At 45.2% G+C, this 144,179-nt stretch overlaps 1 protein-coding gene, 1 long non-coding RNA gene and 1 pseudogene across 2 annotated transcripts in view; 1 reads left to right on the top strand and 2 right to left on the bottom strand.

Annotated features, from left to right (window-relative positions):
- LOC119540199 overlaps nt 1-4,147 on the bottom strand; it is a 17,507-nt gene extending 13,360 nt beyond the window's left edge. The window contains exons 1-2 of the long non-coding RNA XR_005218053.1: nt 4,039-4,147; nt 1,247-1,353 (exon numbers count right to left, since the gene is read on the bottom strand). This is a non-coding gene — a long non-coding RNA (uncharacterized LOC119540199). The remainder of the gene's footprint in view (nt 1-1,246; nt 1,354-4,038) is intronic.
- A 49,875-nt stretch (nt 4,148-54,022) lies between these two features.
- LOC119540852 lies at nt 54,023-94,565 on the top strand (annotated as a pseudogene).
- An 890-nt stretch (nt 94,566-95,455) lies between these two features.
- On the bottom strand, nt 95,456-129,816 carry PXDC1 (PX domain containing 1). The gene is made up of 5 exons (XM_037843000.1): nt 129,098-129,816; nt 113,470-113,561; nt 111,296-111,413; nt 101,471-101,582; nt 95,456-96,723 (listed from the first exon to the last, which is right to left on the bottom strand). The coding sequence occupies exons 1-5, from the start codon at nt 129,351-129,353 to the stop codon at nt 96,606-96,608; spliced, it is 696 nt and encodes a 231-aa protein (XP_037698928.1). The 5' UTR covers nt 129,354-129,816; the 3' UTR covers nt 95,456-96,605.
- Between the last annotated feature and the right edge of the window lie 14,363 nt (nt 129,817-144,179).

Below are 144,179 nucleotides of genomic sequence, written 5' to 3'. Positions count from 1 at the left end.
ACATTTAAATTATGGCAGAAAATGAAAATAATGAAACAGAACAATAAAGATCTATGTAGAGTGATGTTGAAAGCTTTCCAAAATGTTACTGAGTACAAAGGTAAATATGATCCCTGTGATGGTTAATTTTATGTGTCAACTTGGCTGAGTTATGGTGTCCAGTTGTTTGGTTGAGCAAGCTCTGGCCTGATGATTACAGGTGGATTGACATCTATAGCCAGTTGATTGCATCTATGGCTGATTGCATCTACAATCAACAAAGGAGATTGCCCTCAGCAAGGAAGGGAGTCTCCTCACCCAATCAGTGGGAAGTTGTAAAGTAAGAAGAAAGGATTTCAGAAAGTCAGAAAGAATAATTCCTGCCTTTACTTCAGCCAGCCAACTTCTGGGAATTCAACCTCACCTTCATTGGAGTTTCCAATTTGTGGCCTGCCTTATGGGATTTAGAGGTGCCTCTCCCCACAGTTGGGTGAGTCAATTCCTTTAATAAATCTCTTAATATTTACATAGTCATATAAATCCTGTCAGTTCTGTTTCTCTGGAAACCCATTACTAATATAGCCCCATTACAATCAAATATATTTATCTCCAAAAGGAAAAATATACACTGAACTGGTAAAAGTGGCTATTTCTGAGGAATAGTTTTGTTGGGACTTTCAATGCCATATTATCTGTCCTGTAATGTTTGAAAGATTTTTGCAATGAATTCTTATATATTAGTTCATAAAACAGAACACACAGTAAGAATAAACTTTTAAAATATTTTAAAGAACGGAAAAAAACAAACAAACAAACAAAAACAGCCATGAGCGTTACCAGCTCTGGAATTGGCTCAGGCACGTTCTATCCCATTTTAGAGTCTACTGCAATGAGTGGGCTTGCCTGTCCCCAACAGCAGTAAGTCTTTTACAAAATGAACCACCAAGATCCCGGACAGTTAGCAGCAGCTGTTTGAGAGGTCACTTGCTCTCAATACATGCAGCATTGGAAATGATCTCCTCAGGATTAAGGGGGATGGGATCATGCAAGAAACTGCTCTTTCTTCTTAGTATCAGAACACACATTTAATGCAGGATGGCCACACACCTAACTTAGGAGTCCAATTCCTGGCCAAAAACCTATGTGTGTGTCTTTTAGTAGCTCTTTCTACTACCTAAAAAACTCCATTTTCCAGCTTCTCTTGCAGCTAGATGATGAGAGGTTACTTTAAGAGAGTTGATTTTGCCTATAGGAGATATTCTTTTACCTTTCCTTCATTGCTTCTCCTCTGCCAATCTGGACTGTGGGTGTGATGGCTGGAGCTCCAGAAGCTATCTTAGGCCATTAGGAAATCTTGTGTCTGGAAGCCACAGACTGAAGAAGACAGAGGAGAAAGATAGGACTCTCAGTCCCTGTAGCACTGTGGAGCTGCTTTTGACTGGCAATTTTTTTTTTTTTTTTTTTTTTTTTTTTTTGCTTTAGAGAGAAATTCACTTCTATTATATTTTTGCTATTGTTAGGGGTTTTCTGCTATTTGCAGCCAAGTCTCAGCCCTGAGTCACACTCTGTCTTCAATAGCTGACTCTTTCATTTTAAGAACCACTGATAGTAAATTCTCAGAGGGTAGGGAGACATAAAGAATTAAAAAAAAATTTTTTTTTAGTTTTTCTTAGGAAAAGAGACTTGTCTAAGGAAGATCTCTGATTTGGATGGGCATAAAATCATATTGTACTCCAGACTCCTGACTTGCAACTTATTCCTTTGGGTAACAGTGGAATAAATTCCTTCTTTATTTCCCACATGGTTGATTACCCTGGGAAGTGTTTAGTCCCACAGATTCCTCCTTCCCTTTGTGTAGTTTTGCCCTGTTTGCCCTCTGCAGTTCTGTATTAAAGCAGGGTATGTGTGTCTGTGCAGAAAACGCTCACTTAAACTGCATCGTAGGCAAACAAGATTAGGAAAGTAAGTCTCTTGCAAGTGCAAGTCATGATGTTCTCCACAACCCAAAGTAAATGATCCCTGAATCATCTGAGCTGCACCAAGCTCAGATGATCCACAGGGAACAGGGCCTAGATCCTTCTAGTCCATGGAGTTTGCACAGCACCTTCTCTGTGCTCAGGCCTGTAGGTGCATGTGCATGGGCATGTATATAAGGCAGGGCTACAAAAGTCACATAAAGATATGGCCTATTTTTGGGCCTGATGGCTAGTGGGCCTCCATCATTGCTCTCTGAGTGCCCCAAGCGGCCAGTGGGAGCCATGACATGGCATTGCTCAGATTTCACATCTTACTAGGTCTGCTATCAAGAGGGTACCTTCCCTATCGGTCTACACATGTTTTCTCTATGGAGGTCAGACTGGGGCCTAGAACTGGGTGGGGAAATAGATTCAACCCAGGCCTCCATTGTCCTGCCTCTCCTCCCCCTCTCTCCTAGGCCTCTGTCTGCAAAATGCCTCCTTCCCTGTTTCTTCCAACAACCAACTAGACACCTCATTATCAACCATCCCAAATTATGACCGGAGGAAGCTGGAGCAACACTGACCCCATAAAAATCAGCTGGCCCCTATCCCCACCCTGTCCCCTGGTAATCTGTATTCTAGGTTCTAACTTGATGAGTTTGCTCATTCTAATTATTTCAAGGTTATACAATAGTCACCAATTTGTATCTGGATTATTTCACTTAACATAGTTTCTTCAAGGTTCATCCATTTTGTCACATTTATCAAGTCAACATTCCTTTTCATCACAGAATAACATCCCAGTGGATACACATATACATATATGTATATGTGTATCACATTTCATTTATCCATTCATTGGTTGATGGACAGGCACTTGGACTGCTTCCATCTTTTGCCAATTGTCAATAATGCCACTTATGAATATTTGGTGTCCAAATGCCTGTTTGAATATCTGCTTTTAATTCTTTAGGGTATATACCTAGTTGTGGGATTGCCAGATCATATGGTGGTTCTACTGAGCTTCCTGAGGAACCACAAAACTGTCTTCCACAATGGCTGCACCGTTTTACATTGTCACCAGCAATGACTGAGTTTTCCTATTGCTCTGTATCCTCTCCAACACTTGTTCTTTTCCATTTATTAATGGCAGCCATTCTAATGGTTGTGAAATGGTGTCTCATTCTGGTTTTGATTTTCATTTACTTGATGGCTAATGATATAGCCATCTTGTCTATAAGCAATCTTGTCATGTATGTTCTGGCCCATTTCTGTGTCTTCTTTGGAGAGAAGTCTGTTCAAGTATTTTGTCCAGTTACTGTTTTTTAATTGGGTTGTTTGTCTTTTTGTTGTTGAGATGAGGGATTTCTTTATACATTGTATATTCTGGAAATTAAACTTTTAGCTGATATGCAGTTTCCAAATATTTTCTACCATTGTGTTGGTTGTCATTTTGCTTCATGATAGCATCCTTTGAGGTGCAAAAGTTTGTAATTTTGATAATATCCCATTTATCTTTTTTTTTTTTCTTTTGTAACTTGCACTTTGGGTATAAATCTCAGAAACCATTACCTAACACAAAGTCCTAAAAATGCTTTCCTAAAAAATAGATCAGTTGGCCATAAAAAAAAAAAAAAAAAAAAAAAATCAGCTGGCTAAGGCTCACCCCTGCGCTTGCTGCAGCACACGTGTGCATTTTTTGTTTCTGTCTTACCAGCAGCTGAGTAAATGCGTCCACATCTGGGACAATGGCTGTGTCTTATTCCTTTTGGGTACCTCTTGTCTAGCACAAGGCCTGGTACATAGCCAGAGCTCAAGGCAGGAAGGAGGGATGGATGAAGGGAGAGAGAGAGGGAAGGAAGAAAGGGAAAGCAAGGGAGCTTTTTCTCTCCCCCTCTCCCATTCTTTCTTTCTTGCTCTCTCTCCTTTCTTTCCCCCCTGCTCTCTTGCTCTTTCTATTCCTTTCTCCTTTACCCTCTCTTCCTTTCCCTTTCTCTCTCTTGCTCTTTCTCTCCTCTCTCCTCCCCCCTCCCCACCCCTGCCCCCAACTTGCTGTTTCTCTCTCCCCCAGCCCTGGTTCTCCTTCCTGGGCTGGCCTTACCTGTGCCCTGTTCCTGGGTAGGACATCTGGCATCAGCCCTGAAGCACCTGTGGAGGCCACCTGCCAGTGAACTACCAGATCCGTCTATAAGCTTGTGCTGTGGTGCCAGTCAGGACTGACAAAACAGCTTAAACAGACAGTGGCTCTTGTACTCTCGGAGACAGCTGGGTCCAGCCAGACAGATGACAGTGCTAAAAATGTTCCAGCATCGGGAGAACAGAGAGACTGGGAATGGCCAGCCTGAGATGGCACCTCGCGCGGCTTAGCTCAGGTGATCATCGTGATCATCTGAGGACACAGGTTTCTGCTTCTATTTTACAGAAAAGGAAATCGATCCCTGGAGAAATTAAGTAATTTGTCCATGATCCTACCATTTCAGCTCAGTGAGTGGCAAAATCAATATTGAAATGTATACCAATCTGACCATCCACTATCTGCTGGAGTAAATGTTTTCCTCCAGGGGACTGAATTCTGACCATGTAAATCACACGCATGCACCAACATGGGTAGAAGTGAAATCTAAAGGGGAAAAGTTGCTGGGGGACTCTGCCTTCAGCCAGAGGCCAAAAGAGCAGAAAACACACTTGGAGAAAATTATCAGGGGAAAACATAAGACTATTTCTACTGGAAATAGGAAAGGAAGAAAGAACACCTGGGGTGGAGGAGGGTTGTGTTTAGTGATAAAAGGAATATTGACCCCTTAAACTTTTGTCTAAGTACAATTTCTACAAGTTGAAAACATGGTTATCATTCAAATAGAGAATGAACAAGTGTCAAAGATTTTATTCAACTCAGTCATGAGGAAACCAGTTAGATAGTAAAGCTCATCTTGAGGGCACTTGAAAAGCAGAGGTTAATACTGTCCATTAGAAAAGGCATTTTTAAAAAGGGTGTCAGCATCGGAGGGTTGGTTATATACAGAATTGGCTAATGTCATCTAGGACATTGAAACCGCATCCTCTGACCTTTTATCTTCTCTACTGGGTGGAATCCTATGTGTTCACATGCAACTTTCCATCTGCGGGACACTGATTACGTGCTTCAACTTGGCGGGCCTGGGCTGGGGGACCTGATCAGCCCCTGGGGAGGGTGGTGGGCACGGGCAACAGCGCCCTCCGCAGCCCCCCGGGCCTGGGAAAGTGAGGCCGGAGGCAGGCCCCATTTCCTCACCCAAAATAACACTGTTAGGGGAGGCTTGCCGTAGGGAACCGCCTTTTCCCCACCCCCTTATCTTGCCCGGACACTCCCTGTTGCCAGTGCAACTCCCATTACCACCAGTGCACATACATTGTTGCCAGACACCGTTACCGGAGCAACTCTCGCCCCTTTTCAATCAACCTCCGCGCCCTCTCAGAACCAATCCAAGCCTTTAACCTCTACAGCTACCCCGCCCTCTAAACGCCCGATATAAGCTTGTACTCTCCCCTAATAAACTCTCTTGGTTTCTTCACCCTAAAAAGAAACGTGTCCCGCCTGTTCCTTTCTCGCCGCCCTCCATACTTTGCACGCCACCCCGCCGGGGACCTGGCCAAGTCCCCCGCCTCGCCCTCGCCTCCGGGAAAGAGCCCCCGCCGCCGGTACCCTCCAAGCAATCCTGAGAGCCTAGGATTTAGCAACCGGCCACCACCCCCCCGCCCCGACGAATCAACTGCGACCGCAACTGGCGCCCAACGTGGGGCCCCTGGAATTAAAAGTCCTCTCCATGCAGCGGTCCAGTAAAACCACCCGCTCGCCCGGACGCCTCTCCAGCTCCCCTTCTCCTCGCCTGCAAAGTAAGGGCTGCCTCTCCCTCGCCGCCCCGCGGAGCCGCCTCTCCCTCGCCGCTCCACGTCCGGAGCCGCCTCTCCCACGCCGCTCCGCGCCCGGGCCGCTCTTCCTTTCCCGCGTTAACCTAACTTTTGCCCCCAACTACCTTTCGTCTTCTCTTCCTATGTCCCCCCATTCCTCCTAACACTCTTCCTCCAGTAGCTTTCCCTCTTCCCCTCCATTACTTTGCTGTGGTCCTTTGTGTCTTTGTTTCTTTGTTTCGCGCGGTGTGCCTCTTTGCGACCGCCCCCCCCAAACTGCTCTCGCTACTAGAGGCTCCTGCCTTCTATTCTCGCCGTCTCCTTCGGCCTCGTGACCACGGTTTACCTCATTTTCTTTACTCAATAATCAACCCCCCTTTTTCTTTTCTCACTCCGCTATGGGTAATTGTCTATCTGCACGCCAAGCACCCCAAGTTCGTGCTCTGGCTGGTCTCCTAGACACACATCGCTGTAAGGTGTCTGTCCGGCAGCTGCAAGTATACTGGGACCTCCTGCTGCCCTTTAACCCATGGCTCACCACTTGCCATCTTTGGGACCCTGTTACTTATGATCGCCTTATTGATCGGGTCACCAACGCCATGGAACATGAGAGCAAGCGCTTCCCTCCCGGCTTGCTCCCCACCTTAATAACCGTCCGCTCCTGCCTTCAAGGCTCCCTCCCCCCTGATCGAGGCCCCATTAAATCCAAGGAGGCCCTATCAACCCAGCCAACAGATTCAGACAGCGATACTAATGTAGACCACGATTCGGACACAGAGTCCTTAGTCGAGCAGATTAACAACGCGCTCGAAGTGACTCCCAAAAAACAAAATAACACTGAGCCTCGCCAAGATGGCGAACTTCCTCCTCCTCCTTCTTCTTCCATCGAGGGGAGGAAGTGCTCCGGCGATGACGTCAGCCCTAAGCTGGGCCGGAAACCGCAAGCGCTTTACCCCGCCCTTTCACAGGGCGGAGCTAGTCCACCATCTTATGCCTTAGCCACTCCCACCGCGCCGCCGTCTTGCGACGCTTGGGGCCTCCCACTTCCGTCCCCCCCTTCGGCGAGCTCCCCCTCGGAGCCGCTACCGGCAGCTGCCGCCGCCCCTCCCACCCTGCCAACTAACAACCCCTGGCTGCCTTCTACACCTCAAGGCAACCCTTGGGGCAACGCTCCCCCTACCCCCACTCCCGCGCCAAGCCCTCTGCAAGCGCGTCCTCCTTTCTCTCGTGCTTTTCACTGCTTTCCTCTTAACCTTACCCCCACACCACAGAAACCGTACGACTGGTATCCCATTGACTCTGATACTATCAAGCAGCTTCGCAGGGCCGTCAAGGAGGACGGGTTAGGTAGCCCATACGCTTCCCAAATACTGCAGGATCTCGGCATGGACTTTTGCATCCCCCAAGACTGGGCCTCGCTTGCCCGTTCCATTCTTAACCCTGGCCAGTTTGTTGATTGGCGTGCTCACTTCCAGGCGGAAGCAGCTAAGCAAAGTGAGCAAGACGCAGCCACTGGAGTCTATCATCACCCCGAAGCCTATCTAGGCACGGGAGCGTTTCTAGATGCGTCTGCTTATATTAATGTCCCTGCCACCTTCTGGACTATCCTCAGAGGCATCGCCTTACGCGCGTTTGCCAACTGCTCTGCCCATCGACCTGACAACTTTACCAAGCTCCTCCAGGAGCCAAACGAACCTTTCGCCACCTTCGTATCCAGGGTCGAAGAAACCTGCGCTAGAAAAGTTAGCAACCCCCAAGCCCAGTTAGCTCTCACCCGGGAACTCATTCTAGAAGGGGCTAACCCCCCCGTAAGCAAGCCATTCTCCCCTTGCGGGAAAAAAGTCTAGATGACTGGGTTCTCGCCTGCAGCGCCTTTGACCCAGCTGCCGCGTCCCTAGCCCAGGCTGTCTCTGGCGCTGTCACTGCCGCCTTAGCCGCCACCACAGGTTGCTTTAAGTGCGGGCAGAGTGGCCATTTTGCCCGGGAGTGCCCCAATGCGGAGGTCAACCGCCCGCCTTTCAGGCAACGCAATGGGCGCCCCCCTCCCACTCCCTGCCCACGCTGCCAGCGTGGCTATCACTGGGCGCGCGATTGCAAGAGCAGCCCCAGAGATATTAGCAAGGATAGCTTAAAAAACCTCTGCTATCCCTGGTGCCCTGACGGCAGTCAGCGCCAGGGCACTGAGCAAGCTTTAAACTCCAAGCGGGGCAAGCCTCAGCCCCGCCCCTAAGAGGCAGCGTGCCGACCGGTTCTAATAAAACTAATCACTTCACCGGCAGCAAAACGCTTCTCTGAACAGTCCCTATCACTCCAGAAAAGCCTACTCGTAAATTAAGAATAGGGGGGCAATGGTACACGGGCACGCTCGATTCAGGGGCAGAAGTCTCTTGCATGCCCGCTCAGTATGCCACCATGTGCATGGTTCTCGATGGTCCCTCGGTAGTGGGAGCCACTGGTACCTCCACCTCTCTTCAGGCCATAGGGCCCATTAAGTGGGAGGATGAAGAGGGCCACTCAGGCACCTTCCGCCCGTTATTTCTACACACCATAGACCAAATTTTATGGGGCCGTGACATCCTCGCCGCCTCTGGGGCAGTGCTTACCACGCAGCCCCCCCAATAATGTGCGCCACTGCTCGTTTAACACCTCCAGCGCCCGTTCCTCTGCAGTGGGATACTGAGGAACCTATATGGGTGGAGCAGTGGCCCCTTCCCACGCATAAATTAATAACACTCCAAGCCCTTGTCCAAGAACAATTGGACGCTGGCCACATAGAGCCTTCTACTAGTCCCCATAATTCGCCAGTGTTTGTTATTCATAAAAAAGCCACAGGAAAATTTAGGCTCCTCAATGATCTGCGGGAAATCAATAAGCATATTCTTCCCATGGGTTCCCCGCAGCCTGGCCTCCCCCATCCGGTAGCCATCCCGGCCCACTATCACGTAGCCACCATTGACATCAAAGACTGTTTCTTTTCCATCCCGCTACATGAGCGAGACCGCCCGCGCTTTGCCTTTACAGTCCCCGTCCCCAATCACGCGGGCACGGCTAGCAGGTACCAATGGAAAGTCCTCCCTCAAGGGATGCGTAACAGTCCGGCCATCTGCCAAATGTATGTTAATCACGCAGTGGCCCCCCTGCGAAAGCGGGCCATGCTCATCCATTACATGGATGACATCTTGGTGGCCTCTGAGGACGCCGAGGCACTTCCTCTAATCCTCAAAGACCTCACCACTAATTTAGCTGACCTCGGCCTTACGGTTCAGCCCGATAAAGTTCAAATTGTGCCACCATTAGCCTTCTTAGGGTTTAGTATTAATAGAACCATTGCCCCGTCCGCTCCCCAGCTGGACATACCGGATCGGGTCACCATCACTGAGCTCCAACAGCTCTGCGGTCAGATCAATTGGCTCTGCTCTGCGTTGCCGATCACCACCGCGCAGCTCCAACCACTCTTTATGCTGCTGAGTGTCCCTGAAGCCCCGCCGCTAGCAATCTCCCGGCGCATTAAGCTCACCCAGGAGGCAAAGGAAGCCATTGCCGCAATTAACAAGGCACTCGCCGCCTGCTATCTCAACAGGTTCAGCACTAAAGAGGGCAATCTTATAGCACTCATCCTTCCTACGCCTGGCACACCCATGGGCTGCCTGTGGCAGGAAGGCCCTCTACTTTGGGTGCACCCTGCTAAAAGCCGGCTTAGAAAAATTTGCCCCGCAGTGCGGCTCTGGATCAGCCTAGCTTCAGATCTAGTCACCCTGGCTGTTCATGTATTTGGAGAGCTGCCAGAAAAAATTGTTTGGCCCCTAGACGCAGGCCAAACCCGCCTGCTTATACGTGACAACCCGGACATGCAAATCCTTTTAGAAGGATTTCATGGGGAATTCAGCTGCCACTATCCTAGCCATCGGCTGTTACAGGGACTCGCCAAGCTTCCCTTCCGCAGCCCCTTCCATCCTTTCCCCTCCTCTGCACCCATCCCGGGTGCCACTACCGTCTTTACTGACGCCTCCAAAACCCGTTTCGCCTTCCTCTCTTATTCGCAGGACCATCCAGAACCCCGCCTATTCAGTTATGTCAACCTTCATTCAGTCCAAGTGGGGGAAATTCTGGCAGTGTCATACGCGCTAAACGCCCACTGCAGCCACCCAGTAAACATTTTCACTGACAGCCTCTACACGTATCAGGTCTGCCGAGTCCTCGCATTTTCCACCTTTTTCCCCGGGAACTCGGCCATCGATAAAGCACTTTCTGACCTCAGAAGCATCTTAGAGCATAGACAGGATCCTTGGTTCGTTAGCCACATTCGTAGTCACTCAGGCCTTCCGGGGCCCTTGGCTAATGGCAACAGTATAGTAGACCAAGCGGTCTCAGCTCAGACTGCCCAAGCTATGCTGACCCACACAGCGGCCCCTCCGGGAGACGCTGTTAACCAGGCCAAGTTATTGCATTCCAGGTTTCACTTTTCGGCTACGTCATTGCATCATTTATGTGGCCTCCCCCTAGATACCTGTAAACATCTTGTCCGCAATTGTGCAACTTGTGCGCCCTTTGCGCCACTAGGCCCCTTACAACCTCAAGGAGTCAACCCACGAGGCTTAAAACCTAATTCTAGATGGCAAATGGATGTAACTCACGTTCCGTCCTTTGGGCGCCTCAAGTATGTACATGTAATGATTGACACCTTCTCGGCCATGTGTTATGCAGTCCCCCTTGCCGGGGAAACGGCCAAACACCGTATCAAGGCCCTAAGACAAGGAATTCTCTTCATGGGAGTCCCCTGGGACATAAAAACGGACAATGGGCCTGCCTATCGCAGTGCCTCCTTTGCGGCCTTTCTTCAGTTATATAACATCACCCATCATTTCGGCATCCCCTATAATCCACAGGGGCAAGCCATTGTGAAAGCAGTCCATCGCCGCTTAAAAACACAAATTGAAAAAGAAAGGGCAATGCTCCCCCAGGCAACTCCAGGGGACCTTATCATAGCAGCCCTCATTCACCTTAATCTACTCACATTCAATAAAGAAGGACTTTCGCCCCTACATAAACATTGGGGGCCCTCGTATAGGCCCACCCAGGCCCCGATGGTCTACTGGAAGGACCCAGAGAATAATGCCTGGAAGGGTCCCTCCCCACTCCTCGCCCAGGGGCGCGGGTTTGCTTGTGTTTTCCCAGATGATGCAGCACACCCGAAAACCGTACCTCGGCTGCAAACAACGCATCGCCAGCCCCACCACCCCGACCTCCTCTACCCCCCTCTCGCTACTCCTCTCGCTACTCTTCTCCCCTCCTCGGCCTTATCCAAGCGGCCTTCACCTCAGTGAATTCCTCCAACCCCAATCTTACCTCCTCTTGTTGGCTTTGCCTCTCCACTTCCTCCCCCCTGTATGAGCCAGTAGCCTCCAACCTCTCCTTTTCAGAAAACACAGAGGACAGCCCCTCGGAATGCAATTGGAATACCTCTGCCGTCCCCCTAACCTTTCATTCAGTCTCCTTTACAGGAAAGTGCATCCGCCCTCGCTCAAGTAACTCTCCCAACCTCACAGCTTGCGCCGACTACTCATCTCCCAGCAGCTCTGCAAAATTTCTCATCCCTCATAACTCCTCCCAATGGCTCTGCTCCTCTACAGGGCTTACCCCCTGCCTTAACGTGCAAACCCTCAATACAACTAATGAAACTTGCCTCCTAATTGTCCTCATCCCTAGGGTCCTATACCATAGCGAGGAAGACTATACCATAGCGAGGAAGACTTCTTCCTCCGCCTGGAAACAACTGCAGCTTCTGCCCCACTGCAAAAGCAAGAGCCCATCACCGTCCTCACGATTGCCTCCCTCCTAGGTCTTGCAGGCGCTGGCACCGGAATCGCTGCATTAGCCAGTCAAGGCTCCGCCCTAACTCACCTCCGGGCGGCTGTTGACGAGGACATTCGTCACCTACAAGACACTATTTCCCATCTTAAAAATTCTGTCAATTCCCTCTCTGAGGTAGTGCTCCAAAACCGCCGAGGTCTCGACCTTCTCCTCCTCAAAGAAGGAGGCCTTTGCGCCGCCCTAGGAGAAGAGTGCTGTGTATATGCCAATTCCACGGGTCTCGCCGAGGACAGCCTAAAGAAGGTCCGAGAGGGACTGGAACAACGCAAAAGAGACCGTGAAGCCACCAGCTATTGGTCCCACATCTTTACCCCCCTCCTCCCTTACCTCCTCCCTCTCCTCGGCCCCCTACTAATGATTATTCTAGCTCTCACCTTAGGACCCTGCATTATCTGCAGAATTGTCCAGCTTGTAAGGAAACAAACGGATGCTATTTTCTCCTCGTTCGTGCAAGTCCAGTACCAGCGACTCGCCACCTCTGACGCTCCCTACTCCGAGATGACAACCAACCCTCCGCGACCTCACCGCCACCGGTCAACCCGCCGACCGCGAGGCCCTTCTCGATCGCCTGAACATCGCACCAACCTCGAGCTCCAGCTTCTCTGAACCTCCAACTTTAAACCCCCCACCCTCGTCCATCCCGCAAGCAGCAAGGCCCCTGTTGAGCGCCCGGGCGCCACACCAACGCTGAGCTCCAGCCTCGCTGAGCCACCGTCAACCCCTTTTCCCCTCCCCGGCCTCCCCCTTCCCTCATCCCTTAGCGGGCCTCTCCGGTAAGCTTCTTCCTTTAATTAGAAAAGAAGGGGGAAATGCAGGACACTGATTACGTGCTTCAACTTGGCGGGCCTGGGCTGGGGGACCTGATCAGCCCCTGGGGAGGGTGGTGGGCACGGGCGACAGCGCCCTCCGCAGCCCCCCGGGCCTGGGAAAGTGAGGCCGGAGGCAGGCCCCATTTCCTCACCCAAAATAACACTGTTAGGGGAGGCTTGCCGGAGGGAACCGCCTTTTCCCCACCCCCTTATCTTGCCCGGACACTCCCCGTTGCTAGTGCAACTCCCATTACCACCAGTGCGCATACATTGTTGCCAGACACCGTTACCGGAGCAACTCTCGCCCCTTTTCAATCAACCTCCGCGCCCTCTCAGAACCAATCCAAGCCTTTAACCTCTACAGCTACCCCGCCCTCTAAACGCCCGATATAAGCTTGTACTCTCCCCTAATAAACTCTCTTGGTTTCTTCACCCTAAAAAGAAACGTGTCCCACCTGTTCCTTTCTCGCCGCCCTCCATACTTTGCACGCCACTCCGCCGGGGACCTGGCCAAGTCCCCCGCCTCGCCCTCGCCTCCGGGAAAGAGCCCCCGCCGCCGGTACCCTCCAAGCAATCCTGAGAGCCTAGGATTTAGCAACCGGCCGCCACCCCCCCCCCCCCCCGACGAATCAACTGCGACCGCATCCATCTAGCAATTGCAAGGTCAAACACAGCCTCATTCCCCTAAAGTATTAAATAATAATAATTTATTATTAGTGGGTGGGCATGTTAAATAATTGCCCCAATATGACATGGAAAGTTCATGCTGCCCACCTTTTTGCTTAATTACCAGTTTTTAAATCATTTTTCTTAAACACCCTGATAAACTGATTTTTTTCTTCTTCACTTCAGACCATATTTTTGGCAGGTTCCTGTTCTCAATGGCTGTAAATGTCAATGTAAACAGTTTATCAAATGAGCTAGCCTTGGAAGGGTGTAAGCAGAAAGCAACTCGAGTCTTTCTCACCATTCCCATTCAATTTGCTCTATTGAATAGTTCTTTATGCCCCTGGTTGATATAGGACAGAGCCTATAGTTTTTCCGGTTACACTTGTGGATGATACAATGTCCAGTCCATTCTAATATCAAAGCTCCAAACTCTCATCTAATTGAAAACTTCTTGCTCATCCCAGTTTGTCTCTGCCTCATGCTTGAAATCTGACAGTGGGAGAAGGGCAGAGATTTTAATAAAGGTGATGGTTAATTTTATGTGTCAACTTGGCTAAGCTGTGGTGCCCAGTTGTTTGGTGGAATGCTAGCCTAGATGTTGCTGCGGAGGTATTCTGAAAATGTGATTTGTATCTATAATCAGTTAACTTGAAGTAAAGGAGATTACCCTCAATGATATGGGTAGGCTTCATCCAACCAGATGGACACCTTCTGAGCAAAAAATAAGATTTCCCTTAAAAAAAGGAAATTCTGCCTCAAAACTGCAGCATAGAAGTCCTAAGTTTCCAGCCTGCCGGCGTACGCTACAGATTTGGAGACCCCTGTAATTGCATAAGCCAATTCTTTAAATTAAATTCATCTATCAATTGATCTATTTCTCTATTTTCTACGTATATGTCCACACACATGCATACACACACACACACACACACACACACACACACACATATGTATATATATCCTATTGATTCTGTTTCCCTGGAGAACCCTGACTGATATAATATGACACAATAGTCGTCTTCTATATTCCTTGCTCCATCTCCTCCCAGATTCTTATTTTGGACCCCTCTGGGGACAGGCACAGAGACTGGCAAAGGGAAATAAGGAGCAGAGACCATTGTTACTTGCCTGGCACAGTTATATCTGCCAGTGGTGCCCCTGTCATATGGAAGATTTCCAGAGCTGAGTTTCTCATGGAAGGGCCTGCTCTCCTTGGCCCTCGCCTTCTCTCACTCTAGACCTGTGCTGCCCAATACAATAGCTACAGTCCATGTGTGGCTGTTTAAATCAATTAATATTAAATACAATCAAAAATTCAGCTCCTCGATTGCACTAGCCAATGTGCAGTGCTTGGTAGCCCCTGTGGCTGGTGGCTGCCATTTTGGACAGCACAGAAGAACATTTCCATCATTGCAGAACGTTCTCTTGCAGAGGGCTGCTCCAGACTCTAGAGTTAACCTCAACTCTACTGAAATTTGGGGCTGGATAAGTCTTTGTAGTAGGGGCTTCCTTGTACATTATAAGATGTTTAGCAGCATCTACCCAAGATGCCAGTAACTCCCCCTCCAATTGAGACAACTATAATGTCTCCAGACATTGCCAAATGAGCCCTGGGGGCCCAAATCAAGCCAGTTGAGGACCACTGCCCTAGACCCACTCCTGAGAGAGTCTGTCACCTCTTATGGCTCTACCTAGACTCTTGGCTACCAAATCTTTGCTTCCTGAGCTGATCTCTTGCCTGAGCTGCTGTCCCATATACCCAAGTGTCTGCTGAACTTAGAAGTTCTTACCTGATCTCACCACAAAATCATCCCATTTTTGTTTACAAGAAGATTTAAACTTTTTACAGCTTTTTTTTTTCATATTGCTGACAACCATGTGGAAATATTTAATGTACCCCTCCTTTATTTCTGTAATTCTGCTACTCTGTCTCCCTTCTACCTTATCCCTGACATTTGCATATCTCACAGAAAGACACTCAAGAAGTTGTATCTCTCTATTAACCGCTCTGTCCTCACCCAAGAACAGAGAGATGAGTCGAGGAGTGTCTCTGTGTCAAAAAAGAAAAAAACACATATCTAATGACAATATTCATCTTTGACATTGCATTTCCAAGATTCTGTAGTTGGAAAACACCTTACAATAAAACACATTCATATTCATAAAAAAAAAAGATCAACAATCAGATGCAGCCCCCTTCCCCATACTGGCGACACCTCCTTTAATATGAACAAGTTAGGATGCTCACTGCCTAGACACCCCTGAAGATGGAGAAAGGTTAAATGAGAGGAAGGGGTAGCAACAAACAAGATAAAATTTAACAAATGTCTCTGAATACTGAAACTTTATGTAGAAAAATGTGTGTGTGTATATATATATATATATATATATATATATATATATATATATATGATGCTGGGGTGTTGGAATAGCTAGAAGGAGGTAAATGACATGGTGGAACTGTAGCCTATAGCATCCTTAGGGATTTGTTCTATAGCTGCTTGTTGCATTGTGCCTTGAAGATCTTCACCTTTCTGTATATACCTTGTATTGCATAATAGGGAAGGGACTGAGACTGTGGAACTGCAACCCATAACAATTTTGGAAATTACCTATATGACTGCTTGTTGAGCTGTACATCAAGAGTTGACACCTTTCTGTATGTATGTTATATTTTACAATAATGGAAGTGGCTGGAGTTGTGGAGCTGTGACCATGACATTCTTTGGAATTTGCTCTCTAACTACTTGTGGAATTGTGCTTTAAAGGTTGTTGCTGTTTTGTATATATGTTAAAGTGCACAATAAAAAAAAAATGCTCTTGAAAACAAAAACAAAAATATATTCACTGTTTGCCACAAGCCAATGGAGGCAAAGGTAAATCTCCAGACCTGTTTTATAAAACTGCAATCACAGTGGGAAGTTGGAGAGTGAGGGTAACACCAAACGGGAGAATGGAAAACAGGAGGGTCTTACAACTTGGCCAAGAGAAAGAATGACAGGATGTGGGCATAGTGGACACAGCTGGCCATTATGGAATCACAGCTGGTTGTGAGAAGTTTCTCCCTGACTCTTGACTGGTTGATGGAGACTCCCAGGTCTCCGGGATTCTGTTGAAGAGTCCGCAGGTTATGGTGCTAAGTCAATTTGAGTTTCTGTCTCAAACAGATCTTGGTCCTTACATGAAGATCATTTTAAGTTTAGTTTTAAAGATTCCACTCGCTTTCCTCCCACATCTGCATAGAGTTTGCTTTATACATTTGCAATCCTATGAGATCATTCTGTCATGGTCTGCATTCTATTCCAGGATCTAACGAGTTACAAACTGATTTTGTTAATTTTTTACTTTTAATTTTTATTAATTTCATACATTAAGATTCACATAAATTAAAATTCTATGGATTTTGACAAATGCCTACCGGCAGGCATTTACCAGTAAGTTGTCATACAAATGCTTCACCTATTCAACCCTCCCATATCCTTGTCTATCCATGGCAGCCTTTGGTCTCTGAACCTCTCTATAATTTAGCTTTTTTCAGAATGTTATATAAATGGCATCATATAGTATGTAGCCTTAAATATGTCTCAAATTTAAAAAGTAATAAATGGACATAGTGTAAATTATTCTCTGGATCAAAGTAGCCGACTTGAGTATGATGACTGGTAAACAAGCCCCAAAGGCTCAAGATTGATTGCTCACACCCTTCCAGGGTGCAGATGGATTAAAACAAGCAAAACTTGAATCAAATTCCCAGTGAGTCAGATGAGCTGCATTTGACTGCAAGAGACAGAATATCCATCTTGAAAGAATACATATCATCACACATGGAGAAGTCCAGATGTGGACGGTCGAGTCGGTTAATTCAGTGAGCTCAAGTTCAGAACTCCAGGTTTGCTTCTCAGATTCACTGGGTCTCCCTCTTGGGACTCCAGTTCCTGGTTGGTGATCTGTCCTGTTGGTGAATTTCAGATTAGACACATCCACCCACAAAAATGATGGGTATGTATATGTGATGGTTTGAAGCTGTATGGACCCCGAGAAAGATCATGTTCTTAAAGCTAATCCATTCTTGTGGGTGTAGACGTATCATAGGTGGGAACCTTGATTATGTTATTTCCGTTGAGGCATGCCCCAGGTGGGTCTTAATCCTCTTACTGGAGTCCTTTGTAAGAGATGAGATTCAGGGAAGCACACAGAAGCTGAAAGAGAGAAGCCAGAGAAGCTGAGAGAGAAGGACACACACAAAACAGAGAGGAAACCACTGAAGCCAGAAGCTGGAAGCAACGAAACCCAGAAGAGAAGGGAGAGACCAGCAGACGCCACCAGGTGCTTGGCCATCTGACGCAGGAGTCCAGATATCATCTGATGATGCCTTGATTTTGACATCTTCACAGTTTTGGAACTGGAAGCTTGTAAATTAATAAATCCCCATTTCTGGTATATTGCATTTTGGCAACTTAAGCAACTTAACAGTATATAAAAAGACTCAAATTTTGGACATTTGCCACACCTAACCTTCAAATGTTTAGAAAAACACATTGCTTTGCTTCCTGGCCATGTTTAATCACGGACCAGCTCTCCCCATTGACCCAGCACCTCACCTAAAATATCCTCTTCCAGGAGGGTTGTCCTCCTTGGACAATCAGCCCCCCTTCTTCAAATATAAGCTGTTCATTGAATGTAACCACTCAACCACAGTCTAGAAACTTGTAAGGGGGGTTGGGAGCAAAAACAACAACAATAATTCTTTCAACAACAATTGTTGAATGTCTATGCTGGAAAGTTCTGTTCTTGGTATTATGTGCACAACGTTGCATAAGTTGCAATTGTGGACCTCAATCAGAGAATGCGGTCAAGAAATTCAGCCTCAACCACAGCTCCCCCACCTGGATGCTCTGATGAACAAAAAACTTGACATATTCCCCCTGCCCATGTGGGCAAAAAATCGGTGTTTCTTCCCCAAGGCCCCCTAACCTTGGCCTCATTCTGAATTCATAGTACAGTTGTGCCCCTGAATCTACTGATTTGGAATCCACTGATTCAATTACCCCTGGTTAACCCTGGGGAAAAAAAATGGAAAAAAAAAAAATGAAAAATTGGAAAATTGCATAAAATAAAAAATAAACGTAAGTTTCAACCATTCGTCAAGCAATTACAGGCTGTAACATGGTGAAGTCGGCCAGCCCAGTACATGACTTATCTCCCCTTGTCCCCCTATCCAAGCTCCAATGTGAAACTTTCCTCCCATCTGCCTATTGTGTTCTCGCCAATCGCATTTGTTGTGGTGTTATCTCAGCGCCTTTGTTTAAGAACACCCTTATTTACTGTAATGATGTCTCCAAGAGCAGCACTGCTGGCTGTACTTCCAAGCCATGAAATGCTTCCCATTAGTGAAAAAGTAAAAAATTCTTGATATGACTGAAAAATAAAGAAAATCCTATGCAAAGACCTCCAGGGCCTACGACAAGAATGAATCTCTGATTCGTGAAATGTTGAAGCATAAAGACAAAATTCATGCTAGTTTTTCTGTTGCATTTCACACTGCAAAGATAACTTCTACAGTGCATGATGTGGTGTTGGTATCCTCTTGTATCTGTGGTTTCAGCCATCCACTATAGGTCTCGAATGTATCTCCTGTGGATACCAGAACCCAACTGTACATGATTGGCCTGGCTCCAATCAGCTCATGGGGGACCTCGCTGGGTAGATCTCTTGATGATCCCCAGGCATCTTCCAGAGATTGGTGTCTGCCCAGAGTCCACCCCAACCATGTGAGGCTGAGCAGAAACAGGTCTTCAGATGTCTTCCCTGACAGCATGCACCGGCTGCGTTGCTGTAGACCTTGCCAAGAAGTAGCTGCAAACACGAGGCATGTTTATCTTTTCCCTTGGTAGAAAAAATCAATTCCACACTTGTTGGAGAAACCTTATCTTGCATGAGGTCAGGGAGACGAACATATCAGCCAGTGCCTCTTTTGATTTCTCAACTTTCTCCATCAATACTGGGGAGGTACCTGTGTGTGTGCCTTTAGCTAACATTCCTTTTCCATTTCCTGAGTCCAAAGTTGGGGGGAAGGGGTTGGATAACTTTGTTGTTGATAGAGAAAGGAAAATAACGTTCTCTTAAGATCCTTGCCTCCCTTCCAGAAAACCATCTCCCTTTGGAAATGCAGGCTGCTCACCCAGTGGCTCTGCTGTCTGCAACCAGGGGCGGGAGAGGAAGAGGGTACCCAGCCTTGGGCAGGAGCTCAAAACTGCAAAGCACGCAGAGCTTGCAGAGGTCTAGAACAGATGTACTGTCCTTTTATTTTATGCATACTACTTCACCCTCGGTTGATAGGATAGTTGAGTTACAGGATTCAGCACTATTATGCGCTCCATCAGAAACTTGCATGGCAAAGACTGACCCAAGCATCTCTCCCTGGAGAAATGGCCCAAGCAAGGTAAAAAAAAAAAAAAAAAGAAAAAAAAGCGTCCCTGGCTGGACTCATTACCACAATCCAGTAAAGCCAGATGTGAACTTGTGAGACATGTCTGTAGAGGCATTGTACCCACATCTCTAACCAAGAGACCATTGTTATTAAGTATTTAAAAGTGAGCCTTCCTGACTTCTCTCCCTTCTTGTAGTGGATAGTGAATTCCCTCTGGTTCTCAGCTGTTCTGTTGGCATTTATAAAATGCCTACTATGTGGTAAACACACTTTTCAGGGATTGAGTTTTCAAAGCCTGTGCATTTGAAAAGCTGGAAGTGTTTTCACAGAGACAACATGAAAGCATAGAAATACAGGGACTGGGTGCTAAGCTAGGGGGTGAGTGTGCTGTAGACTCCCACAGCCAGTCTCAGGGCCCAAGCAGCTGGGAAGCTTGATCAGGTGTTGTGGACCAATTGTAACCCACTCCACCCCATCCCCCGAATAAAGAGGTATGTTGAGGTCCTAATCCCCCATAGCTCAGAAAGTGACCTTATTTGGAAATAGGGCCATTTAAAATGGATTAGGCAAGTTAAGATGAGGGCATACTGGAGTGGGGTGGGCCCTTAATCCAATATAACTAGTGCCCTTATAAGAAGGGGAGAAGAGCTAGACAGACAAGAGGGGAGAGCAGCATGTGACGACTGAGGCAGAGAGCACCATGCATTGCCAGCAAGCCTCTGCAGAAGCCAGGAGAAAGGCAGGGAAACAGACGCTTTCCTACAGACTTCAGCAGGAGCACGGCCCTGCCAACACCTTGATTTCAGACTTCGAGCTTGCAGAATTATGAGGCAGTAAATCGTCTGTTGTTTTAAGCCATCCAATTTGTGGTTCTTTGTTACGGCAGCTCCAGGGAACTGAGACTCTAGGAGAAGCTCTCTCAGGGAAAGTTATTAACCAACAGAGCCACATTGACTGTCAGGGACATCTCCCCCAACCCCTGGAGGCTTTCTGCTTACTCAAGTTAAGACCTCCAAATAAATGAATCCCCTAACCAAGCGAGGTCTCCAATTCAAATCATAGGGTATAACCTGGTTGGTATTCCCAGCTTTCATTCACACACACACAATGAACATCAGATATGAATTCTTGTTTATACAGCATTTTCCCTCATATTGCCCAAGGAGACCGTACAATTTTTGATAGATTTTACAGCCAACTTATGTTTCTCTACTCATTTTAAATTCTCATGCTGTGCCTTCAGTTCTTCAGCCAGTTCTTGTGGTGGAGACCACACAGCCTGTGGCCCATCTCTCCCTTCCTCCCCCTCCACAGGCTGCTCCTATCCCCCTCCTCCAAGGGGCTGTTCTCTCAAGTTGGACAAACCCCATAGGCTGCACAAGTAGGATTTAGGGAATTTGAATGCAGAATAGCAGGAAGTCCAAAAAAACCTCCCACCCCTGATTCCTTTGCCATCCTCCATGGCAACTGTCAAGACTCCTACTGAGTCACATGCTTCTTGAGATCCTCCAATTCCAAATTGCTAAACATCTCACCTCACGTTCAGATTCTTTTCACCAAATTCATGTCTCTCCTAAGAGCTTCTTGCCTGACTTCCTTTTTCTCTGGACTCAGTACATGGACGTAGATCTGAGATCACAAACATCCCTACTTCTTTTTCAGTTTCCCACCTGGACCTGGCCCCAAAAGGACTTTAGCCACTGACTCAATTTTAGAATGCATCTGGCTGCAAGTAACAGTGGTCTAAAGCATAAGGACATTTACCGTTTATTGATGAGAAGCCCAAGGTGGGTGGTCCCAGGCTTGTTTCACTAGTGCCATCGTGACATCAAAGACCCATGTTCAATATTCCCACACCATCATCCTTACTGTGTGGAGGCTCAATCATGAAATGACTGTAGGGGCTCTAAGCAAGGGGTCTTCACATGACCGTAACCAAAGCTGGAGTAGCTCCTCTTTTATCATGCATGGAAAATTGTTCCCCAACCCCCTTCCCTCCCCTGCCTACTTCTATTTAATTTTATTGGCCAGAAACGGTTCATACCCCCAACCCTAGGCCAACCACTGGCAAAGCTTGATGACCACCATTGACTTGGATAAATTAGCATGGATACCCTAGGGTTGGGCATTTTATTAGAAAACTAGAAGAGAGAAGGGCTGTTGGGAGGTAACCAGTAGTGTTTGCCACAGTTGCCTCTTCAAGATGGCATCTAAGTACAAACATAAACCAAATACTGGACCTGGGGTCTTCATTTCCACTGTTTCTCCAGCATCTCTGTGGACGAGTCAGGCTGTTGCCCACGTCCTGCCGACTCCACTGCTCTCCTAGAGCTCCCCCACCCCCTCTCTCATCCCCCTCATTTAAATGGAATTTAAAAATAAAAATTGTATCCTCTTTATTATTTATAAAATAGTCATGAGAATAAGACAATGCCATCTGGAATTTATTCAATAAAATTAGAAAGTACCACTGGGCAGCATGGCTATGATTCTACTTTAATATTATTTTGGTAGGATATTTATTCACTTATCCTAATTTGGACGGGAAGAGGTACTCTGGTGCAAACAAAGCACCTCCTTACCTGTGCTAGCTGCATGGTTCCTCTTATCCTGAGCATGTCAGGCAGCATCTCAGCAATGTAGAGAGAATGGGAGAGGCCATCATTCCAATTCTTACTGGATCCCTGGGAAGCAGCAACTATGCCCAGGGTGGGTCAGAAAAAGGCATGAGGGAGGAGAGAAGATTCAAATTGATCTTGAAGGATGAGTAGGTGCTCACTACAGGGAAGGAAGCAGGGTCTTCCAGGCTGAGGGACTGACACGAGGGCAGTAAATATGAAAGCATGGCAGATCCAGGATACGGAGCAGAGGGCGTGGTAGAGCACACGGACGTGAGAGCAGGGTGCACTGAGGACAGATGCTGATGGGCCTTGCTATGCTTGAACTTGAAATTAGAAAGAATAGGAGCTGGGAATGATTCTTAAGAAAGGAAGAGAAAAAACCAGGCTTGGTTGGCATGCTTGTTCCTGATTCTGACACACCTTTGGCAGGTAAGAAGGTGTCTTAGTTTGTCAGGGCCGCTATGACAAATACCAGACAATGGTTGGCTTAAACAATAGGAATCTACTATCTCATAATCTGGAGGCTAGAAGTCCAAAATCAAGGTACTGGCAGGCCATGCCTTCTCCAAAGTCTGCACCTTTCTGGTGGTGGCTTTCCTGCCATCTGTACCTCAATTTCTGTCTCTGCCATATGGCCATCCGTCTCCTTCTCCCTCCTCCGCTGGCTTCTACTTCCATGTGAAATTTCCTTTGTCTAAAAGGAACCCAGACTTACAGTATTAAGTCCTGCCCTGATTCAATTTGGCCATATTGTATTAGGATCTGAGGAGATCCCATTTACAAATGAGTTCACACCCAGAGGACTGGGGGTTAGGATTCGAACATGTCTTGAGGGGATGCGATTCAAGCCCCACCTGAAGGTTAAGATGGATAGCGAGTATTTCACAGCCTATGCGTACCCTTCCAAGGACTGAAGAATTTATAGATCTCTGTCCATACTGTATTCTCCTAGAGACTACCTCACTTATTATAGCTTAGTAACTTGTATACAGGCAGAAACTAGTCTAAAGACCCCTTGTTATCTGGGAAGTCGTTGGCCTTCCTGATTTAATTTTACAACAAAACAAACCACATGACAGCAAAGCTGTCGGAACAACCCTGTCAGCCAAACTCAGATAAAGTCATGCATAAAATCAATAAATTCTAATCCTTTATAAGCAACACATCCCTCTGGAATCCTGGCTTAGAGGAGAGCCCAGTGAGAAGCTGTGCATCTAACCACAAGCCTAGTAATTATAAAAACAGGTACAGGGAAGTCGCTAGCATTGCAAGAACAGTTGTAAAAATGCAAATGTCTGAAAAGTGGACATGGAATTTCATTTACCCTACAGCTCTTATGAAATTGCCACATATTTTTAGAAGCCCAGGATTCTTTGAAGCTGCACTTTAAAGCATCTTGCCAGCTACAACATGAAAAAGAACTGGGAGATTTCTTGCCACAGGAATTGCTCAGGTTACAGTTGGCAGATATGCTTTGGCACTCATGCAAGACTGGTCAATTGGACCGTGTGGGAAGGAATTCCAGGATGAGATCAGATTCAGAGGGAAGGAGCATTGGCTTAGATGAAGGGTACTGCCACAGGTGAGGCTTTGTGATTGTCACATATCTGCGAACCCTGTTAAATTATTCCCCAAATGAGAAGCCCAGTCACAACTCCTCAAGTTCCGGAGTGTACCCCATCTTTGAAACCAGAAAACTCCCAAATCCCCAAAGTTGCTGTCCCCATTGGTCTCATGGACATTCTTTAAAAACTCTGTCACCCATTTCAAATCAGTAGAAAAACTAGGTTTGTTAAATAGTGAAACAATGCAAATGATCCTTTATTGCTTGTAGAGTGTTTACTAGGTATTGGGTTGAACTCTTTACATACAGTATGTATCCCATTCGATCCTTACAACATCCCTGTTCTTGGGGTGAAGTTATCCCCAATTTACAGGTGGGAATATACACCCAAGAGAAGTTGAATAAGTTGCCTACATTACACAGCTAAAGAGCATCAGAGACAGTGTTTGAACAACCACTCCAATATGCTCTTAACTACTTCGATTCACTTCTTGAAGGTGAAAACGGTTGTTAACTCATTGGGGAAAATATGTAAAAGAAATAGAGTTAGTATCCTACCTCATATTGCATACCTAAAGTACTCACCTGGACAGGTACTCATCTGGACAGGTACTTTAAGAATTCTTTAGAATGCACAGCAGGGCCTCTGTCTGCCCTTCCTCCCCCCAGTATAAAGTGCTTCCTTTAGCTCAGAACGTATTTAAGGCCCATGTATCATTTGGTTGTTTTTATCCTTTGTTAGTCTTGGATTCAATTACTAGAGGATTTGGGGGCTTGAAGCCAAACAAAACTAACAATGAGCCCAAAGCAGCCAAAGCATAGTGTGCAGAAACTGTCAAGAGAGATCCCTCTCCCTTCCCTTGAAAACATACATAATTTAAACAACTTAGAACAGAGATGAAAATCCTCTGGTGGAAGTTTCACACACATAGCAACCAGGAAGACAGCCACCTCCACCCCCGCCTTCCCACCCTGGTGTATACCGCTGGCTGGCAAGTTTTATTATCACAGACCAGGAATGATCGAAAGGCACGAAGCAGCTCAACCTGTTGGCCAGTTGTTATCTGGCTTAACGGTGGCAATAAAATAAAAATTACAGACTTCAGCAAACATTCCCCACCATAGATATCACCATCCCCAGCTCAGGGCACCAGGCAAGGGTCAGGGAGGAAGGGAAGGAGGGGGAGAGAATGCAGTGGAATGGGAGGGCTTGGGAAGGTTTGGGAGCCCCTGGATGGGAGTAAAGAGAGGAGAGCTCAGAAACACAAACCCACTGGCCCCAGAGTCCTCCTCCTTCCCTGCTTCTGGGCCAGCACTTGATTTGCTCTGCCTCCTCACCCATTCTATGGGCACAGGTTCATTGTTTTAAACCCAGCCCCAACTCCTTCTGTGTTCAGGACCTGTCCCCTAGCTCCCTCCTCAGTCAGATCAGGGACTGATTTTTGGATGGAAGCACTTGCTTACTGGCTTAGAGGCAGTGGGCATAGTGCAAACAGCAGGAGCTTAGAAAACAGAGGGAGCACCCACACCCTTGTCCACCAGTGTGCACAGGCTTGGGGGCCACCAGTAGGGACTGAGATCCCAGCTCCCTATTTGCTCACTCTGAACATCAGTCTCCTCCTCTGTAAAATGGGTTATTATGTAGATAAACCAAGAATACAAAGACCACCGCAAACTAGCTATGTGGTCCTAGACAAGTTGTTTAACTTCTCTGTGCCTCAGTTTCACCATCTACACATGGGCATGTCGTGAGGGTTAAAACTTTGATAACATGTATAAAGGGCCTCTAAATTATAGGGCACTGTGATAGCTGAGGATAGGTGCTTTCGCCAAGAATCCTAGACCCTGGAGCTCGTTTTCTCTCCGTTCTCCTAGTGGAGGTTTTATTCTCTGTCCCCCTCCCCACACCCTCCACCCCCTCCTCCGCAGACAAGTGTGTCCATCCTCGCTTACCATCCACATCCTTGGGCCACAGCTCCCCACACCTCACTCAAATCCATGCACAGCTGACTCTCCCAGTGTGCAAGGGCAGCCGGGAATGGGTGGTTTCATTCAGCAAAGACTTCTCTGGTGGGAGGGCATGGTGTGGTGGGCCAGGGGTGGGGAATCTGTGCCTGTAAGGGAGAGGGATACCGGGAGCTCCTGGCCACTGAGGGGCTGGGTCAGCATCTTTGTCTTCTAAAAGAGATGCCCAGAGGGGCATAGGGGAAAGAAGAAGCACAGTGTCAATGAAAATGCCTGTTGATCCTGTTTTGTTGATGTTGATAGAGACCAGAGAGCTAATGAAAGAAGGGGTTGGCATTAAAAACATCAGTGAAATCCCTACCATTTATGAAGTCTTACTGGCTCAGGCTACTTAACAGTTGTGGCTGCTTACAAGGTGCACAAAGCATCTTATCATTAAAGGTGAGTTAACAATGAAAAATGCTTTATTTTGCCACAGCACTTAATTCCATGCATGCTTTTCATGCTAATCACTTGAAACTTTCAAAAGGTGTAACCTCCAATTAATTAATAGATCTAGACCAGTGTTTCAGTTTCCTGGATGCTAAAAGAAATACCATGCAATGGGTTGGCTTAAACAATGGGAATTTATTTATTTTGAGGCTAGGAGAAGTCCAAAATCGAGGCATCAGAGGCTTTCTCCCAGAAAACTGTGGTATTTTGGGGCTGACTGACAGCCATCCTTGGTCTTTGGTTTTTCTGTCACATGGCAACGCACATGGTGGGCTTTCCTGACTTCTCTGGGTTCCATTAACTTCTGGCTTCTCCCCGTGCTTTCTCTTTGTGTGTCTGAATTTCATTCTTCTTATAAAGGACTTCAGTAATGGGATTAAGACCCAACGTGGTTTAGTTGGATCATACCTTAACTGACGTAACCTCATCAAAAGGTCCTGTTTACAATGGGTTATATTATACAGGAATGGTTTAAGATTAAGAACATGTTTTCTGGGGTACATAGCTCCAAGTCACCATGACCAGTGTTTCTCAACATTTTTTTTTATTATGGCCCCACTAAGGAGCTTTGCATGCATTTTATATCTAATCAACCCCCCATTAAATTTTAATAATGCAGATACACAACATTTCTGTTTAATTATGTATAGACATTTCTGATTTATGTATTAAAAAGAGTAATATTTTTACTTTCTGAAATCAATTTTTCTCCCCTTGGAGATGATACTACCCGACTAGAGTGTACGGTCTACACATTAATCGCCAATAGCTGCTAATGTGAGACAACCGGACATTAGGTGACCTCGGGTGGAAGTACTCAACACTATAAATGCAGCAGTCTTGGGAAAAAGAAAAAAAATAAATCTGATCAAGCTTCTACATCTAGTTATCAGTTTACAGGGAAAATGGGGAATTGAGGAACATGTTACATGAAATCACCTAAACTACAGAACGCTACATCGGACAAACAAGCTGTTTTTCAAACAATTAAACTGGGAGGGAAAAATAGAGAGATGGCAGGGAATCTATGGATTAAAGGACTTCATAGTGAAAGAGCACATCAACTAGTTGCAGTGTATGCTCCTTGTTAGGATCTGATTCAAACAAACTTGAAAATATATGTGTGACAAATAGGGTAATTTGAATAGAACCTAAATGTTTGGTTCTATTATGGATTTATCACTAGTTTTTAGGTCTAATAAGTGATACTATTGGTTCTTCTTTTAGAAATACATATTGAAATATTAATGGATAAAATTATGCTAAATCTAGAATTTGTTTCAAAATCATCCAGGATGAGGGGGGCAGTGTGTAGGAATATAAATCAAATAAGATTGTCCATTGGCTGATCCTTGTTGAAGCTGAGTAACAGGCACAAAGAGGTTCATTGTATATTCTCTTTGCTTTTGTATGTGTTCAAAATGTTCCATAATTAAAAATGTAAGAAAAATAATTAGATGGAATAGGGTTGCTAATGAGTGGTCTTGTTTGGGGAAGCCAGCAGGGAGTCACAGATCAATCTGCAGCTGGTTTTCATGGACAAAATACTAGGCATGAGGATTCTTCTTCTCTATATAGTCTTTTCCCTGCAGCTCCCGTCACTCTGGAACCCTACGGAAGTCAATTGGCCTGCTGGGTGGGATTTATTCTGTGCATCACATGTGGACAAAGGTCATGGTGTTTGTTTCTTTACCTTCCCAGAAAAGCTCAAACTGCCTTTGCCTCTTTGTCCTTTCCATTGTCACAGAAGAAAGAGCTTGGGCTTTTGAGTCATATTAATTTTCATTTGATCCCAGCTTTGCAGATAGGGGTTGTGAGTCCTTGTTCTGTACCTGCTCTGAGCCTCCGTTCCTGTTCTGTAGAATATGGATAATATCTACCTTGGAAGTTGAATGAGACAGGGTTCTTAATTGCTACCTGAAGCACCCATCCTAGCTAGTTTAAGCAGAAAAGAACTTTGTTAAAGGATTTTGGGTAGCTTGAAGAATAGCGAGTGTGTATACAAGAAACACGTTTGGAGGGCATGCAGATAGCACTTGCACCCAAATTGCATTGCCTGGTTATTCCACTGAAGACCTGTCAATGGCACCATTGGGAACTGGGTGCCTCTGGACACCCTCTCCATGACTGATTCCATATGATACCTCCTTCTCCCTAGCACAGGCATCCAAGACAAAGTCTCATATGGGTGCTGCTGATCAGCTGAGCCCAGGTCCTGTGCCGGCACCCCAGTAAGTGGGGGTCTGGGGAAGTGAGTTCTGCCTTCTAACTTGGGGAAGACCAGACCCAAAGAGAAGGAATATTAAAAAGTGTCCTATTTAAAATATAAAAAATTACTTTAAAGGGATATTAAAAAATTACTTCTGGTGACCAAAACTAGAAGTAAATGCTTGGGTACATTCAGGTGTCTTTCTGAGGCCTCCAGGCCCCCTGGAGAATTAGGTAAATTTGACCTAAACACACATCCCAAATCTGCCCCTTCCCACTATTTCTACAAATTCCCACATCTTATCTCCCTTATTTCCCTTTGCTGCCACATTCTTGTATCACCAAATGTTGTCTTTGTTTTTATCATAAGACTCTCTGATCATAGAGCTCACCATTTCAAAGCAAAAAAGAAAAAGAAAAATCTGCTCACATTAAGCGTTTCAGGATTTATCTATCCTGAAGATTTGGGGGGTTATGGGGAGCAGCTTTCTCTCTTCTCCATCCCTCCCTCCTGCCCCCCCCAGTTTCACATAGGAAATTTCTGCCCCTCTCTCCTGTGGATCACACCCAAAGCGTTCAGAGTTCCATTTCTAACCCAAGCACCATTCAAGGCATCATTTCCAAATCAATGCAATTTTCTTCCTAAACAGAAAGTTAGCAAATACAATTTTCTCCATCTCACTACAGCAGACGACTGTGAGGATTCAATTATATAATGATTGTAAAAATACTTAGCACCTTGTAGATATTCAGCAAATTATTAAGAGAAAGCTTATATATCAACTTAGTATGGGAGCAGAGGAGCAGAATATAGTTGTCTGAATGGCTTTCATTTGGGTCTTGGTTGGGAATGAGTTGGTGACAAGCTCCAACCTCTGGATCCCCAGGCCTGTGTTTCCATTGCCTCAGAAAGTGTGTGCAAGGCTTTCAATGACTTGGGGATATTATAACTCCCCTTATAACTGGCAAAAAGAGACTGGTTTTTAAAGGTGAAAGCAAACAGAGCTCCTCAGTCTTAACATCAGTGGGGTTGAAATTTTTCCATCAGCCCCTTTCACTTTGCTCTATTAGTGAAGGAAAGGAAGTCTAAGGAGAGAGGTCAGCCAGACTCTGTGTTGGCTTCCATGCCCACTCCTTTTGCTGTCATCAGGCTCGGACACCTGACTACATGGGATTTGGCTAGACTTGCCTAACTCGGGTGTCAGGCTTGTTTTGCCAGACTTTCTGTTTTCCACTGGGCCCTTTTCTTCTAGATATCTTACCCCACCTACTGATAACCTGATGGCCCAGTTTCAATGCTCTCAAAAGCAATTTCCCTTGGGAATCCTCTCTTTGGAGCTACCATCCACTCATGGTGAGGATGGCAATAGGAAGGAGGCTTGCTTCTAATCTTCATAAAGAATGTACCACAGAGCCCTTCCCACTTCTTGGCCCCATCTCTATCACCCTCTATCACCCTCTGCTTATCCTCAGAAGCACTTTCACTTCCTATGGGGAAGTAGGCAGCATGACATCCCCTTGGCAAACCCGACAAGCAGGTGGTGAGAGAGCCCTGGACCGTGGCTGGGCCAGTCTACTGAGGAAAGTTGTGGTTATAACATTTGGAGATGAGGCTAGATGGCTATCATTTTGCAATCCATTTCTCCAACAAGAATGCAAAGTAATTGCAAAAAAAAAAAACTGCACTTTTTTATTGCTTTTGTCAATGGCTAGGGACTTTATAATTTGGGAACTCTCAGCACTTAGAGACTTCCACATTTCTGCATTCTATTCCCCTTCCTGACCCTGCTTGCAATTCAGCATTTTCCCAGTTTAAACCAAACAATGTCTTCTGCTATTTCCTGAGAGCAATTCTCGCCAGCCACAGCATGGCCGTTGTGCTGTCCACTCTGGCATAGATCAGCATCCAGCTTTAGGAAGCAGTGATGACTTCAGAGGCTGATTGTCACACTGTACCAGCCACCACTGATGGCATGACAGGCCCGAAGCTGGGAGCAGAATCAAAGGAGTCTTCTGTGGGTGTGCAGCGCCTGCCCTTGTGCTAATTGCAAGTGCTGTGGTCTCCAGGGGAAGAGGAGCAAGGCCCAGAGCTGTTGTCCAACCTCAGCCTCTTTGTGGGAGAGGTTGCTGGCAGGCGAGGGGGAAGGCAGGGCCCAGCATTAATTCCAAGAACACTCACCAGCTCACGGTTGGAGATAGAACCCTACTAGACATGAAAGGAGTCTGATATCACAGGTCACATTACATTTGCTATACAACAATTTTAATAGGGTAAATAGGTTGTCTTAATTTGTACAACTCCAGGGCATTGGAAAACAAATTCAGATCACTAAACTAGTTCCCTCGTATTTATGCCTAGTGTCTTAGCTTGCGAGGGCTGTGATCACAAATACCACACACTGGTTTGGCTTAAACAACAAGCATCTATTGGTTCACAGTTTCAGATGCTAGAAGTCCAAAATCAAGGTTTCGGCAAGGCCATGCTTGCTTCTCAAGTATCTGAAGCATTCTGGTGCTGGCTTAGCTGCAATTGTTGGGGTTCCTTGGCTTGCATCCCTTGGGTTCTCTTGCACATGGCAATGTCCTCTCCTTTCTCTTCTGGGTGCCTGCTGACTTTGGGGTTCTTTTTATAAGGCCACAAGCAATCAGGGTTAAGCCCAACCTCATTCAGTAAGGCCACACCTTAATTAAAAAACCATCTTCAAGAGATCCTCTTAACAATGGGTTCACACCCAGAGGGATGCAGACTAAGATTAAGAACATGTCTATATTGGGGTACATAATTCAACCTGCCACACTGAGGGAACTTGAGAGAGGAACCCCTGGGACATCTAGGGATGTGCTTGGTATAGCAGCATTGGTAGTAATATTGGTAACAGTGGTTGTAGTGATTGGTACACAGATGTTTGTGTAGAGATTGGGGAGTTATGGAAGATGCAGAGAATAAGTTGAGTAGACCAGCTTTTTTCCTGAGCTGTAAATAGATTTTCACTTATCCTCTCTGCAGGCCCATCATCCATGTTAACAATGGGTCAATGGAGGAGCCGCTGTCATGAACAACTTGGGCAAGTAACTTAACCTCACTGAGTCTGTTTCCTCATCTGTGAAATGGAGCAATGATCTGACAGGGTCATGGGAAGGATGCAATTTGATGTGCATGCATTATTTTAACAACTTATTGATATCGATCATGAAACCTCCCCACAAAGAAAACTCTAAGTTCAGATGGTTTTATTGTTAAATTCTATCAAACTTTAAGGAATAAATAGTACCAACCCTACATCATCTCTTCTAGAAAATAGAGTGGAAGGGAATGCTTTCCATCATGTTTTATGAGCCCAAAATAACCAAGATACCAAACATTGACAGACGTCACAAGAAAAGAAAACTACAGACAAATATCTCCCAGGAACATAGATGCAAATAATCACAATAGAATGTTAGCAAATTGAATCTGGCAATGTATGAAAAAGGATCATAACCAAATGGAATTTATCTGGGAATATAAAATTGTTTTAACAATTGAAAATCAATCCATGTAATTGGCCACTTTAACAGAATAAAAGGAGACCAACACATGGTGAGAGAATGAGAGAGAGAGAGAGAGGGAGAGAAAGAGAGAGACAGAAAGAGAGAGAGAGAGAGAAAGAGAGAGAGAGAGAGAAAGAGAGAGAAAGAGAGAGAGAGAGAGGGAAACCCAACACATGGCAAAATTTAGAACCCATTCATGATTTTAAAAAATTCTCAGCAACTAAGAATAGAAGGGCTCTTCCTTCATTTGATAAAGGGCATCTTTGAAAAATCTATAGCTAACCTCATCTTTAATGGAGAAATATTAGACATTTTCTCTCTAATATCAGAAACAAAATATGTCCACTTCCACCACTTCTATTCAATATTTTATTGGAGATCCCTAAGAAAGCAATTAGAGAAGAAAAAGAAACAAAAGGGTGCAGGAAAGGAATAAGAAAAACTATTTTTGGAGAAATCAATTGTAGTTCTATGTTTTAGCAAAAAATATTGGAAAAATAAAAATTTAAAACACCATTTATATCAGCATCAAAAGCATAAAATAGAAATAAATTTTAAAAAATATTTGCAAGAACTCCATGTAGTAAACTACAACATATGGTTGAATTAAGGAAGATTCTAATAAATGGAAAGGTATTACAGATACAACACAATCCCAACAGGCTTTTTCCACCTAGAAATTGACAAACAGATTCCAAAATGTATATGAAAATGCAAATGACTTAGAATAGCCAGAACAATCTTGAAAACCATGAACAATGTTGAAGGACTTACACTTCCTGATTTTAATATTTTATATAAACTGTCTTAAAGACAGTGTAGTACTGGCAGAAAGACAGGCATGTAAATCAATGGAACAGAATTATGTCCAGAAATAGACTCATATCTATGGTCAATTAATTTTTGATAAAGGTGCCAAGGTACTTCAATGAGGAAATGATGGTCTTTTTAACAACTATCACTGGAAAAATTGGTTATCCATATTTTCAAAATTCAGCTAAAATCCCTTCCTCACACCACATGAAAATTAATCTGATGCTGCTCATAGGCTTAAAAGTAGAAGCTAAAACTGTAAAACTTCTGAAATAAAAACATTAGATAAAATCTCTGCAGGTTGGGGGTAGGCAAAGATTTCCTACAAAGGACACAAAAAGTACTAAAAATATAAGAAAAAAATTTAGATAAAATGAACTTTATCAGACTTAAAAATTTATGCTCTTTGGATACACTGGGAGGAAATACTCATAATATAATATATCTGATAAAGGTCTTACGTCCAGAAAATATAAGGAACTCTTACAGCTCAGAAAGAATAAGATAACCTTATTTTTTTAAATGGGCAAATTCTGTACAGACACTTCACAAAAGAAGAACTACGAATGGCTAATATGAATATGAAAAGATGCTCAACAGCAGCAGTCATCTGGGAAATGCAAATTAAAACCAAAATGAAGTACTACTTCTACTAGGGTAGCTAAAATTTTTAAGACTGACAAAACCAAGTATTGGTGAATGTAGAGCAACTGGAGCTCTTATTGGAGAAGACATAAACCTCAGAGAGAGGGAGACGTGTCTGAAGGTGTTCCAGAGACACAGACATAAGCTGGCCCTGAAGGGCAGGGCTTTACAAGTATACATTTATTTTGCCCTTACAGCAACTATAAGAGGTAATTAGTATTATTAGCCTGGTTTTTTTTGTTTGTTTGTTTTTGTTTTTGTTTTTTTCAGATCAGGAGTCTAATATACAGAATGATTATATAATCATGAGCTAGTGAGTGGCAGAGGTACAAATTGATTAAGGGCAGTCTTTTGCCCTAAACTCTGTGCTCTTAATCCCTCTGGTGAGACGTTTGTTTTAGTTTCCTAGGCTGCTCAAAGCAAATGCCATGAAACGGTTCATGTTAAACAATGGGAATTTCTTTGCTCATGTTTAGAATCCAGGAAAATGCCCAAAGGAAGGAATCATCTAGGCTATGATTTCTTCCAAAGACCAGCTGCTGGTGATCCTTGGCTCCTGTGTCACATGGCGGTATCTGCTGGTCTCTCCCTTCTCTTCTGGGTTTGGTTGATTTCAGCTTCTTCTCCTGTGGCTTTCTTGGTCTGAACTTCATTCTTTTACAAAGGACTCCAGTAATAGAATTGAAACCCATTCTGAATGAGGTGGGTCACACCTTAACTGAAGTGACCTCATCAAAAGGTCCTACTTTCAATGGGTTCACACCCACAGGAATGGATTAGATTTAAGGAAATATTTTTCTGGGGTACGTACAGCTTCAAACCACCACAGTGTTCTTTCCTGGAGTTCCCGTCATCGTACATGCTAGGCAACACACTTGCTAGTGGACAGTAGGTATTAGATTGTCAGGCTTCCTGGAGGGGTGATTTCAGGGATAGAGCTCCATGCTGATAAAAGTGTAACCCTACATATTTATTAGGGGCCTGATATGGGCCAGGCCCTGTACCAGGAGCTAGGGGCAATACAAGAATGGGAAAGACCAGGGCTTTGCTCCCAGCAGCATGTTTAAAATGTATGTAAGGTAGACAGATAATGTAGACAACAATTACAAATGAATCAGAGTGTTTCAGAAGATGTGTATGGTCAACACTGTAGATCCGTAGTTCTCAAACTTTAGAGTGCATTGAACTCACCTACAGAGCTTGTTAAAACACAGATTGGTAAGCTCCATCTCCAGAATTTCTGATTCAGTAGGTCTGGGTGAGGCCTGCAAATTTGCGTTTCTCATAAGTTCCCAGGCGATGCTGATGCTGTTGGTCTTGGGACCTAATTTTGAGAACCACTGACGTGGAGGAATTTTTCTCTATCCAGGTTGTATTTAAAAATCACCAGAGAACTTTAAAAACAACTAATTTGGGGCCCCAGCCTAGACTGACTCAGAATCTCTGGAAGTAGTCCTTGATCATTGATGTTTTTTAAGGCCCTCAGTTGATTCCAATGTGAAGCCAGGTTTGAGGGCCATGGTTATAGATGCCACCAGGTGTCCAGCTGTCCAGATTTGTGAGGGACTCAGGAGTTTCCTGGGTTATGGGACTTTCATTGCTAAAGCTGGAGAAGTCCTGGGCAAATTGGGATGAGCTGATCACCCTTGATGCCATGGAGAGAATGTCTAGGGCAATAGTTCTCCACTTCCACTGACATCAGAATCACCTCAGAGTTTTAAAGAATATGATGCCTGGGTTCCATTCTCAGATTTTAATTTAATTTGATTGTTTTGGGTGCAACTTGGGCATCTGAATTTTTTAAAGTGCCCCAGCTTTAATTCTAAGATTCAGCCAAGATTGAGAACCACTTGACCAGGTGAAGAAAGAGAATGGAATGTTAGATTTCATGATACTTCACTGACAACCTCTAAAAGATCAGTTTCAGAAAAGTGTTTTTAGTAACAGCCATGTTTCAGGGACCAGGGTATATAAACGTCTGAGTGTTGGAAGGAAGGGAGGCAGTAAATATAAGACTATCTTTTGGAAAGTTTGGCCGAAGGGAATGAGCCTTATTGGGAAGAGTTTGGCCCTTCTATGGGTGATGTAGAAATCTTTGCCCAAACAACTTTTCTGTTAAATCTGCGAACTTCTCAAGGGCATGTTAACTTGTTCTTACTGTGACTTGTAGAGGACCCAGAACCCAGTTTCCTGGGGTCTTTGCAGCATGGGAAGTAGAGGATGTTGTGCTTGACTCCCTTGCATCCTTTCCACTTTGCCCTCACTGGGCGACAGCAGTGCAGTTTGGGGAACTGACTCTAGATCCAACAGCAGATGGGACTTTGAATAAGCTGGGCTAATTGTGGTGTCTCATATCCCTTTCCAGTTTTGAGTTCAGGAATCCAGGCCTAAGCCAGTTCACAAATGGCATTCCCATTGCAATAGATATTAATTCAGAATTGACAAGTGATTCAACTGGCCCATCAGACTGAGTGGAAGACTTTTGCTCTGTGGTTGGAAGAAAGGTGCTTTCCCACTGAATGTTCACTGGTATGTAGCTGGGATTGCCATCAGCTGCCACCCAACAACTGTGAGGGCACAAATTAAACTTGGAATAGGGCTGACCCTGAGGACAATAGACATGGAAGGATCTAGTTCGTGGTGATGTAATTGATCCAGTGGATCAACCAATCCTGAAGTTTGAAAGTCTGCTCTACCGCTGTCCTTCTGAGTGTGTGGCTTTGCAGTGGTTCTTCTATTATTTGCAGATGGAGGCATCCTAAGTGATATGTGGGATCATTAGGGACAGTAAGAGCCAGGTGCTGAGAAAAGTAACCCAGATATAGAGGGTAGCTTTGTGAAAGCAGCCAGTCATTCCAAGTCACAGTGAACAAGTTGTTGCAAGCTCAAGGATGAGTCAGGTGCATCTTCTTTGCCAGAGAGTACATTCTTGTGGAACAGGGCAGGGTTTCAGGAAACCAAGGCTATGGTGAAATACTTAGGAGCCAGGCAGGCTGCAAGTGTGTTCTGCGTGTCCCAGAACACCAACAGCAGATGTGGCTGAATGGTGACACAATCCAGCCCCGGGGAAGGAGGAGGTGGGTAGACTCATAAGAGCGAGTAATTAAATGATGGTATCTACTATAATTTATGAAGGTTTTACCATACGCCAGATGCTGTGCTTAGTGCTTTATATACATTGCATCACCTTAAATACTCATTAAAATAAAAGATATAGGTAATGATTACCTCTGTTTCCAGATGAAGAAGAGGTTTAGGGTTTAAGTGGAATTGGCTCAATATTCCAAAATCAGCCCATGTAATTCACTGTATCGACAGGCTAAAGATGAAACACCATATGATCATCTCAATAGATGCACAAAAAGCATTTGACAAAATCCAACCACCATTCATGATAAAATCTCTTAGCAAACTAGGAATTAAGTGTAACTTCCTCAAGCTGATCAAAGGCATCTGCAAAAAAAACACAACAGCTAACATCATAAATACTAAATGGTCAAAGACTGAATGTCTTACTCTAAGAGCTTGAACAAGACTAGAATGTCTGCTTTCATACCTCCTATTCAATATTGTACTTGACATCCTAGCCAGCGAAATAAGGCAAGAAAAGGAAATGAATGTCATCCAAAGGAAGAAAGGAAAAAATAACATTTTTTCTATTTGCAGACAACATGATTGTCTACATAGAAAATCCCAAAGAATCTACACAAAAGCTACTAGACCTACTAAATGAGATTATGAAGGTCATAGAATATGAGATCAATATGCAAAAATTGATTGTATTTCTATATACTAGCAGTGAATAATTGGAAATTGAAATTAAAGTTAAGTCTGGGGTAATAGGTGGAGAATCGAAATCAAGATAGTGGAGAATCCACTCTGTTGCTAAGTCCTTTCATTTTTACCTCCTGTGTCTCTTTATCCTCATTAACAGCAAGAAGCAGGGCATGCTGCACCTGGTGCCTACACAGGGTTACAGGGTTCATCCCTGAGCCAGGTGCTGTGGCCTTGATTCAACAAGACTGAATTCCTGCTCTGCAACTGGTGGGGCTGAGATATCTGACATATACCTGCCCTCAGGGTTGCCTCAGGAACTGGGGTAGCACTAAGGCCTCAGGAAGAAGCTCACCTGCACCTGAGATCCAGGGAGCTAAGGAAGGTGACAGTAGAGACAGTCCTGCTGTGAGAAGAGACCATTCTTGAGGGTCATTATTAATTCAGATTGCTTAGATTCCATTTAGCAAATCACCTTTCTTCAGAGTTGAAAAGCTTCATGGTCAACCAACAGGCTTGCTGCCTCCAACTGGAGGTGCCTTGTAACCCTTGACAACCTCCCATGAGCTATGAGCAGAAGCAGGTGGAGACGGAAGGACAGGGCATAGTGAAACAACAAGAAACAACAAGGGCTATCCATCAAGCCCAACCCAGGGCAGCATGACTGATAATGTCTTCCTTCCAGGAAATTTGGCAGCAAGCCCATGATGATACAGACCTACAGCACACAAAGATATGACTTGTCAAGGTGAAGAGCGATGAAATCCAATGACCACTTGCAGATGGTGGGGTAGGACAGGTGAGTGAAACAAAGGAAACAAACAGAGCCTCTTCTAGATGCCAGCCACAGGGCTGAGCACTTCACACACCTAATGAGCTGTAAGCTCTTCGTGGGTGGCCCTGGCCTCTGTGCGCTCAGACCTGGGCTTAACTTCCCCTTCTGTGCTCCGTACAACAGGCCTGACCCTCAGGGCTACTCTTCCCAAGGTTTCAGCCAGGTGCAGCCAACGGGAGCCAGGAAGTTTCTCTGCTCCCTCTCCTTCAGGCATCTTCTTAGAATGTCTTCTCTATGACTCCACTTCCCCTGGGTGATCTCAACTCTTGGACTACAGACACACAGCCCCCTCCCTTTGTCTCTCCAGCCTCTGAGTGGTATTGGCTTCTTGCTGTTGCCAAGCTCTAGACAGAATAAAAATTCTCTGTGTGGCTTCTTAGCAGCTCCATCACCTGCATAACAAATAACCTGCATTAAATTCCCTCCAATGTAAGCATTTGCAGAGGCTTCTGGTTTTTTGTTGTTCTTGCACTCTGACAGCTTTACCCCAAAAGTGCCCAGTAATCCTGTGGTTTTTCGTTAGCTGTTGTCATTATATCATTTACCTCACCAATGACCTGAAAAGTAACCATTATATTCCCATTTTTAAATTGAATTTCAGATACATTAAGTAACTTGCTCAAAAAGAAGTTGGAATTTGCAAACAAGTCTTTCAGACCCCTGAGCTGTATTTGTTCTCAACTATGCCACACAGTCCCTCCTCTTCATCTTCAAAGTGTGGGGCATTTCCCTGAGGTTTTAGCAGGGATACAATGGCAGGTCCCATGCACCCAGTCATAAAGAATGTCAGTGAGGCAGTGACATTCCACAAGAACCCAAACTTTCTAAGTCCTGATAGAGAATACCAGTCCCTTGAAAAGATTTCTCCTATTCCCTGCTAAGCATTAGTTTTGCTAAGAGAATGTTTTTGTTTCTTTTCAGAATCATTTTGGAAATGAATCTTCAAGTATTGACATTTCAATGGGAGTATCTATGCAGTTTGCAATAGGAATGTTTTCTGGAATTGGATTATTATGTACAGAACAGCCTCTTGGTGTGGTCAAAAAATTACCCAGGCCATCTGTGCTTTTAGGTGTTATTTAAAAAACAAAAACAAAGCAACTCAAACTGAGAACCCAAGAGTCTACATTTTTTCTAACAGCATTAGGACTTGGAAGGATGCAGAACTCAGAATCTGGGAATTTCAGGGAATTAAGTAATGTTTTTTGGGGTTTCCAGGGCTGAAGAATACACACAAACAAATTCATCATGCAATCGGTGGTAAAAACATGACCAAACCCAATTTGTCTTATCTGAATTTTTAAATTCTGTGGATGCATGCCCTCTCAAGGTTTGTAAGACCTTTAGAAGTCATTCAACTCCACCCTGCCCACTATCAACTGGCAAAGACCTAGGTCCTTCTTTTATTGATTTTTAGTAGCTCTATTGAGGTATAATTGACATATAATAAACCGAACATATTGAAAGTATACAATTTCATAAGTTTTGCCATATGTATGCATCCAAGAAAGCATTATCTCAATCAAGATATTAAACATATCCCACAAGAAAACCCTGGGTTTTCTTGTTTGTTTGGTTTGGTTTAGTTTTATATTTTTAAAGTGCACAGTTCAGTGGTCTGTTGTGTATTCACACAATTGTACAGCCATCACCACTATCTAATTCCAGAACATTTTCATCATCCCTAAAAGAAACCTTATACCCATTAGCAGTCCCTCCCAATTTCATCCTTGCCTCCACTGCTAGCAACTGTTGATCTACTTTGTCTCTATAGATTTACTGGTTCTGGACATTTCATATGAATGGAATTATACAGTATTTGGCCTTTTGTGTCTAGATTCCTTCTTTTAGCATGTTTTTGTGATTCATCCATATTGTAGCATGTTTCAGCACTCCATTCCTTTTTATGACTGAATAATATTCCATTGTGTGGCTATACTGCATTTTGTTTATCCCTTCATCAGACACTTAAGTTTTTCTACTTGAAGATATTATGAATAATGCTGCTATGAAAATTTGTGGACTAGTTCTTATGTGGACATATGTTTTCGGTTCTTTACAGTAAATATCTAGGAATAGGATTTCTGGGTCATATGGTAACTCTTTATTTAACTTTTTGAGGAACCACCAAACTATTGTTCAAAGTGGTTGTTCCATTTTATGTTCTATCAGCAATGTATGAAGGTTCTATTTTTTCTATCCTTGCCAAAACTTGTTATCATCCGCCTTTTTAATTATGGTAATCCTGTTGCATGTATCTCATTGTGGTTTTGATTAGCATTTCTCTAAAGGCAAATGTTATTAAATATCTTTTTACCTGATAACTGGAAATATGTATAACTTTTTAAAGAACTGTAGTCATATGCTTTGCACAGTTTTTAACTGGGCAATTTTTCTATTGTTAAATTATAAGAGTTTTTTCACATTCTAAATACAAGTGCTTTATCAGATCAATGATCTGCAAATATTTTCTCCCATTCAATGGGTTATCTTTTGTCTATTGTGTGAGGGAGGGGTCCAATTTCATTCTTTTGCATGTGGATATCCAGTTATCCCGGCCACATTTGTATAAAAGACAATTCTTTGTCCATTGAGCAGCCTTTGGCACCCTTGTCAAAAATCAATTAGCCATAGATGTATGGGATTATTTCTAGTCTTTCAATTCTATTCCATTAATATGTACATCTTCCCTTAGGTCAGTAACACACACTCTAGATTGCTGTAGTTTCGTAATAAGTTTTGGATTCAAGAAGTGTGAATTCTACTTTGTTCTTTTTCAAGATTGTTTTGCTATTCTGGGTCTCTGCATTTCCATATGAATTTTAGGATGAACTTGTCAATTTTTGTGATTGTAATATGGACAGCATAGACTCTATAGGTCAACCTGGAGAGAATTGCCATCTTAAAATATTGAGTCTTCTGATCCATAAACATGAGAAATCAGCTGTTATTCTTATTGAGGGTTCCTTGGAGGTTGTAAGTTGCTTCTCTCTTGCTACTTTCAAGATACTCACTTTGTCTTTGTCTTTCAAAGTTTGATTATGATATGTCTAGGTGTGAGTGCCTTTGAGCATTTCTTACTTGGAGTTCATTGAGCTTCTTGGATGTGAAGATTAATGTTTTTCATCAAATTTGGGGAAATTTCAGCCATTATCTCTTAAATTATTCTTTAAACTCCTTTCTCTCTCTCCTCTCCTTGTACAACTCCCATTATGTATGTGTAGGTTGATATACTTTATGGCATCTCACATGTCTCTGAGGCTCTATTAATTTTTCTTCATTGTTTTTCTTTTCTCTTCCTTATACCGTATCATCTCAATTGACCTGTCTTCAAGTTTGCCGATTCTCTCTTCTGCCAGCTCAAATCTACTGCTTTGCCCTCTAGTGAATTTTTCATTCAGTTACTGTATATTTCAATTCCAGAATTTTTATTTGGTTCATTTATATAATTTCTTTATCTTTATTGATATTTTCTATTGGATGAGACATCGTTCTCATACTTTCCTTTAATTTTTTAGACTTGGTTTCTTTTAGTTCTTTGAACATATTTATAAAAGCTGATTTAAAGTCTTTATCTAGTAAGCCCCAAACAGTTGATTTTGACAATTCTGGTCAGTGTTCTTGTCACTTTTTATGAAGGAGCAGATTTTCAGAGGTGCTTGCTCTGACATTCTAGAAGTGGCTCTTTGTAGGTCCTTCTTGAAGTGGGACTCCCAGTTTCCAACCCAATATACCAGGTGTGCCCTGACCAGAGAGGATAAGTGGGACTAAACTCTGGCATATTTGGAACTCCTGCTGTTAAGACAATCCAAGTTCTTGCTAGCCTTTCTGGCAGCTACATCACATTTTTTACCCCATTTTCAATCATCAATCTATCTCTTGATTTTGAAGATTGAATGCTGGAATTTATATAGCTCTCTATGATGTATATGATATAGTACAAAGTCCTTATCTTGTTATATAAAAAGAGACCATTCACACTCTACCCACAAGAATTTATTTTTCTGAACACCTTCTGTCAAGAAATATAACAAAAATGCCAGCATGACTGGGCAGAGTGGGAAAAGGGGAAAGGAAGTCAGAGAGTAATAGGGAACTAGGTTATGCAGGGCCTTTTAGGTCATTTTAAGAACTTTGTCTTTGACTCGGAAATAGGGAGCCATTACTCCAAGGGCTAGAGGAAAGGAGTATTATGAGCTGACTTATAAAGGATCACGCTGGCAGCTCTATTGAGAATAGACTATAGGAGTGCAAAGTTAGAAGCGGGAGACCTGTTAGGAAGTTATTGCAATAATGCAGATGAGAGATGATGGTGGCTCAAGCTAAAGCAGTAGAAGTAGCAGTGCTGAGAAGTGGTTAAATCTGGATATAATTTGATGTGGTATATGAGGAACTAGATTGATACATGAGAGAAAGAGATTGATGTCAAGGCTGAAATCAACAATTTAAGCCTGGGCAACTGGAGTGATGGAGCATCCGTCAACTGAGACGGTGTCCGGGTTGCTAATGCTGCTGTTATGCAAAATACCAGAAATAGAATGGGTTTTATAAAGGGGGTTTATTTGGTTACAAATTGACAGTCCTAAGGCCATAAAGTGCCCAAGGTAAGGCATCAACAATTGGGTACCTTCCCTGAAGGAAGGCCAATGGTGTCTGAAAACCTCTGTTAGCTGGGAAGGCATGCATATAGCTGGCATCTGCTGGTCCCAGGTTGGGTTCCAACTCCATTCTCAGCTCCTGTGCATTCTTTAAAATGTTGCTCTTGGGGCATTTTGTCCTCTCTTAGCTTCTCTGGAGCAAACACTGGGCTAGCATCCCCAAAGTGTCAGCAAAAGTCTGCTCTCAGCAGCTATCTCCAAAATGTCTCTCTGAGCTGCTCTGAAGTCCTTCTGTTTGTGAGCTCTTTTATAGGACTCCAGTGATTAAATCAGGACCCACCCTGAATGGGCAGGGTCCATATCTCCATGGAAATAATTCAATTATATGTTTCACCCACAGTTGATTGAGTCACATCTCCATGGAAACACTCAGTCAAAGGATTCCAACCCAATCAACACTAATACGTCTGTACCCACAAGATTGCATCAAAGAACATGGCATTTTGGGGAACATAATACATCCAAACCGGCACAGATGGGGAGTCCGTGAGTGGAGTGACTTTAGAGGAGGAAGATCAGAAGCCTAAAAATTACCCTTGATCTAGATCAGCACTACATCTTCAGTGGACACCCTCTTTTTCTTCCTCGTAAAGAGACCGTGATTTTGATCAGTATGACTATATGCTTAACCAAAGAACTTTATTTTTCAGCCTCCCTTGGAGATAGGATTCAAAATTCTGGCCAATTGAAATTCTGCCGGAGATCTCTGAAACACCCTTGCTTTCCTGCCATAGATGCTTTCCCTTGTTCCTTGTCACTTCCTTAATCTACTTCCTGCCTGGAATGTAGACGTGTGGCTAACATTGAAGCAGCCATTGAGGCAGCTTGAGAATGAAAGTCACACATAAAGAAGGACAGAGAAAAAAGATAGAAGGATCCTGGGATATTTAGAACAGCACTTTGTGAAAATAAACCCCTATTTGGTTAAGCCACTGCTGCTGGGGTTCTCTTACAAGCAGCCAAGGACAATCTACATTAGCACAATGGCTTCAACTAAGACATTGATTTAAATAATGGTAAGCAAGCTGAGGACTGGAAACCACTCTCTTCTAGGTGGTATTGTATGTAAACTTGCACTCTTTGGGTACTCAATTTACTTACCGTATTATCAAGCAGCACAATGACATCATGAGAAACTTTCCCACATGACTTTTAGAAATCCAAATGTACCATGCCCATGTCATTCCTCTGAGTTTGGTAATGTTATCCAAAAGTACCTGCTTATTCTGGTCTCCCTTGTTCTTGGGTGAACCCATGTTGGCTACTATGATCACACCTTCCCTTTCCAATCATCCACGGACCATGTATTTTATTATCTGTGTCAAAAAGTTTCCAGGAATCCACATCAAGTCCACTGGGCTATAATCTGTAGCTTTTGCCTTCTTCCTGTTTTTGAAAATAGGCAGCACATTTGTCTACCTTCAGTCTCCTGGCACTGCCCTTACTTTCTGTAGTTTCTCAAAGATCATCTCATTTTGCTAGAATGTAGTTCACCCTGACCAGGCAACTGTCAGTTTTGTAGATCAGCTCAATCTCTTGCATTTCTTCTACTAACTTGGCCTTCAGTTCCTGCAAATGGTGCTCATTGTCCCTCACTCCCAAATGGCTTATTTTCTATTGTTCGTCAACATTACACCACCCACATTTCTTATAGCTGTTCTTGTCCTGAATATAACATGGATTCTTACTTCTTGGCTTGGGAGGACTTAGTGCCTTCCAATATCAGGCTTTCTGACCCTTCCCTAACAGATCATGGTCCTTTCTCATGTTCGTCCGTGAGGTGTGCCCATCCTCCATTCTGTGTGTGTGTTTTTTTTTTCCTCAAAAATAAACTTATTTTGGGTTAATTTTAGAATTACATAAAAGTTGGAAATACAGTGCAGAGATCCCAAGTACACTTTTCCTTGTTCCTCTAATGTCAGTATAATGACACAATTGTCAAAATTATGAAAGTAGCACTGGTGTATTACTATTTACTAAACTACAGATAAGATTTCATCTGTTTTCCCAGTAATGTCTTTTCTGTTCCAGGATCCAATCCAGGATCCCACATTGCATTTAGTCTGGGTTCTCACTTATCAAAGGCCTTTTAACACTTTTTCCTTTTTTTCTCATCAGGATTATTTGATCTGGACTAGAAGAGCCACTGTTTTCCTTTCAACACACACTTGTCTTCCCTTCAAAGGCACTAATGCCCAGAAATCCATCTTTCTAAAGTCTAAAGTATCCAGCCCCTCTATAACTGGTGAGCTCCCTGGCTAGCTCAAAATGTGTGGTCAGCTTATTCCAAAGTTCTTTTCAGCCCTATTTCACCAGCTGTTATTCCCTGTTGGCCAAAACTAGGTCTTGAGTAAGCATTCCCCTTGGGGATTCCCCCCAATCTTCTGGTAAAATGTGCCTATGACTTTTTGCTCTGGGAGGAAGTTCTGCAGAGATGTCAGAATGTCTGCTCTGCAGCCGCCTGTGTGGCTGAGAGAGGGCTTTGCTCAGAGGCCACAGAGGATCTGGTGTCCAAGGGGTCTGGGAAGAAAGAGGAGCTGGGTCAGGCACTGCATGTGCATCTCTGGACTATGGGCTGGTTGTCACTGAGAGGAAAATCTTTAGCCTCACTAAGCTAATAAACCTCTAACTGGGTTAAAAGGTAAACAAAGTGGAAATGAGTTGACTGGGAGTCTGAGCTTGTCAGAGACCTGTCAGCAGCTCCTGCTGTGGGGCGAGTGACAGATCTGTGATGGGATGGGATGTTCTGACTGCACTGTGGTTAGAACAGAACATTACATTGTTTGAAGAAGCTAATACAAAACAGAAGTCAGTATAGCCATCCGATGGTGATTTTAATGTTTTTTAGGGATTCTCTGGCCATTTCATATGACATTTATTTTCAATTACTTTAATATTATTGATGTATAAATAGTTGAACATTTGTTTAAGTAGTCTTCTCTATTTAATATTATCTCTATACATTGGGATAACTGCCATTCTAGATTGTCCAGAGCTTGTATCAAACATACAAATACTGTTGAATGAAATGAAACTGAACTAAACGTCTAGCACCTGAAACAAAATCTAAGATTCTTGGTTGTGATTTTTAAAGACCTAGTTAAGAGTTGCCAAGAATCTTAATGATGATTTTTTTTAAGTGAGAGAGAATGTCACTTAGTGACTGAAAGTGGCCACAGTGACAATATCAGAGAACAAAGTTTGAATACTGGCTATTCTGCCTAATAAATATGTGTTGAACACTCACATGATCAAAGCACTTTAATGATTTTTAGTCCTGTTAAATCAGTCCAGGCCTGTCAAAGCTTTGGTTACTAGTTCAAGAGCCACATTTATTTGAAAATAAAAGATCCTGATACGAAGATGACAGAAGGATGTCAGAATTTAACCCCAGGACTTAGGTCCATCTAAAGCTATGTGAATTTACATCTCTTTTTGATAGAGAGGGACCAGGGAATAATCTAAATCAATGAGGCCTGCATATGTGGTGGGGAGAAAGGAATGGAAAGAGGATTCTGTCCTAATTTTCCATCCAATTGAATTAAAGGGGATGGCACCCTGGAATCTGACAGTTACTGCAGTTAGGAACCAGTGTGGGCCTCAAGATGTGATGACACGTTCTGTAAACGATGGGACAGCCCTCTCTTTCAGAGTGCCCCTGGGGAATTGCCACCCACAAAAGGTGGAAGATATTTTTCCTAGAGACAGACATTTCAAGTAGCTGGTACCTCCATTCATTTCAAATATCCGGTCCGCTTTAATCTTTCAATGATTTGTGATAGCCTGTGAGAGCTTCACTCATGACATTTGTGCACTAATCTTAGAGAATACTTTGAATAGTCACACAGTAAGAAATGAAAATAATGATGAGGGGAAACGATAGGCATAATATTGATTTTTCAGGTCCAATGTCAAAAATGAACACATTCATTTAAAGAAGTGCAAAGAGATTGACATATTTGTTGGGATACTAAATGATTGCTGGCATGGCAACTTAAGCAGTAGTAAGGGATTCCCAAAAGGAAGAGACTTTTGGCTCAGACTGAGAGTTTTCATTTGGAATGTGGTTCAAAGAGCTGCTGCAGCAACAACAGATTCCCTTTATTTTCATAGGAAAAATGATATGGAAAGTTAGTCCTCAGTGCGTGAATGTGAGGAGAGCACATTGCCCATTGGACGGGGAGGGGCTCCCAGATCTATTACTGAGAAATAGTCAGGTTCAAGTATTCATAATAGCTCTCTCATCTATTTAATTCTAAAGATATTGCTCCTTCCTACCCATCAAATTATAACAGTTGACCATTTATTAGGCACCTATTATGGACCAGGTACTGGGCATGCATCATCTTATTTTATTCTTATTGCAATTCTATGAGCTCGAGCTAATTATCCCTGTTTTGCAGATCAGGAAATGAAAGCTTAGAGAATTAATTATCCAAGGATTTATGGAGCCAGGAGTTTAGCTTGTGTTTTTCTGCCTGCCAACGGAGAATTCAAAACCATCATGCAAAGACCATGAATCTCTAGGAGAAGAAAGGATACCGGAAGGATGAGTGAGATGAAGGGAGAATGGATCTAGGTTTATGTGAAAGAAACAAATGGTTGTGAAAGAGACTGATTTCATGAATACAGAGGTGCCTAACTAATGAATAAACTCTGCCCAAAGGAAAATATGGAGAGAAAAGGAAACATTTCTATTAAACTAAGGGGAGATTTCCCATTTTACATACTGTGGTTCCTTGTCTAGATGGCAGTTCCTTGTGTTTTCTTTTCTTTTGCTTAGCATTCCATTCATAATGCTCATAAGTTGTTTACACAATAAAGAGCAACAACAGTTCTAAGTTCCATATTTCAACTCCATTGAGCAATTGGGGACAGCTCTTCCAAGCCCCCTCTGCCAGCCCCACCAGTGGTTGCACTGCCCTATCAATGTGCAACCTTAGAATCTTCTCTTCCACAATATAATTGGGAGTGTGAAAGAAAGTATGTCTGAGACAAGACCCAACAGTCTAGTGATATGGAGCCCTCTAATTACAGCAAATCCTGCTCATGTGCATGTCAACTGTTTAATCATCAAACCTATGCTATAAACCTTTGTTTATAAAGAACTTTTCTACATATTCTCTTGTTTAATCAAGGAAACCTATGGAGTGTGTATCTGTATTCAGTTAGTTTCTTTGGCTTCAAACAGAAACCAGCTCTAGCTAGTTTATGCATAAAAAGGGAAATTTGGAAAGGAAATTAGTGTAGCTCCTAGAATCCAAGGCACCACATGAAAAATTAAGCCTTGGGAAGGGCAAGAACCAGCTGCCAGAACTTCAAGAATGGGGGGTTATAAAATTGCCCTGAATATAACCTTGTTCCAATGATCTTCAATTTCTGAGTTGCTGAACAGTTTCAAATACCCAGAAGGGACCATAGGATTGGCTCGGCGAGAGCCAGAATCCACCCAGATTAGTCAGCCAAGGCCAGAGAGGCAGGGCCACGTAGCCCAGAAAGGATGCCTGGGGCCATGCTGGGATCAGAACCTTCCTGAGCAAGACCATCTATGTGCACTGGAGGCAACCAGACCTGGGGCTCTGCTTCAGTGACCTGTGACTGCCATTTTCCTCGCAGGTCGCTCAAATGGCACATCTCAGCTGCCTGAGACTGCAAAAGAAGGTTCTGTTTCCATGCAATGTCCAAGCCTCCCTCAGCTTTTGTGCTGGCCCTGAGCCTTCTCAACCTATCTTCCAGTATTTCTAGGTGCTTCCTCAGACATCACACCTGGCCTCAGAGCAGGGCCCACATGTCTCCCATTTCAGCTGTTCTGCTCACTTGTGCTCAGCTGCCTGAACGGCCAGGCACTCTCTGTGCACAGTAGCCCAATGAATGGCCCTCACTGCCAATGCTGCTCTGGCTTCTGAGGGGCTGGAGATAAAGGAAGGGAGGTGTGATGCAAAGAAAAGCTGTGGGGACCATCAGGTGTGGCTGCTCATGGACCCTACAGAACCATTGCCAGGCGCCCCAGGTCAAATGCTTCTGTACTGAGCCTGGCAGCTACACGAGGGCAGGACACGTTTCTATTTGTGTCCACTGTGGTGTTCACTGAGCCTGACTGGTGCTCATAATGGCATGGGTAAACACCGTCTGTGGCAAAGGCCACATCACCATCTCTGCTCTCCCATCAATCAGCCCCAAACCCACCTCCATGGGCAGAGAAAAGAGGAACCTTTCTCTCCCCTCTATTAGAGCCCTCACTTCCATCCAAGGTTAGCCCTTTCCCTGAGACATATGATGGTGACAATCACCTCTCCTTTCAGAGGAGTTGTGCACCCTCTTCAGGTCTGTGGTCTGTCTCTATGGCCCTCAGTGGGCAATTGCAGCAGAAGACAATAGGGTTGTACCTGTTTGCTGACTCAGTCAGCCTTAAATCACACACACGTAGGATTTCAAGGTCCAGTCCAGTTTCCTGCTAACATTTCCTTCTTTGTAAGGTGAAAACAACACCAGCACATTCTGTTTGCAGCCCTCTCCTTCCCAGCTCCAGAACTGCTGCAAACAACTGTTCAAAAACAATCACTCAGTGCTCCACAAGGAAAGAATATGCGGGGAAAAACATTCACCCAGAGAAGCAGAAGTCTGTAGAGGCAGAGTAGATGCAGCATGCACACAATTTATTTTAATCAAGAGGACCTGAGTATCTTCATTCCCTGAATATTTTGTATAAAAAGGGACATGCTGTCCCAACGGTAAAATCAAGTCTACCTAATAGAATTCCTTGCAATTTTTTAAATTATGGTAAAATACAGGTAACACAAAATTCGCTATTCTAGCCATTTTAAGGCGTGCAATTCAGTGGCATTTTATACACTGACAATGTTGTGTGATTATCACCTCTAGCTTCTTCCAGAACAACTTCATCACCCCCAAAGTAAACCTTATACCCATTATGCAGTCACTGCCTATTCTCCCTTCCTTCTAACCCCTGGAAACAACTAATCAACTTCCTGTCTTTACAGCTTTGCTTCTTCTGGATTTTCTGTCAGTGGAATCATATGATATTTGTCTTTTTGTGTCTGGCTTCTCTGACTCAGCCTGCTGACTTTAACGTTCATCCATATGTCAAAACTTCAGTCCTTTTTAGGGCTGAATAATATTCCATTGTGTGTTTGTACCACACTTTGTTTATTCACCTGTCGATGGACACTTGGTTTGTTTCCACCTTTTGGCTATTATGAATAATACTGCCATGAACATTTGTGCACTTCTGCACCTTTTTAATGTCTTCTTTTCCCCATGCCTACATCCATCAAGGTTTTAATAAATCCTCAGGGCTAGGTGCTGGGGTTTGCAAATAAAGAAATTAAAGCTCAGCGAGTTTAAAGGTTTGTTTGAGTCCCTGACCGCATTAGTGCAGAGCTGAGACTCATTATCCCTGTCTCATGCTGTGGGATTTCATGTTGCCCAGGACACCAATGCGTTATCACATGGCCCATCCCATAGGGCAGTAACATTGGAACAGGGAACACTACCTCAAGTCTTAAGCTGTACAATGACTCACTAATTGGAGCACTTCCTAGCAAAATGCCAAGATCATCGTAGATGATCAATAAATATTTATGCAATGAGTGCATGGCTTTGTCGATGATTGTGCAAATGCAGTAATAAAGCAATGTGGAAGGGGTTGTGTGTGGGGGATGAGAGACTTTCTTGGCAAATGGGGTGGCTGCCTCCCCCACTTACATGCCAGAGTTTGCTTGGTGGCAACTTAGAAAGACCAGACAAGATTCTTCTTCTGTGTCATAGTTATCATTGGCTCAAAACCAAAGACTTTGTCCAGATCACAAGGCATTTTCAAAAGTGGTCTGCCCTCCAGGATATCTGAATCCTGCTGTGTGGCCAGAGGCGGATTCACTGTGAGGGCCCTGGAAAGAGCTCTGGCCGTGTGTTCACACAGTCGTGTTTTCACTGCAATCAGTTAAGATTGCTGTCTTTTTCCACTCCAACTGCCCCCTCACCACACTCGCCCTCTCGCTGGCTGAGATAGAATGCCGTGGGCATTTTGAGATTTGGCTAAGGGGAAAGTTAAAGTGAGGATGCACTTAAGTTGGGATATATTTAGTACACTATACTATCAAGTTTGGCAGTTACATCCATGAATGATTAGATATTGCTACCCACCCAGGTCTAGTAATGGCATCCAGAAGGCTCGAGCCACCCACTACATCCACTTACCTCGCCATGGCATGAAGATGCGAGGACAGAGGTTGTAGCATGAAATGAACATTTCATGGTACAGTGGACTCTGTGGGCTCTGGGGGTGCTGTGGAATCTGGGGATGCTCTGTGGACTCTGGGGGGTGCTGTGGGCTCTTGGGAGTACTGTGGGTCTGGGGGGTGCTGTGGGCTCTGGAGCTCTCTGTGGGGTGCTGTGGACTATGGGGGGCTCTGTAGACTCTTGGGGGCACTGTGGCCTCTGGGGGTGCTGTGGGCTTTTGGGGGTGCTGTGGGTTCTAGGGGTGCTGTGGGTTCTGGGGGTACTGTGGGCTGTAGGGGTACTGTGGGCTCTTGGGGGGCACTGTGGGCCCTTGGGGGTGCTCTGGACTCTGGGGGTACTGTGGGTTCTGGGGGTACTGGGGGTTCTGGGGGTGCTGTGGGCTCTTGGGGGTGCTGTGGGCTCTTAGGGGTGCTGTGGGTTCTGGGGGTGCTGTGGACTCAGGGGTGCTGTGGCTCTGGGGGTGCTGTGGGCTCTTAGGGGTGCTGTGGGTTCTGGGAGTGCTGTGGGCTCCTGGGTGTGCTGTGGCTCTGGGGGGTACTGTGGGCTGTGGAAGTGCTATGTGCTCTTGGGGGACACTGTGGGCTCTTGGGGGTGCTGTGGACTCTGTGGAGGGGGTCCTGTGGACTCTGGGGGTACTGTGGGCTCTGGGGGTGCTGTGGGCTCTTGGGGAGTGCTGTGGGCTCTGTGGAGGGGGTGCTGTGGGCTCTGGGGGTGCTGTGGGCTCTGGGGGTGCTGTGGGCTCTTGGGAGGGTGCTGCGGACTCTGTGGGAGGGGGTGCTGTGGGCTCTGGAGTCACTGTGGGCAAGTGCTGAAAGCCGAGGCAGAGGAAAGAGGACATGGGCCGAGGCAGAGGAAAGAGGCAATGGGCCGAGAGGAACTGCACAGCCAGGCATGCCATTGTTTCAAGCAGCTGGGGAGCCCGTGTTATCTGAGACAGCACACAAACTCTTTACCTGGGAGAGGGAGACTGGCTGAGTCAATCTCCGCTTCGTCAGACACCAAGCGATAGTAAAGCAGTTATAGAAAAACCGTTTCTTTCTTTCTTTCTTTCTTTCTTTCTTTCTTTCTTTCTTTCTTTCTTTCTTTCTTTCTTTCTTTCTCTCTTTCTCTCTTTCTCTCTTTCTCTCTTTCTCTCTTTCTCTTTCTTCTTTCTTTCTTTCTCTCTCTCTTCTTTCTCTCTTTTTCTTTCTTTCTTTCTTTTTCTTTCTTCTTTCTTTCTTTTTCTTTCTTTCTTCTCTCTCTCTCTCTCTTTCTTTTTTTAAAATGTATTTTTGTTGAAGTTGTTGAGGATCTTGGGTTTATTTTTTAAACAATTGGAAACCATAGAAAGATACCGCAAAGCATAGTGGAAAGAACCCAGGATTTGGAGAAGAGAAACTCCCCTAGACCCACCCTACTTTTTTTTTTTAAATGAACATACCCATTACCCCCCAAAGTTTCTCCATACCCTTGGCAATCTCTCTCTCTCTCCCCCACCCCATCCCCAGGTGACCACAGACCTACTTTCTGTCACTATAGACTAATTTGCATTTTCTAGAATTGCGTATAGATGAATTTCTTTTATTCCGGCTTCTTTCAACCATCATAATTATTTTGATTCATCCATGTTTTCATGTGCACTAATAATTCATTCCTTTTTATTAACTCTTAAGAAACAGAGATAAATGAGCAATTAAGTGATGTAAAGAATCCATTTCAGAAAAGTACCTTCCAGGGCACGGTGCAAGCGCAGTGGAGATTCAACCACACTGCCAGTGCCTTCTGCAGTCACTGGGTCTAACGATGGCAATCACTCCAGCAACTCAGCAAGTATTTGCCAAACACCTACTATGTGCCAGAAAGTGATGCTACAGATACTGTGGTCAACAAGCCACCACTCCCATTGCAATGGAGCCTTTAGTCTGGGGAGGGAAATAAGCATTCCTGGTGAGAAGCCTCAGACTTTGTGAGATCCAGAAGTATCTCCTGAATAAAAGGAAGATTAAATTATATTTATCTCTGAGGACAAGTATACTTTATAGTATCTTTGTTTTTTTTTTTTTTTTTGGCAATGCAAAAATTTGTATTAGTTATCTCTGCTGCATAGCAAATTACTCCCAAACTTAGTAGCTTAAAACAGCAAGCATTTGTTATCTCACAGTTTCTGTGGGTTAGGAACCTAAGAGCAGCATACTGGGTGGTTTGATTCCCAGTGTCTCCTGAGGTAGTGGTTGACCTGTTGGCCTGAACTGCTGTCCCACCTGAAGGCTTGACTGATGGGAAGTCTCCTTCCATGCTCACTCCCACAGGTGCCAGCGGGCCTTGGGTCTTCAGTGGCCATTGGTTGAGACATTTGTTCTTTGTCACTTGAGCCTCTCTGTTGTCTCCTGAGTAGCTTCACAATGTAACAGCCAGCTTCCCCAGTGCAAGTAACCTAAGGGAGACAGAAGCCACAGCCTTTTTATGACTTCATATTGAGAGTGACATTCCATCTCTACTGCCATATTGTATTGTTCCCACAGCCCAACCCCAGCTAAAGAAGGAAAGAGCAGGGTCCATCTTGGAAGTTGGCTAGCACAAATGAGTGTAGGAACAGATGTATTTGCTTGGCCACAGTGCTTGATTCTGGAGGGTTGCCTCTCCGTGAATAGACTCCTAATGTTATTAAATCTGCCAAGAGCATTTAAATATCACCACAGCTTTTACCATGACTGATTGCTGGTAAGAAATGGGGTGAATATAGTTGCCATCCACAGCATCCATCCTTCTTTATTTCTTTACATGTCATGGATTTGTTTCCATAAGACAGTCAGTCTCAGGTTACTATGGCAACAGTGCTGAGGTAAATTTCACCTGAGCACAAACGCAGTGTGAGAAACAAAATTAAGGAGACTTGGGAAAAAAAGAACAGAAAGACGGCCTTTATTGGACCTGGTCTGTTCAAAAGCATACCAAAAATAGAGCCTCGAAAAGAGGCTAGGCATAGCTTCATTTAAAAGAAATATAAAATAGAAATATACATATATATATACACACACCTATAGACACATATTTTTTTCATTAGAGTCTTCAGAATGCCCATGGTATGTGCAAGCTGTACAGAAATTTGAATATGCTGTTGGGATGGGGCAGGGAATGGAGGGGATGTGGAGGTGTTGGATGGAGTGAGGGGTCAACAGACATGAGAAGGAAAAGATTGCAGACCGAGTCTCCCAAGGGAATCTGGCCCAGAGTTTGGGTTCTGATGTGGTCTGTGGTTTCAACTGAGTAACTTGGTCTATCAGGATCATAGACAATTTCCCTCTGTCTTCTTCTCAAAGATGCTTTGAACATTCATAAGCCGGCATTCTGAGGTCCTCAAATAAAATACATCATGCTGATAGAGGACATCAGAGTTCTCAGGGCAGACCTCCAAGGCTTCTTTCAGATGTGAAGGGAGAAAGGCAACCATCACACTCCAGGTAAAACAGATTCACTTGGAAGCAATCTGGTCATGCATGAAGGAAAAACAGAATCTGGCTCAGAGAATGTATTGGTGGGAAATTCTTCTAAATGCTGCCTAAGGCCTTCCTGGAGCAATTCAATCCCTCACTCCATCAGAACGATACATCTGCCAGCAAGTGAGAAACAGGGCAACTTACAGTGTCCGCATGTTCATTAAAATTTCCAGCTGTCACTGTGCACTTGTCAGTTTCCCCTTGTAATGCTGCCACTTTTTGCTGTATATCCTTTGAGGCTATGTTTTAAAGGCATAAAAATTCATGACATTTACATCTTTTTGGAAAGTTTCTTTGATCATCAATTAATGACCTTTATCCCTATTCATGCTTTTCTTATATTCATTTTTCCTGATATTCTTTTAGCTATATCACTTTTCCTTTGGTTGATAATAATCTTTTTGGATTGTTATGTTTTAGGCATGTCTCTTACAAACATCAGTTGACTGGATTTTGATTTTCATCTTATTTAAGAGTCTCTGTTTTGAAATAGATGAATTTAATCCATTTATATTTAGGCCCCTAAAGGATGAACTTTATCAAGAAGAAAAGTGAACACACAAAACTGAGGAAGGGTCTAAGAAGCAATGTTGAGCAAAGATATGGGAGCCACCTGCTGTAATATTTACATAGGGATTGACTCTTAAAACTTAAATAATAACTAACTCTGGGAGGAAGATTAAAAACACAAGGAAGTTAAAATGCTAGACAATGATAACACAGGAGATGGAAGGAGAAATAAATAGCTTTGCCTTTTTGAGGAATAAGACAAATGACTTGATTAACTTTTTTACTTTATTTAAAACATAAAATATAGATGCATGTCAAAAATGAGACAATCACAAAAATCAATAGAAATTGAATGTTTAACTTCAAAAATAATAACAGAGGCCAACTCCTGGCTTGATCACTTGGTCCCACTTGGTCTCCCACTGCCGTGAGAAGGATGCTCGGCAGACTTGGTGCTGGCCAGTTCCCTCCCCTGTGTCCCTGTGCATGACAGGCAAAGAGGGCCTCAGGAATACAAATTGCTGATGAAGTATGTTGCATCTTTTATGCATGGAAGTTTGGAAGGGCTCCACTCCACAAGAAATCTAAAAAAGAAAGAAGGCTGTCATTATTTTCAGTGCAGACAAAAAATTTCATCATTGTCAAAGAAGACAAAGAAATCTTGATTGGAGATGTTGGGATGACCATAAATGATCCTTTCAAACATTTGCGGAAATGCTTCCTGACAAAGAGGGTCACTATGCTTCATATGATGCAAGTTTCGACACTAGGAAATCCAGAATAGTGGAGGTGATGTGTATATGTGCACCAGAAATAGCACCTCTGTGCCAGTTTGGATGTATTATGTCCTCCAAAATGCCATGTTCTTTGATGCAATCTTGTGGGGCAGACGTATTAGTGTTGATTGGGCTGGAATCCTTTGAGTGTTTCCACGGAGATGTGACTCAATCAGCTGTGGGTGAAACATATAATTGAATTATTTCCATGGAGATATGGACCCCACCCATTCAGGGTGGGTTTTGATTTAATCATGGGAGTCCTATAAGAGAGCTCACAAACAGAAGGCCCCAGAGCAGCTCAGAGAGACAATTTAGAGACAGCTGCTGAAAGCAGATTTTTGCTGACACTTTGGGGATGCTAGCCCAGTGTTTGCTCTGGAGAAGCTAAGAGAGGACAAAATGCCCCAAGAGCAACATTTTGAAGAAAGCACAGGAGCTGAGAGAGGAGCTGGAACCCAACCTGGGACCAGCAGATGCCAGCCATGTGCCTTTCCAGCTAACAGAGTTTTCTCGGACACCATTGGCCTTCCTTTGATGAAGGTATACTCATGTTGATGCCTTAATTTGGACATTTTCATGGCCTTCAGACTGTAAATTTGTAACTGAATAAACCCCCTTTATAAAAGCCAATCCATTACTGGTATTTTGCATTCCAGCAGCATTAGCAAACCGGAACAACCTCTGAAAAGTAAAATGATCTATGTGAGCTCCAAAGATGCAATAAAAAAAAATTTCAAGGCATAAAACACAAATGTCAAGTAAATGAGCCAGAAGACCTCAGATGGGCTTGTACTGCTGAAAATCCAGGTGGATCCTTAATTGTAGCTTTTGAAGTAAGTCCTTCATCATTCAGTGCCACAAATCAAAAGTTCCCATGCTTAATACTATTGTCTTGCTGTGTAAGTAAAACAAATATATTCCGGCCACTGTCTCACTTTGGGAAAGCTGTCTTGTCTTCCTCTAGAGCAAATTAAATATTCTATAAGCATTTTCAAATGGCCCTAAATAAATATAAAGTCTAAAGTTAAAAAAAGAAGAATAGCAGAGAATAGGGAATAAAGAGAACTTGGTCATCCAATAGAAGGCAGGAAAGAAGAACAAAAGAAGAAAAGAAGAGGAAAAAAACATGGTAAATAGAATACACAAAAGGGGATGGTAGACTAAGTTCAAATATATCAGTCATCACAATAAAAAAAATGTGATTGAACTGAAATGCCTTCTAAGCTTAGTTGGCTGCACCTTGCTTTTGTGGGAATGCACCCTTAGCCAAAGTCTTCTCACCATCCCCCTGGTGGTGGCTTACCCTGACAGCAGACAAAACTCTGCAGAAATGGCACAATTTCATACATGTTGGTTTTGCAAACCCAATGCTTTAAAAAGACAACAAACAACACAGACCAGGAGCCAGAGCAGAAAGGAGAGTTTTCTGTCCACTTAGTCATGGTAAATTTTCTTCCTGTTAACCCTATACAATTTTGATTGCTCACACTAGTTGTGGGAGCAGAGCCACAGGAAAGAAAGCAGTGAGGAGTCCAATATTTTATCATTAGCATTAGCAGCCTGGATGGATGGAGCCTAACACAGAAGTTCCCTGCTTTATACAGGATTTCTAGTGGTGGAGGGGTGGGGAGCAGGCTCTTCAACATCTCTGAAATTCCAGAAAGGTTTTTTTTTTTCCAAATAAATACATACATAAATAGCTGGTCCTTCTGTTAACCCCAGAAAAGAATGGGCCTCCCTGTCCAGTGGTGAGATACCTAAAGACAGGAGAATCGAGTACGTCAAACCAGGACACCTAATTCACAGGCATGGTTGGCCCTTTTTCTCTGGAATAGAGTAACTATTTGCATGGGTTCATGAGATGCAGCCTGGCTCCTGATGAATTTGGAAGAACAGAATCTTATAGAAAGGACTTTTGGCTCCTTCAGCCAGTCATCATTTCAGGACTTCCTAGGAAAATAACCAGAAATATTGCATGAGAATTTCTTGAAGGAACATTTCCAGCACTGGTGAAGGGCCTTACATCTCAAGGAGCAGTCCAGCAAAGCTGGCAGCAGAAGTGCTGACAGTCGCCTCCAGCAGGGTGAGTTAGAAGGTGAGATGGTAAGAAAGGAGAGTGTGAAAGGGGAGAGCAGCAGCCCTGGGAGAAAGCAGGAGATGGAGAAAGGAGAGAGATAGAGTGGGTGCCATCAGTATGGAACTTTAGGGAGGAATAGCATCCAGAAAAGGTTTCTGAGAAGCTTACTCTATGGCACACTGTGCAAAACCCATGGGGAGGTCTCTTTTTTAAATAAAATCATATAGACCTTGTATTTGTTAATGGATTCTTAGATATGACACCAAGAGCACAAGCAACAACAACAACAAAATAAATAACTGGGTCCTCATCAGAATTTAAAACTTTGTGCATCAAAGGACATTATCAAGAAAGTGAAAAGACAAGCTACAGATGGGAGGAAATACTTGCTAATCTTATATCTGATAAGGGTTTAATACCCAGCATATATAAAGAACTCCTACAACCAACAGCAAAAAGACAAACAACCTAATTTTAAAGAATGGGCAAAGGACTTGAGTAGTTATTCTCCAAAGAGGATATACAAATGGCCAATAAACACAGGAAAAGATGCTTGAACTCATTAGCTGGTAGGGAAATACAAGTCAAACCACAATGAGATAACACTTCACAACAACTAGGAAGACTATTATTTTAAAAACAATGGAAAATAACAAGTGTTGGTTAGGATGGAGAGAAATTGGAACTCTTGTGCATTGCTGGTATGAATGTAAAATGGTGCAGCTGTTGTGGGAAACAATTGGGCAGTTCCTGAAAAAGTTGAGCATAGAATTACCATATGACCTGGCAATTCCATTCCCAGGAATATACCCAAAACAGCTGAAAACAGGGACTCAGATACTTGTACACCAATATTCATAGCAGCATTATTCATAGTAGCCAAAAAGTGAAAACAACCCAACTATACATCCCCTGATGTACAGATAAAGAAATGTGGTCTAGCCATGCAATGGAATATTATTCAGTCGTGAAAAAGAATGAAGCTCTGATACATGCCACTGCATGGATGAACCTTGAAAACATGCTGACTGAAAGAAGCCAAACACCAAAGGACAAATGCATGATTCCACTTACATGAAATATCTAGTATTCTAGCAAATTCCTAGAGACAGAAAGTAGAGGTTGGGGGTTCTACCAGAGGCTAGGGGAATAAAGAGTTAATGCTTAATGGATACAGAGTTTCTGTTTGGGGTGACAAAAAAAGTTTGATCACGATGGTGGTGATAGTAGCACAATATTGTAAATGTAATTAATGCCACTGAAGTGTATACTAAAGTTTTAAAATGGGAAATGTTCTGTTATATATATGTTACCATGATAAAAATAGATAATTTTTAAAGCTTTTGGCAAAGTTCTTCATTAATCCCCTGGGCTTTTGCTCCTTACATCTCCATGCAGAGATTGAGTCTGAGGGGGTGTGCCAGTTTGGATGTATTATGTCCCCTGAAAAACCATGTTCTTTAGTGCAATCTTGTGGGGGCAGACATACTAGTGTTGATTAGGTTGGAATTTTTTGATTGAGTGTTCCATGGAGATGTGACTCAATCAACTGTTGGTGAAACATTTAATTAAATTATTTCCATGGCGGAGAACTAAGATGTCGGCTAGCTGAGACAGGGCGAAAAAAACGCCTCTGTGAAAAACACTAGCTAAAAACCAGAAAGTGACCTAGAATACCGGTTTCAGCGATGCACCAACTGGATGAGGGCTCCTAGCTCCAGAGGGGCCATATATTTGGTGAAACTGGGAGTCGGCATTCTGAAACGAGTGAGTAAGCTGGCTGGAAGACCCGCAGCTGCGCGGCGGGCTGGGGAAGCCAGGGTTCAGCGTATGGAGACCCGCCGGCTGTTTAAAAAAAAAAAAAATGGGAGTGGCTCCAGTAGCAATTGTGGGAACCATGCAGTAAAACACAGCAAGAAGGGGCTGGGCTGGCCTCTTGCTGTCTGGCAGGGAAGATAGCCCACAGCAGATACCCTTGGGTTCAGGGGAACAGAGGGGAGAGCCGGAAGCAGAAAGAAACCCCGCAGCTAGCAGCTAGCCCCCGGAGGGCTGGATAAACTCCTGCCCGGGGCCACGCCCATAGCCCAGAGCCCCGCCAGTTGTCCCGGAGCTGGGAAGGAGGAACGGTGTGAGGAGGAGGGAGCTGAGAAGCCCCACTCGGCCATTTTTGCTTTGGGCTGGGAGTGCGCCGCCGCATGGCCCTGCAGCCCAGGACTTCCCTTGTGGGACAGCGCTCACTGATGACGTAGCACAGCATTCCCTTGGCTGAGCTACTGGAGGAGCGTAGCTGGGAGGAGGGATCTGCTCGGAGAACCCAGGGACACTACGCCAAGTCTGGTGGTTTATGGATCAGCGAGAGAGAGAGGCTGGGGCTGAACTGAAATGAAGGCTTAGACTTTTGCGGTGGCCTTGAATCTCCGGGATCCTGGGGGATTTGATCATTAGAACTGCCCTTCCTCCCTGGCTACCCATACACAAGCCCCACATTCAGGGCAGACGGCTCCAGCAACACACCCAAACTGAGTTCTCCAACTCAACCCCACAAGAATCATTTCCCCACACACCGCAGGAACAAGGTTGAGAACTGACTCGAGGGATATAGGTGACTCACAGACGCCATCTGCTGGTTAGGTAGAGAAAGTGTATGTCACCAAACTGTGTTCCTGAAAAATTAGATCGATATCCCTTTTTCTTTACAACTTGAAAGAGCCCTATCAAGCAAAACAAATGCCAAGAGGCCAAAAACAACAGAAAATCTTAATGCATATGATAAAACCAGAAGATATGGAGAATCCAACTCCAAACACACAAACCAAAATATTGGAAGATACAGTATACCTCACAAAATTAATCAAAGATCTACAATCAAGGAACGAAAACATGGCAAAGGATTTAAAGGACATCAAGAAGACCATGGCCCAGGATATAAGCTACATAAAGAAGACCCTAGAAGAGCATAAAGAAGACATAGCAAGAGTAAATAAAGAAATAGAAGATCTTATGGAAATAAAAGAAACTGTTGGCCAAATTATAAAGATTCTGAATATTCACAATACAAGACTAGAGGAAGCCGAACAACATCTCAGTGTCCTAGAAGCCCACAGAACAGAAAATGAAAGAACAAAAGAAAGAATGGAGAAAAAATAAAAAAAAATCGAAATGGATCTCAGGGATATGATAGATAAAATAAAACATCCAAACTTAAGACTCATTGGTGTCCCAGAAGGGGAAGAGAAGGGTAAAGGTCTAGAAAGAGTATTCAAAGAAATTGTTGGGGAAAACTTCCCCAACCTTCTACACAATGTAAATACACAAAGCATAAATGCCCAGCGAACTCCAAATAGAATAAATCCAAATAAACCCACCCCAAGACATATTCTGATCAGACTGTCAAATACTGAAGAGAAGGAGAAAGTTCTGAAAGCAGCAAGAGAAAAGCAATTCACCACATACAAAGGAAACAACATAAGATTAAGTAGTGACTACTCAGCAGCAACCATGGAGGCGAGAAGGCAGTGGCATGACATTTTTAAAACTCTGAGAGAGAAAAATTTCCAACCAAGAATACTTTATCCAGCAAAACTCTCCTTCAAATTTGAGGGAGAGCTTAAATTTTTCACAGACAAACAAATGCTGAGAGATGTTGTTGATGAAAGACCTGCCCTACTTCAGATTCTGAGGGGAGCCCTGCTGGCGGAGAGACAGGGAAAGGAGAAAGAGATATAGAGAATTTTAACAGACGTATATAGTACCTTACATTCCAAATCACCAGGACACTCACTTTTCTCTAGTGATCACAGATCTTTCTCGAGAAGGGACCATAAGCTGGGACATAAAACAAGCCTCAAGAAATTTAAAAAAAAAACATTGAATATACTCAAAGCACATTCTCCAACCACAATGGAATACAAATAGAAGTCAATAATTTTTGAACTGTAACTCCACTAGTTACTTCCTACATGATATAAAATACACAAACTCTAAGGACAAATCAGTGGTTTTGAACTCAATGTAAAATATGTAATTTTAGACAACTATATAAAGGTGGGGGAATGAAGGAGTGTAGGAACATAGTTTATGTGTCCTATTGAAGTGAAGGTGGTATCAAAGAAAAACAAGATTGATATGGATTTAAGAGGTTAATTTTAAGCCCCACAGTAAACACAAAGAAATTATCAGAGAATATAACCATAGAGATGAAAAGTAGAGTTTGGATTAAGAGAAATGGGGGAAGGGGCAATGGGGAGTCAAGAAATGAGTGTAGGGTTGCTGTTTGAGGTGAAGGGAAATTTCTAGTAATGGATGGTGGGAAAGAGCATTACAACATTCTAAACGTGATTAATCCCACTAATGAAAGGCTAGGGAGGGAGTGGAATGGGAAGACTTAGGCTGTATATATGTTTCCACAACTAAAAAAAAAAAATGTCAGTCTAACTAGATGACAATTGAATGCCAAGGATGAACTTGGATGGGATTGGAGGATAGAGGACAAGTGGCTCAAAGGGACACAGTTGAGACATAAGGAAAAGGAAATATAGAATGTAAGCTTTGTACCATTGTTGAATCTCTTGTACTTCTTAGCTGCGCTTAATGGGATTGCATAAAAGAATGTTCTTGTTCATGGGAAGTGTATACGTGAATCATAGTGTATGTTCAAGGATGTGTGCAGCTAGCTCTCATATCTTCAGAATACAGAGCAATAGATGATGGATGATAGATAGGGAGGGAGGGAGGGAAAGAAATAGCGATGTGACAGCATGTTAAGGTTGATGGATTGAGCTATCGGGAGGGGGGTCAGGGTATGATGGAATTCTTTGTATGGGGTTAGTATTGTTTTTGCAACTGTTCCTATAACTTTGAATCTATTTCAAAATAAAATAAAAAAAATTATTTCTATGGCAATATGGACGCCACCCATTCAGCATGGGTCTTAATTAAATCACTGGAGTCATATAAGGGTACATAGACAGAAGGAGCTCGCTGCTGCAGCTTAGAAAGACATTTTAGAGATGGCCTCTGAAAGCAGACTTTTGCTGACACTTTGCCCTAGAGAAGCTAAGAGAGGACAAATGCCCCAAGAGCAATATTTTGAAGAAGGCACAGGAGCTGAGAGAGGAGTTGGAACACAACCCAGGATCAGCAGACATCAGCCACATGCCTTCCCAGCTAACAGAGTTTTTCTGGACACCATTGGCCTTCCTTTGGTCAAGGTGTACTTGTGTTGTTGCCTTCTGTTTTAGTTTGCTAATCTGCCAGAATGCAAAACACCAGAAATGGATTGGCCTCTATAAAGGGGGGTTTACTTGGTTACAAAGTTACAGTCTTAAAGCCATAAAGTCCATCAACAATGGATAACTTCACTGGAGGACTGCCAACGGTGTCTGGAAAATCCCGTTAGCTGGGAAGGCACCCAGCCGGCATCTGCTCCAAAGTTCTGGCCTCAAAATGGCCCTCCCCAGGACTTTCCTCTCTAGGCTGCAGTTCCTCAAAAATGTCACTCTCAGTTGCTCTTGGGGTGCTTGTCCTCTCTTAGCTTCTCCGGAGCAAAAGTCTGCTTTCAACGGCTGTCTTCAAACTGTCTCCCATCTGCAGCTACTCTCTCAGCTCCTGTGCATTCTTCAAAGTGTCCCTCTTGGCTGTAGCAAGCTCGCTCCTTCTCTCTGAGCTTCTATAGTGCTCTAGTGAACTAATCAAGGCCCATGCTGAATCGGCGGGGCCATACCTTCATGGAAACTATCCAGTCAGAGTTGTCACCCACAGTTAGGTGGGGCGCACTTCCATGGAAACAACCTAATCCAAACGTTCCAACTTAATCCCCACTAATATGTCTGCCCCCACAAGATTGCATCAGAGAGCATGGCTTTTTCTGGGGGACATGGTATATACAAACTAGTACACCTTCATTTGGAAATTTGCGTGATCTTCAGACTGTAAATTTGTAACCAAATAAACCCCCTTTATAAAAGTCAATCCATTTCTGGTATTTTGCAAAAGAGCAGCATTAGCAAACTGGAACAGGGGGCTCTAGCAATTCATAACTAGGGTTATGAATGACATCCTTTGAAATTTATTCCAAATTTAATATTCTGTGACCACGTACCTTCTAGAATGAAGCCGTGACTAAACAAGCTGAGTAAAGTGAAGAACTGAGACCTTTCTCCAAATACTTAGAGCCCCCCAAACTCTGCTCTGTAAAGAGAGGGGCTCACATGGAAGGCTCTGAATTAGATCAGTAGCCCATCTTTACACCATGACATCATCATTTTCACTTCATTCATGGTGATAAACATTTTCATGAATGAACATAGATTTTTTCTTTTTTCTCTGGCTTGGCCATTAGCAGGGGATGGTGAAAAGGTGTGAACTGAGCCTGTAAGGCTGAGATTGGTGAATGGTGCCAAGGGCTGGATTTTTCAGGACCCTCTACCAGCTTAGAGCAGTTGTAGACCTGCTGAAAACCACTCTTCTTTCTCCTACTGTTGCTCCTGCACCAGAAGAGTTCTGATTTTCCCTACAGATTCCCAACATTGTATTTCTTTTAGCCTCATGGTTTCATTTATGAAATCCTGTCTTGTTCTCACCAAAAAAAAATTATTTTTTTCTGAGTTGCTTGCTGGTGACCGAGTGCTCTGGTTTGCTAATGCTGCCATTATGCAAAATACCAGAAATGGATTGGCTTTTATAAGGGGGGTTTATGTGGTTACAAATTTACAGTCTTAAGGCCATAAAGTGTCTCAGGTAAGGGGGTACCTTCACTGAAGGGTGATCATCAGTGTCCGGAAAACCTCTGTTAGCTTAGAAAGATCATGGCTGGTGTCTGCTTGCTCCCAGGTGGCGTTTCAAAATGGCGTAATCCAAAATGTTGCTCTTGGGGTGTTTTGTCCTTTCTTAGCTGCAGCTCCTCTTCAAAATGTCACTCTCAGTTGCTCTTGGGGCATTTGTCCTCTCTTAGCTTCTTCGGAGCAAAGTCTGCTTTCAACGGCCATCTTCAAAGTGTCCCTCTTGGCTGTAGCAAGCTCGCTCCTTCTGTCTAAGCTTTTATAGGGCTCCAGTGAACTAATCAAGGCCCTTGCTGAATGGGCAGGGCCACACCTCCATGGAAATTATCTAATCAGAGTTATCACCTACAGTTGGGTGGGTCGCATCTCCATGGAAACACTAAGAATTACAATCTAATCCCCACTAATATGTCTGCCCACACAAGATTGCATCAAAGATAATGGCATTTTGGGGGACATAATACATTCAAACTGGCATACCAAGGAAGCATTCATCAGTTCCTCTGAGACAGCTGAAATTCCTCAATCGGGGTCTTTTCTACTTCTCTAATGTCTGTGGAAGCTCAATGGGAATCAGGGCTTATTTCCCTCCTTTCCAATCTAGTGGTCTTCAGCACTTTTTTTTTTTTTTTTAATTCTTCTCAGACTGTTAAGCATGAGAGAGACAAATCTCACCACATTTTGTATTTTTGGCCCTTTTCTTTTCCCTGACTTAGAGATGAGTTCACACAACTCACTGCAATTGAACGTTGAGTCATCCATTCCTTTCACCCATCTTTCCAGATGTTATAGGTTTCGTGTTGCTAAGAGACTTCCATGGAACCAAAGCAGACCCTGAGAGGTCTACAAAAATTCTCAGCAGAATTTCCCACACTCCTGAGATGCAATGCTATAAGAAATGCAGGAAACATTTAAGGCCATCAAGCATTGCAAGGCTTTCTACAATCTGGTCCCCCAAATATCTTTGTAGTCTTTTATTTGCCCCACTACTCGTTCATGCACTAAATATCTATTATGTGTGGACATCAAGCTACCTAAGGTTGCAGTGGAATAAGGCCAGCAAAACCCCTGCCTTCATGAAGCTTACAAGGAGAAATAAACAGAAAACATTTCATTACTGCATATTAAGGAGTTTGGCTTCCAAAAAAAGAGGTCTGACCTTTGTTCCAGCTTCTGGGAGCTACTCTCTAAATCTTCAGTGTATTTGCTGAGTGATGGGAGTGTCTCTGTTATTCATTAATGGACTTGTGGACACACCTGATAGCTCATATACTAAGCAGATGACTCAGGGTTGGGCCAACCACACCTGCTGTCTTAGGGTGTGGGGCCACACCAGAAAGACCAACCAAGTGATTAGGGAGTTGGGGCTTTGAGCTTCCTCTATCAACCCAACCTTTGAAGGGGCTTGAGGGTGAGTTCAATCCTGCTCGGGTGAATTTCCCGGGGGGTGACATCTGACCCCGCATGGAGAGGACACTGAAGTTTTACCTTTGAAACCCTCCTGGACTTCGCCTTATGCATCTCTTCTTTTGACTCCTTCTGAGTCATATCCTTTTTGCTATAATAAAACTTCTATCCTAAGTATATTTTCCTGAGTTCTATGAATCATTCTAGCATATTATCAAACCCAAGGGGATGGTGGGAACCCCCAAACTGGTAGGCAGTTCAAAGCGTGGGTGGCCTGGGAGCCCGTGAGCTTGCAGCTGGTGTGACTAGTCCTGTGGGCACTGTGTCCTTACCCTGTGGGCTATTAGTGTCCAAACTGCATTAATCCATTTCAGTTGTGATAGGTGCCATGTGAGTGTATGATGAGGGGAGTTTAGAGGGCTCAGGGAAGGCTGGAGCAGTGGTGCTTAAGCTGAGGCCTGTGGATGAATTGGAGAGGTCGAAGGGTACCTGTCTCTTCAGTGCCCATCCCGGTTTGCACCTGGAATTCCTCCTCCTCTCAGTTTACTTAGTTCCTGCCTATCCCTCCATAGCTCAAATGCACCCTCCATCCCTGACCCAGCTCTAGCCCCAGGGTTCCTACCTCCAGTAGTGAATTAAAATAAAAGAATGGCTTTTCACACTGTCATGCAGCCTGGGCATCTCAGACACTGGCCTTAGGTGCCTCAGTTGTGCTAACAAACTTTCCTCTAGTGCATCTCTGGTGTCACTGATCCTTGCCCACCTGCCTATCCATATAAAGAGATTACTCCTGACCACACACCTTACCTTGATGACCACAGCCTCTCTTATCTGCTTCACCCATTTATTTGGTCCTGATGGTATTGTTCCTTGCCACACTCATGGCTGACGTTATACCAGTCCTTGCCATGGACTGCTTTGTTGAATCTGCACAATAAACTTTTGAGGTGGGCACTGTTATTCCCAATCCAGAGGAAGGAAACTGAGGCTGGGCAGGCTAGCCTCCACGTCCAGGTTTCTACAGCTAGCAAAAAGCAGAGCTGGGATGATAGGGGTTTGTTGACACAGTAGAGAGATAAGACATTCTGCAGTTGTAAACAGAGTTATTGTTATCATCCCTACAGCAACTCTCTGGATGATAAGGGTTGTTCCAAGGCAGTCTGTGAAAATCTACAACATTTTGCAATGGGCAGGTGACTGCAATAACAGGAGAAGAAGCCATTCCATGTCAGCCTCTGAGCTCGGGTGGGGAAGCTGGGTGACACGGGGGCGGGGAACCCCCCCACCTGCTGGCCCAGCACAGATGTCTGTTGGTACATGTGCACATGTGTGGATTGGCATGCATGCAAATTGTGCTGGCATGCACACACAGCTGTGTATTGGTACACATACACAGGTGTGGGTTGATGTGCATGCACAGATGCGGGACACTGATTACGTGCTTCGACTTGGCGGGCCTGGGCCAGGGGATCGGCCACCCCTGGGGAGGGTAGTGGGTACGGGTGAACAGCGCCCTCCACAGCCCCCCGGGCCTGGGAAAGTGAGGCCGGAGGCAGGCCCCATTTCCTCACCCAAAATACCACTGTTAGGAGAGGCTTGCCGGAGGGAACCGCCTTTTCCCCACCCCCTTATCTTGCCCAGACACTCCCCGTTGCCAGTGCAACTCCCATCACCACCAGTGCACATACATTGTTGCCAGACACCGTTGCCAGAGCAACTCCTGCCCCTTTTCAAACAACCTCCGTGCTCTCTTAGAACCAATCCTAACCTCCGCACCCTCTCAGAACCAATCCTAGCCTTTATCCCCTCAGTATTGACTTGTAACAACCCCCGCCCTCTATGCCAGCCTATATAACCTGTGCTCACCCCTAATAAACTCTCTTGGCTTCTTCACCCTCAAAGAACCGTGTCCTGCCTGTTCCTTCTCGCCGCCCTCCACACCTTGCACGCCTCCGCCGGGGACCGGGCCCAGTCCCCCGCCTCGCCTTCGCCTCCGGGAAAGAGCCCCCGCCGCCGGTACCCTCCGAGCAACGCCGAGAGCCGAGGGTTCAGCAACCGGCCGCCCCCCCCCCCAGACAAATCAACTGCGACCGCAACTGGCGCCCAACGTGGGGCACCTGCACTTGGAAGTTCTCTCCACGCAGCGGTCCAGTGACGCCACCCGCTCGCCCGGACGCCTCTCCAGCTCCCCTTCTCCTCGCCTGCAAGGTAAGGGCCGCCTCTCCCTCGCCGCTCCCGGAGCCGCCTCTCCCTCGCCGCTCCGCGTCAGGGGCCGCCTCTCCCTCGCCGCTCCGGAGCCGCTCCTCCCTTCCCCACTACCCATTCTTCCGTCTGCCTCTCGTCCTTTTCTTCTATGACCCCCATTCCTCCAGACACTCTCCCTCTTCCCCTCCATTACCTTGCTGTGGTCCTTTGTGTCTTTGTCTCTTTGTTTGGCGCCGTGTGCCTCTTTGCAACCGCCCCCCCCAGACTGCTCCAAAATGGCGAACTTCCTTCTTCTTCTACTGAGGGGAGGAAGTGCTCTAGTGATGACGTCAGCCCTAAGCTGGGCCGGAAACCGCATGCGCTTTACCCCGCCCTTTCACAGGGCGGAGCTAGTCCGCCATCTTATGCCTTAGGCCCCGCCCTTTCACAGGGCGGAGCTAGTCCGCCATCTTATGCCTTAGGCCCCGCCCTTTCACAGGGCGGAGCTAGTCCGCCATCTTATGCCTTAGACCCCGCCCTTTCGCAGGGCGGAGCTAGTCCGCCATCTTGTGCCTTGGACCCCGCCCTTTCACAGGGCGGGGCTGGTCCGCCATCTTGTGTCTTAGCCACGCCTACCGCGCCGCCATCTTGCGACGCTTGGGGCCTCCCACTTCCGCCTCCCCCTTCGACAAGCTCCCCCTCGGAGCCGCTACCGGCAGTTGCCGCTACTCCTCCCACCCTGCCGACTAACAACCCCTGGCTGCCTTCTACACCTCAAGGCAACCCTTAGGACAGTGCTGCCCCTACCCCCACTCCCGTGCCAGGCCCTCTACTTTGGGTGCACCCTGCTAAGAGCCGGCTTAGGAAAATTTGCCCCGCAGTGCGGCTCTGGATCAGCCTAGCTTCAGATCTAGTCACCCTGGCTGTTCATGTATTCGGAGAGCCGCTGGAAAAAATTGTTTGGCCCCTGAATGCAGGCCAAACCCGCCTGCTTATACGTGATAACCCGGACATGCAAATCCTCTTAGAAGGATTTCAGGGGGAATTCAGCTGCCACTATCCTAGCCATCGACTGTTACAGGGGCTCGCCAAGCTTCCCTTCCGCAGCCCCTTCCATCCTTTCCCCTCCTCTGCACCCATCCCGGGTGCTACTACCGTCTTTACTGACGCCTCCAAGACCCGTTTCGCCTTCCTCTCTTATCCCCCAGGCCACCCAAAACCCCACCTATTTAGCTATGTCAACCTTCACTCAGTCCAAGTGGGGGAAATCTTGGCAGTGTCTTACGCGCTAAACACCCACTGTAACCACCCAGTAAACATTTTCACAGACAGCCTCTACACGTATCAGGTCTGCCGAGTCCTCGCGTTTTCCACCTTTTTCCCGGGAAACTCGGCCATTGATAAAGCACTTTCTGACCTCAGGAGCATCCTGGAGCATCGACAGGATCCTTGGTTCATTAGCCACATTCGTAGTCACTCAGGCCTTCCGGGGCCCCTGGCTAATGGCAATAGTATAGTAGACCAAGCGATCTCAACTCAGAATACCCAAGCTATGCTAACCCACACGGCAGCCCCTCCGGGGGATGCTGTTAACCAGGCCAAGTTATTGCATTCCAGGTTTCACTTTTCAGCTACGTCGTTACATCATCTATGTGGCCTCCCCCTAGATACCTGTAAACATCTTGTCCGCAATTGCGCAACTTGTGCGCTCTTTGCGCCGCTTGGCCCCCTGCAACCTCAGGGAGTCAACCCACGAGGCCTAAATGTAACTCACGTTCTGTCCTTTGGACGCCTCAAATATGTGCATGTAATAATTGACACCTTCTCGGCCATGTGTTATGCAGTCCCCCTTGCCGGGGAAACGGCCAAACACTGTATCAAGGCCCTAAGACAAGGAATTCTCTTCATGGGAGTTCCCTGGGACCTAAAAACAGACAATGGGCCTGCCTATCGCAGTGCCTCCTTTGCGGCCTTCCTTCAGTTATATAACATCACCCATCATTTCGGCATCCCCTATAATCCACAGGGGCAAGCCATTGTGAAAGCCGTCCATCGCCGCTTAAAAACACAAATTGAAAAAGAAAGGGCAATGCTCCCCCAGGCAACTCCAGGGGACCTTATCATAGCAGCCCTTATTCACCTTAATCTACTCACATTCAATAAGGATGGGCTTTCGCCCCTACATAAACATTGGGGGCCCTCGTATAGGCCCACCCAGGCCCCGATGGTTTACTGGAAGGACCCAGAGACTAATGCCTGGAAGGGTCCCTCCCCACTCCTCGCCCAGGAGCGCGGGTTTGCTTGTGTTTTCCCAGATGATGCAGCACAACCAATCTGGATCCCAGGAAGGGCAATCCGGCCCGCCACCAGCAACCACGCGTCTAACGAGACGAGAACGCCGTCGTCTCCGCAACCTAGTGCACCAGATGACAACAGTACACCTGGGCCTAGACCCCAGTCCGAGTGAACCCCCTTTTTCCACAGCCCTCCAGCCGCACCTCAGCTCCAACCAGTCGCACCTCAGCTACAAACAACGCATCGCCAACCCCATCACCCCAACCTTTCCTACCCCCCTCTCGTTACTCCTCTCCCCTCCTCGGCCTTATCCAAGCAGCCTTCACCTCGGTGAATTTCTCCAGCCCTAATCTTACCTCTTCTTGTTGGCTTTGCCTCTCCACCTCCTTCCCCCTATATGAGCCAGTTGCCTCCAACCTCTCCTTTTCGGAAAACACAGAGGACAGCCCTTCGGAATGCAATTGGAATACCTCTGCCGTCCCTCTAACTTTTCACTCAGTCTCCTTTACAGGAAAGTGCATCCGTCCTCGCTCAAGCAACTCTCCCAGCCTCACAGCTTGTGCCAACTACTCCTCTCCCAGCAGCTCTGCCAAGTTTCTTATTCCCCACAACTCCTCCCAATGGCTCTGCTCCTCTACAGGACTTAACCCCTGCCTTAACGTGCAAACCCTCAATACCACTAATGAAACTTGCCTCCTAATTGTCCTTATCCCTAGGGTCTTATACCACAGCGAGGAAGACTTCTTCCTCTGCCTGGAAAGAACTGCAGATCCCGCCCTTCTGCAAAAGCGAGAGCCCATCACCGCCCTCACAATTGCCTCCCTCCTAGGTCTTGCAGGCGCTGGCACAGGAATCGCTGCATTAGCCAGTCAAGGCTCCGCCCTAACTCACCTCCGGGCGGCTGTTGACGAGGACATTCGTCACCTACAGAACGCTATTTCCCATCTTAAAAATTCTGTCAATTCCCTCTCTGAGGTAGTGCTCCAAAACCGCCGAGGTCTCGACCTTCTCCTCCTCAAAGAAGGAGGCCTCTGCGCCGCCCTAGGAGAAGAGTGCTGTGTATATGCCAATTCCACAGGTCTCGCCGAGGACAGCCTAAAGAAGGTCCGAGAGGGACTGGAACAACGCAAAAGAGACCGTGAAGCCACCAGCTATTGGTCCCACATCTTTACCCCCCTCCTCCCTTACCTCCTCCCTCTCCTCGGCCCCCTACTAATGATCATTCTAGCTCTCACCTTAGGACCCTGCATTATCCGCAGAATCGTCCAACTTGTAAGAAAACAAACAGATGCTATTTTTTCCTCGTTCGTGCAAATCCAGTACCAGCGACTCGCCACCTCTGACGCTCCCTACTCCGAGATGACAACCAACCCTCCGCGACCTCACCGCCACCGGTCAACCCGCCGACCGCGAGGCCCTTCTCCATCGCCTGAACCTCGTACCAACCTCGAGCTCCAGTTAAACCTCCCACCTTCGCCCATCCTGCTAGCAGCAAGGCCCTTGTCGAGCACCCGGGTGCCACACCAACGCTGAGCTCCAGCCTTGCTGAACCACCGTCAACCCTTTTTCCCCTCCCCAACCTTCCCCTTCCCTCATCCTTTAGCGGACCTCTCCGGTAAGCTTCTTCCTTTAATTAGAAAAAAAGGGGGAAATGCGGGACACTGATTACGTGCTTCGACTTGGCGGGCCTGGGCCAGGGGATCGGCCACCCCTGGGGAGGGTAGTGGGTACGGGTGAACAGTGCCCTTCACAGCCCCCCGGGCCTGGGAAAGTGAGGCCGGAGGCAGGCCCCATTTCCTCACCCAAAATACCACTGTTAGGAGAGGCTTGCCGGAGGGAACCGCCTTTTCCCCACCCCCTTATCTTGCCCGGACACTCCCCGTTGCCAGTGCAACTCCCATCACCACCAGTGCACATACATTGTTGCCAGACACCGTTGCCAGAGCAACTCCTGCCCCTTTTCAAACAACCTCCGTGCTCTCTTAGAACCAATCCTAACCTCCGCACCCTCTCAGAACCAATCCTAGCCTTTATCCCCTCAGTATTGACTTGTAACAACCCCCGCCCTCTATGCCAGCCTATATAACCTGTGCTCACCCCTAATAAACTCTCTTGGCTTCTTCACCCTCAAAGAACCGTGTCCTGCCTGTTCCTTCTCGCCGCCCTCCACACCTTGCACGCCTCCGCCGGGGACCGGGCCCAGTCCCCCGCCTCGCCTTCGCCTCCGGGAAAGAGCCCCCGCCGCCGGTACCCTCCGAGCAACGCCGAGAGCCGAGGGTTCAGCAACCGGCCGCCCCCCACCCAGACAAATCAACTGCGACCGCACACAGATGTGGGTTAGCACATACTGTGCCCTGAGTCAGTATGTTGGGACTGGAAATATGAGCCAAACAAACACAGCCTCTGCCCTTGAGAAGCTCCAGACTAGCAAGAGGGAGTGACAACTAAATAAGAAATACAAATGCAATGATAACTACTACCGGAGGGTAATCATGGGGTGCTAAATGCAGGGGTCCCCATCATCCATGGTGCCTTTGTGCCCCCTCTGAGTGGAGACAGCCCATGGGGGTGGGGCTTGGCACTGAGGCATTGTGCAAAGAAGAGGTACCCTTAACTTTGGGGTCTGCACCCCACCCTAGGCCTAAGAGCACAGGGCTAATTTCAGCCCAACTCAGCCCCTTGGCTGTGGGCCTTTGAGCAGAGCGCTGACTACCGCTGGGAGGGGTCACAGCTCAGACTGGCTACAGGTTGCTCTGGGTGATGACAGAGGGAGCTGGTTATGAGCCCAGTCCTGGCATCAGGTTCAGGCTTGGGCCCCAGTCCTGCCACTGGCATGACCTGGAGCAAGCAGATTCACTATTGAGCTCATTTTCTTCATCTGTAAAGTGAAAAAGAATAGAAGGGGTTCAATGATGATATTGCCTAACTCATAGGGTCATTTTGATGATTAAGTGAGAAAATGCTTGTAACACCTGTGGCAAAGAGTACACTTTTAATAAATGGTAGTGCTTGTTGTTTTGAATAAGCTGAAACCTGAGCAGTTGACACGGGTTACCCAGGAAAGATTGGGGGCAAGAATGACAGGGAATCTGCCAAGCTAAGCTGAGCCGTCCCCTTTCCCCACGGGGCTGGACGTCACCCTTGCCTGGCTCACAGGCACCAATTACTTCCAAGGGCCTTTCTCAGCTGTACACCAGCTCTTCCAGGAAGGGACAGAACCATGGTGCCTGCTGTCCTTCTCCAGGGCACTGCTTGGAAACGGATTCATCCTCCTCCCAAATTCCCAACATGAAGGTCTGCCCCAGCCATGGACAGCGAGAGTCCACAATGGCAGGTGCAAAGTAGCAACTGGGCACAGAGAGCTGCTCCCCATCCCTTTCACTGGCTGCCTGTTTCCTCCAGCATCAATACAGTGGTACGTCCCCCAATCTCCAGTGCATTTTCCCAGTTAAAAAAGACAGAGATAAAATCCAATAATACATCTGCTCTATTTGAGTGTCTGTGTCTGTATGTGTTTATGTAGAGAGCAGGTCAGAAATGAGGTGAGCATCATTTCTTTAAGCATACATGGTTCTCCAGCTGTTCCAAGTATTATCATCTCTGGTGTCTGTTGCCTACAAGAATGAATAGAGTACGAGCAACTCGACAGGTGTGGGGAGGAGGCAAGGGGAGCTGTTGAGCTGAGGACTTCAAGCAGAGGATAAGAAGCCCTTCAGGTAAATCCTACTCTGCTCTTCATCTTTTTCCCATTTCACTTACATTGCTATGGAAATAGAAACTCTAAGTAACTAGACTCCTTCATCCTGCCTGGAGGACTAAAAGCCCAGGGAACCACCACCTCTCTGATCAAGAGAATGTGGGTTTGGAAGTATGTATGGATCCTTTGGTAAAAAAAAAAAATAACTCAGTTTCATTTAGATTTGATAATCCAGAGGACATGGTGAAGAAAAATATGCTTGTTCTTGTTTGCTAATGCTGCCATTATGCAAAATACCAGAAATGGACTGACTTTTATAAAGGGGGTTTATTTGGCAACAAATTTACAGTTCTACAGCCAAAAAGTGTCCAATCTAAGGCATCAACAAGATGATACCTTCACTGAAGAATGGCCAATGGCATCCAAAACACCTCTGTCAGCTGGGAAGGCACGTGGCTGGCATCTGCTGGTCCTTTGCTCCCAGGTTACTTTCAAGATGGCTTTCTCCAAAATGTCTCTGGGTCTCTCTTAGCTTCTTCAGCTCCTGTGCATCTAAGCATTGAGGTCCTCTCTTAGCTTCTCTGGAGCAAACTCTGGGTTAGCATCTTCAAACGTCTCCAAGCATCTTCAAGGATCAGTGTCAATGTAAGCTCTTAGCTTCTCTCCAAAATATCTCTCTCAGCTGCTCTGAGCTCCTTCTGTTTGTAGGTGCTTTTATAGGACCCTAGTGATTAAATCAAGACACACCCTGAATGGGTTGGGTCCATATCTCCACGGAAACAATTTAATCAAACATTTCACCCATAGTTGATTGAGTCACATCTCCATGGAAACACTCAATCAAAGGATTCCAACCTAATCAACACTAATTCGTCTGCCCCCACAAGACTGAATTAAAGAATGGCTTTTGGGGGGGACATAATCTATCCAAACTGGCGCATTGCTCTATTACAGCTCACGAAGCCAGTATTTATACTGGGCTCTACTTCCTTCTCTGCTACTGTGAAAGACTTCTGTGACTTGAGAGAGCATTGTCAATTTTTTCCCTCTCTGAGACTCAGAGAGCCCATTCATTTGCTGGAAGTAAATACATAGGTTATATTAAAAACCTGCAGTGTAACTTAAACACCTGAGATCTGGTTAATCTTTCCTTGATCTTTCAAACTTATTGAGCACTTATTATACGCCAGGCTCTGGGCTAGATGTGGGGGTCCAGCAAAGAGCCTAAATAGGTGATGTGCTGATATTCTGGTATGTGGGTCTGTGCCGGTTTGAGTGTATTGTGTTCCCCAAATGCCATTATCTTTGTGGTCTTGTGTGGGGCAGAAGTTTTTGGTGCTGGTTGGATTTGCTTGAAATGTGCCCCACCCAGCTGTCGGTGATAATTTTGATGAGATGTTCCCATGGAGGCTTGGCCCCACCCATTTGGGGTGGGCTTTGATAGGTGGAGCTATATAAATGAGCTGACTCAAAGAGGAAAGAGAGTGCAGCTGGGAGTGATGTTTTGAAGAGGAGCAAGCTTGCTAGAGAGGAACGTCCTGGGAGAAAGCCGTTTTGAGGCTGGAGCTTTGGAGCAGATGCCAGCTGCCTTCCTAGCTAACAGAGGTTTTCTGGAGGCCATTGGCCATCCTCCGGTGAGGGTACCCGATTGCTGATGTGTTACCTTCGATGCTTTGTGGCCTTAAGACTGTAATTGTGTAGTGAAATAAACCCCCATTTTATAAAAGCCTATCCATCGCTGGTGTTTTGCATTCTGCAGCATTAGCAAACTAGGACAGGGTCTAATGGGGGAGCAGCTGGGCCTTCAACAAGGCACAAAGAAATACATAACTGCAAGCTGTGCTCAACAATGAAGGAAAAAGGACAATGGACTTTGAGAAAGACTAATGGGGACTTATTTGAGACGGAGTTAATAGGGAAGGCCTCTTTGAAGATATGAAGAATGAGAAGGAATCAGGGAGGCCGGAGGACAAGGGGGTGCACATTTTAGGTGGAGGAAATGGTGTGTATCAAGTCCCTGAGGAGGAAAAGGGCTTAGCATCCCTGAGGAACTGAGAGAGGGTCAGAGGGACTAGAAGGAAAAGGTAGGAAATGATGAAGCCAGCAGCAGCCAAGTGAGTCTGGGCCTGCCTGGTCATGCAGAAGAGTTTGGATTTCACAACAGGAGAGATTTTAGGATTTTAAGGATTATAGGATTTTTTTTTTTTTTTTTTTTTGGCTTTAGACTTCAGATTTCTTTAGGGTCATTTTCACATGTTTATAAAATATTTAGTTCATTCTAATTATGTTCAACACAATTTGACTTTTGTTTTTAGAAGATAACTGGCTACTATCTAAAAAGTGGTGCCAGGAGATTCCCTCCAAAACACATTATCATAACATTGACAAAAACCCATGCCAAGAACATCTTGAAAGGGGTGAGAGAAGCCGTGTGTCATGTACAAGGGAGCCTCAGTAAGATGAACAGCTGATTTCTACACAGAAACCATGGGAGCAAGAAGGCAGTGTGATGGTATATTGAAAGGTGATTGTGGGAGAGAGATTGATTGGGTAGTGATTGTGATTGTTCAGAAAAGAGATGGTGGTGACTTGGACTCTGGTGGCAGTGCAGATAGAAGTGAGTGGATCTGACACAATTTGAGGTTGAAGCTACAGAATTTAATGATGGCATGAGTGTGGGGAAGGAGGATGAGGACAATGCTAAGCATGGTTCCCAAGTTTCTGGCTGGAGCAAATGGGTAGATGAAAAATGCCATTCCTCTAGAGGAGATGTAGATCCCTGGAGGAGGAGCAGGTCTGGAGAAGGAAATAAAGAGATAAGCTTTTTATGGTGCTGAATTGTGTGTGTGAGTGTGGTTGAAAGGGAAAGTTTAGGATCATGTATGTCACTAGAAAGAAAGCTAGAGGTTGAGACATAGGACTGTATAACACAATGAGTGAAGCCTGTTGTGTATGATGAAGGTGCTTAGTAGTACAAATATAAGAATGTTCTTCCATGAATTAGAACAAATGTATATTGCTATTACAAGGTGTTAATAACAGGGTGGTATATGGTGAAAAGATGCATCTAATGCAAACTATGGACTACAGTTAACAGTAATATTTTAATATTCTTCCATCAGTTGTAACAAAGATACCACACCAATGCTAGCTGTCAATAATAGGGAGGTATAAGGGATGTGGGTTTATCTTTTTGAAGTCATGAAAATGCTCTAAAATTGATTGTGATGATGAAAACACAGCTCTGTGGTTATACTGAGGGCCACTGATTATACACATTGGCTGGATTTTATGATGTGTGAATACAACTGATTTTTTTATTTAAAAGAGATTTAAAAGATCTATCAAATTTTTAAAATGAACAAAGCTAAATTAAAAAAACCTAAAATATGATGTCTAGGGTTATACATGTGGATGATAAACCATAAAGAAATGCAAAAAGGAGATGGCTACCATAGCCAGGATTGTGGCTACTTTTGGCGGGAGTTATGATTGATTGGAATGGGGCATGTGGAGGGGCATCTGGGGTGACTGGCAGGGTTCTAATTCTTGACCTGGGTGGATTTACAGGGTGTGTTTGTCTTATAATAATTTATTAAACTATATATTTGTTTTGTGGTTAAAAAAAAAAAAAACGATAAGCTGTTTGGGACGTGTTAAGTCAAAGGAAGCTAGAGAATTAAAGGAGGATTTTTTTTTTCGTCTGGTGGTGGCAGCAAACACTACACTATGCCCACACCCAATTGAGGGAGAGGTTGGAGAGGAAGAAAAAAGGGAGAACTGCAAAGGGAATGAGATTCTTGAGAGACTGAGAAGGGGTGGTGTTCCAGTTTGCTAAAGCTGCTGTTATGCAAAATACAAGAAATGGATCAGCTATTACAGTGGGGGTTTATTTGGTTACAAATTTACAGTCCTAAGGCCATAAAAGCATCCAAATCAAGGCATCAACGAGAGGACACTGTGCTGGTTTGGATGCATTATGTCTCCCAAAATGCCATGTTCTTTGATGCAATCTTATGGGGACAGACATATTAGTGTGGATTGGGTTGGAATTCTTTGATGGAGTGTTTCCATGGAAATGTGACTCAATCAACTGTGGGTGAAACATTTGATCAAATTATTTCCATGGAGATATGGACCCCACCCCATTCAGGGTGGGTCTTGATTTAATCACTGGAGCGTATAAAAGAGTTAACAAACAGATGGAACTCTGAGCAGCTTAGAGAGACATTTTGGAGACAGCTGTTGAAAGCAGACTTTTGCTGATGCTTTGGAGATACTAGCCCAGAGTTTGTCCCAAGAAGCTAAGCCTAGAGACATTTTGGAGAGTGCCATTTTGAAATGCAAACTGGGAGCAAGCAGATGCCAGCCACGTGCCTTCCAAGATAACAAAGTTTTTCCAGATGGCATGGTGTTCTTCAGTGAAGCCAATCCATTTCTGGTGTTTTGCATAACGGCAGCATTAGCAAATGGAACAGACACTTTCACTGAAGAATATCTGATGGTGTCCAAAACACTTCTGTCACCTGGGAAGACACATGGCTGGTGTCTGCTGGTCCTTCACTCCCGTGTAGTGTGTCAAAATGGCTTTCTCCAAAATGTCTCTGGGCTCCTCTCTCTCAGCTCCTGTGTGTCCTTGCTCCCTTCTCCCAAGGTGTTTCTCTCTAATTGTCTGGGGAGTTCTCTCTCAGCTTCTCCAGGGCAAACTCTGGGCTTCATCTCTTAGCATCTCCAAACATCCTTCTGTCTTCATCTCCAAGCATCTCTAAGCATCTCTGTCAGATTTCTATCTCTCTTAAGGACTCCAGTGAACTAATATAGACCTATCCTGAATGGGTGGGGCCACATCTCCATGGAAATAATCTAATCAAAAGGTCTTGCCCACAGTTGGGTGAGTCACATCTCCATGGAAACAATAAAAAGTTTCCACCCTAATCAAAAGACTGACAAATCTGTCCCCCCCACAAGATTGCATTAAAGAACATGGATTTTCTGGGGGACATAATATATTCAAACTGGCACAGGTGGGATCAGGAGAGCCACGTGGAGAGATTGATCTGCAGCTTTTGAGAGATCCTAGCTCACAAAGGTGAAGAAGTTGACAGTAGATGCAATTTGGTCCATGGATTTGGTAGCAGGAGCTCCCATCTGGTGGCTTCTATTTTTCCCATGGGGTAAGAGGCAAGGTCATCAACTGAGAATGAGTGTGGAGGGGCAGGAAGTTTGGAAAACATGACAAAGGTAAGAAGTAATCATTTTGGAGAGTGGAAAAGTGAGCTTACTAGAAAAGACAGTAGGAACATAGGACAATGCTGAAGACTCATTTCTGTTGATGGTTATGAATGTATAGTCAGACCAGTCTGCCCTGTTTTCCTCGCCAGTATTTTACTGAAGTAAGAGGATAAAATGAGTGAACTTATACAAAGTGCTTGGAACTGTGTCTGGCTCAGAGCAAGCACTCAAAGTGGATTAGCTCTTATTATTATCAAAACAGTAGCAGCAGCCATAGTACTGCATTAATTCCAGCAGTGAGGAGGTTAATGGTTGGTGTGATGAAGGAACTCAAGATGGGTAAGGGAGTTGGGAATGCTTGCAAGAAAGTGTTGATCATGATATTCCCTGGAAGACAATTTGAATAAGAAGGGCTGATGGAGAAAAAGAAAGAAATGAGGTCAAAGACTGGAAGAGTACCATTAGTCATACTTTCTCACAGTGAGAATCAGTAAGCAAATGAGCTGGAAAGATTAGGAAGTGGTGGCCAGAGGGTGGTGTGTTTGGTTTCAGTAATTGGAGGTGGGACACTTTCAGATGATTACTGAGTCGAGGCGTGGCCCTGGTATGGGTGGCTGAGGGGGAGCAGGACAAAGTGTTGCTGGAGGTAAAGAGACAAAAGACCTAAAGCTGGCCTGTTAAAATCCTGTGAAGGACGAGAGGAATAGGGGTGCTGAGGAACATTGGGGCCCTGGAGGATGAGGAGGATGGCATGGAGGAGAGGGAGTGGAAGAGGGTGGTGGAGCGTGAGCCTCAGCAAGGCCAGGGGAAGAGAGGCTAAATGCATGGGCTCGGAGGACATGGGCTGCTGAAAATGAGCAGCCTCTGCCTGAAAGGGGTGCAAGGGAAGTGGGGTTCCCAGGGGAGAACCAGGGGTGAAGCTGGGCAGGGGAGCATGCAAGCCCCCAGTGGGGCAGTCTTGGCCATCCCAGTGGGATATCTCAGCTATGTCCTGTTTCCCTGGTCAGCAGAAGGAGCACACACCTGCCTTGAGATTGGATCCCTCTCCTTGGCTTGAACCATTTTCAATTCCATACCCTCCATGCTGGTGTGAGAATATGTGCCAAAGTTCTAGTTCATGACTGCTAATGAACACATTTCTCAACAAACAATCAAGAATGAAAACACATATGCAATCTTGGCAGAGATACAACCAACTTGACATCAACTAATCTGGCCCAGTAGCCACATCCCAGCGACAGGGTCTAGCAAAAACTTCTCTCTGTCCAGAAAGCATCCACAAAGTCTCTCATAACAGCAGAGAGCCACAGACCCAGAGATCAAGTGCAAGACATCAGTAAATGAAGCCCTCTGCCAAGACGCAAAGTAAATCATTATAGAGACAGCAGGCCTGAGTCTCTCGAGCCAAAGGCTGTTCACGCAGGTTCTTGTTTTACTAGTAAACCCACACTCTTCACATGCTAATTCATTGTCTTGAATAATTAATCCAGCCCATATGAATAATTAAGGCTCAGCTGAGACCTGTAACTGAGAAATCTTCCCGTCATTTGGCTTTTTCATGCAGTGTGATGGAAGGTGCATGACAGAGAGGAGAGAATGCTCATCAGTGTAGCTCATCCCACAGGATGAGGCAAGAAGCAAGAGCCACCTGCTGTTTACCTGCATGCCAAATTGCAAACTCACCTCCTTACCACTCTATGAGCCCATCCTTCAGAAGTTCATGCCCCTCATTCTGCAGGGGACTTCTGGCTTCCTGGATCACACAGCTGCTCTGGAAGTTTCTAAATTCCATTTGCAGGGGAGCAATATCTGCTAGGATTTTCATAAGGAGACATGGACACCACAATCCTTGGAGAGAGGGAGGTTTTACTATGTACCAGCACTGTGCACCGTTCCCTTGAACTCGCTCCTCATGAACAATTTCAGCAAGAAGGAGGTAGACCAAAGTGTTCCTGGGCCTTCTTGCCTCTCGGGCTTTGCACATGCTGTTCCCTCTCCTGGAATGCCCCACCACCCTACCCCTTCACCTACCCTCCCTTCCTCTCCAGCTTACCCGCCACCCGTCCCCACCTCCAGACCCCAGATGACATCAGGGCCCTTCCTTGTTCACTCACCTACCAGTGGTCATGAAAGCTTCATGGCCTGTCTCTTTGGCTATGATGTAAGAGCCCTGAGGGCCAGCTACCATGTCTGTCTTTTTATGCCTGTGACCCCAGTGCACAGAATAGCTGCTCTAAGAATATTTATGGGGTGAGGACTGAATAGAAGCAGCCTCGTGGATTTCAACCTGTATCTTTCAGACTCCCCAAGGCCCAGGCGCTGTCAACCACATCAAGTTGCAGCAGAAGGAAGAGAAGAGGGGGAGGAGAGAAAAGGGGGAGGACTTATGAGGTCCTGGCCACAGTCACATGACGGCTTCACATTAACTAAAATCTTAGTGTTATCCTGAGAACTTCCAAAGCTATGAGCTGGAGACGGTCGTGGTAAAGTGCAGGCCTCCCTAACGTGGCTTCTTTATGGGTCTAGTACAATCGTTGTGAATCAATCCACTTCATCCACCATGGCCAAGCTTGTAATTTTGTCATGATTTTTGCAGACGATTCAGGGTCTATATTCAACACTGTATTTCAGGGCCATGTCTGGGTAGGAACAGTTGGTCATCATCATAATGCTGGTGAGATTTTGATTGATAATAAAATTTTCAATACCCGGGGAAGTGATAATGCTTTATTCTACAAATCAGGCACTTGTACCTCCAAATAGAGACAAACAACCTGATAGCAGATTTCACTGAGATGAAGAAAAGCTGGGAGGGATTCTGTCTGTGAGAGCTCACGGGTAGGTTTGGGGAGGGTGTGGAGCTCAGACCACAGTGCTCCATGGGGCAGAGGGGACACGTGACCAACACTTATCAAGAAGGCTTCAGTTCTACACAGTTCGCACAGCGGTGAACAAAGTCTGGGTAAAGTCAGAACAGCCTGTCCTTCCCCCTTCCTTCCCTGCATTTCTCTCTGCACTATTCCCTGAGTGAATTCCTCAGAGAGGTGCAGAGTGTTTCCACCTGGATTATCCTGGAAGACATATGAGGTGCTCTCCTGTCCAGCTCAGGGTTGCCAGCCTGGGAGGACAAGGTTTGTTCTAATCTCAAAAATCAATAGGCCCTTGAACCCATTTTTTCAGCTTCCCTCTGCAACCAGTTGTAGATATGCAAACTGCAAATGTATTCTAACCCTTCTAATACTCATTTAGAAATATAAATTTGCATTGATAAATGTGACCAGCTTATTTCATCTTTAAAGAATCAAATGTAAGTTATTCTAGACCAAATTCTAATATAAATCACTCCAAAAATAAATTTCCAATAATAGGACTGTTGGGGTTGAAGGATGTACCCCACAAAAGCCATGTTCTTAATCTTAATCTACATTCCTGTAAGTGTGAACCCATTGTCAGTAGGATCTTTTGAAGATGTTATTATTAGTTAGGGGATGGCCAAGTTGAATCAGGGTGAGTCTTAATTTGTATAACTGGAGGCCTTATAAAGAAAGGAAATTCAGATCCTGAGAAGCCAGTCATTCAGAGAAAGCCACAGGAAGAAACTAAAACACAGAAGTAGAAACCACAGAAGAAGGACATGTCCATGTGACAGAGGAAAGCCAGCACCAGAACTGCTACCGGCTCCGGGAGAAAGTATGGCTTGCTCACATTTGATTTGGGATTTCTAGCCTCCAAAGTGTGAGTCAATAAATGCTTGTTGTTTAAGCCAACCTATTATGTGGTGTTTACCATAGAAGCTTTGGCAAACTAAGACAAGGATCTGTTGTTCATTGACCACATAATATTTTCTAGGCACTGCGCATAGAGCACCTCGCCCCTTATTTCATTTAATATTCACGACAGCCCGTTATTATCATCCCTGTTTTTCATTGAGTTAAACTGAGACTCAGGTCATAGGATTTGCTCAAAGTTGCAGAGTCAGAACTTGTAGTCAGAGACTACAACCACTGCACTCAACCAGCCTCTGTGCTCTACTGTGGTAATAAGTACTTCACTAACAAAATAAAATAACAATTATCGCCAGTGATGAACTAACAATAAAATAGCACTTGGACCTCTTCTGATTAGGGTAATCAGGAAAGAGAGTGCAAGTGAGAAATAATGGTGTACACAAGTATGCTTGGAAACTTTGTGTATGAGAAGGAAAGCAAACCAAGCCCAGGAAAGTATAAGTGGTAGCCTTCGTGCCAGGCTGTGCCCTAAGACCAAAATGATCATGGCTCTGCTCAATGTTAAGTTTTTAAACGGATTATGCAGATGATAATAAAGTAAAAGGTGAAGTATAATAAAGCCTCTTAGGGATGCACCATTCAATCCGTCACCCAAACTGGCTTCCACCTGACTGAGCCAGTCTGATGGAGCCAGACACACAGAATGGATTATGTGGACTCTGAACTCTGTGTGTGCGTGTGCATGACAAGGAAAGTGAAAGAAGGAGAGAAACAGAGAGAAGAGAGAGGCACAGGTTTGTAAATAAAACCTATGAAGCAATGAGTCTATTGGAAATAAGAAGCCCTGGCTCAGGTGATGCAGTTCAATGTTGGCCAATGACAGGGCTGAAGTTCTGTGGATCATGGGGTCAGAGAAGGCCACAAGCCACACATCAATCATGGGAACAGGGTGCCTAGTAGGAAAAAGGCAGGTATTGGGCTCCATACAGAACAAGCTGGGTTTGGGAAAGGACCCATTGGTCAGGTGCCTGGATGTTCCAGCAAACCCAGACTGAAGTCCAGCCATACCAGGGAGCAAACATGGCAGAGGGTAGAGAAAAGCCAGCTGCTCCCTGGGCCCACTTGTGTTCTGGGGCACCCAGATCACCACCCAACAGCTCCTCATATCTAGCAGGGGGAGGGGTGAGCAGCGCAAGGAAGGCAGGAGCCAACAGGAAGGGCCATGTTTTGGCAACTCATCTTCATTTAGAAGCCAGTTCTGCATCACTTTCTGCAAGGAAACCTAGCTTTTGGGTGGTCTTTCTTCTGGAAGCAAAGGCAAGCGGAAAGGAAGATGGCATTAGTTGAGAACCTACTTTGTACCTGGCTCCATGCTGGCATTAGCACATACTTGTTCCTAATTCATCCTCAAAGCAATCCTGTGGATGGGAGTTACTATCCTCATATTAAAGTTCCTTCCCTTTCTATCTCAACCCTATCTGTAAGCCAGCGTGTGAACAACACTGGTTATCTTTGCACCAAGTATATTTCCTCTTCCTTTTGAGTGCAGCTAGGAGAGTGAATGTGACTGTGTTCTAGCCGATAGCATGTAAGGGGAGTAATGGGAACCATTTCTAGGCCTTCTTCTATAAAAACCATCCCATCATATCCCTCCATTATTTTTGTCCTCCTGCTGGCTTGATGCAAATAAGCATAGCAGCCTCAAAAGTCCCAAGTTGGGGATTGCAGAGCCACAAGTGAGAGGAAAACCACCTGCTTTTCAGAACAACACAGTTTTGGGACTTAATGTGAGTGAGAAGTAAATGTCTATCATATTTTCATCATTAGGTAGTTTGGGGCTCTGTTTGTTAAGGCAGTGTGCTGGTTTGGATCTATTATGTCCCCAGAAAATCCATGTTCTTAATGTAATCTTGTGGGAACAGACATTCATCTTTTTGATTAGGATGTGACTTTTTGATTATGTTGTTTCCATGGAGGCATGACCCACCCAAATGTCGGTGAGACATTCTGATTAGATCATTTCTTTTTTTTATATTACTTTATTTATCAAATAAAAATACATTTCCAAACAAAATAAAGCAAAGCAATGGGAAAAACAAATATCCTCAACTAACTTCATTCCTTCCAATATTACCATACCAAAAGAAAATTAACAAACCATAGTCACACCTGAGCATTTCCATGGAGGTGTGGCCCCGCCCATTCAGGGCAGGTCTTAATTAGATTACTGGAGTCCTTTAAGAGGCTCAGAAGTTGGAGCTGGCATAGATGCTTAGAGATGCTTGGCAATGCAGACAGAAGGATGTTTGGAGATGCTAAGCTAAGAGATGAAGCCCAGAGTTTGCCCTGGAGAAGCTAAGAGAGGACCCCCAGATGCTTAGAGTGGAACATCCTAGGAGAAAGAAACAGAGAAGCAGAGGAGCTGAGAGAGAGGAGCTAAGACAGAAGCCCAGAGACATTTTGGAGAAAGCCATTTTGAAACACAACCCAGGAGCGAAAGACCAGCAGACGCCAGCCACGTGCCTTCCCAGCTGGCAGAGGTGTACTGGATACCATCGGCATCCTTGTTGATGCCTTAGTTTGGACACTTTTATGGCCTTAGAACTGTAAACTTGTAACCTAATAAGACCCCTTTATAAAAGCCAATCCACTTCTGGTATTTTGCATAATGGCAGCTTTATCAAACTGCAACAGGCAGCAACGGTTAACTCTCCAATACATGACACAACCCACCTCACACAGGCTTATAAAGGTAAGCCATGGATATTCCTTTGCATCCAGGGTAATTCCTTCTCCCCTGCCCCTTTTCCTACCCTTTGTCTGGAACTCGCCTACTCTTTCTTTTGGACTTTGTGTTGGCATCACCTCTGGGTCCTGCCCATGGCACTCTCTTGAAACTGTGCCTTGGGGCAGATCTCACTGCTTCAGGGCTCCTTGGGTGCTTTCCTCATTCTAACAGCTTCCTTGAGACCTACTCTTGGCTCAGGCTCTGTGCCCTGTCTGGTTAGCTGAAGGCCTCACAAAGCAGTCAAGGCAAGAGGATTCAAAGCAACTTTGTTCTTTCCATTCTACCATGCTTGCTTCTCGAAGTCTGGCAAACTCTCTGCTCCTGCTTGGTTTAGGTTTTGTTTTGTTTTGCTGAAAGCACTTGTCAACAGACTTCTACAAGAATCCTCTGCTGGTCATCAGAAAGTCTTTGAGTCTTTGGCAAGATATTGCACGCCAAAATGGAACTATATTTTGGGGTGATTTTTTCATGATTTTTTCTATGAAATACCAGCACATTTTTCTTTCAGCAGTGTTGCAGACTAGGCGTTGGCAAACTTCTTCTGTGAAGAGCCAGATAGTAAATATTCTCAGCTTTGTGGGCCCTAATGTCCCTGTTGCAACTATTCAACTCTGCCACTGGAGCAGGAAAGCAGCCACCGCTGATAGGTGGACGAAGGAGCCTGGCTACGCTCCAAAGAACTTTATCTGCAAAAACAAGTGGTGGCCTGGATTTGGCCTGTGGGCCATAGTTTGCCAACCCCTATTGCAGACCCATCTGCTGAAATAAGTTTAATGATCCCATTTCAGCTGGCAGAAATAAGCTTCCATGATAATGTAAGCACAGCAGAAGTAAGGTGTTTAGGATACTTAGGGGGAGCCAAGGATTTGGCAGTTGGTTCAAAATTTATCTGCTTTTTCTGTTCATTTCTTAAGGCATTATTTTTGTGTTAGCATCTTTTATTGATGTCTTATCCAAAGTATTCCACTATTCCCACTCTTTCTGGTGAGATATCTTTTGGTGGCAGGTTTGTGATTTTGCAAAGTGCCAGGTAAGGAAGTTTGGCTCCTACCTAGCTTCAGTTGCTACCCCCTGGGTGAAGTGGGTGCCTCCAAATTTGAACTTGCACTTCGCTCCTGAGGACCCGAGAAAGCAAGCAACCCTTTACTATGGCCCAATAGAAGGGCTCACTTACTGTGCCATGTTGGGGGACACACCCCACTGCTCTGCTGAAACAGTTAAGCCAGACAGGGCAAACGCATCACAGCCACTTCCTTCTTTTGTTTTGTTTCTTGCTGGGGAGCAAGAGGAGAAATTCTTTCTGGTTAATTAGAGTTACAAATGCCCCCTGGGACTTTGGAAGAGCAAGTTGAGCCAGATTCTGAGAGAGAGTAAGCACTCTCTAGGAGCACAGAGGATGCTTTGGGGAAAGGTATTAACCTATTGGGGCCACAATGATGTGCTTCTCTGACAAATCATTGCTCAGCACATTACAAGGCATCTTTCTAGGTGCCCGAGACACCCTGGCTCTCTTGGCTCACTTGATCAGGGGCCCTGACATTTGCCAGTCACACCCCATGGAATCCAGCTCTAAAGAAAAAAGCTCCCTCCTGGGTTACATCAATGCAACTCTCAAATCTGAGCTGGAGTGCAGACCAAACCAAAGGATAAAGGCCACAGTGCAGCCCTGTGTTCCTTATCCTAACAGCAGGAGTGGACTGAAAGCCCCGACTGTCTTCTGAGATGGCTGCTACCTTGAGGAGAACCAGAGATGCAAATAGTCAGGGGCTGCTTGTACAAAGGTTAAAGAAAACCTTCACTTGGGTTGCTTCCCCCTTTTGGCTATTGTGAGTAATGCCGCTATGAACACCAGTGTGCAAATATCTGTTTGAGACCCTGCTTTCAATTCTCTGGGGTATATACCTAGGAGACAGGTTGCTGGGTCATATGGGAATTCTACACTTAACTTGTTGAGGAACTGCCAAACTGTTATACACATGTGGAATATTATTCAGCCGTTAAAAAGGAATGAAGTTGTGATACAGGCTACAGCATGGATGAACCTTGAAGACATCATGTTGAGTGAAATTAGCCAGACACAAAAGGACAACTATTATATGATCTTACTTATATGATATCATTAAAATATGCAAACTCATAGAGTCAGAAATTAGAATACAGGTTACCAGGGGCAGTGGTGGGGGTAGGGAATGGGGAACTAATGCTTAATGGGTACAGAGTTTCTGTTTGGGGTGATGGGAAAGTTTTGGTAATGGATGGTGGTGATGTGGCCCAACATTGTCAATGTGACTAACAGCACTGAAGTGGATACTTGAAAGTCATTAAAATGGGAAATTTTAGGTTGTATATATGTTACCACAATCAAAATTTAAAAAACAAACAAACATAGAACCATACAAGACAAGAAATGAACCCTATTGTAAACTATGAACTCTAACTAATGGTGTAAATATAAAAATACTGGGTCATCAATGTTAACAAATGTTAACACACAAAATCCGAGTGTTAATAATAGCAAAAACTGTCTGGGTTGGGGGAGGGGGGCACATGGGAACTCTGTACTTTCTGCACGATTTTTCTGTAAACTTACAACTGCTCTAAAACATAATTTTTTAAAAGAAAAAGAAGACCCTGCCAAGCAGTTAACCCTCACCGTCTGTCATGGCCCAAGTGTGCCTTTGCTGCTGAGAGACCAAAGAAGACACCGGGCACGTTCAGAAGCATGAACTTTTTATTCAGGGCTTACTTAACAGGGAAAAATGGAAGTTGGTCACGTTGCCTGGATTCAGGAGCTTCTCTGAATGGATTCAGGAGCTGCTCTGAATGGCGGCAGGTTCAGAGCTCAACGTGAAGATGCTCTGCACTTTGGGGAGCTGAACAAGCTGGTTATAAGAGCTCGACATTCCAATGGGTATGAGAGCATAAGGTGGAGGGAGGGATCGATTGTAATCAACAGGGAGGAGGGGAGGTTTATAGATTATCTCGTTTCAGGGAGTTTCAGGGAGGAGGTCGTTATAGATTACATTTAGCACTGGAGGCCTGATTTTACAAGGAGAGTAGCTCAAATCTTAATTAACTGTCCTAGGTCAAGCAAGCTGCTGTGTGCAGTTTTCAAGGCACTTGGGGAAGGCCCTGGGCCCGGGGCTCCCACACCATCTCTTCCTGCTGTATTTATTTTACTGTAAGTACTTTTCTCTCTTTGCCCCTCTCTCCTCTGCCACTTTTTACCCCTCTCCCTTCTCCATATTGTGTTTGTTTTACCTGCCAGGCTACTGTCTGCTCAGTACTTGGGCAGCATCTCATCCACCTCGTACACCCAAGGCCTTGAGTGGGGCCTGAGACAGACTAGATGTCCCAGAGACGTTACTTTTTTCTCCCCCCTCTTCCTGCCTCCTCTGTGCTTTCTCGGGACTGGATGTGGGTGATAATAGTCCCATTAGTGCAAAATTCAGGACTCAGGGACTGGAAGAAAGTCAACTGTCTAATCTCTCGGAGGACTAATTGCATGGATTTTAGTACAGGCATCTCTCCCCCAAACAGCAGGCTCCTGAGCTGACTCAATGTCAACTCCGCTCATGAAATTGATATTGAACAAACGTGGAGTTCTCTGCCCAATGTGCATAACAGCCAAGTTATGACACCCGGGTTTCAAAGGGAGAGAGTTTATTACAACGAAGAAGAACAGTTATAGCCTCTGGTTCTAAAATCTGTCTCCCTAAGTCTAAGTTTAGGGTTTTTATGGATTCAAACAAGGGGAGATGGAGTTGTTACCACTACAATAACAAGTATGAACAATTGCAATTTACAAATATAAAGTAGTGGCCCTAAACTAGAACTAAGCTAGAATAACCATTACCATAACAAGCATAAACACTGTAATCAGAGGTTAGTTCCAGGCTGCCTCAAGTTCCTTCATTGACATTAGGGGGTTGTCTCTGTGATTATAAGACCCTAAAGTTGTAAAACAGGATAAGTGGGTACAAGCAGGTCAGTCAGGAGGTTTGTACAATAGCAATTGAGTGGGTTTCGGTAATTTCAGGTGTTTCCTTTTGGCTATTCTTCAATGTACTAGAAAGTAAGAAAAAGGCACCTATATAATGATTCACTCATCATAATTATTTGTAAATCTTAATTTCTCAGTTACAAAATGAAAAATATAAATTGGATGGAGGATATGGGTCAAGAAAGACTATTTGTCAATGAGTCAAAATTTCAAGTCACTGGGGAACATTTTTAATCCAGTTGTCTAATGGTTCCAGTGCATTTCTGAGAGCTCTAGCTTTGACAATGTCTGTTTCCATTTAAACACCTGAACAGCTGAGATCAGCAAAAATCAAACCCATCTTTCTGGGTTGTGCAGAAAGCCAGAGGGATACCTGATCATTAAGCTCCCTCTGAGTGACAGAAAGCGAACTCCTTTGGAAAATAAAAAAATGCATTTCAAAACTGTAAAAATGAGGTACATCCCACATTCAGCACCAGTCCTGCACTTGACACAAGGCTTTATCACTACTACTAGTTTTATCTCTCTCCAGAGGAGATGAGTGTCATTGGAAAGGAGCTCACATCCTAGGGTGGAAACTGCTGCAGTCAACTGCTTCAAGTCTAGTTGAGATCCTGGTGCCCGTAACTTGCTTACATCCAGTCCTAGCACACTGCCATGTTTTGCTGATAAAGGGAACTAGAGCAGTAACCCCAAATACTTAAAACAGAGAATTATGAATGGGACTGTAAGGGATGGGTGGATTGGTCCAATCTGCTGGTACCTCCCTGTTCTAGTTTGCTAATGCTGCAGAATGCAAAACACCAGAGATGGATAGGCTTTTATAAAATGGGGGTTTATTTCACCACACAGTTACAGTCTTAAGGCCACAAAGCGTCCAAGGTAACACCTCAGCAATCGGGTAACTTCACCGGAGGATGGCCAATGGCGTCCAGAAGACCTCTGTTAGCTAGGAAGGCAGCTGGCGTCTGCTCCAAAGCTCCGGCCTCAAAACGGCTTTCTCCCCGGACGTTCCTCTCTAGCAAGCTTGCTTCTCTTCAAAACATCACTCCCAGCTGCACTATGTTTACCTTTGCATAAAACTCTTGATCTACAGGTAAGAAATTAACAAAAGTGGTGATTGGGGTGGAGGAGGTAATTATGAGAAACAGGCAGATGGTTTACCAGAGCAGGAAGGAAAATTTTCACTGTATGCCTTTTTAATCCAATCAGGCCTTTGCCCTTATCATTTCGCTGAAACTTCTCTTGTCAAGGTCAACAAGGACTTCCACTTGGCTCCATCCAACGTTCCTTCCTCCACGTCCACCGTACTTGATTGTCAGGGGCATGTGGCACACTCGATCCTTTCTTCTCCTGGAAGTGCATTCTTTGTCTGGCTTCCAGGACTCTGCATTCTCTTGGCTTTTCTCTTACCTCCCTGCCCCTTCCCTTCTCACTCCTCTTTGCTGCTTCCCTTCTCGTCTGTCTCTTAGTGTTGAAGAGCCCCAGAGTTCAATCCTTGGAACTCTTTTCCTTCTACACCTTTTTCTTGGTTATCAAATCCAGTCTCACGGTTTTCAGTATTTTCTTTTCTCTGACAATTCCCAAATGTCTACCTCCAGATCCAATCTCCAGCCCAGACTCCAAACCCAATTAGTAATTAATAATAACAGCCATCCAATCTCCATCCCAGTCTCCAAACCCAATTAATAATTAATAATAACAGCCATCTCAAATTTAACACAGCCAAGGCAGAATTTCCGCACTTCCTTTCCAAAATCTGCTCTACCTTCTGAACTGTGGTTCAGGGAAACCTAATGATCGGTGCTCCGGCCACCCTTGAGGCCTCTCTTCTCATATCCCATGCCCAATCCGACCACTGCTTCCCACACCCAATATCACCACCAAGGTCTACCATCAGCTCCTACCTGGATTCTGCAACTGCCTCCTAACTAGTCTCCCTGCTTCCATGCTCACCTCTTAGTTTATCCTCCACCCAGAGGTCAGAAAATGAACATACTTGTCACCAGGACTTCCAAGTATTCTGATTTCTGGGTCTGTTGTTCCTATTGTAAATACATGGCTGGGGTCTTGGAAAAGTTTTGATAATGGATGATGATGGAGGCACAACATTGTGAATGTAACTTAACACCACTGAGTCATATACTTGAAAGTGGCTGAGATGAGAAATTTTACGTTCTATACATATTACCACAGTAAAACATTTTTAAAAGCCCATAGAACTGTACAACATAAAGAATGAACCCTGATGTAAACTATGGACTTTAGTTGATAGTGTAATTATACTAACATTGGTTCATCAATTGTAACAAAGGTATTACATTAATGCAAAAGGTTAATAATAGGGAGAACTGTATCTGGGGAGGGAGTATATGTTAAGTCTGTACTTTTGGTATAACTTTTCTGTAAACCTACAGCTGCTCTAATAAAAATAAATTTAAGAAATAAATAAATAGGGGCAGGCATGATGTGCTGTCGACATCTGCCTCAAGATTGTTTCATATGACAGTGTCTGCTCAAGAGATATTTGCTCTCAGGGTTTACTATCTGAGCTGATTTGGAGCTGTTATATACCCCGTAAAAAGTCATGTTCTTTTAATCCATTCTTGTGGGTTGGACCTTTAGTTAGGTTGTTTCAATTAGATGTGACCCACCCTGTCAAAGGTGAGTCTTAATATTTTACGGGAGTCCTTTGTGAGAGAATAAAAGGCAGAAACACAGAGAGGGCAGAGAGATGAGAAATGCCCAGAGAAGCAAGAAGGACCTATAGGAGCTGAGAGAGCCATTCAAACCAGAACCCAGGAGAGAAGGACCAGTGGACATCACCATGTGCCTTCCCATGTGACAGAGGAGCCCTGGATGCCAGCAGCCTTTCCTCAGAGAAGATATCTTCCTCTTGATGCCTTAATTTGGACATTTTCATGGCCTTAGAACTGTAAATTTGCAACCTAATAAATCCCCCTTGAAAGCCAACCCATTTCTGGTATACTGCATTCTGGCTGTTTTAGCAAACCAAAACATTATCTGTAAGACCAAGAGCCTCTCTAGCTTGTGGCAAACTCACCACTATCTCCTGCTTCCCACTATCCCCTTCCTTCACCCCCATCAAAACAGACAGAGGTGAAAATAGAAATTCTAATGCTTTGCTCAGAACTCTAATAAAATCAAGCATACCCAAGATTTTGCAGTTAAGGATTAAAAGAAAAAAAAAAAAAAGATATAATATGCCACACATCAGCCAGTCCTTTATTCATTCACTGTCTGATTAGAAACAAAGCTTATCAAGTATGAGCAGAATGCCTAAAGTGCCATATATATACGAATATATATATAAAGTCATATATATATACACACACCCTTCACACATACACATACACACAAACACATACATATCTTCAAGACACATTGACCACAAAGCCTAAGTTATATAAAGATCCAGAGGAATTCTTTTAGTTATCATCTAAAAAAGTATATGCTATTTATTTGCTATTTGCATAGAAAATATTGGAGGGATCCACACTAAGTGGATACCAGTGGGAATGAGACTTTCTGCTGAAAACCATTTAAGTCATTCTGATGTTAGCACCGCATAAATACATTACCCATTCAAATAAGAAAAAATAATATCTAGACCTTTATGGGGCCTTGTCTCTGTCAGAAAGCTTTTCTTGCATACAAACATTGCCTCAGTTTTGGTTTTCCCTGTGTCCCCAGCTGGGGATCAATTCAGAAACCTCAGCAGACTCATGGGGATTAGCATGAGCCTAGAGATCAACACGGTCCTCCAGGAGCTTACAATAGCATAGCTGCAATAAAAATGCTCATCATTTGACAGAATGTTCTCTTAAATGAAGGCCAAGTATGTGTTCTACTTCCTGGATCTAAAACTGGGAAGGTTAGAATACATCACTCGGGGCCTTTTGGCAGCCAACATCCCTTGCATATATTTCTATTAATAAATGTTATATCCATGAGAACTGTTATGTTTATTGATGAGCTCACAATGAGGGCGAGTCCCAGAGCTTGTACCACCCTGGTAAGAAGTGTCAGGGGAGCGGAGCCAGTTATTGTTCACATGGTGTGTTTTTACTCGTAGTCAGCCACCTACGTGAAAACCAGCACTAATTTACAAAACAGACAGAGGGGAAGCTTCCTCTGCTTATAATCAGCATTTGCTAAAGATTCCTTCCAAATAGGCAAATACGAAACTGCCTTTAGGGTGACTTAAAAAGATTTGATTGACCAAGAAAAAAATGTTTTTAATTTCACACCATTTCCCAGGAGCCTATCTAATGTGCCCCGGAGCAGTCTTCACAATTGTTAGTACCAAGGATTGTGAGAGGGATGAGGCTGCAGGGTGCACAAGAGAAAAGCAGGTTGTTCTAAAGCTGACTGGAGGAATGTGTGGGCAATGGTGCAAAATTCACACGTAAAGCTGAGCTCCCAGGTGGGGAATTCTTGGAATCATGTCTAGAGGGGAGGCTGAAAATTCCTGATGCTTTTACTTGGTCAAGTTTCTTGTTGCTGTGTTTTTTGCTTTTTGGGAGGGATATTTCACCAACCCCCAACCCCCCCCCCCCCCCCCGTTTTCTAGCTTCTATTGAGAAACGAGGAGAAAGGATGACAGTGTGCAGTGTGTGAGCTCACCATTTGCCGCAGTCCCCACCATGCCTAATTGCCTTCTCCACGCTGAGGCTGGTTATCATAGATCGTTGCACTTAAAGAAATAGTTATCTGTAGTTATGTCTCTTTCACATGGGAGAACACGAAGAATGGATTTAGAAGGCCACGTTTTTTCCAGGAAAAAAAAAAAGGAAGCCAGAGAGTCCTCTGATATGTTTAGCAGGAAAACAAATATCCACACATATGCCCCCTAAATGGGAGACCTGACTGTGTCCTGATTGGGAAGAGCTGCAGCTTACCGAGTGAAAGCCAAGACTGGGGCTTAGGGAGGTGACCTTGGGTCTTGATGGGGAAATAACAGTCCAAAAAAAAAGGTGGTGGAGGAAGTAGCTATCCCAGTGACTGATAGATGTGGTACGTGAACAAGGATAATCCATGAACCAGTAATTCAAAGTCAGATGATAATTCATGGCACACATTGATTGTATTGAACCTCAACTGAATTACACTTTTCAAGAGAGAAAGGCAACTGCTCGACCCCGTCAGCCACCTAATGGTCTATCTGAAAGCAGGGTGCATTAAACTGAACACAGCTGGAAAGCAAAAGGGGAACGCAGAGTCAGCGGAAATTCTTTGCACGGGGTAGCCGGATAAAAGAAGAGGTGTTTCCTGTGGCTGCCAGAGAGGAAAATGTAGAAGGAGAACACCCTTAGCGCAAACACAGTGTTTGTTCATTTTTCTATGGGGACGGATCATTCCCTAGGGTGAGAACATAACACATTTCCTCGAAAAAAATAATGTGGTGAGAAGAGGGCTTGGGGCCGGCCATGAGGGGCAGGCATCTGGTTTCCACCCCTTCCCTGGAGAAAAGGAACCATATTTTTAGACACAATCCTCTTAAATAGATATGAGTGGAGTAATAGATTTTATTTAATTAAAATAGATTAAAAAACAGACTGTGTAAAAGAATTAGGATTCTCAATAATTTACTAGTATTTACATTAGCAAATGTTGGTCATTAGTAGACGCTGTGAGAAAGTAAGCACACAGAACCCAGGCCTTGCCCAGTAGGCGATGGGAGATGGTAAGTTATTTTCTGGATTCCGTCCCTTTCAGATTATGGCAGTGGCTTCATTAAATGCTTGGTAAACAGAGCAGGTGTGAACATCCGAGGCTGGGCTGTGTTGCCGAGCTCGGTTCCCCAACCTGGAGGGCTGACGAGGAAGGGGTTCTTTTCTTTTTGGTCCACACTCGTGAAGAGAACCACAACCTCTCAAAGTCCGAGCTGAGATGGCTACCTCATCATCAGTCATTTTCCTCTCTCCCCGTAGACAGTATTCCCCATGGGTTTCTTAGTCTTCTGCAAACAATCCTTTAGGCAAACACAAAAAAACCCACAGTATCCAGATAAAAGATGGAAAACAAAAATGAAAGCCACATACCCAGGTTCTAAGGATATCCCGGGTCCCTTAACACCCCCTGGCTGTCGCCCAGAATTTGGCAATTTGTCAGAATCTCACTTGAAATGTTTTGTGCGTTTGCTGAACGAAGGAATTGGGGAGGAGGGCGGGTGGCCCCAGGTCACTTGACGAAGGGGAGCCCTCCTCCCAAGGAAGCGATCACAAGAGAAGGAAGGGGGAAAGCCGGTGCAGCCCTGCTCTTGCAGTGTAGATGTTCCCACAGGCATTCGCTGTTGTCTCACAAACCCAGCAAGGGTAGCAGATCCCCTGGAAACAAGGAAACAGGCTGGGGGTACTCAGAGGAGAGAGAAAGGACCCCTCAGGATTCAGTGGGATCCTGGGTGCTGGAGACTTTTCTAGACACTGCTAACAAGCCATCCACTTGCAAGACGCTCTGCCCTCTTTGCCTCTGGTCCCCAGTGGCACGTACACCCCAGGGGTGCTGGGAGAGAGCAGGCCCACCACTCAGGGGCCACCGCAAGCAGCATCTCGGATGTGTGGCTGCAGGACCAGCTTCCAGCACTTGAAGTCCAGCGCGGAGAATATCAGAAAAGTCGGCAGGAAGTGGACTGAGGTGGCGAGCAGCTCGAGGAGAGGCTCAGTCCAAGATGTCCGTCTCAAAGGGGACCAGGTGGTAATAAGACAGGTTGGTGACGTAAGCCTCAGGGTCTTCGCCGTCCTCCAGCTCTGAGGTAAACTCGCTGCCGTTCTCGAACCTGAAATTACAAAGAACAGAGGTGAGGGCCCATCCGCCAACCCCCGGCTAAGGTGGGGGCGAGAAGGGGCAGCAGCTCAACTGGAAGGAGAAGTTTTAGGGACTGTGCTGTTTTGGATATATTATGTTCCCCCAAAAGCCATATTCTTTAATGCAATCTTGTGGGGGAGACTGATTAGTCTGTTGATTGGGGGGAAACAATTGATTAAATTATTTCCATGGAGATATGGCCCCGCTTATTCAGAGTGGGTCTTAATTAAATCACTGGAGTCCTATAAGAGAGCTCACAGACAGAAGGAGCTCAGAGCAGCTGAGAGAGACTTTTGGAGAGATGCTTCCTGATGCTTTGAGATGTCTGGAAACATTTGGAGATGCTAGCCCAGAGTTTGCTCCAGAGAAGCTAAGAGAGGAACCCGACACTTAGATGCACAGGAGCTGAAAAAGCTGAGAAAGACAAGCCCAGAGACATTCTGGAGAAAGTGATTTTGAAACACAACCCAGGAGCAAGGGACCAGCAGATGCCAGCTACGTGCCTTCCCGGCTGAAAGAGGTGTTCCAGATGCCATCAGCCTTCCTTCAGTGAAGGATTGTATCCTCTTGTTGATGCATTCATTTGGACACTTTTATGGCCTTAGAACTGTAAATCTGTAACCTAATAAATCCCCTTTATAAAAGCCAATCCATTTCTGGTATTTTGCAAAATGGTAGCATTTGCAAACCGGAACAGGGACCAACCCCAAAACCACAGGGAGAGACTTTCCACGATGTCCTGCAGAAGGCATAGCCCTCACTGGGCCAGTGGATAAGCGGCCTTTCCCAGGGCCTGTTTGGAAAATGCGGAAAGAACCTTCACGGTGGATGAATTTGTCGACGCGGATCCTGCTCCAGAGACTGTTTCAGTTTCTGGGTCTGGCTGACTTAGGACAACTACCCAGAGTCATTCATTCAACGGGTCTGCCCGGGGCCTTCCTTCGCGAGTTCCCACTTGCCCTTACAGAGTTTGATCTCTGCCTCGCCGTCCTCTGGGGCAGGAGCCTGCCGCGTCCGCCGCGTCCTGGGCCCTGCAACCTGACATCCGAGGCGAGCCACAGGCCTGCCGGGGGCAGGGGAGCTGGCGAGGGAGGCTTCCTTCCGGTGGGGAGCTGCACCCGGTCGGCAGTTTCCTGGGCCCTGAAGGATGTGGGTTCACACATAGGAAGTGCACGTGGGAGACGATGGGGAGGGCAGAGACAGGAAAATATAAGGGAAGACAATGTTCCAGAATCAGAGGTGATGTAAGCAACTTTCCGGCACTGAAACCCCTGTGAGCCGAAACCACTCCTCTGGAGCCAGAAGGACAAGACTCCCAATTTTAAACCGTCCCTAACAGAGCACAAAGCACAGAGAGGCTGTTCTGCTTCTGGGAGGGACCAGGAGAGATGCTGTGTGTACTTCCTCCACTGTCCTCAGGGCGTGGGAGAGGCAGCTGGGCGCAGGCAGGCTTCCCTTCCCTCAGCCCTCACGGAGCACGGGAAGGGTCGCTGGGAGCCCAGCTGGTGGGACACGGGGAGACACGCTCGACTCTATCCAGAAAGCTCTGGGTGACCAGGCAGTTATTTTCCACCTGAGCTCCAAATCGCCCGGGAACTGGTCTCTGATGTGCATCAACAGACCCAGGGGGAAGCACTTGGGAGGGGTCTTTGGGGGCAGAGGTGTGGATCCAGCCCTGTACAGTGGGCACACTGGGCTGGAACTCAGCTGGGTGCAGACACTGGACTGCAAGCAGGCTTTCTCCAGAGTCCAAATTAAGAGTGCAAAACAAGGTGATCACAGTTTTACCAAGTTTGACTAGAAAAGCCCAGCTAGGACTTTCCTTGATTCCACCAGGAGAAGCATGGGGTGTAGATGTGGGTCCCTCCCTTTGGGCTGGCGGCTTCCTCCCCACTCCCTGGCTCTCAAGCTAAGGCTGTTCTGCGGACAGAGCCCACCGGTCATCCTCCAGGGACAGGTGACACTCCACCTGCTTCTCAGTCCATCTGATCTCTTCCCCCAAACCCAAGTCAGGCGCAAATAGGGGGAACACAGAGACAGTGGGAAAGGCTCGAAGATGCCGCCCCGCTCAGTCTCCTCCCCTGCCCCACAGCCTCAGAGAGGGCCTCAGCGCCCGGGAAGCGGGAGGACGGAGGGGAGCTGGAATGTTCTGGAACTATGCGTCCGGGCATCCCGCAGGCACCCAAAGACCCCAGCTCTCATCGTGGGAGGACAAGGCCAGGGTGGCCAACATGTCCCAGCCCCACAGGGATTTCCCAGGGGCCAGGCCACTCCTCAGATAACCAAGAGAGTTGAATGAGCAGGGAGCATCCTGCAAATCTAGTCCCACAGAGGCACACGCTGACCACACGGAGGGCTCCACCAGGAGATGGGGTGGAACTGCCTGCAGGCCTGACGAACGTGAATTCACAGAGTAGGGGCCAGTCAGTCCCTCCCAGCGCCCTGGAGGTGACGCTTCCAGTTACTCAGGCCTCGGCTCTCCATGACCTTCCCTTCCCATCCACCCAACACCCCTGGGGTATTAGGAAAGAAGATTCCCCAGAGACAGAACTCGCCCCACTGAGCAGCTGGAGAGACGTCTCTGCAGAAACAGAGGTCCTGTTTGCAAACCTGAGCGTGGGTTTGCAAATGCTCCTTCCAAGTCACCTCCCAGGAATCTCAGAGGGAAATTTCTGGTGCTCTCCCCACAGCCAGCCAGGTCTCCCGAGCAGGTGGCCACATGCCTCACCCAGGCAAAGCCCACAGCTGGGAAAGTCACATGGTCGCCCTCTGCTTTCACTCGGCATGTCTCTTTTTGGCTGAAAACTATTCATCACTGAACTTCCTTCTTAAACCTGGTCTCGTTCCAGAGCACAGAGACCTCCCCGAGACAGAGAGGGGTCCCTGAGGAATAAGTCTGGCCGGTGCCAGGACCCGGCAGCAACTGGAGATGAGGAAGGGGCTTTCCATCAACTTCTCTGCCCGGATGAACACTAGCCAGTAACTAACTCCTCATCCCACAGAGCCGAGGATCCCTCTCCTTCCCTTCATCGAGGTGATAAACATCAGTCCGGGAACTACACAGTGGTGCTGCGTTAGCCCAGAGGACGCCGACATAGGGACACGCTATGCACACGACTCCTGACCTTGAAAAACAATCGCTGCACGCACCACTGCAGCGTCACGGCAAAGCAGGTGAAGAGCCACGGCCGTCCCGGGGACCAGCAACCTGTCCCTCTGCGCACGCGCCCTTCTCAGGCTGCCTCTTCCTGAAGGATTCTCGCACCATCTGCCGAGACTCACGATGAGAAGTGCTGAGCCGGAGGCAGCTCCCAGCGCTTCCCGTCCTCAGCGTGCAGGCGAAGGGTCGACAAGGAGGCGAGGAAACACACCGGGGCGGCGTTTCCTTCCGGAGCCCGTGGGTCCAGGGGGGTGCGGGTGCTGGTGCGTCCATGGAGGCTTCGGGGGGGGGGGGGGGTCCCCAGCCGCACTGCTCCTGCACTTGAGGGCGGCCATCTCTCTGCCAGCTCCTGGGCCACCACTCCACATTCACATCTGCAGCTTTGGCGACCGCCCCATGGGGAAGCAGGATTTCCTCCCTTTTGAAGACACAGGCTTGTGCACTCCGGCTTCTTCCTCCCGGGGCCCCGCTCGACAGTCTACAGAAGCCGCGCCAGGACTGCCTTCGTGGGAGCCTGGGGACCCTGCGCCCCGATAACCAGCCAAGGACATGGCCTAGACGAGCTCCACTCTGATTGGCTGAGGGGCACAGTGAGGCCAGCACTTTCTCAGGGTGCTCACTAAGACTGGAAATCCGTACCAGCAGTGGAGGCCACAGAGAAGATGGGGCGTCTATGGCTCTTTCCCCATGGCTGGTTCAGGCTCTGAGCCTAGTGGCTGCACGGAGAACCCCAAGCAGGTAACCTGAGGTGGCTGAAGGCAACTATGTGACTCTGTCCCCACCCCAGGAGGCCAGGCCATGGAGCCTGGAGGAGGGACCTACCCCTTGGCCAGAGCCCACAAATGTCAAGATCCCCCCGAGGGAAGTTGGTTAAAAAAAAAAAAAAAAAAAATATCACCCCTTGGATTGTTAAAACACAGATAACTGGGCCCCAGCCCCTGAATTTCTGTTTTAGGAGGTCTTGGTTGGGGCCTGAGGAGAAGCAACAAAAAAGATTCAATGCCCGGATAAAAAGAAGGGAAACTGCAAAAAGTGTCCAAGGTTCTCCCTGAAATAGCACTGGACCTAGACTATTTTTAGAACTGGGTTTTAGCCAACCTTTAGGGGGCAATTCCTATGGAATTCAAACTGTTCCTGTCCATGGAGAAAGGTGCCAATTCTCCAAACCATCAAAACCTGATGAAGACAGCATAAAAAAATAAAAACAGCTGCTAACACCAGCACCACCTCCTCTGAGAAAAGGGGGAAAAATAAAAGATTCTCCCTCTGGAGTCCGGTAGAAACCAGACCCAGAAGCTCCCAATTTTCCCTACAGGCCCCCCTTCACAGCTAGCCACTTGTCGTCAAAGCTTTGCCCCCACAGGGTTTAAAAATCCAGGCCTCACTGTACTCTAGAAATGGCAAACATTTAAAGTAAATATTCAGATATGGTGGGGGTTGGGGCACTCAGGGCTTCTGACCACAGGTATTTCCTCCCACGTGTAAATCCATCTCCGAGTGATGACCACCGGCCAACGGTGTCCTCTAAAACGTGGATATTCAAAACCAGGGTACTTACAGATGTTCCGTGGCGTCCACATCCAGATGTTTGTCCTTTCCGTTGGGTATGTTGTGGTCAATGACTATTGTTTCTGTGTTTGCTAAACAAAATCCATTGGACCTCATGATTTCTGAAAATCAAAACCAGTGACGTGAATGTTCAGGAGGGGTTATGGCTGGAGGGCTCTGTCTAAACTACCCACCTCCCCTACATCCCCTCTCCATCTACTGTCCCTCACTGCACACCCCACCCCAAACTTCAAAGGAATGTTGTGCACCCCAGGGAACCACTCAGGGGTCTACCATGCAGATGGAGGAACTGCCTCCAACCTCCACCCGAAACCACCCTGCTTGATCTCTGCAAGCTGAGATCCCCAGAAAGAAAATGCTCTTTCCCATATCACAGAAGTGGGCTTATAATCAGATGCTCCACTGCTCACTAGCCAAAAGGCTCTGGACATGTCACCCAACAACCCTTCTGAGTTCTGATCTGTCCCTAGATGGGGACAATATTATCTATCACCCCAGGTGGTCCCAAGAATCAAACAAGACAAACGTCTATGTTAAAGCAGGTGGATAGCTTTCATGTTTTTGCTTTAAGTGACTCTGTAAGTAAATAGCGTTTTTTTTCCAATGAGCGTACATTTGGGTGATGTAGAAAAGCTAACAACGAGAAGCAACATGTACTGCCTCCGTTGGCCATACGGTGTCAGCTTGCAAGAGTGGAAGGAGTGTCGTCTCCCTCTGGAAGAGCTGGAGTGGAGATGAGTTTTGTGGGGCTGAAATATCACCAGGGCCCGTCTAGCAACAAGCTCCGAATCCCACAAGGACTGTGGGATTTAGCTTCTTCAACTGAGAATTTCGGAACTACATTAATCTCGAAAGTCCCTTCTAACTCTAAAATCTCACGAACAGCTGGATTTCATCACATTCTCTTCTGGTCCATGAAAGTAGCAAGCATTGCTTGACTCATGATTACTAAAGAACAGTCCAGTGTTCTTTGTAACATCTGGTCTACCCTTTATTTAGATTTTCCAAGGGCCTGGGTTTCCACCACTTCTCCTGATAGATCACTGTCTGTAAAGCTGGTTCCTCTCCTAACCTTGGCACGTAATCAGCTGAGTTCCAGGCCTTTGTCTACCCTCTCGAATCAGGCCCCCTCTGTTTACCTCATCATAAGAGACACACCTAAGATAAAATCAAATTCCTGGTGCATTCCCAAATCCAAGAGATTGTCAACTTCCCACTGAGGTCCTAACACACAGAAACACACACAAATAGCCTTTGCCTGGGCCTGCCAGGAACATGGTAACAGGAACGTGGATCTCCTTGTTTCAGAGACTGATTTATTTTTATTTTCTTACACCTTAGCACAATTTGGATTACTTTATTCCTATAAATCCTTTTTATACATGAAATCATTACCTCCTTTTAATGTTACATTTGTATCTTCCTAGATATTTGGTTCTCAGTTCCGTGAATTTGTCTCCAGATGAAGAAAGTTAAGGAATTGACACACAAAAAAAAAAAACGAAGAAAGAAAAACAGAAGGTTTCCTTCTCTCTCCCACAGGCTTAAAGTGACTATTCACGCAGGTGTGCCAAGTAATTGCAAAAATTTCCACTTGACTTTCTGGAGTGGTGACAGCTCATGGTTCATCAGTCTTTGGCAACACCTTCCAAGTCAGTGTCTCTCACATATGATATCGGCACATCGCTCAACCTCGCCTCCCCCGCCCCTGGAAGCAGTGTGTGCTCTGTTTGTGAAGTTCTGCAACTGGTCAGAGGGAGGTTCTGGCATCAAATTAAACATCGGTGCACAGATCCTCCTGGGTCAACTACACTTCTCAGTGCCAGAAGGGCAAAATGTTTACCCAAGTCTGATTCTGAAAGCCAGACCCTTTGAAAACGACAAAACCTTAACAAGACAGTAAAACTGCCTTGCTGATCGATTCAAAATGTATGGCAGCAGAAAATCACTTTCTTTATTGCTTTTATTAGCTCTGACCCAAATCTGTCTATCTCAAGAAGTACATAAAACTTCTTAGCAACCTCAGTACAGTCAACTGACACCCCCTCATCCCCTTTCTCCCACCCCCTGTGCCAAGGGAATCTGGGGGGAAAAAAAACAAGTTAAAACAAACGTTGCTGCTGCAAAACATTTCTACTCTTCTAAGTTCTGAAGAGTGCCTTGAATAGGAGCTACCTATTATTCTTCAATGTGAAATCTGGAGCTCTAGGAAACAGAATTTTTACCAGCCCCAAATTAATACATTTGTAACAAATCATTCTTGATTGCCTATGAAAATGAAGGCTTGTGCACATAAATGTGGCTTAACTGTTTGCGAGGTCAGCCTGGGCCCTTGATGGACCCAATCAATTCAGACTGCAACCACAGAGAGTTTCAATCAGACTGGCCTGTTTCAGCCTGAAGAGGACCCCAGAGAAGCACCCATTTCTTCCTGGATCCCACCGTCAGCTCTCAGGGTCAGCCCCAGGACTTCAGATAAGCTTGGGGCAGGAAGGGCTTTGTAGCTGGCGGGCTTGCCAGCAGCCTGAGAACACTCAAGTTTCCCCTTTTTAACTCTGGTTTGGAAATGGATTGTTTATCGGAAACCCAGTTGTCTTTTAATACACAAACAATTATCAGATCAACATGTACCTAAAATCTAGTGAAACATCCGTGTGCCTGTGCTAGCTGAAAATAGAGCAGGGATTGTGTGCTACAAAATATTTGTATTTATTTGATCATTAAAAAAAAGTTCTAAATAGAGCTGTACAAATTAGCAGCTGTCCAAAGTTTAAAAGGAGAAAAAGGCATTTAGTATACTAGCAAGCCTCTAATTGTATGTACCACCAGTTTAAGCAGATCATCTGGTGTTCCGTGCCGCTCACAGCCATACAATCCGGAGGAAACTTAATGTATGTCTACCTTCAAGAAGAGAAAACAGGACTTGTACCACCCTTCAAGCAAAAAGTTTCCTTGAGATGGATGGTTATGGGACTGGTGGGGCTAGTTTATCACAAGGTTCTTGTACATTTGCCAGGCACCTTCAGCCATAGTATGGAAAGGTGAATTTCTAGGAGAGGGGACAGCCGTGGATTTTGGAGTTAGGAAGACTGCGTTCATATTCCAGTTCTGTAACTCAATGGAAGAGATTACTTCTCGCTCAGTTTCTTCATCTGTAAGATGGGAGTGGAGTCTCCATCCCCCAAGGGCATGGGTTACGTTAATGAGATGATGTATGTAATGAAGCCTACAAATGCTGGGGCTCAATTAACAGAAGTTAGTGCCATCATTTTCGTTACTACCATCTCATGTTAGGACATGAGAATTGGAAGAACTGATAGAAATGTTAGGGTTTCAGAAAAACTACAGCAGGTCTGAAGTCTATTTTCAAGCACAACTTAATATGTGAATTTTTCCTGAGCAAAATTCAGGAGACTTTGGTGTGGGTATTACCCACTCCAAAAGTCACTGGGCAATTTAATGATTTTAAGCAAATACTGGACTGATTTTTGTGAAACTGCATTTTCAAGCTAATAATATTTTGTCACATATTACTAACATTTCTGTCACATAGCATACTAACATTTTGTCACGTATTTTTTTGCATATAAAGAGCCCTGCATTACCACTCATTTTTTTAACTTTTAAATTTTGAACTGTTTAGAATTACAGAAAAGATGTAGAAATAGTATAGTTCCCATCCATCCCTCACCCAGCTACCCCTAATGCATTTTACATAACCACGGTACAAGGATCAAAACCAGGAAATGAACCTTGGTACGATACCATTATCTAAACAAAGGACCATATTTGAATTTCACCAGTTTTCTCACTAATGTCCCTTCTTCTGTTCCAGGATCTGAGTTGGGACCCCATGTGACATTTAGTTACCATGCCCCATCTCCTGTGACCTCTGACATTTTTCAGGCTTTCCTCATGGTACCTGACCGTGGCATTTTTGAAGAGCACTGGCTAATGATTTTGCCAAAGGCCCCTCAACCTGGGTCTGTCCGATCTTTCTCATGATTAGAATGAGGCTGTGCGTTTTTGGCAAGAAAACCCCAGAAAGGACATGTCTTCCTCAATGCACCCAAATCATGTACATGGTGATGCTGACAGGTCTTATTACTGAGCGCCTGGCTGGGGGATCTTTCTGTAATTAACAAGTATCTCAGGAGAGATACTTGAAGACTTGGTAAATCATGTTTCTCCTTAAACTTTTGCCCACTGATCGGTAGATCTTCTCTGCAATTACCATTGTGGTGTCTGCTAATGTGATTGTCTATTTTGCCATTGAAGCTAGGTCTTTATTTGCCCCCAAATGCCACCACTCCTTCATTTTATTAATTCATATATCCACTTTTTTCAGCACTTAGTCTCAAGGCAATCAAGGTATAGGCTTTTCTCCCTTTCAGATTCTCTCTCGTTATATTTTCAGTGTACTCCAAAAACAGAACAGAATCCAAAGCTATGCCTTGTTTATTAATTTGGCTAACTGACTAATTTCTAGCCCTGTATAGTAATCATTAAGATTGAGACTGGATGGCTGCTCAATTAACGAAAACTGAAATTATAACTCACTTCCAGTTCCCAAAACCCTAATGATCAGATTTTGTGGCTGAACTCGATTAGTCCAAGCAGCCAGATAAAGGCTGAGTTTTATCCTCCCATTGGGCTGACACGACACAGAACACTTTACAATTTCTGTTTTCTTAGGTTTGATGAGTATTTAGATTAACAGGGCAAAGAATGTTTGAGGTTACTGGTCCAAGGTATAAACCAAGGAGGCCACAGTGTTATTCTGAGTGACCTTGGGGTGGCCCCAGGATGTTGAGGTTGGGGAAAACGTTCCACCAGCGAGCGGCTGGTGCCATCTAGTGGAGCTGCTGACCATTGACCAGTCTTAGGGTTTGAAAGAAAGCTCCACGCCGTCCCCCGTGGTGTGGCCCGAGTCAGCAGCATAAGAAGTCTCTGAGAAATCCAAGGAGGGAAGGAGGGCAGGCTTGGGGTGAGTTGCAGCAGTCCAAGGGAGTTTTTGTAAATTAATGACAATGGTCTATGGGTGATAGCCTTGGACTTGCATCTCAGGGTAAGAAAGGTTAAGGTTTGCAGGTGGTGAGAACATCTTTGAACATATGAAATCAGAGTTTAGGATGACTGACCTCAGTATTCAGGACATATTTTGGGGCAAGGGGAAGGCTGACAGAGAAAGACAGGTGGATATTCCTGGTGGTTGCCAGTGGTCCCAGATCCTGGAGTTCCAACCCTGGGGCTCCATGAATCCACAAATGCACCAAATATGGGATAAGGACTGAATAATGTGACTTGCCCGTAAGTGGAATATTTTTTCTTCTTGAGTCAGTTTAGGTATTTTGTGTGTTTCATCTAGGTTATCTGCTTTCTTGGTGTAAAGTTGTTCATAAGATCCTCTTTAAATCCTTTTTATTTCTGTGAGGTCAGTAGTAATGTCCCCACTGTCATTTCTGATTGTAGTTATTTGTGTCCTTTCTTTTCTTCTTTGTCAGTCTAGCTAAAGATTTGTCAATTTTATTGATCTTTTCAAAGAACCAACTTTTGGTTTTGTCAGTTGTTTCTCTATATGCGATCTCATTTATCTCGGCTCTAATCTTTATTATTTCCTTCCTTCTATTAACATTAGGTTTAGCTTGCTCTTCTTCTAGCTCTTCAAGATGTGAAGTTAGGTTATTGTTTTGAGATCTCTTTTCTCTTTTAATGTAGGCGTTTATAAACGTCCCTCTGAGCACTGCCTTTGCTGTACCTCATAAGTTTTGGTTTGCTGGGTTTAATTTTCATTTGTCTCTAAGACATGATTTAACACGTCGATTTCTTCTTTGGCCCATATGTGGTTGTTTACTTTCCACATATTTGAGAAATATCCAGTTTTCCTGCAGTATTGATTTCTAATTTCATCTTATTGTAGTCAGATAATATATTTTGTATTATTTCTTTTTAAATTTACTGTAACTTATTTTGTGATACAACATAGAGAACGTCCCATATGAGCACTTGAGAAGAATGTGTAGTCCGCTGTTGCTGGGTGGAAAGTTCACTATGTTTACCAGGTCTAGTCTTTTTATGGTATCGTTCAAGTCCTCTGTTTCCTTCTATCTAGATGTTCCATCCATTATGAAAAGTGGTGTACTGAAGTCTCCAATTATTATATCTGTTTCTCCCTTCAGTTTTGTCATGTATTTTGGGGCTGTGTGATTAGGTGCATATACATTTATAAATGTTATATCTTCTTGGTGAATTGATTCTTTTTAAATATATAGTGTCCTTCTTTGTCTCTTGTAACAGCTTTTGTCTTAAAATCTATTTTGTATGATAACCATATAGCAACCCCAGCTATTTCCGTGGAATATTTTTTCCCATTCTTTCACTTTCACCCTGTTTGTATCTTTGGGTCTAAGTTGAGTCTCTTAAACACCTTATGGTTGAATCATGCTTTTTTTAATCCATTCTGCCAATCTCTGCTTTCTGACTGGACAGTTTAATCCATTTATATTCCTGATAAGACAGGACTTAATTTCAAACATTTTGCTATTTGTGCTTTGTATGTCTTACATCTTCTTTGTCCCTCATTTCCTCTAATGCTGCCTTCTTTTGTGTATAGCTGGTATGTTATAGTGAAATAGTCTGATACCCTTCTCATTTCCTTTACTGTGTAATTTTTATACATTTTCTTTGTGGTTACTATGGAGCTTAAAGTTCATATCTTAAATCTATAATCATCTAGTTTGAATAGATACCAAGTTAGCTTTAATAGCATTCCCAATCTTTGTTCCTGTACCCCTTCTGCATCCTCCCCTTTGTTTTCTCATTCACAAATTACATCTTTATACACTGTGTGCCAAATAACATAGAAATATGATTATTTTTTCATGCACAGATCACGTAAGGAATAAAAAGCAGTTATATACCATGTTTATATACCGTGATAACTTTATTGTGGAACTTTCTTTCTTCGTAAGCCTTCAAGTTACTGTCTTGTGTCCTTCTGTTCATCCTGAAGGACTCTCTTTAGTATTTCTTGTAGGGCAGGTCTAGTAAAAATGAACTCCCTCAGCTTTTATTTATCTGGGAATATCTCACTTTTCCCCTCATTTTTTAAGGACAGTTTTGCTGGAATTCTTGATAGACAACTTTTTTCTTTCAATACTTTCAATGTCATCCCACCGCCTTCCCACTTTCATGGTTTCTGATGAGAAATCCACACCTACTCTTATTGAGGATCCTTGTACGTGACAAGCCACTTCTCTCTTGCTGCTTTTAGGATCCTCTCTTTGTCTGTGGCCTTAGTCAGTTTGACTATAATGCGTCTCGGTGTGGATCTCTTTACGTCCATCCTGTTTGGAGTTCACTGAGTTTCTTGGATGTGTGTATTCATGTCTTTTGTCAGATTTAGGAAGGTGTCAGTCATTATTCCTTCAAATATTCTTTGTGCCCCTTTCTCTTCTCCTTCTGGGACTCCCAAAATGCATAGGTTGGTATGCTTCATGGTGTCCCACAGGCCCCTTAGGCTCTGCTCACTTTTTTCATTTATTTTTCTTTCTGCTCCTCAGACTGAATAATTTCACTTATCCTACCTTCAAGTTCACTGATACTTTCTTCCACCTATTCTGCCTAGTTCTGCTGCTGAATTCCTCTAGAAAAGTTTCTATTTGAGTTATTGTGTTTTTCATCTCCAAAGAATTTGTTTGGTTCCTTTTAAAATTTTCTAATTCCTCCTTTGGTTCATGCATCATTTCTCATGTTTTACTTTAGCTCACTAACCTTATTTAGGGGAGCTGACTTAATGTCTTTGATTAGTAGTTCCAATGTCTGTGCTTCCTCAGGAATAGTTTCTGTCACTTTATATTGTTCCTTTGAATGGGCCATCTCCTCCTGTTTCTTTGTATGTCCTGTGATTTTTTTGTTGAAGTCTGGACATTTTATTTGCTGTGCTAACTCTGGAAGTCAGATTTTCCCCCTTCTACACCTGCTGGTTTTTAAATTTTTGTTTCATTTGGGTTTGATTGTTGAAGGCGATGGTATAGATTGGATCTGTGCTCTCCAATGCTTAGTCCAGATTATACTGAACCTACATATTAGTTCACCATGAACAATTAAATTTTTCTCAGTTCTTTCTGAGCATGCATCTTGCCCTGGGCATATGTGGTGACTTTAAAAAATTCCCCAGAATGAGTAAATGTTCCCGGGTGTCCTTGTTTCCATTCCAAATACAAGGAATTCTCCTCCAGCCTCTCCTCCCTAGCCCCAGGCATTAAACTTTATGTCTCAACCTCAGTTTTGCCCTAAGAGGCTGTGGTTTGCTGGGCTCCACACCACTTCTCTGAACCATTTCTCCACCCTACATGATTTCTGGGTTAGGTGACCCAAATGAATGCCTTTAGTCAGTCTTTTAGGGAGTGGTTAGGAGTGGACATACAAACATGCTAAATTTACACATTAGATGTGCTGCTAACCAGAAACATGGGACTCGCACTGGCAATGTGAAGCACTGCACTGGGAACCCAGGCTGGGGAGCTGCAGCCTGTCCTGTGGTCTCCTGCTCCGAGCTGGGAGAAGGGGAAGGGCCAGGGCAAGTGAAAGCCCCCACAGCTTTCCTACTGTGTTCAGGTTTTCCTCTTCCTGATTCAGCATTTGCTTGGCTATTGTCAACCCTTGACTGGGAAAGTTTGTTGTGGCAAATTCCACTTTTTTACCTATGTTTCTGTAGTGGGGGGCATTTACCAGGAACATCTTATGCCAATCTTGCTGACATAGGTCAAAGCCTAGCTCTTTACATCCATCCTGCTCACATACAATCAGATCTAAAAAAGCATCCTTTCCATTCCAGTTTCCTAGAACTTGCCCATGCTGTCCAGTTGCCCAGTTCACTCAAGCACACCATTAGGAATTTCATCCCTCTTGTGGCACATAGCTCAGTGAGTTCAGTCATTCCAGCAGTTTGCCTTCTTCTGTCTCCCCATGACAATGATAAACACACAAGTCTGGGCTCAGATGGCCTCTCATCTGTTGCCTATTCTACATCAACTTCCTTCTGAGTCTCCCGACCCCACCCCACCCCTTCTTCCTTCCTCTTGCATTCAGAAATGGAATAATGAACACAGAATCTCTCTTTCCTACATTAGCAAATTGTATCTCCTCTTACAGCTGCCTTCGCTCACTTTCCACCCAGCAAACTCCTGAAAGACTCTGCTTAACAGTCCCCTGTTGGGCAACAACAGACTAACTGCTCCTTGGCACAGGAAAATAGCACAGAGGCTCCCAGGACACTGCTCTTTTCCTACAAAATGCTCCTCAGCAGCCTTCACCAAAACAGTACTGAAAAAATAAAAGTCGATGTTCTAATGACACATGCAACCCAGATCTCCTGAAGGTGCCAAACAGATTCCCTTCTTTATCATCTAACCCACCGGCGAGCTGGCCAACTGAGACCCATTTACTGTTCCTGACCTCTGCCTCTTTAAGCACTAGAAGTGCAGCCCAGGGTCAGTTCTAACAACCCCTAAACAGTGGGCTTCCTTTTCTGCCCTGGCTGTCCTAAAACCAAGAGCCAAGCTCAATGCCAGATCACACTAACTGGTTTATTTTGCAGGTTAGATGTATTGATTCCTGTAGTTCACTGTAAACTGTAGATTGGTAGAACTCACACTGTTTAATAAAATCAGGTATTAGTCTCTCACTCACTATTTTCAGAGTTTGAGTGAATTTTTTCCAAGATCCCAAGGGTAGAAGGAAAGGTTTCTGGGAAGCCACACCCACCCACAGCAGGATTTCCCACCTCCTCAACACCCCCTGTAACTCTTACCTGATATTTTGACTGGACTCTGAAAGCTGGGTTGAATTTTATGTACATTATCATTTTTTAACACTTGATCCAGAGGAGATCTTTCAAAGAAGGTGAGCACAACTTCTGACCTAGAATACTAGGAAGAAATACATTAATTACCCAAAATTAGCACTTCCCACAAGTTTGCACTGTTTGCTCCTAAGAGGATGGTGCAACAAGCACCATGGCACTGACCAGTGTGACACCTTCCTGGATTTCACCAGGCCCTCGGGGGCCCTCACCATTTTTCAGGTACCCCACAGGGCTGACTGCACTGGTAACACTACAATCATGGCACCCATCTAAATGATTTAGAGTCCAAGTGAATTGGGTGGCTGAAATGCAAACCTGCAAGGACCTGACATGTAAATAAAATAATAGCTATTTTTACTGCATGCTTTATATGTGCCAGAGGTTGACACACACAGTTTCCATTCTTTACTAGAATCTGTGAGCTGTGTCTACTTTCCTCATTTCACAGATTGGGAAACAGAGGCTTAAAAGTGACATAGGTCTGCCCAACTCTCAAGTCCAGGCTCTAAATCACCACAGTACAAAGCTCACAAACTTAAAGGGGAGCTGATGAGTTTTGTACATGGATGTTCATAGCAGGGCTATCTGCAAAAGGGGGAACAATACAAGTGTCCATCGACAGATAAATAGGTAAGCAAAACATGATAGAGACATACAATGAGATACTATTTGTCCACAAAAAGGAATGACATTCTGGTGCATGCTACAACATGGAAGAACCTTAAAAAACATTACATATGCTGAGTGAGATAAGCCAGAAACAAAAGAACAAATACTGTACGATTCTACTTACATGAAATATCTGAAATAGGCAAATATATAGAGACAAAAAGTTGATTAGAGGCTACCAGAGGTTGAGGGGAGGGGGAATTATTGCTTAATGGGTGCAAAGTTAGTGTTTGGGGTGATGGAAAAGTTCAGGTAATGGATGTTGGTGAGGGTAGTACAACATTGTGAATATAATTAATGCCACCCAACTGCAAACTGAATAATGGATGTTGGTTAGGGTAGCACAACATTGTGAATATAATTAATGCCACCCAACTGCATACTGAAAATGGTTAAAATGGCAAATTTTTTCCCAGCATTTATTTATTTATTTATTTATTTATTATGTTCTTTAGTTAGAAGAATGGGTCTAAAATTATAGCCTTTCTATGATATATTTAAACATATGTATTCTAACTTGCTGCTTGCTTTATTTGGCCAATTGTGTAGCCTGGTGTGACTGCTCATGTTTTTGTCTAAAGTTTCATGTGGGATGAATATTGCCGTTAATTATTATCAAATGCCCCTTCTTTAACCCTCACATATCTCCACTACAGAATTTCTAGAAAGTTTACTGTTAAAGAAAGAAAAAAAAAAAAGAGAGAGAGACAACAAAGGCACCATAACTCTTGGGATCATTGCATTGGAGCACTGGGTACTGGAATAAAACTTATTTAAATAACATCCAGTTTGCTTTTTACTATATTTAGTTTGTGAGGGAATTCTGCTTTGGGCCAAACACCCAAAGTCTGAGCCCATAATAAGAACAACTTCTGAATAACTGAAGCCAAAGATAGTTTTGGCCTTCAAATGCCCAGATACATTTCAGAAAGAAGTATTTTGAAGAGTATTATCCAATAATTATCTCAATTATTGGCTCCCAGACTTGCATATGTGGTTGATGTAGGCAGATGATAATTTTCTACAATCATCTATGAAAATGGCAAATTTTATGTTGCATATGTTACCACAGTAAAATTTTTTAAAATAAGAAAAAAAAATGGGGGAGCTGATGGCCAAATCCACAGCAACATCACCCCCAAAGAAATATCACCCACCAATGTTGATGCTTCTCTTGTTCTAAAATCCCCTCAGACACAAAAAGCGAAACCCACAGAAGCCAGGGAGAGCCCCCATGCCCCTCTGACTCCACACCTCCTAGGGCCCCTCACTTCCACGTCTTCCCTGAGGAGGACAAAACAGTCCACAGAAGTCTTCCTGTCACCTCCCCTTCCATATCCCCCACTCCTTCCAGGGAGAAATCCAAGGGCTACGTGGAGAGATGAAGCCAGCAGGTTCATTTAGCAAACAAGGACTGCCCCCCTGCCCAGCCCAGTTCTGGATGCACTTACTTTACACGGCATGCTGATGATTGCCTTCAGAAGCTTCTCCACCTCATTCAGCCTGGTCTCTATATCGTGAGCCTCCTTTATGGCCACGAGTCCTAGAGAATTGAGACGGAGATGTCTGGAGTCATAAAAAACGAGCCCGCCAACAAATCAAACAGAACAGTCAGCCCCCCTCATGCCATCCTCCAGGACAACTGGTTTTGAAATGTTCACTCAGTCTTGTGTACGTAAAGCCCTATCCACCAACTCCTGCTCTAAACTCCCCCACAACGAATGATTTATATCTATGCTGGTGTCAGCGCCCTTGACCCAAAAGGGAGTTGCTGGGGCAGCCAAGAATGGTGCAGTGAGGGGGGTGGGAGCAGTAACATCCCTCAGAATGGGGAACCCAGGTCAGTCCCTAAACACCCTTTGGGTGTAGCCAGAGCTTAGTGGGGGGACCTTGCAGGCCTCTGGTGAGAGCGGAGATGGTGATGAGAGGGAGATGGGCCCGGATGCATCCACCCAGGGACACGCAGGAAGGGCTAGCTCTGCTGGCTGGGACAGACCAGCCCATAAGCCCCACCCTGCAAACAGACCCCATATTTAGACGAGCCACTGAGGCACCATGTTGGGAAGAAAAACAATCTGCCCTCTGCCCAGAGAAATTCCACGTGGGAGCAACTCGTGGCATTTCCAGGAATCTGAGCCTCTTCCCTAGTTTTGCTTAACAGGAATCTAGAGTGGCTGCTGACAAGAGAGGCTGGGCCTAGGTACAATCCACTACCTTAAAATATTCTAGCTCATGACATGGAGGCTGGGGGATGGGGGCTTTCCTGTCTCCCCACAAGCAGTGCATAACCCAAATCTTCCCTCTACAGTTTCCCACTACATTTTTCTTTTTAAATAAATTCAAAGTTACATAAACAGTTGCAAAAACAATACTAGCCCCATACACAGAATTCCATCATACCCTGACCCCGCCCCCCCCGTAGCTCAATCCACCAACTTAAACTTGCTGTCACATTGCTATTTTTTTCCCTCCCTCCCTCCCTATCTATCATCCATCATCTCTTGCTCTGTCTTCTAAACATATGAGAGCTAGCTGCACACATCCTTGAACATACATTGTAATTCACATATACACTTCCCATGAACAAGAACATTCTTTCATGCAATCCCATTAAGTGCAGCTAAGAAGTACAATAGATTCAACAATGATAAAAAGCTTACATTCTATATTTCCTTTTCCTTATGTCTCAACTGTGTCCCTTTGAGCCACCTGTCCTCTATCTTCCAGTCCCATCCAAGTTCATCCTTCGCATTCAATTGTCATCTAGTTAGACTGACTTTTTTTTTTTTTCCGGTTGTGGGAACATATATACAGCTTAAATCTTCCCATTCCACTCCCTCCCTAGCCTTTCGTTAGTGGGATTAATCACGTTTAGAATGTTGTAATGCTCTTTCCCACCATCCATTACTAGAAATTTCCCTTCACCTCAAACAGCAACCCTACACTCATTTCTTAACTCCCCATTGCCCCTTCCCCCATTTTTCTTAACCCAAACTCTACTTTTCATCTCTATACTTATATTCTCTGATAATTTCTTTGTGTTTACTGTGGGGCTTAAAATTAACCTCTTAAATCCATATCAATCTTGTTTTTCTTTGATAACACCTTCACTTCAATAGGACACATAAACTATGTTCCTATACTCCTCCATTCCCCCACCTTTACATAGTTGTCTAAAATTACGTATTTTACATTGAGTTCAAAACCACTGATTTGTCCTTAGAGTTTGTGTATTTTATATCATGTAGGAAGTAACTAGTGGAGTTACAGTTCAAAAATTATTGACTTCTATTTGTATTCCATTGTGGTTGGAGAATATGCTTTGAGTATATTCAATGTTTTTTTTTAAATTTCTTGAGGCTTGTTTTATGTCCCAGCTTATGGTCCCTTCTCGAGAGATCTGTGATCACTAGAGAAAAGTGAGTGTCCTGGTGATTTTTTGCTTTGTCTTCCAGGAAAAAGGATCATTCATTTCCCAGCTAACTCACTGCTACATGAGAGATAAAAATAATTCCCTAAAACTGTTCGATTGAAATTAAGAGGCACCAGAGCAGATGATCCCTAGAAACTCCTCCCAGGGGTGCCCTGGACAAGAGGGTGGGGGTGTCTCTAAGCACCCAGCCTGCAGCAGGGAGACCCTGCCCCAGCACCCGTTTGTCAAGGCAGCAGCTGAGGCTGGGACTTGTCCCCTCAATGCCCAAAGCCCATGCTGCAGGCACCCTCTCCAGACTGTGCCATGCACCCTCCCCAGACCTTGTCATGCACAAGCAACGCCACTGGGTGCTGCAGGTCAGTGTGGGTGTCTGTTCCTCATGCCCTCACCCCCAGCCACAGGCCTCACCCCTGGCCATCCAGGGAGCAAGTCCCAGAGGCAACGAGGGTGGAGGCAGGGACTCCCATGGAGAAAAGCCTCGGTGATCACTGCCCAGGCACACAACCAAGCACCACACACCCAAGGCCAAGAAAAGGGGCAAGCAGGGAGAGGTGGGGGGAAGGAAAGGAAAGATCAGAGGACCAGGTTCTCAGTACATCTCGTTCCCAAGCCCCTTGCTGAGAATTTCAAATATTTATAGACTGCAATCACATTAGATATCTATATCTATATCTGTATCTATATCTATATCTATATCTAGCTATATATAAAATGTATAAATGCTACTCTTTGCACCGAAATGATTTGATTCTCAGCTTGCCACAGGGAAGTAACAGAGGAAAAGAGGGTCAATTCAAAATTCTCTGAAAAGGTTTATTAAAGAGATGACAACTGTATCAATTGCCATCAAAATGCTCTTTGTTCTAAGACAAGCAAAACTGTCATACTTCAACTTTTAGTACAGCTAGAGTATTAGTTTTAGATAAATCAAACTTATGACAGGGTAGTTGTATTTCTACATTCTACAGGTTTAATATGTAGGAAGATTAGTCTCTCATAGTCAACATATATAGGACATTCATGCCCGTTGCATAGAACATAGAGAGGGATTTAATAATTTAAAAATTTTATAAGAGGCTTATAACTCTTGTACCTTTGCTTTAATGGTAAGTTTTTTGTTACGTCTTCAATTAATGTTCAGTCTTTGGCTGGGCATATAACCTCCAAGGGTAACGCCAGTGAGGTAAACCCATCTTACACTGCATTTATCTTCTTTTAAGATTGCCAGATAAAGCAATTAAAAATACAGGATGCCTAGTTAAATCTGAATGTGAGATAAACAAGGAATATTTTCACAGAGCTTACATCGAATTTAACTGGGTGGCTTGTATTTTCCCTGGCAACCCAATCTCCGTTGAGACCCATTTTCCAGAATGAAATACAGAAAGTCAAGAAGCACCTGGTTGGATATCCGGAAACAATGTCAGTATTTTAGCTCAGCCCATGGACTCCTCCCAATCTGATCCCAGCCCTCCTGGTCACCCTTATGAGCCTATGGCCAATACCCCCACACCCTTCCTGCCCACTACAAAACACAGTTCCCATCACCCAAACACAAACCTGCTCTGGCTCCAAAAGGACAGTCCCACTGGCATTCTGCATCTCAAAGCCCTGTGTGGGAAATTCCACCCATCCTGGAAGGGCTGGGATAAAGCCACCTGGGGAGGCCTTTCCCACACCAGACCACTTAGCCTGGCTCTGCCCCTGGGCCCCAGATAACTCCACCCCCACCTCTGCAGCACTGCCACCATGCCAAATAACTCCTTCTTGGCCTGTGCATCTCCCAAGCCAGCTGGAGAACCTGGGGAGGGAGTTGCGTTCAGCTCACCTTTCTGTTCTCAGCATCCAGCACAGCACCTGCCAAGCACAGGGTCGATCAACAAGTTTGCTGGCTGTTTGCAGATGGAATTGAGTTGAAACAGAAATCAAGTGTTTGTGACCTTCCTGGGTGTGTTTCATCTTCCCCATGGGGGCTCAGAATCCCCTGCCACGCTTCTCAACATATCCTGCTTCTCAGGATCACCCATGGGCTTGCCCAGGGCAGAACCTACCTGCCCTCTGGCTTTTCAGGCACAGGCTCACTGGAGAGGTGCCCCAGGGCCTGGAGGCAGCATTCAATCTACCAAGCCACCAGCCTTTCTGGTTTTAAGTATTTCTGGAAACATGCAGAGCCATGCTGCCTCCTTTTACACTTGCTGAAGGGAAGACAAATGGTCCTCACTGGAAACGTAAACATGCTTAAAAACCAAAGGGGGCTGAGGACATTTACGTGGAGAAAAGGGAAGATGCTACAATCCTCACTCTGCAAGAACAGGTTTTTTTAAGCTCTGGGTTATTTAACTAAGCGCTTAACCAGCTCTAGACCTGTAGGGGCACTATTATCATTTAATTCCCCATCAGAGATTCCCAGGTAATGATCATAACATGCTATCCTCCTTTCTCCAAGGGAACCCATCCACTAGGATGAAAAGGAGCTTGGACAGCCCTTTGGAGGTCCTTAAAGCCAGAGACTCCTGACACCTCCCTACAGGCAGCAGGCCTGGATGACTGGAGCTGTGGGACAACCACAAGAGCCAAGAGCATGGGTGACAGAAGTGGGATCCCACAGGGCTCCCCAATACTGGCTTCCCCAACAGGGTGGGGTCAAGGGAGAGTTGGGGCACAGCAGGGCTCACCCCTGGCTCAGGAGCTCTGCAAGCCTGGCCCTCCTAAAACTCACATTTCCCTTCTCTTCCCAGCCCCGGACATCGCCACCCTCCAATTATTTTAAAAATGTTTCCCCAACAAATGGGTGGGCGTATTTAACAGGAAGAAAAACCTTAAAAGTAAAACACAACTGGGGCCGCGGTACAGTAATAGAAAACATCTTCATTTTGAAACATCTTATTGTTTCACACGCTGGGTTTCTTTCTTCAGTCTCAATTTCACAACTGGTGGGAAACCTAAACACCTGCTGTCAATACCCAAAACAATTATAAATTCTCAAAACGGTACAGAGCTGAGGTTATGGGCAGAGTCCACATTTGGGACACTGCGGCTTTTTTTTTTTTTTCCAGGGTAGGGGACAAGAACTATGAGCCCAAAAAGTACTGCTATCCCCAAATACATTCATTATACCCATTTTGTTTATTTCTATGCCACCCGTGCTACTTAATGACCAAACAGTTTTTCTAAACATCGCTTGTTTACACTAGGTAACAATTTTAAACCTTATTTTCAGAAACATGTTTAGATACAATAATTTAGGATCATCTAAAACATTTGGGTGGGGTTTTGCATTCCAATTATTCTGATGGCATGATAATTCTGTAGGGTTCTCATCTCAATTAGTCTTACTATCTGAGATCGTAATGATAAAACTTGCAGGCAGGTAAGTGAGTAGCACGAATTTGAACAGTTGAAAAACCACAGAGACCTCTGGCTTACAAGGTCATTCTTGAAACCGGCCAGCAGAGGGCGCAAGTGCGCCACGTAACCCGCAGTTGCCATAGAAAAGCTCGCCACGTTTTAGGTCTTCTATGGGAAAGTTGACTCAGAAGACATCACAGCTCCCCGGAATTTTCCTGATTTCTGATATAGTATAATCACTAATACAACCTCAAACTTTTAATATTTCACCTTACATAATTTGTGATCATTTTACCCAGATTTGGCCCAAATACTTAAGAGTTTGAAATGGAAAAACTGGCCATACTAATACACATAAATCTCAGTGTGTCCACTGTGACATGCATTTAAGGGGCTAAAAATAAGTCTTGAGCAATCAGAGTGCCCTTTCTTCCTAAACTAGTTCAGCCTACAAAATGTGCTTTTGCTGGTTGCAGGATCAGCTTCTTTATGCAAACACAGCCTGACTTATTCTTGGAACTGAAACTGAACGTGCTGGTATCAGCACAAAGACTCAACAGTGTGAACAAACAGCAAACCCACTTCCTCATCTCAGAAACACGGGTCCGAAGTCCCCCGTTTCCAGCAAGCATCTGCTTTGGGCTTCCACCATTCAGGACTTTGGAGGTTTGAATCTAATGTGAGCACTTTTTGCCACTCTAACAATGACGATAAAAACAAGATGCTTTTTGGTCTGATTGTGGGAAGACTGTTCTTTTCAAAGCTCATTAAGGAATGTTTACTAAGCCACAGAACAGACATCTCTTAAGAGAGGGGAAGCTTTATGTCTCATACACAATAGACAATCTTAGAGAAATTTTCTGCAAATTGAACTTTCAAATTGAGACAAATAAATCACATTTAAACAGCTTCTTTTCCATTTAACAAATATGTCCATCAGCATACTGTACACACACACAAAACCAAAGAGCATATTGCCTGGGTAAAGGAAGGAATGTAAGGTGGTCTTGTTTGCAGAAGAAACAGACATTCTGTAAAGGATGACAGCAATATGGAGAGAGAATTTTGGAAACAAAGTGTTTTACATGTTCTAGGAAAATGTTCAATGCTTATTTCCTAAGCACTTGTTTTCTAAATAGGTAGTCCAGACTCATATATGCTGAGTTCTAAGAAGCAGGGAGTAAGAACTCATCAGCTTGAGAGCGTAACCAAGCTCATTATTCTCTGCCTAACTAAGCATCCTAAAGAAAGTTCTAACTTCCTGGAAAACCTCAGTGACTATACGTGAGGCTCACTTGGGTCCAGATCTGGGGTGCCAACTGGTGTAACTGCACAGGAAGAGCTGTGTTAACAAAGGACCCCAACTTCTTGACCTGCCCCAGACGGTGCAATGCCTGACTGGCCGGCTTATACTGGCATTTATTTGCAACCCTAGAACAAAGACACTTACCCCAATTATAAGACCTGGGGAAAGGAGATCAACATTCACTTTTCCTCTTTGCCCTTCCAAGAATGAAGAGCAGGGCAGAGGATGCAGGAAGCAAAGAGAGGAAGTAGAAAGGAAATCAAACTTCCTGAGGATTTAAAACAGGGGCTGTGGGAAAACTTTCTCCTTTCCCCACGGCTGCCGCTTCCCACCTGTGAGACACCTCCTCTGGTGACCCACTATTTCATCAGAGTGAAGACAAGTGTTTGACTTAAACTTAGCAACCTTTACTGTATCCTTTCCTGAATCCTCCCGTCTCTAGACCTTTCTGTAAGGCACATCACAGCCTGCTTGGGCTAGAACACTAGACAGCACTTCGGCACTACGCTTCAACAGCGAAACCACCAACAAAAATACAACAATGCAAGTACCAGGGCATCAAATATACCACAAGAAGGACACCTGTTTATAGTGTGAGAGCTGAACCAGAAGACACGGCATCACTTTGTTCAACAGCAGCTAGGAACGTCCACATTGCGCAACTCGAATATTTTACCACTCTGGACATGTCGGCAAATGACTGGCAAAGTGCCACAAATACTGACTTTGAGGTTACAAATAAATTTTAGCAAGTAGGTGAATTCACAAACACGGAAACTGCAAACTATGAAGATCAAATTTTTCTTGTGCTCAGCTCTCACTACAACCCTGTAATATAGATATTATTGCTATTATGACAACTTTATTAATAATGCAAATGAGGCTTTGAGGAACTAAGCAGCTTGAAGTCACACAACAAGCAAAAATCTACAGAGCTGGAATCTGAATCCACATCTGTCTGATTTCAAGCCTCCCCCCATCAACTTGTTCTGTCTGCCCCTAATCAATCTGGGACTCGATTTTCTCACACTGTAACAGGAAAGGTTGCTGGTGGGATCCAGAGATAATGTGCATAACAAGAAGGTTGTCCATTTATGTGCACATTCATTTCTCTTCCATTTCTACCCTCTGTTGCTCATTGGGCTTTTCCTTCTGATTTTATGTTAACATTCCAGCAAAGAGTAATCAAGACATTTTGTTCTGGAGACAAACAGAAAGTAAAAATCACAAGCATAAGTCAGCAAGAGAATGAAGCAGTCATTTCCACCCTGATCACTTAATTTGGAGGTGGTATAAAAATGAGGGAAGGATGGGGAGTTGTCTGTTTGGGGAATGATGTCACATGCACGTGAGCTTTGTGCTCTGACGTGACCTTAGCTACCTGCTGCTATTTAACGGAGGCCGCAGTCCGACCAGAAAAGAGTGGACTTCAGGGTCCCTTTGCCTCAGATCTGCCCCCTGCTCCTCTAGAGCAAAGATAAAGTGCTCTCCTCCTTACTGTCTCCTGGCGCTCAGGCAGTTGCAGTGAATAAACTGTGGACCTGTCACTGTAGGTGTTTTAAGTTTCCTGGCTGCTAAAACAAATATACTGCACAATGGGTTGGCCTAACACCAGGGATTTACTGGCTCAGGGTTTCAGAGGCTAGAAGGCTTGCTTCCTCCTGGGGTCGGTATCTTCTGTCTGGCCAGCAAGGCCTTTTTCCATCATATGGCAATGCACATGGCGGCATCTCCTTTCTCTTCCAGGCTGGCTGACTCTCAGCTTCTGGCTGCACCCCGTGGCTTCTCTCTCTATGATCAATTTTCTTTGCTTGTAAGGACTTCAACCCTGTTGGTTTAGGGCCTGCCCTCATTTTGTTTGGGGCCTTGCCTTAACTAATAACATCTTCAAAGGTCCTATTTACAAATGGGCTCACACCACAGGAGCAGGGGTTGGGATCTGAACGTGCCTTTTGTTGGGGACATGATTCAATCCCCAGAAGTCTGCCCTAGAGGGCACAACAGGGGAAGTGCATGTATCCCTGTGCAGTCAGCCAAGGGGCAGCTGTGCCCCGAGGGCTTCAGGCTGTACCCCAGGACCATCCAACAGAGCTCTCCCCTTCACGGGGTTGCAGGGTGGGCCTGGGACAGCTGTTCTTGATGAGATGCACGTTGGCATCCGGCTCCCACCACTGGCCTCTCTGGAGAGCCTCTCAAGGCCCAGTTCGTGACAGACAGATGAAGTCCCCCACATTTTATTATCCCCATCCAGCACGATTAGCTTTCACGGGCTCCCTCCGTCTGTCCTTATGCTGACTGTTCACAACACAGAAACTTCTTCCGCCTTCTGGAAAAGTGTTTGTAAGAGTGGCAGAGAGCAGCCGTAAAAAGAAATGATGTTCGGATATAGGTACAAGGTGGACAAACACCAAAAACCTTAGGCTGAGTGAATTAAGTCAGGCACAGAAGGATGAATATGGCGTGATTCCATTTATATGAAATGTGCACAATAAGCAAATCCGTAGACAGAAAGAGATCACAGGCTACTGGGGCCTCGGAGGGAATGGTGGAATGGGGAGGTAATGCTTAATGGGTGGGGTTTCTGTTTGGGGTGATGGAAAAGTTTTGGACATGGATGATGGTGATGGTGGGCAAACTGAATTTTGATTAATAACTTGAATTGTACACTTGAAGTGAGTAAAATGGGAAATTGTATGATATCTATATATTCATATATATATATATGTTACCCTAAAAAAATATATTAAATGAGTAGAGGGAACATCAGACCCAAAATTGTTTTAAAAAGGGAAGGGAGGTCCCGTGGCCCCAGCCCGGGAACAGCCTGGGGGCGGGCTTTGGTTGCCATCTTCCAGGGAAGTCTGATCTGAAAAGCAGATGCACACTCTCTCCTTTGGGCTTCAGTGGTGAGTTACCACAATCTGGAAGGCATCTCAGCCGCTCTTCCCCTAGTTCGGGGATCGTTTCAGGGTGCTGGGGCCACGGGCAGCCTGGGACCTAAAGGGATGACATCCAGGCCCACAAATCACGCTCAGCAAATTGAGCACTTACAGAGAAGAGGGGTGAGAAAAAAGGGGTGAATCTGGGGCGGGCAGTGGGATGGAGATTTTGGAAAAAGAAACAAAACAGAAAGAAGGGAGCAAAAGAGCTGGCTGTGCAGGGGTGGCAGGGTCCCCCTGGGAGGTATGGCTCTCTGCATAGCAAGCAGGCTCAGGCCAGGAGCCCTATATATAGGAGAGGTGCAGAAACAGGCCTGTGATTCAGGACAGCTACCCAAAATCCCCTGGAGAAGGGAAAACCACCAGTATGAAAGGGCAGGGATGCTCTAAGGTTAAGCTGGCAGAGACTATCAGAGGACAAGTGCACACCGAGGCGGGGTGGGGGTAGCTCGGAGCTCCTAACACAAGGCGGCCCATGTGTAATGGGGCAGAGGTGGCACATTTCTGGCCTCCTCCGGGCAACCCAGTGAGGCCTCCAGTATTTTTCAGCTACTCTTAGTGACAGAGGCAACTGAGTTGCTGTTGCAGTGTGTCTCCCCGGCCACTAGGTGGCACTCTCCCTCCTTCATCCACGTGGACAAGTGTTGGCACGTCTAAACTCCAGGAATGGGTAACACCTTTGGCCGGCTCTGCAGGATCTGGGGGTGTCTGGAGGTCATATTTGCGTGCAGCCCTTTCTATTAATTATCCTGGATGCCTGGATTCACTTTTACTCTGATCCTCAAATCTAAAACCAAGACAGCCTACTAGGATGGAGGTAAATCAACATCCTCAATGATAAAGGTGAACACATACACGTATACCAGCACCACTCAGAGCCTCTCAGTTACGGACCTTATTTGGAGAAAATCCTAAAAACCATGTCCAAAGCTGGTTCTTAGACCAGCTCCTCCCCGAAGCCAGATGCTCCTGTAAGCTTCCTCAATCCCAGTGAATGACAATTCCATGTCTCAGGCCAAAAATTTCAGGTGTTCTCCCTGGTAGTTACTCCTTGACCTCCCCACATCTAATCTCGCTGCACAGCCGGTGCTCTACCTTCAGAACCTCAGTGGCTGACCATCTGTCACCTGCTCTGCTACATCTGGTCCTCCCTGCTTTCCCTCTTGGCCAGTTTTTCTCAACACAGTAGACAGAGTGCGGGTCAATCAAATTACTCCTCTGCTCCAAGCTCCCCAGCAACAACAACCACATCTCTCAGTACGAGCCCCACATTTGAACTGCCCCACTACTCCCCACCACTGAGCTGCTCTACTGCTTTCCCACCTCCTGCTCTCCTCTCCAGGCCATAATGGATGGCCTCCTCCATACCCATACCCACCAGCACAAGGCAGCCTCAGGGCCTTGCACTTGCTCTCCCCTCTGCTGGGAATGCTCTCAGGTATTCACATGGCTCGCTCCCTCCCTTGCTCAGGTCCCTGCATAAATGTCACCTTCCTAGCCTTCCTATGTAAAGTAAATCCCACCACACCCCTACCTGCCATGACCCTGGTTCCTTGCTTACTTTTTTTTTTCTTCTGAATCATTTATCACTATTTAACAAATAGTTTCGACTTGTTTATCTTGTTTATTACTGGAATTCTCCTAACCAGAATATAAGGGATCAGGAGGACAGGGATTTTTGAGTGTCTTGTTCACTGCTGCATTCCCAGCACCTTGAATGGAGGCCTGGCACATGTAAGCGCTCAACAAATATTTGATAAATGAACGAATGTAAAACCAAAACACATACACCAATCAAGACTTCTCAAAGAAATAGAATCTATTGCTGCAGTCGGTGAGCAGGATGGCTCTGACTTCACAAGGCCTCAAGGAGAGAAGTTGGGAAAAAAGGGACTGCAGTAGGCCAAAGGCTCAAACAGTAGAAGGAGAAATTCTGCCTGCTTGTGTTTGAAAGCATAACTTTTCCAGATGGGTGGAATGGAGGTAAGGCAAGAGACCTGGGTCAGGGGGCTCGTCTGGAAAACCTGAACCACATTAGGATTTGTATACAGGGGGATCAAAACCAGAAACTTGACCACACTAGTGTTAGAGTGCTGGGGGAAAAGCAAAAAGAGAACACCTTGGTAACCCAGTGATAATAATCCAAAGGATGCAGCTACCTTCCTCCCCTGGGGCTGGAGAAGAAGGAAAAGGTGGAGCTTATCAGATCCAGATCAAGAAGAGCGTAAGGTGAGATCAAGACTCCATGGAAAAAGGACAGGAGGACAGAAGCAAGAGGAGTCCAGAGGCCAACCTCAGACTTGCCCAACAACAGATGACTGACCTCACTCAACAAATCTGCCCAGCTCAGCCGACAACAGTTATCCAACCTCAGTCATAACAGTCACCCAATCTCGGCCCATAAGTCGCCCAACTGCAGCCAACAACAGATGCCCAGCCTTGTCCAACAAATCGCCTAACCTCAGCAACAGATGCCAAACCTTGCCCACCAACAGTTGCCCAACCTCAGCCAGTAACAGTTATCCAACCTCAGTCAGTAACAGTAGCCCAACCTCAGCCAACAAGTTGCCAACCCCGGCCGACAACAGTCGCCTGACTTTACCCAACAAAAGTCCAGCCTTGTCCAACAAATTGTCCAACCTCAACAACAGATGCCCAACCTCGCCCAACAACAATTGGCCAACATCAGCCAACAGCAGCGGCTATCCTCAGTCAACAACAGTTGCCTAACCTTGGCCAACAAGTCACCCAACTCCAGCCAACAACAGTCACCTGACTTCAACAACAACAGATGCCTGACGTTGGCCAACAAGTGGCCCAACTACAGCCAACAACAATTATCCAGCCTCAGACAAACAATAACCACCCAACAGCATTGCCGGACCTCAACCAACAGTCACCAACCTTGGCCAACTTTGCCCAAAAAGAAGGCAAAGGGAAGAACTGGGAACTGCCCCCAAGAAGGTAGGCCAGAGGGCATGGTGATCCCGCCCCAGAGAAAGTAATAAAAACCCCTGCTCGTGTGTCACTGTGTCACATACAATGCTCACTGATGGCAGCCAAGTGTAACACCACAGGGTGTGTACAGAAGGGAAGAAAAATGCATTCTCTCCATGTAAACAATGGCCCCACTACAGTACTGGAGAGACCAAAAAAAAAACAGGCTAAATTGCATGCAAATTAAAAACTGCAAGGAGGGTCCAACCTCCCTCCCACCCTCCCAGTGTGGACAACCATATACTTACAAAAGCTACCGGCCTACTGCCAGCATAATCTCTGAGAGCCATATTTTCTCACAATTGATAGAACTATAGAGTGTAAATCCATCTCTGCCCAGAACAATTTCAATAAATTAAAAAACCAGGGGAACATGATGGGAAACTATGCCGAGAAAGGCTGGCAGTTCCAACATAAAACACACATCTGGTTGCCTTTTGTGTTTATCATTTATTTATCCAGACAGTCTTTTTATGCAAATAAAAAATCATCCAGACAGTCTTTTTATGCAAATAAAAAATCTGCATGAAAATAAGGTGGAATCTTCTTTTACATGACTAAGATGTATTTCACTCAGCAAATAATTTCCTGGGGCTTAAAAGGATCAAAAAGAGGAAAAGGACTCTTTCTGGGATCGCCCAACAAAACTCAGGTGGTGTTGGGGGAGGGTGGTCTACCTTAAGTCCATGCAGAGAATCATGGACTAGAAAAAAGGGAAGGCTTCTTGAAGGTTATCTCAGGCCATCATCTCCATCCCTACCAAGGGGTGCTTGTTAGACACCCTTCCAGCCAAGGTAATGCTTTATCTTCGGCCATTAGAAAGTTCCCTACACCCCAACCTCCAGTCCTCATCCTAGCTGCATGCCGCCACCCCTTCCACCACCATGGTCTAATCCCATCTGGGACATATTTCCCTTTTAGGTACATGACAGCCGCTATCATACCCCTCTGAGTCTTCTTTGCTCTGTGGTAATCCCCCACTTCCTAAGCCTTCCCTCACTTTACCGTGATGCCCACTTTGGGCAGTCAAGTGGGTCCATACATTTGGTGAACCTAGATGCAACAGCATTTTCTTGTGCCCAGACAAGACAGAGCCCAGGGCCTGCATCTGGCCGTCCGAGCTCCCACATTCATAATTTTCATGCAGATTTTTTTATTTGCTCCAAGTTAGGCATTTTTACAGCTGCATCCCATGATGACTGGAGCCACCCCAGGTCCCCCACCATCAGCCCAACAACCCTAGCCAGAAGCAGCTAATGCTGATGGTGAAAACTGGTATGGATGGTGGATTTACATACATTAGATATCCTATTGGCCATTTGAATCCTCCCCCAAAAACGAAGGTGATCGGTTCTGTGTTACAGTTGGAGAGCCAAATGGAGAGTCAGGGTTCCAACCATCTGCCTGGGATCCCCACCGAGCTTGGACACCTGACCAGTGAGACCCGGGATCTGCCAGCTCTTGGGGCTCAGAGCTGTTTCTGCCCCGCCTAGTTTGAGAAAGGACTCAAGTAATCGAATAAAATGCTCTTCCTTCATCTATGCTTTCCTGACTTGCACATTCATCGTTAAATTAGAAATATAATGTCAAATACACCCATATAGTAAATGCAAGGAAAGCAAGGAAAACCACTGCCTGCACTTGAAATAATACTATACTTTCTCCAGAAAGGCTAGAAATATGAGAAAGGGGTGGGGTGGAGTGGGGTAGGGGGAGTGAAACCTGAAAGACATGCCTCCTCTCTTAGGACCTTACTCCCTTACAGTAAATCCCAGAATGCTTGCTGATTATGTAAACACACTGGGGTGGGAGCTATCACAGTGGGAAGGGGGTGGAGTAAAGGTTATCTCAAGATCTCACAGACAACATAAATATTTATAAACAAATATGTGGAAAGTCCTGTTGTCCTCTAAGGACACACCCAGCTCAACTGCCTTCCATGCACCCCAAAGGCTCCGGTGGGGTCTGCGCTTAGAGGAAGCACAAATAGGAAGGCTTAAGGTGGGACAAATCCCAGGCTCGGAGCTACAGGTGCCTACAGGCGACCCCAGCCCCCAGCCTTGACCTCCCTCCCCAGTCTCCACTTCAGCGGTGCCCGCCCCCCGCCCCCCTTCTTTCCATCTCAACTTCAGCCTCTCTCTCTTGTTTCCTCCCCACTTCCAGCCTCCCTCTCTTCCCGCTTCCAAACAGCAGTCCTGGGAAAAGGGAGTCCGGGGTGGGTAGGACAAGAGACGCCACAGAGCTTTTCTGAAAACAAGAGTAAACAAGAGTCCCGTGCACCGGGATCAGTCCCAGAGCTAAGGAGGAGGTGGCCGCAGTTATTAATCCAACCCAAATGCTCCGGCCCACTGCTGGGGTGGGGAATCCGTGGGCTGGGCCGCTCCCCTTCCCACCCGAGGCCACCCCACCCGAGGCCGCGTGGCGCCCCGCGTCACTCAGGGCGCAAGTGTCATTGCATAAGGGTGGAGGCGCAGGGCTCTACTCCCAGGGACAATTCTGGAGAGCCAGACTCAGAGAGCTGGAGGCGACAGTTCCCAAGAAGGCCGGCCGGGGTGGGGCGGGGGCCACGTCTGCAGCCAGCTCTTCCCCAGAGCGAAGAGGGCGGGGATGCGCGGTCCAGAGCCCGCGCTGCCCACCGAGTTTGTACCGGTGACAGAGTCTCGGTGCCCCTCCTTAAGTTGCTCTCCCTAGGCAGAAATAAACTAGCCCTTGCTGACAGTCAAGGCCATTCCCGGTCCCGCTCCTCCGACCCTCCTCCCACCTTCTCATGGACTTCCCCGGGATTCAGAAACCCGGCGTGCCACAGGATCCCCCGGGCGGACCCTAGTCCTCCCGGCGTGGCCTCTGTGGGCGCCTGTCGTTGGCGCCCCCCGGCCAGGGACGGAGGAGGAAAGACGCAATCTTGGTTGTCAGTAACGCTTCCACGCTACTTGCCTTCTCCAACCTCTCCCTTTCGGCATTTTAAAACTACGTCGCAAAAATCCCCACTGTCGCTGCCGCCCCTTCCCCACGGTGACCGCGCGGCTCCGGAGACCCCGCGTGTAGGCGGCGCGCACCTGGCAGCAGAGGCGAGCGCGTCAGCGCCGGCCGGTCCTCGGGGAAGGAGTCGCGGAGACGCCGCAGCAGGCGGCCCAAGTCGGCGTAGCTGCGGTGCAGGTAGAGTACGTTGCGGTCCGACCACTCGGTGCGGATCTCGAAGAACTCCTCCTCGTCGCCGCGCCGGTTGATGATGAGCCGACGGATACCGTTCACCCAGCAGCCGCGCACGAACATGTTCACCAGCGACGTGCCCTCAAACACCGCCGAGGCCATTCCCGCGCGCGCTCATGCCCGGCCGCGCGGGGGCGCTCCCGGGACGCCGCGGCCGGAGGGGCGCGCGGGGCCGGGGCGTGGGTGGGCGCGCGCGGTGTCCCGGGCGGGAGCCGAGGATCGAGGTGGGCGCGAGGACCCGGGGTTGGGCCGGGCTGCGACTCAGGGGTTTGAGCGCGCGGGGGACTCCGCGGGGGCCGGTCCAGGACGCACTCCCCCCCGCAGGCCGCGCCGAGGAGGTGGTGCGTCTCGGGCCGGGCCGCGGCGTTGGCTGCTTTATAAGGAACTTCCCGTGGCTGGCGACGTGCTTGTCGACGTCTGGGTCAAGATTGAGACCGCGTCCGCCTTCCTCCGCCTCTCAGGGAGCACCCAGGCCGCCGGGACGGGCGCGGAGGGGGTGGCCTGGGGCGGCCGCGCCCCCTCCTCCTCCCGAGCCCGCGGTCGCGGGGCAGCCAGGCCCCGCGGGGACCCCGGCGCGCACCGCCGAGCCTCCCCTCCCCTGTCCTCCCCGCGGGAAGGGGCGCCGCTAGGGCTGGTCGGAGGCGGGAATGGCTGGGGGAAATTGGTGGTCGGTGGGGGTAGGCGGTGGCTGAAATCTGAGCCCGCAATCCCGCCCCCGGCTTTTGCAGCGCCACCGTCCCCGCCCCTTCCTTCCCTTCCAGGCCGGTGGAGCGCGACACAGGCGGGGGCGGGGGCGCGTCGGGCCCGCGCGGAGGGAGTTCCTCGGCGGAGACTTTTCTTTTCCCGTTTTCACGTCCTCGGGCGCTCCTCGGGCTCCAGGCAGCCCGCGTCAGGGAACGGCGAGCCGGACTTTCCTGGGCTCCGGGGCGGGGGGCCGAGGACGGGGCGATCCGGAGCCAGGCATTCCGTCTCCGGGCCGGTGGAGCCTGGAGCGCCGGGCGTTGGGTGTGTGGCTTCAGCTCCCCTCTCCAGCACTTTCCGCTCCTTTTTCCTCCGGGAAGCGAACTCGGGGCGTCGGGAGCCGGCTGCACACGGACAAGGTCGCGGGACAGTCCCACAGCCTGGCAGGCGCGCGCCAGGGCAGGGGCGTCCCCGAGGGTCTCCGCAAACCCGCAAAGAGGTCGCCCTTTAAAGGCGGAGAAGGTCCCTGTACTGGGAAATCGGAAAAACGGTTGGTGGAAAAAGGGGTCTCCTCGGAAAGAGAGAGATGCTGGCATCTCCGGGGCCAGCCGGAAACGATTTGTAAGACTGAGGGATTTCGGAAGTCCAACTGGAAAAGTGCCCACCATTGAAAGCTGTAACACAGCAAGCATGATTCACAACCGCCTGGACTGGGTCCTAATCGGAACAGCATTCCAGGTGATAGCTAAATAATTGGAAATCGATTCCAGTAAAGTCTTGAGGCTCACCCAGCATGGCCCTAGGCGGGAGAGGGAGGAGTAAGGGCGGGCTCTCCAGCACCTTGTAGCAGGCTGGGCCGTGTTGGAAGCTTCTAGAACCGGACCACAGCGCAGAAACTAACGTTCTGCTCACCAGCAGATTGCTCGTCTCTTGAGTCCGGATCAAAATGATCTCCGAACACATACCACCACCGATTTCTATTCAGACTGCTCCTGTGACTTGAGGAGCAGTTTATATTGACCTCTGGGTTTATATTGACCTCTGTTGGTAAAACAGACTCCCTTTTTTACCTGGTAAACTGGGAGGAGAAGGTGTTCACGTACTAATGGAGTCTGCCCTGGCTGAGAGAAGGGATCTGGCTGAGGCAATCCGGGCAGAGCCAGGTTCCACCTTCCCCAAAACAAAGTGCTCTGCCTGCCTCTGGCTGGGTGCTGTCCTGCCCCGCCCCACCCCAGGCCTCCCTCCCTGGGCACACACCCCTTTCTGCTGCTGTCTGGTTAAGCAGCACCTCCAGGGCTCTAACGGCCAGAAATTCTGGGCCTCTTAAGAATCCTGGTTTTTTTGTATGATTTTTGGCACCCTTTGTGGTGTGAAGTATTTACTGGGGACAACCAGGTCTCATTCCAGTTTGCTTAGGGATCCTAACTTGTGAAGCTGCCCATTGCTTTGTGTCACACATTTCTGGTCACCAAAGAGGAGAGTGTTTACTACTGATGTCTGTCTAAAGAGATCTGGAACTAGAGAAAACTAAATGGCCGAATGAAAATAACAGGTCCCCCAAACTCACCCCTATGGAAATTCAGATTGAAACACATTGAGCTGCCATTCCTTATCCATTTGTATGACATAGATTTTTAAAAGCCATTAAGACAAATTATCTGAAATCTGGAAAAAGGGTCAAGAGGATGACTGTGTCATTTCAAGGTTGCACTGAAGCATTGCTTTAAGATCCAAGGAGTACTTAATTCTCCAGAAGAACATACCATTGTTTGATGTCATTTACTGTTAAACAAGGGCTCAGACTGTGAAGTTTCAGGTTACCTTGTAAATTTGTGCCTGGTAGAGATGCAAACAATTTTTGTCCCAAAGAACAGATAACCTCAAATATTAGAAGTTATTCCCTGTAAGACTTTAACCAGTTTTATATCTAGCCTAGCAATCTTCTTTTAAGAACCTTATAAACCCAAATCGCCAAATGGTCTTTGAATCAGTTTTATCATCTGTGCTGGTTTGAATGTATTATGTCCCCCAAAACGCCCTTATCTTTGATGCAATCTTGTGTGGGCAGAATTAGCGTTGATTAGATTGTAATTCTTTGAGTGTTTTCATGGAGATGTGACTCACTCAACTGTAGGTGATAACTTCCATTGGATAATTTCCATGGATGTGTACCCGCCCATTCAGTGTGGGCCTTGATTAGTTTACTTGAGCACTATATAAGCTCAGGTAGAAGGAGCGAGCTTGCTACAGCCAGGAGCAACATTTTGAAGACTGCCATTGGAAGCTGATGCAGACATTTTGGAGAATGCCATTTTGAAACGCAACCTGAGAACCAGCAGATGCCAGCCACGTGCCTTTCCAGCTAACAGAGGTTTTCTGGGCACCATTGGCCATCCTCCAGTGAAGGTACCTGATTATCAATGTGTTACCTTGGACGCCTTATGGTCTTAAGACTGTATCTGTGTAACCAAATAAACCCCCTTTTATAAAAGCCAATCCATTTCTGGTGTTGTGCATTCCAGCAGCATTAGCAAACTGGAACCATCATCTTACAAATTTCCTCATGGATTAGGAGTTAGATAAATTTTTGACATGTGCATTGTATATTTGTAGCCAGTCATATTTTTCACTTTTGAAAGTTATACTTGGACAAGTCTGATAAGAACAGGAATTATTGCAAGAATGTGGAGAAACAGGGATCCTCAATCGTGGATATTGGGTGTATCAATTGGAACAGGCTCTTTGAAGGGCAATTTAGCAGTAGTTTTTAAAACTAAGCTTAAAAGGTGTACTACTTATGATCCAACAATTCCTCTCTTAGAAGTCAGTCCTAGAGAAACGTTTTCTTGTGTGCACTAGGAGAAACATACAAAGACATTCATTGTTGCCGTGTTTGTAAAGGTGAGAAATCAGATATGACTTAAATTACTATCAAAAGGGGAATGAATAAATTTAATGACACATCTGATGAAATACTGCACAACCAGAAAAAATTAATCCATTATAAAAGTATGGTTATATCTCAGAAACAAAATGTCCATGGGAAAAACAATTTGCTGGCTGATGAGTATAGCCTGGTTTTATATGTATGTGTGTGTTGTGTGTGTTTAAATATATATAAAAGTATATATATATATGTCACAAAACAATTCTGAATTTGGAGTGTTACGTGCCAAACTTGAATAGGTACCTGTGGGATGGTGACAGATCAATGGGAGGGTGCCAAGGGGGAATTTTTGCTTTATCTGTAATGTTCTTATAAGGTTGTTTCTTTGTTTTTTCAACAAAATGAATGCACATATTGCTTGTGTGATTTTTTTAAAGGGATTTGGGGGCTCTCGGTGACTAAAGTAAATAAAATGCCAACAATGCTTGAGTCTGGGTGATAGGAATAAGAGCTCTTGATTTTTCTTCTTAGTATTTTTCAGTACTTAAATATGTTCTGATGATGATGATGGTGATGAAAGATCTTTGAAATATTAGGGCTTTTGATGACTCATCCTGCCCTGCCACTAACTCACTCCAATTATATAATCTCACTTCTTACATGGACTTTCTTTGCCACTATCTGCCTTCCCATGAATTGGGAATTAAAAAATAATAATAAACAAAAAAGTTGTGAGGACAACTAGAATGGTACATGGCCCAAAATATGCTGTGAACACCTCTGAGGATGTGTGTTATATAAATTGTTAGTAACCGATACGGAGGAGGGAGAGAGGTTTCAGGTTGTAAATCAAGCTGGTGAGCTAGTTCAATGCCAGAAGCTGCATAATAGAATGTGAAAATGGAGAACAAAGAGGAGGTCTCCTGGAGCCCAGTGCCCTGTCCATCCTCCAAGCTTGGTTTAGAATTACAAAGGTGTATCCAAGCAGGAGCCCTGGTTGTAGGTAAGAGCTTTGGAAACTAGATACGAATCTGATTAATAAGAGTAAATAAAGGGCATAAAGACTTCGTGAAATTCAAGTCCTTTGTTTTGGAGGGGATGTTCAGTGCTGCTTATTTTTCATTTGTGGTTGTCTGTATTTGGTTTAGATTTTTTTTTTAAATGGTCTGTCCTTTGTCTTTAGTCCTCAAAGTGACGAGGAAGACAGCCCAAAGGTTGGCCTTCTCTGTCCCATGCATTGGGTATCTTCTGGCATAATAGAGCCACAGCCCAAACCTAGCAGGTGAGGATGGGGTGGGGCAGGAGATCCTGGCACCAGAGTGGCCATACCTTCACAGATTTCACAGTTTGCAAACCACCTCCATCCCACAGCAATATGCAACCCTAGAGCTAAAGAGGGTCTTTTTTCACCACTACCTGTGCTTGGAGATGAGTTTGAAGCACCACACTTATTTTTTGTTTTTTTTATTAAATTCAGTTTTATTGAAATACATTCGCACACCATACAATCATCCATGGTATACAATCCACTGTCCACAGTATGATAACATAGTTATGCATTCATCACCACAATCTATCTCTGAACATTTTCCTTACATCAGAAAGACCCAGAACAAGAATAAAAAATAAAAGTGAAAAAAGAACATCCAAATCATCCCCCATCCCACCCCATTTGTCCTTTAGTTTTTATCCCCATTTTTCTACTCATCCATACACTAGCTAAAGGGGGTGTGATCCACAAGGTCTTCACAATCACACTGTCACCCCTTGTAATCTACATTATTATATAATTGTCTTCAGGAGTCCAGACTGCTGGGTTGGAGTTTGGTAGTTTCAGGTATTTACTCCTAGCTATTCCAATACATTAAAGCCTAAGAGGTGAAGCACCACACTTTTAATAGGATAGCTATCCATTAGCGCTCCATGGTTTACATTTTGTATCTCATCATCACCAGTTGTTCTAGACCAGGTAAGTTGTGGTGGTTTGAAGCTGTGCATACCCCAGAAAGAAAGTTCTTGGATTTAATCCATCCCTGTGAGTGTAAACCAATTGTAACTAGGACTATTTGATGAGGCTACTTCAGCTAAGGAGTGACCCACCTCAATTGGGATGGGTCTTAATACTGTAACGGGAGTCCTTTATAAAAGAATGTAAATCCAGACAAAAAGAGAGCCATGGAAATTAGAAGCTGAAATCAAGCAAACTGGGAAGATTTCACCACCATGTGCCTTGCCATGTGACAGAGGAGCCAAGGATCACCAGCAGTCAGACTTTGGGAAGAAAGCATCTTCCTGATGATGCCTTGGTTTGGACATTTTCTGTACTTAAAACTGTAAGTGAATACGTTCCCATTGTTCAAGCCAACCCATCTCATAGTATTTGCTGGAGCAGCCTAGGTAAGCCAGGAGCTTCCTGCAAACCACAGCTCTTCTCCATTTCCCTTCAGGAGAGTAGCAGTGATGTGGCCTGGCTTAGTCTGCCAGGGCTGCAGTAACAAAGTACCACAACCAGTTGGCTTAAAGAACAGAAATTTGTTGCACAGTTTGGGAGGCTAGAAGTTGGAAATCAAAGTGTTGGCAGGGCCTTGCTTCCTCTTAAGGGGGAGAATCTGCTCCCTGCCTCTCCCCTGGCTTCTGGTGGGTGGCCAGCCATCTGTGGTGCTCCTGGGTTTCTGATGGCATAACTCAGCTTCTACCTCTGTTGCTCTCTGTCTTTTGCTCCCTTTCTGTGTCCAAATTTTCCCCACTGATGACACCAGTCATATTGCATTAGGGCCTGCCCACATCCGGTGTGGCCTCATCTTAACTAATAATGTCTTCAAAGACCATATTTGCAAATGAGTTCACATCCGCAGGACCTGGGGTGAGGACTTGAACATGTCTTTCTGGGGGACACAATTAAGTCCTTCATTGTGCTTCAGAGCTGCAGAACCTTCTCAGATAAATTAACTGATCTGATCTTTACTACAACCCAAAGGGATGGGGAGGGGAAGGGAAATTGCCTCTTGGAGGATAAGGAAACCCAAAGACTCCCTGAGGGTCTGAGAGTGGCCCCAAACCAAGAGGCTAGAGCCCCTGCTGACCCTGCCAGCCTCATTTGCCCTTGGTCCTAGCTACACTGGCCTGTCTTCACTGGCTGGAAGTGCCAAGTGCCTTTCCACCCAGAGCCTCAGCCTGGAATGGTCTACCCTCTCCTCCACTGTCTCAGACAGCCGATTCCCACTCCACCTCTGCACCAGTGCTTCTCAAATTCTCACGTGCCTGCAAGTCATCTGGAAAGTTGTTAAAGTGCACACTGATTCGGTGGGACTGGGGTGGGGCCTGAGATTCTGCACCAGAAGCTCGCAGGAAGCCAGTGCTGATGCCTGCAGGCCACTCTTTGATCAGCAAGGCCCATCCTAGCATAAGCCTCACTGTGTCTGGAAAGGTCAGGAGTCAGTTATTCACACAAGTTCAGAGGGCCCTGCATTGGTTCATGTGCTGGTTTGAATGTATTATATCCCCCAAAACGCCGTTATCTTTGAAGTAATCTTGTGTGGACAGATGTATCAGTGTTGATTAGATTGTAATTCTTTGAGTGTTACCGTGGAGATGCACCCCACCCAACTGTGGGTGATGACTCTGATTGGATAATTTCCATGGAGGTGTTGGCCTGCCCATTGGGTGGGTCTGAATTAAATTACTGGCGCACTATATAAGCTCAGACAGAAGGAGCAAGCTACTACAGCCAAGAGGGACACTTTGAAGAATGCACAGAAGCTCAGAGAGTAGCTTGAAGATGGCAACTGAGAGTGACAGTTTTGAGGAACTGCAGCCTAGAGAGGAACGTCCTGGGGGAAAGCCATTTTGAAACCAGAAGTTGGAGCAGACACCAGCCATGTGCCTTTCCAGCTAACAGAGGTTTTCTGGACACCATTGGCCATCCTCCAGTGAAGGTACCTGATTGCTGATGTGTTACCTTGAACACTTTCTGGCCTTAAGATTGTAACTTTGTAACCAAATAAACCCCCTTTTATAAAAGCCAATCCATCTCTGGTGTTTTGTATTCTGGCAGCATTAGCAAACTAGAACAGGTCATAATTGTAACTAAGTGTCCATTGTGTTTTCATGGCTTGAATGTAATCTCCATGAGGTCAGGGACTATATCTGTCTCGGTGATACATATACCCAGTGACTGGCCTGTGGGAAATGCTCAGTAAGTATCTGTTCAATGAATAAATGAAGGACAGAGCCAGAGAGCCAATGCTGGTCTTCCCACTGGAAAAATGTCATTCCTCGATTTCCAACAGTTGGCTGTGAAAATGCAAACATTCGGATTTCAGAACCATTTGAGAAGATTTCAGAGCCCATCAACAAATCCACATTTTACTGCAGACCCAAATCCCAGGTCTAGAACCTTCTGAAAAGGGTCCAGACCAAAACATTCCTGGTAATTATTTTAGGATTGGGATTACAGATATTTATTTTCTTTGTGCAATTTTTATGTTTTCCAAATTTCACGCAATAAGTAAGTGTCCCTTGCAGGAATTGGAAAGTAATTTAAAAGTGCACCTGAGCAAATTCTTTCTCATGGTTTCCCTTCCGATGGTGAACTAGCTGTGTGACATGGTCAATTGCATGTGCTCGCTGTGCCTCAGTTTCCTCAAGTGCAAAGTAAGGGTGGGCGAGGGATGATCCCCAAAACCCACTCCAACATTAACATTCTAGGGGTCTGCCTTTTTTATCCGTGGTTTTTCTGCACCCTTGCTAACCCAGAGTCCTGGCTTTCTCATCTCTGCACGTTCCTGCCAACCTGAATATTTTTCCTCCCTGCCCCCCCCCCTTTTTTTTCTTACTTAGAGCCTAGGTAACAGAATTCACCCCTAGCTGCAACTGAGGCATTTGCATTATGTTGCCATTTTTGAACACTGAGACTCCTGAAACTCAATGAAAACTCAGGGCTGTTTTAGACTATCAATATTAGTTACAGTGTTAAATAATCCCACTGGGAAGGGCTACTGGAATTTTATGCTCTTCATTTAAAACCGGTGTTCTAGTAGATACCCTTAAAATAAATACATGATCCATGTGGTGCAGCAGCCTATGGAGAAGGCTCCCACTCGTTTTCCTAATAGTACAAGTGAATGAACCTATTCAATGATTTAATGTTACCATCAGTGGCCCAAAGCTTAAACATTTGTTTCACATTTATTAGCACAGTGAAACATCCATGAAAACTGCTTTCTGCAGGCTGCTGTTAGCAGAGTTACTGAGCTTGTTTGTGGAATCTGTGTAGGAAAAATAAGGGAAGTTCAAAGATCAGAATCAAAATATTTAGAAATCAACATGGTGGCTTGAGACACAGTGCTTGCTCATAATATTTATGCTAGAACTCTATATTATATTAAGAAAAACATTAGGTATCTTGATATGATTAGATTAAATAAGAGCTAATTGTTACAACTGGGATTCTGCATATTCCCTATATTTGGAATAGAAGTAAAATTTCCACTCCTGAACTTTGATCTTGTATTATATTAGCCAGCAATCATGTTAACTCAAAACAAGTAGGATAGTTTTGTAATTTTTACCATGTGGAGATATAGGACAGAAATGTAGATAGATACAATGGTAGAGCTAGAGATAGAGATAAGTGTTATTTGATTCCACAAAAGATTGAAGGTGACTTGCCAAAATAAATACACAATTTATAAGTACCTAAATTAAAATATAGGACCTAGGGAACTACAGTAGGAAAGAAACATCAGGAGGGGAAAATTTGTGCAGGCCAAAGAGGCTTATTCAGTTACTGAATTTGGATTTCAAATGGCTTCCTTCCAATGGTTTCCCATCTCAGGGTGAAAAATCCAAAAACTTATCATGGCCTAAATTTCCCCTATCAGAACCAACATTCTGACTCTCCCTCAACATTTTCCTTTTCAGACATACCAAGCAAATCTCGCCTCAGGGCCTTTGCAGTTACTGTTTGTTTTAGTTTCGCAGATGCTAAAACAAATACCACACAATGGGTTGGCTTAACAACAGGCATTTACTGGATTACCATTGCAGAGGCTAGAAGGCTTGCTTCTGCCCTGGGTTGGTGTCTTCTGGCTGGCTGCCAATCCCTGGGGTTCCTTGGCTTTTCCTTCACATGACAATGCACATGGCAGTGTCTTCTCCTTCCTCTTCCGGGTCCTGTTGACTTCCAGCTTCTGGCTGCTCCCCATGGCTTCTCTCTCTGTGACCTTCTCTGTAGGGCCTCCAGAAATAGGATTAAGACCCATCCTGATTCAGCTGGGTCACACCTTAACAGAAGTAACTTCATCAAAAGGTCCTATTTGCAATGGAAAAGATTAAGAGTAAGAAGATGTTTTTCTGGGATACACACAGCTCCTAACCACCACTCTATGTTCCTTGGCCTGAAACATATCTTCTCCTATAACCCCATATCTTCCTGATGACTCCCTTCCTGATCTCTGCTCTAGTTCACCACCACACCAGAGAGGCCCTCCCTCACTACCCAGCTTAAAAGAGCACACTCCAAGCCCATAAACTCTCTAGCCACTCACCATGTTTTGTGTTTCTTGAGGGCACATGACATTATATACTTATTATTTTTTTATGGTCAGTCTTCTCACTAGCGTGTAAACCCTGGTGAGGAAAGGCTTCTGTTTTGTACACTGCTGTATCTTGGGAGCTGCGAATGAATCAGGTTATATTTTCTGGTTGGGGACAGAGTGCAGGTATTCTGTTTTGTTGATCAAAGACATATCCATGTGCTTTTAAAAGAACTAAGAATTGAAAGCAAGGACTCAGCTATTTGTATGCCAATGTGCACAGAAGTATTTTTCACAATAGCCAAAATGTAGAAGCCATCCAAATGTCTATCAGTAGATGAATAGATAAGCAAAACGTGGTCTATCAATACAGTGGATTATTCAGCAATGGATTATTCAGCAGTGGATTATTCAGCTGTATATGGAGGTTTAAATGTTCAGGGAGCATGATGTATACAACCTACTCTCAAATGTTTAAAAAGTAGAGAAATAGATTGATGGTAAGGCAGATGGATAGATGGATGGACAGCAGTGAGACTGGAAATACAGTTAAAAGTTTGTGTATCTGGGTATCTGTTGGAGTTCTCTATGGATTTTGTATTATTTTTGCAACTGCTCCATAAATTTGAAATTATTTCAAAATAAAAAGTTTAAAAAAAAAAAGAGCACATTGGATTGTAGGATGGAAATCCTTTTGTGCAAAAATTCTTGTCCAAATCTAATTAATCCTCTCAATGCCAGTGTCTAAGGAGCATCTCAACTCTATATGGTGATGAGGCAAGGAGAATCTGCAAAGAAATTTCCCCTGGCTGGGACCTGCACTAATGCTTGCACAAAACAACACTCAAGACCCCTGTGTTCTCTACCCTAAAGTCAGGCCATGGTGATTTGGCCTGTTTCAAATGTTTCAAAGTAACATTTACTGATTGTCTGTTCTATATAGACAAATAGCCAACATAGATTCCTGGTGATCCCACCAGATTACCTTTATTATAAAATAAAACAAGCCCCCAAAGAACTGAGTTGATTGAACATAATTAAAATACAGGGGTACATTTGACTAAAATGATGATTTCATTGTTAGAGCAGTTTCCTAAGCCATGCTTCCTGACAAAAGTTAGAATGAAACCAAGTGTTGTTAAGGCCACCCTTATCAATACGGTTAAAAATAAAACCATATATTGAACATAAAGGCTAATTTTTGGATGATTGGTTAAATTTAAATATGAGCAGGATAAAAGATAATATTTTCTTAGATGTAATAGTGTATGTTATTGTAGAAAATGCCCTTATTTTGGGGATTTGCATGCTGACATGATTAGCGATGAAGGGTCATGGTATTGAAAGCTATCTTTTATCTGGCTCCACACACACAAAGATGGATGGATAGGTAGGTAGGCAGGTAGATAAATAAAATAAACATAGCAAAATGTTAATTATTGAATTTAAGAGAAGGGATGCAAGTGTTTTCTAAACTATCCTTTCAACTTTTCTGCATGTTTGAAATTTTTCACAATAAAAGTTAGGGAGAATGAGTAATATGTATATTCTCAAGTGGTTTCAAATCAATAAACTGTAAGTTAAAAGAAGAGAGGAAAAAACGTCCTATCTTATGCCTTGAGAAACCATTCATTTTTGCCAGTCTCCTCACAGTGACATTAAGGCTCAGATTCTAGAGAAGCTTCAGTGGCTGTTCCAGTTTGCTAATGCTAACATTTTGCAAAACACCAGGAATGGACTGGCTTTTATAAAGGGGGTTTATTTGGTTACAAAGTTACAGTCTTAAGGCAATAAAGTGTCCAAGGTAAGGCATCAACAAAGGGTACCTTCACTTGAGAAAGGCCTTTGGCATCCGGAAAATCTGTTATCTGGAAAGGCATGTGGCTGGTGTCTGCTTGCTCCCAGGTTGTATTTCAAAATAGCATTCTCCAAAATATTGCTCTTGGGATGTTTTGTCCTCTCTTAGCTGCAGCTGCTCTTCAAAATGTCACTCTCAGTTGCTCTGATCCTTCTGCCTGTGAACTCCTTTATATGACTGCAGTGATCCAATTAACACCCACCCTGAATGGGCAGGGTAACACCTCCATGGAAATTATCTGGATGTTTCACTCACAGTTGATTGAGTCACATCTCCATGGAAACACTCAAAGAATTCCAATCTAATCAACACTAATGCATCTGCCCCCACAAGATTGCATCAAAGAATATGGCTTTTTCTGGGGGACATAATATATACAAACCAGCACAGTGGCCAAGGGTTTTTATCAAGCACATTAAATTTATTCCCAAACTTGTTACTATCTACTGAGTCAAAGGTCAAGAAAAAAGCAAATTCAGTCAGCATTACATCTTGTATGTTATCCATAGATGTATCCACAAGGTGATGGAGAATGCTGTGGAAGGCATATCTACAGCCTCCTTATGCCTGAGAAGCCCAGGGTAGCTGCACAGCACCATAACCCAAGGACAAAAGAGCCCCAGCAAATGAAGTCCAGAATATCCCGTGATACCCAGTTCCCCAAGGTAGATATTCAACTGATCTTTAGTGGAGTCATTTCACATCCATCTGGAAAGGACTTTAAAGAGCATTGAACTGGAGTGAATGTCGATTGTAAAATTATTCATATGTTTGAGAGCAGAGACATTGTCCTGATATTGCATTAGTTGCATCATGTAACATTGCAACTTTCTAGACTGTTGCCCAGTAAACATTTTATTCTATGTGGGAATGGAAAGGAGACTGAAGTACTGCAGGCTCGCTCAAGGAATTGGGGAGGGAGAGTTGGGTCAATGATTGGGTCCTATCCAACTGGGAAGGGAGAGTTGAGTTGTTGGTTGGGTTCTACCCAATTGAGGAGGCAGAGTTGGATTGTTGGTTGGGTCTTACCCAATTGGTGAGGGAGAGTTGGGTCTATGGTTGGGTCCTACCCAATTGAGGATGGAGAGTTGGTTTGATGGTTGGGTCTTACCCAGTTGGGGAGGGAGAGTTGGATCTATGGCTGGGTCCTATCCAATTGAGGAGGGAGAGTTGGATTGTTGGTTGGGTCTTACCCAATTGGGGAGGGAGAGTTGGGTCTGTTGTTGGGTTCTACCCAATTGGGGAGGGAGAGTTGGTTTGATGGTTGGGTCCTACCCAATTGGGGAGGAAGAGAGTTGGATCAATGGTTGCTTCCTTTGGTATCTGCTCATATCTGTGTGTCTGACATCTTGCCCATGTAGTGCAACGTCAAGCTAGTCACATGATCAGCCACTTAGCATTAAGTGAGCAAGACCTCTGGGTGAGGGAATCCAAGGCTGAACTCCATTGCCTCTCACTTTATAAAGTAGATATGTTCCTGGAAAGGTGTGGATTGAATGTACATCTGTAAATTTGATTAGAATGGACCTGAACTTGTAAAATGGGGGTGTATTTCACCTCTCTCCCACCTCAACCCACCACACACAGGGGCTTGGCTTTGCCCCCAACAGCATCTCTAATAGTAAAGAACCGCTCTCTTTTGGGGGGGGATTACATGGTTTGGGCTGTTCAAGGGAGGCAGTTCTGAGGGCGTTCATCAAGGTGTTTAGATAGACGTGGGCAGGCAGGTGTCCGTAGAGGGTCCTGACCCAACAAGGACAGGAGGAGCAGCTCCTAACCCCGGGTAACACCATGATCTGCAGAGTGGCTTGGCTTCTGTGCTATAGCATGTGCTGACTATGGGTCCATCCTCTCCATTCCCAATCCCCACCCCATCTCCAAAAGCACACTCTGCTACCATGATCCCTGCTACACAGCCTGGGAGACATTGACCTCTTCCTTTCCTCTCCTTCCTAGGCATAAACTCTGTCCCCAGGCCCCCTGGGGCCCCTCCTGTGGAATTGTGGGGAAAGCCCTGGCTGATTTTTCTTTGCATTTCCAACACAACGATTCCGCTTCTCCTTGGGTGCCACGAACAGGATGGTTCTGCCTGACCCAGGAAGGACTGGGCGGGGGGAGGTATACATCGAGGTAGTGTTTGAAGACACCTTATTATAAGCCAAGAATGTTGAGGAGCCCCAGGTGACCCCCCATCCCCTTTCTAAACCAAATAATCACATTCTGATTTCCTTTTTGGCTTTTGTGTATATTGTATTTTCATGCCCAGATTTGCTCAAAATAAATAGGGTCCTCTCATTTTATCCTTCCCCCTTTCTTTCTATTTGGCCAGGGAATTTTTTTTCCCAAGGAGCAACCCAAATTCCTTACCTCTGTCATCTCCCCTCCCCAAGCATTGCAGCCAATTATCCAATTTCTGCAGTAGGTTTCGTGGTCTTTTGCCTGTGTTATCTCACCAGTGGGGCTCACTCAGATCTGCCCAGGCAGCCAGTGTGCAGGGAGCTGAAACCAGAAAAAAGCTCAGGGCAATGGAACAAATGCCAGCGTCTTGGTTCACAGGTGGGCTTTGGTTGAATTAAGTACATTTGTACCCGTCATTCAGCTGGATTGTTCCGACAGGCAAGTAATTGAATTGTCTTTTCCCAAGGGCTCTCTCACTCACACTCAAAACGAGTCAGCCTCCGGTAGTCCAGAGCTCAAATCCCCAGACCAGGATGGAAAGTAAATAAATAATTACATTTTTAAAGAGATGGTGAAAGAACTGCTTTCCAAAAACATCCAGTTTGGGCCAGTGATTGAAGAGTAGCTAAGAACACCAGGTACGTTGACTTCCTCCTTATTTAAAAAAAAAAATTTAGTTGCTAACATGCCTGTTTTGAACCTCTGCAGGAAGTGTGTGTGTGTGTGTGTGTGTGTGTGTGTGTGTGTGTGTAAAGTTTATGCTTGAGTTTCTTTCTTTCCACTACCAT

The sequence above is a fragment of the Choloepus didactylus genome, chromosome 7 (genome assembly GCF_015220235.1).
Source record: "Choloepus didactylus isolate mChoDid1 chromosome 7, mChoDid1.pri, whole genome shotgun sequence".
NCBI lineage: Eukaryota > Metazoa > Chordata > Mammalia > Pilosa > Megalonychidae > Choloepus > Choloepus didactylus.
Note: the sequence above shows the minus strand (reverse complement) of the source record. Positions and strands in the feature narration are given on the sequence as shown.

Bases quoted from the DNA above. Each gene is read 5' to 3' on its own strand.
- PXDC1 (XM_037843000.1), bottom strand. From the start codon at position 129,353: ATGGCCTCGGCGGTGTTTGAGGGCACGTCGCTGGTGAACATGTTCGTG. The intron at 111,414-113,469 runs GTAAGTGCATCC...ATTTCTTCCTAG, and splicing joins TCATCAGCATGCCGTGTAAA to TATTCTAGGTCAGAAGTTGT. The intron at 101,583-111,295 runs GTAAGAGTTACA...TTTGATTTTCAG, and splicing joins GAGTCCAGTCAAAATATCAG to AAATCATGAGGTCCAATGGA.